Below are 127,964 nucleotides of genomic sequence, written 5' to 3'. Positions count from 1 at the left end.
ATCTTCCTGGGCTCGTACGGGGCATTGGCGGCAGTTTCAAAAAATAAAGTTTGTTCCTGCTTGAGTGGCTCGTGATTTTGTGCCCAGCCAGACTGCGGCAATTGGTGGCCCCTGCGGGGGAACACCTGAAGCTTGGAGGTGAGTAAAATTGCTCGCCCCTGAGGGAAGGCGACAAAATGGGTGACCATTTCAGAAAACAATGTGTTCTTGTTTTGATTCATTTTGTTTTTGTTTCAAGCTACCTATCCCTAGAATTTTCTCAGGCAAACTGGGAAAAATGGTTGGCTCAAGGTTTGAAGTTGTTCGGCCCTGAGAAAAGGAAATTGATACAACTACTCTTTGTTCCATTTTTGTTTCATTCTGTTTCGGTTTTGTTTTATGCTATCTTATTGGGTTGCGTTACCTTTATAGTAGATTAGAAACTAGTAAAAAACAAACCGAAAGACTCTTAAGTAAATTGTTAGAGGTCCAGACTATGGTAGAAAACATGTTAGGTCAACCAAAAGAGAAGGTCTCTCGAGCTAGTCAGACAGAGGAAAATTTAAAGAAAGAAAGCTTAGAGGAAAAACAACCATCAGGCGGGGAATTACAACAGGAGGCTGCTACTAACTCCGTTCTATCACCAGAGGGCGTAATTCAACCAACAGCTCCATCTACAGCTGAGCGGCCCTCAACTCCTGTAGTTGATGGACAGAATCCTGAGGCAGGACCCCAAAGATTAGCATGCCCTATACTTGAGCAGGCAGGAGGGCAACAAATTCACCGTGCTTTAGATTTCAAAACAGTGAAGCAATTAAAGGAGGCTGTAATAACCTATGGGCCGCAAGCACCCTTCACCATAAGTATGGTCAAATCTATTACCAACCTGGACATGACACCAACAGATTGGGCTAACATGTGTCGATCTGTGCTAAATGGAGGACAATATTTTTATGGAAGGTTGCCAATGAGGAATTTTGCACAGAGACAGCTAGGCGAAATGCAGCAGCCGGTTACCCTCAAAGAAATCTAGAAATGTTGTTAGGAAAGGGACCTTATGAGGGTCAATGGCAACAAATTGAATATGATCCTGGTGTATACGAACAAATTGCTGTAGATGCGGTTAGGGCATGGAAAACTTTACAGGGGCATGGAGATTTACAAGGACAATTATCTAAGCTAATACAAGGAACTAATGAACCTTATGCTGAATTTGTAGATAGGCTTATTCAAACAGCTTCTAGAATATTTGGAGATACAAAACAGGCAATGCCATTTATAAAACAACTGGCTTATGACCAAGAAAATCATTGCTGCAGAGAGGTCATTAGACCATGGAGACATGAAGATTTAAACACATATATTAAATTATGTAGAGACATTAATGAACAAGGGCAAGTCTTAGCAGCAGTACAACAGGCTTTAGATGTCAGGCCAAAAACATGCTATAATTGTGATCAAACAGGACATTTTAAAAGGAGTTGCCCCATAGGAGGAGGGTTTAACAAAGCTAGGTATCAAAGGAATAGAATACCGGGTATTTGCCCACGATGCCATAGAGGGAGACATTGGGCTAATGAATGTCGTTCTCAAACCACCATAGAGGGTATTCTGTTATCAAAAAACTGACAAGGACCAAGTGTTTACCCACGATATCATGGAGAAAGGCATCAGGCTCCATTGCCAAAAAACGGACTGGAGGGCCCAATGCTCCAGGGCCCAAAACCACAAATATATGGGGCAATGGAGGAACCCAGCAGCACCATCAAGGTAGTGCCCAGGACACATTATCCATTAAATCCCTCATCAGACAAACTAGAGGGAGCGCAGGGTTGGACATCTGCGCCTCTGCCAGAGCAGTACTAACTCCAGAGATGGGAGTTCAAATCATTCCCACAGGAGTAAAAGAACCTCTTCCCCAAGGAACAGTAGGCTTACTATTGGGATGCAGTTCTTCTACACTAAAAGGACTTATGATAAGTCCCAGGGTAATTGATCCCGATTATGAAGGTGAAATAAAAATTATAGCTAGTTCTCCAAGAGGTATATCAGTAATTTCACCAGGAGATAAAATAGCACAGTTATTAATAGTACCCAGCCTACATGATAAATTTTCCAGTCGTGCTGTAGAAAGAGGTACCAGGGGATTAGGCTCCACAGGTGTAGATTGGGCTATGCTGTCTTTACATTTAGATTCTCGCCCCATGCTAAAACTAAATATTCAAGGACATGAATTTAATGGGCTACTGGACACAGGTGCTGACCTTAGCATATTATCTCGTCAAGAATGGCCAAAACATTGGCCATTACAACAAGCCACTCAAACGCTTCAAGGCCTAGGAGTGGCGACTAATCCCCATAGAAGTGCAATGGTACTAGATTGGAAGGATCCTAAAGGATGTGAAGGAACTATACAGCCCTATGTATTGGATCATCTTCCTATAAATTTATGGGGACGAGATGTCCTAGATCAATTAGGTTTGACATTAACAAATAACATCAGTCTTAACATGCCCACTACTAGGGATGGACAAGGCTTTAGGAAAGAAAAAAGATTAAGAGAACAAAAACAAGGTATGACAGCACCAATTCAAATAGATCAAGAAATAAATAGACATGTATTGGGTTTTCAAAAAGGGCCACTGAGACAATCAAAATTACTTGGAAATCAAAAAGACCAGTGTGGGTTCCTCAGTGGCCCCTGACTAAAGAAAAGATACAAGTATCCCATGACCTGGTCAAACAACAATTAGCGGAGGGACATATACAACCTTCCGTATCTCCCCATGATACTCCCATTTTTGTCATTAAAAAAAATCTGGTAAATGGAGATTATTGCAAGATTTAAGAGCCATTAATAATGAGATGGTTATTATGGGACCTGCTCAATCAGGGATTCCCCAATTGTCTGCTTTACCAAAAACCTGGTATGTTTTAGCTATAGATATTAAAGATTGTTTTTTTTCAATTCCAATTCATCCTGAGGATAGTCCACATTTTACATTTACTATCCCTGCACTAAATCATGAAGGTCCTGATCAGAGATATGAATGGAAAGTACTCCCTCAAGGGATGGCTAATAGTCCAACTATGTGTCAAATTTATGTTAACAAGAGACCTGCGACTCACCAGCAGATCAGGCCCAGCGACCCACGGAGCGGCAGAGCCACCCCCACGCCTGCAAGGTAGGCGCACTTGCCACCCACCGGCAGGTCAGGCCCAGCAACTCTCGGAGGGACACAGCTGCTCCACGCGCGTGCAAGGTAGGCGGAACCGTGACCACCGACAAAACAGGCCCAGAAGCCCACCAGACACATCGCCCCGGTTGGGGGAGGGGCAGAGCCGCTGGGTGCCTGCAAGGTAGGCGGACCCGTGACCCACCAGCAGAACAGGCACAGCAATCCACAGAGCGGCAGAGCCACCCCCCGAGCCTGCAAGGTAGGCAGACCTGCGACCCACCGGCAGGTCAGGCCCAACAACCTGTGGAGGGGCACAGCTGCCCCACGCGCCTGCTAGGTAGGCAGAACCGTGACCACCAACAGAACAGGCCCAGCGGCCGGCCAGACACATCGCCCCACCCCGGTTGGGGGAGGGGCAGAGCTGCCGGGCGCCTGCAAGGTAGGCGGACCCGCGGTCCACCAGCAGAACAGGCACAGCAATCCGCAGAGTGGCAGAGCCACCCCCCGAGCCTGCAAGGTAGGCAGACCTGCGACCCACCAGCAGGTCAGGCCCAACAAACTGCGGAGGGGCACAGTGGCCCCACGAGCCTGCTAGGTAGGCAGAACCGTGACCACCAACAGAACAGGCCCAGCGGCCGGCCAGACACATCGCCCCGCCCCAGTTGGGGGAAAGGCAGAGCCGCCGGGCGCCTGCAAGGTAGGCAGACCTGCGACTCACCAGCAGATCAGGCCCAGCGACCCGCAGAGCGGCAGAGCCACCCCCGCGCCTGCAAGGTCGGCGCACTTGCCACACACCGGCAGGTCAGGCCCAGCAACTCTCGGAGGGACACAGCGGCTCCATGCGCGTGCAAGGTAGGCGGAACCATGACCACCGACAAAACAGGCCCAGTGGCCCGCCAGACACATCGCCCCGGTTGGGGGAGGGGCAGAGCCGCCACCAGCGCCTGTTAGGTAGACAGACCTGCAACCGACAGACAGAACAGGCCTAGCGGCCAGCGGAGGGGCAGAGCCGCTGCTCACGCCTGCAAGGTAGGCAGACCTGTGACCACCGAAAGAACAGGCCCACCGAAAGTACAGGCACAGCGGCCTGCCAGCGTGGTAGGCACATTGCCCCAATTGGAGGAGGGGCAGAACCACCGCCAAAGCCTGTGAGGGAGACTTTGCAACTATACAAGAGCAATATAAACATATAGGGGGAAAAATCAATAACACAACAGTTTCACCAAGCAGAAAGAAACGCGATCAGTATGAAAAGACAAGGAAAGAAAGGACCACAAGCAATGCAGGTCAACTCAACTTTAGAAGAGGTAATATCTGCAGCAGATGGAATGTCAGATAAAGAATTCAGGATATACATGCTTCAGATGATCTGGAATCTCAAGGAAGACATTAGACAGCAAAATCAGAAAATGAAAGACCACTTCGACCACTTCGACAATGAATTACATAAACAAATCCAAGAAGCAAAAGATCAATTATACAGGGAGATAGAGGTTATAAAAACAAACAAACAGAAATCCTGGAAATGCAGGAAACAATAAACCAACTTAGAAACTCAATTGAGAATACTACCAGCAGAGTAGAACACTTAGAAGATAGAACATCAGACAATGAAGACAAAGTATTTCAACTGGAGAAGAACATAGACAGCTGAGCAAAGCTGATAAGAAACCATGAGCAGAACATTCAAAAAATATGGGATAACATAAAGAGACCAAACTTAAGAGTCATTGGGATACAGGAAGGTATAGAGGTCCAAACCAAAGGAATGAGCAATCTACTCAATGAAATAATACGAGAAAACTTCCCAGACTTGAAGAATGAGACAGAATCCCAAATCCTAGAAGCCTACAGGACGCCGAATGTGCAAAATCATAAGAGATCCACACCTAGACACATTATAATGAAGATGCCCAACATACAGAATAAGGAGAGAATTTTAAAAGCTACAAGAGAAAGGAAGCAGATTACATTTAGGGGTAAACTAATCAGGATAACAGCTGATCTTTCAACACAGACTCTGAAAGCTAGAAGATCCTGGAATAACATATTTCAAACACTGAAAGAAAATGGGTTCCAACCAAGAATTGTGTATCCAGCGAAATTAAGCTTCAGGATGGAAGATGAAATTAAAACCTTCCATGATAAACAAAAGTTAAAAGAATTTGCAGCTAGAAAACCATCTCTTCAAAACATCCTCGACAAAATATTACAAGGAAGAGGAAATGGAAAATATCAATGAAAACCAACAGCGGGAGGTAGTACAGTAAAGGGGGGGGAATAATCAAAGAGGAAAACAAACCATGTTTAGTAACATAAATAAACAAATATGGCTGGAAGAACAACCCATATCTCAATAATAACCCTAAATGTTAATGGCTTAAACTCACTAATTAAGAGACACAGGCTAGTAGAATGGATCACAAAACAAGACCCAACAATATGCTGCCTTCAGGAGACGCATTTGATAGGAAAAGACATACATAGACTGAAGGTGAAAGGTTGGGAAAAATCATATCACTCATATGGACTTCGGAAACAAGCAGGAGTGTCCATACTCATATCAAATAAAATAGATTTCAAGCCAAAGTTAATCAAAAGGGATGAAGAGGGACACTACATACTGCTCAAGGGAACCATACACCAACAAGACATAACAATCATAAATATATATGCCCCAAACAATGGTGCAGCTATGTTCATCAAACAAACTCTTCTCAAGTTCAAGAGTCTAATAGACCACCATACAATAATCATGGGAGACTTCAACACACCTCTCTCACCACTGGACAGATCTTCCAAACAAAAGTTGAATAAGGAAACTATAGAACTCAATAACATAATTAATAACCTAGACTTAATTGACATATATAGAATATACCACCCAAGATCAAGCAGTTACACTTTTTTCTCAGCAGCACATGGATCCTTCTCAAAAATAGATCATATATTATGTCACAGGGCAACTCTTAGACAATATAAAGGAGTAGAGATAATACCATGCATCTTATCTGATCATAATGGAATGAAATTGAAAATCAACGATAAAAGAAGTAAGGAAAAATCATGCATCACTTGGAGAATGAACAATAGGTTACTGAATGATCAATGGGTTATAGAAGACATCAAGGAGGAAATTAAAAAATTCTTAGAGATAAATGAAAACACAGACACAACATATCGGAATCTATGGGACACATTGAAAGCAGTTCTAAGAGGAAAATTTATTGCTTGGAGTTCATTCCTTAAAAAAAGAAAAAACCAACAAATAAATGATCTAATACTTCAACTCAAAATCCTAGAAAAAGAAGAGCAAAACAACAGCAAAAGAAGTAGAAGACAAGAAATAATTAAAATCAGAGCTGAAATTAATGAAATCGAAACAAAAGAAACAATTGAAAAAATTGACAAAACTAAAAGTTGGTTCTTTGAAAAAAATAAATAAAATCGACAGACCCTTAGCCACGCTAATGAAGAGAAGAAGAGAGAGAACTCAAATTACTAGCATACGGGATGAAAAAGGCAATATCACATCAGACACTTCAGAAATACAGAAGATTATCAGAAATTATTTTGAATCCTTATACTCCAATAAAATAGAAGATAGTGAAGGCATCAATAAATTTCTTAAGTTATATGATTTGCCCAGATTGAGTCAGGAGGATATTGACAACCTAAACAGACCAATATCAATTGAGGAAATAGAAGAAACCATCAAAAGACTACCAACTAAGAAAAGCCCAGGACCGGATGGGTATACAGCAGAGTTTTACAAAACCTTTAAAGAGGAACTAATACCAATACTTTTCAGGCTATTTCAGGAAATAGAAAAAGAGGGAGAACTTCCAAATTCATTCTATGAGGCCAACATCACCCTGATTCCTAAACCAGACAAAGACACTTCAAAGAAAGAAAACTACAGACCAATATCTCTAATGAACCTAGATGCAAAAATCCTCAATAAACTTCTGGCGAACCGGATACAAAAACATATCAAAAAAATTGTGCACCATGATCAGGTAGGATTTATCCCTGGAATGCAAGGTTGGTTCAATATACGGAAATCAATAAATGTTATTCACCACATCAATAGGCTTAAAAATAAGAACCATATGATCATCTCGATAGATGCGGAAAAAGCATTCGACAAAGTACAGCATCCCTTTATGTTCAAAACTCTAGAAAAACTAGGGATAACAGGAACATACCTCAATATTGTAAAAGCAATCTATGCTAAGCCTCAGGCTAGCATCATTCTGAATGGAGAAAAACTGAAGGCATTCCCTCTAAAATCTGGAACAAGACAGGGATGCCCTCTCTCACCACTTCTGTTCAACATAGTTCTCGAATCACTGGCCAGAGCAATTAGATAGACGAAAGAAATTAAAGGCATAAAAATAGGAAAAGAAGAACTCAAATTATCACTATTTGCAGATGACATGATTCTATACCTAGCAGACCCAAAAGGATCTACAAAGAAACTATTAGAGCTAATAAATGAATTCAGCAAAGTGGCAGGATATAAAATCAACACGCATAAATCAAAGGCATTCCTGTGTATCAGCGACAAATCCTCTGAAATGGAAATGAGGACAACCACCCCATTCACAATATCCTCAAAAAAAATAAAATACTTGGGAATCAACCTAACAAAAGAGGTGAAAGACTTATACAATGAAAACTACAGAACCCTAAAGAGAGAAATAGAAGAAGATCTTAGAAGATGGAAAAATATACCCTGTTCATGGATAGGTAGAACTAACATCATCAAAATGGCGATATTACCAAAAGTTCTCTATAGGTTTAACGCAATGCCAATCAAAATCCCAATGGCATTTCTTGTAGAAATAGAGAAAGCAATCATGAAATTCATATGGAAAAATAAAAGACCCAGAATAGCAAAAACAATGCTAAGCAGGAAGTGTGAATCAGGCGGTATAGCTATACCAGACTTCAAACTATACTACAGAGCAATAGTAACAAAAACAGCATGGTACTGGTACCAAAACACGCGGGTGGACCAATGGTACAGAATAGAGGACACAGAAACCAATCCACAAAACTACAACTATCTTATATTTGATAAAGGGGCTAAAAGCATGCAATGGAAGAAGGATAGCATCTTCAACAAATGGTGTTGGGAAAACTGGAAATCCATATGCAACAAAATGAAACTGAATCCCTTTCTCTCGCCATGCACAAAAGTTAACTCAAAGTGGATCAAGGAACTTGATATCAAATCAGAGACATGGCGTCTGATAGAAGAAAAAGTTGGCTATGATCTACATACTGTGGGGTCGGGCTCCAAATTCCTCAATAGGACACCCATAGCACAAGAGTTAATAACTAGGATCAACAAATGGGACTTACTCAAACTAAAAAGTTTTTTCTCAGCAAAAGAAACAATAAGAGAGGTAAATAGGGAGCCTACATCCTGGGAACAAATCTTTACTCCTCACACTTCAGACAGAGCCCTAATATCCAGAATATACAAAGAACTAAAAAAATTAGACAATGAGATAACGAATAACCCAATCAACAAATGGGCCAAGGACCTGAACAGAAATTTCTCAGAGGAGGACATACAATCAATCAACAAGTATATGAAAAAATGCTCACCATCTCTAGCAGTCAGAGAAATGCAAATCAAAACCACCCTAAGATACCATCTCACTCCAGTAAGATTGGCAGCCATTAGGAAGTCAAACAACAACAAGTGCTGGCGAGGATGTGGGGAAAAGGGTACTCTTGTACATTGCTGGTGGGACTGCAAATTGGTGCGGCCAATTTGGAAAGCAGTATGGAGATTTCTTGGAAAGCTCGGAATGGAACTACCATTTGATCCAGCTATTCCCCTACTCGGTCTATTCCCTAAAGACCTAAAAAGAGCACACTATAGGGACACTGCTACATCCATGTTCATAGCAGCACAATTCACAATAGCAAGACTGTGGAACCAACCTAGATGCCCTTCAATAGACGAATGGATAAAAAAAAATGTGGCATTTATACACAATGGAGTATTACTCTGCATTAAGAAATGACAAAATCATAGAATTTGGAGGGAAATGGATGGCATTAGAGCAGATTATGCTAAGTGAAGCTAGCCAATCCCTTAAAAACAAATGCCAAATGTCTTCTTTGATATAAGGAGAGTAACTAAGAACAGAGTAGGGACGAAGAGCATGAGAAGAAGATTAACATTAAACAGGGATGAGAGGTGGGAGGGAAAGGGAGAGAGAAGGAAAATTGTATGGAAATGGAAGGAGACCCTCAGGGGCATACAAAATTACATACAAGAGGAAGTGAGGGGAAAGGAGGAAAAATATAAGGGGGAGAAATGAATTACAGTAGAGGGGGTAGAGAGAGAAGAGGGGAGAGGAGGGGGGAGGGGGGATAGTAGAGGATAGGAAAGGCAGCAGAATACAACAGACACCAGAATGGCAATATGTAAATTAATGGTTGTGCAACTGATGTGATTCTGCAATCTGTATATGGGGTAAAAATGGGAGCTCATATCCCACTTGAATCAAAGTGTGAAATATGATATATCAAGAACTATGTAATGTTTTGAACAACCTACAATAAAAATTAATTTAAAAAAAAATAAAATAAAGACATATGTTAACAAAGCAATCCAGCCACTTAGAAATCAAAATCCTGAACTACAAATATTTCACTATATGGATGATGTGTTATTGGCACATAAAGATAAAAACACATTGCTAGAATGTTATGCCACACTTACAAATTTATTAAAAAGTTATAATCTAGAGATAGCAATAGATAAAGTACAATTAAATCTTCCAATTAATTATTTAGGAGTTCTATTATCCTCAACCATGGTCCGTCCACCAAAAATTCAAATACGAGTAGATCAACTCAAATCACTTAACGACTTTCAAAAGTTATTGGGAGACATAAATTGGATAAGGCCTTATCTAGACATACCAACAAGAGAACTAGGACCTTTATTTAATATCCTAAAAGGTCCATCAGATCCAAATTCACCCCGCATGTTAACGCCTGAAACAAGAAAGACATTAAAAATCATTGAAACATATATGGAAAATATACATTTGGATAGAATTGATATAAGTTTGCCTTTATTATTTATTGTACTACCAACAAAAAATATTCCTACAGGAATATTTTGGCAAGAAGGTCCATTATTGTGGATACATTTATCTTATTCTCCTAATACTATTCTTACTAGATATCCTGAGGCTGTAGGACAATTATTGTTCCTGCTTGAGTAGCTTGTGATTTGTGCCCAGCCAGACTGCGGCAGACCCCCATCTCACTGAAAAGTAAATAAATTAGTGGTAGGGTGAGCATGAAGCACCAGTGGAAAAAAAAATACCCACATGGCTGTATGTTTTCTCTCATATGTGGACACTAGATATTTAAAAAAGGAAAAGAAACATGAAGGAATCTCATAAAAATTGAAAGGAGATATGTAGAGTAGAGGAAAGAGAGGTGGAGAGGTAAAGGGAAAATACTGGGGAATGATATTGGCCAAATTATATTGTTATATTGTGTGCATGTATGAATATGTACCAACAGATCCTACCATTATGTACAACTATAATGCACCAGTAAAAAAATAAGTTAAAAAAAGCAAAGAGAAAACACCCAAATGTTTTGTAATTTTAATGATATCTTTCTATACAGCCCTTAGGTAATAAGATCATAATACCAAATCCAGAACTGTACTCCTTCCTGCAAGGTCAGGGTACCTTTTGACCAAACCCTGCCACAGGATAGCTGGGGGAGGCTGGATGCCCATCATCTGCTTTGCAGCAATTTCTTTGGAGTAGCAAAGAGTATTACATAAATAACAGGTAAAGACAGAAAAGGAATCCTGGAAGCTGGAGAAAGAGGGAACCTTGCCCAGAAACCCTAGAGCAGCTCTGTTTGTTAATTATTTCTGTGGTTACCAAGGGAGCATTGTCACAGGCCCCAGAAGATAACTGTCAGCAAGTGGGCAAGTAGCCTCATCATTTTTCACCGTCTTCATCTGTAGTTTGAGGAGGGCAGCTTATCTCCAGAACTCTGTCAGTAGTGTATCTGGCAGGATAGTCTAGAACCCTCCCTCCCCCCCCCATTTTTCCCCAGGACACTGTTAATAGGAAAGTTGTCTCAGTTTGGGCAGCTATAACAAAACACCATAGTCTGGGTAACTTAAAAAAGATTTATTTGTCAGTTCTAGAGGCTGTAAGTTTAAAACCAGGCACCGGCAGATTTGACATCTGGTAAGAACCTATTTTCTGGCTTACAACTGGTTGTTTTCTTATATTTTCACATGGCAGAAAACAGTGGAAGCAGACTTTTTGTTGTCTCTATTAGAGCACTAATCCCATGCAAAGGCTCAACTCCTAATACCATCACTTTGGAGATTAGAGTTTCAGCTAATGAAGTTCAGAGGGCAGGGAAAACAAGCATTTGGTACATAGAAAAACTCATTTCTTCATAACTTTGATAGGATGGTTAAAAAACAAGTGGTGACTGAGAGTGGTGGCATTTGCCTGTAATCCTAGAAATTCCAGAGACTCAAGCAGGAGGATTGCAAGTTCAAGGCCAGCCTCAGCAACTTAGCCAGACCCTGTCTCAAAAGGGCCTGAGGATGTAACTCAGTTTTAGAGCACCCCTGGGTTGAATCCCTAGTACCAAAAAATAATAATAATAAATAAATAAACCAACTGGTGGGGTCTGAGCTGAAGCTCAGCAATAGAGCACATGCTTAGCATGCATGAGGCCCTATGTTCAATCTCAGACATCAAAAATAAAAAAGCAAAAGACAGCAACAACAAAACCCAACTGGTATTTACAGACTCAGAAATTATATGTTTGTTTGGTTTAATCCTGTTATACAGCAGAATTCCCAAATAAAATGAAGTGAAAAAATTCTATAATTCAGAGTAGAGATTATTAAATCTCAAATTGGCACACCTTCTACCAAATAAAAAAAACAAATCATCTTCAGGCAAGTACTCTCTTGATCTATATTTAAACTTCTTCTTTCCCCATCCAAGATAAGCATTTCAGTCTGGCATGATGGCAAATGCCTATAATCACAGCAACTCTGGAGGTTGATGCAGGAGGATTATGAATTCTAGTCTAGCCTCAAACTTGGTGAGTCCCTGTCTCAAAAAGACAAACAAACAAAAAAGAGTTGAGAATATAGCTCAGTGGTATAGTGCCCCTGAATTCAATTCCCAGTGCTGAAAAAAAAGGAAGAAGAAGAAGAAAAGATAACCAATTCATAGAGTTCTTCAAAGTTCAACAGTTAAGATGCCTTAAAAAAATACAGAGATGTCAGTATCTTTCAAAAGCTCCCCCACCCCCAGGAAGGGGCCACACATGTTGAAAACAGGGATCAAGGGCACAGGCTATGGGGCCAGATGTGCTATGTTGTGGTTTGGATGTGGAATGTCCCCCAAACACTTATGTGTTGAAAGCATGGTCCCCAATGCAGCAAGCAAGTTTCAGAGGTGAGATTGTAGGCAATGATTGATTGGATCGTGGAGGCTCTGATCTCACCAGTGGATTAATCCATTTGATCAGTGGATTGATCCACTAGATGACTCCCCGAATCAGTGGAGCACTTCTCTCTGCCACATCTTCCACCATGTAGTTTCTGCCTTGGAGTCAGTCAACAATGGACTGAATCCTCTGAAACCATGAGCCAAAATAAATCTTTCCTCCTCTAAGTTGTGCTTGTAGGGTATTTTGGTCACAGCAGTGCAAAGCTGAATAACACATACTACATCCAAATCCAGCTCTTGGCAGGAAGTGGGGAGAAGAATGTCTACCTGAGGTAGAGGCAACATAAGGGTAAGACAGGGTCATGGGCTCCACAACCTATCACAGGGCCTCCCTTGCACACTGTGCTCAATAAATCTAAAAGTTTCTGTCACTTCCCTGATGTGGGGTATGATGAGGGCGGGTGACGCAGCACAAGCAGATCAGCTCTCAGAGAACTCCCACACCTCAGGCTAACCTCTACTTGTCCCACGGCTAAATCTCCCTCTTCTATCCAGGGAAATGAGGGGAAATTCATGGAACCTTTTCTTTACCATAAAATCAGATGTTGTGCATGAAACGGGGATGAATGCACACCTAACATCATCTCATGATTTATCTTTAGAAAATGTGGGCAGTCAAATCATGAAATGTTGAACTGTTAGCCATGAGTTTTTGTTATATCTTATTTAAAATTTAATAGGGACATACTTCCTTTAGGAACTAGTCATGCCGAAAAGCTGAATTTCCCTTTAAGCACAGCAACTTTTGCTTTAGCTAGTTCAAGTGGAAATCATCTTAGAAGGCACCCACTGCCCCTTCCTAAATCTGTGATTTGCCTCCCTGGCTTGTGGTCATTACAAAAGTAATCTAGCATGCTGGCCTGAGGGGCACTTATTGTTCAGACTGACAGTCTTTGAAACCCAGTCTGATGTTCCTCTCTTTCTCCACTTCTTAGGTGCCCCATCTCTGCCATCACTGTCGCTGCCTAATCTCTCTGCATCTCAGTGTCACAAATTTTGGTGCTTGTCAGGACATTTCAATGATGACAGAAAACCAAAAACAAGAAGGAAATTCGGAGAGCAGGGTGAGTCCCAGCATTTTGATGGAGCCTGAGCTTATCCCTCAGGCTCCATTCCCCATGTGGCCTTTTCTCCAATAGGCCCTATCTTTGGTGTCCACATCCTGCCTTATCCATCAGGGAGCAGGCAGTAGTCCCTTTACCCATGGTGTCCTTATGCTCCTCAGTGGCCCCGACAGTATCACATGGCCAGGCCTGAACCTGTCACTTAGGCCAGGGACTATGATACCAGAAATTACCATCACACACCCACCCTTGCAGTCAGAGTGAGGTCACTGAGAGTGGAGTGAGGATGGCTCCCCACAGAAAATCAGGGACACTCTACAGAATAGCCACATGAGGCCCTGCCTGGGGAAAGGTATGTGGCTGCACAACTCAAGAGCAAATCCTACCATTAGTTCCCACAGGATCCAAAGGTGCAAAAACATGTCTTTTCCCAGTGAGTTGCTCTTCCACGCATTCAGAGTCTGCCACAGATGGGCACCCAGGGGTCCTGCCAGCATCCCGGCACCCCATCTCTGTGCTCATCTAAACTCAGTGGCTCAAGAAAACACCCCTTGGGAATAGTCACTCCAGCTCTGACTTATGAGGCAGCAGGTGTCCAGGCTTTGCAGGAGATAGCTCAGTTGTGTTCTGATAAACATCCTGCTCCTACATTTGGGGCAGGATGCAGAAATCCTCCCCTGCCACACCTAGAGCGGGGCTACCCTAGATGTGGGCTATCCTGCTCATGTTCGCCTTCTGGCTACCCAGGATATTGCTTCCTTCCTCACTTCTATTACCCTCCACACCAGCACCACACACTAGACCTTTGTGTGGTGATGGGAATGTTTGTCTCCCTGTTGTCCAGTGGACATGTTGCAGCTACTAAACATTTGAAATGAGGGTACAATAACTGAGGGACTATATTTTTATTAGATTTCATTTAATTTATAACTAAATAGCCACAAACAGCTAGTGTGTTGGAAAGCACAGTAATTCAAAGCCAAGTAAATTTGTCAAATAACAAAGATAGGTAAGCTGTTAGTGTATATTTACTCCCTATGAGAAAACAGATTGTTTGTTTGTTTTTGCACTCCTGGGGATCAAACTCAGAGCTTCACATATGCTAGGCAAGCATTCTACCACTGAGCTATAACCCAGCCTAGATATATTTTTAAGTGTTATCTTTTGAGTGAATAGGGGCCTAGGGGTACATTCAGCAACAAAGACTAGCCTTAACCAAAAACATCACCATAATGAGAGAATGGACAAAATAAAGCTTTATTTGAACACCTCTGCAGATCATCCTGAGAGTTTATATCAGCAACGTAGAAACATAAGCCATTTCATAAACAGTGTCATAACTATGGCTCACCAAGTCCAGTGCGTGGCTCTTTGTTGCTAATGGTAAAAGAAGCACCATTATTCAAAGTGTGTGTGCTATGGCCACTGCCACATCCTGGGATCACAGTATACTCGCCTGATCACTAAGAGGCCAGCATAGTAAGGGTCCATAGAAGGTGTTCAGTACCCCAGCAATCCCTGAACACCTACACAGCTACAAGGCACTGTAGGGCAGATAGGACAGCCTTTCCCTGCCCTTGAGGGCCCTGCTCCCTGATGACCTGCACCTGTGAGCAGACCCACACATGTTTTGTACACTGTCCATGAAATAAGCACTCAGTGGCCTCATGATTTACATCATTTTGCTAATGTTTGGAGGATTTAAGGCACATTGCAAAAGAGAGAGACTTGATTAGAAGCTCCAAGTCTCATCATTGGACCACAGTAGTTATTGCTGCAGCCACAGAAAGAAGGGCAGAAAGAGTCAGGCAGCACTAGTGCTATAACAAGTCACCTGAGTTTTCACTGGCTTCTCTGAATGGCTGTACATATTTGGAGCATGTTCACCTCCTACCAAGAGGCATCTGGGGGGAAGAAAACCTTTCCAGATCATATCTTGGAGAAAAATGCCCACAGGAGTAGCTTCAGAAATAAAGGTGAGCATGTTCACCCTATTGCTTAGGAGTTAATTCTATTTATAACACAAACCAAGCACTGGAGAAATAGACACCAGGAAATGGACATCAAATTACAAGCTGGCAAGTTCTTAGGATAGCTATGCAAATATGTGAATCAGATTTCCAAACACACTAAAAAACAAAAAGAGCATCCTCTGATTGTCCCCATGTTTCTCACCAGTGTAGGCAAAAAGGGAGATTTTCATAACTGTTACAATGAGTGTATATAAGGAAATCGTCACAGTACTCTTGAGTGTTTGCACATTATTCTCCCCAAATATAAAAGTATAAAAAATAAAATCTCTGCCTTTTGTATCTAAGAACATCAGCAGAAAACAATGATTGCTTCCAGCTCTTAAGTCCAGGGAGCTGGCTCCTCTACTGGGCTTCTCGCCTCCCTGTACTGTCTCAAAGGGACACAGATGTGGATGACAATGATTTTAATTCTTGGAAACCAAAGCCAGGGTAAGTGTAACAAGTGCTACCCCCATCTGACAGTACCTCTTCACAGGTTATATAACTCTGGGGTTCTCCCAGAAGAAAGAAAGAGTCTTCAGACCCACTTCACACTCTGGGCGGTACATGTGGGCTATGTACTAGGACAGGAGTTAGCCACCTCAGGGTGACATTTGAGGAGAACGTGTAGAGCCGAGGTGCCGATCATAGTCCGAGTGTCCAGGTAGAAGTGTGCCTTCTCACTTGGCAGCAGCCTGCTTGTCTTTGTATTTCTGGAAGGTGCTCAGAATTTCAGTGATGACACTAGGGTCCTCCAGAGTGGTGGTGTCCCCCAAGTCCTGGGCTCCACTAGTGACGATCTTCCTCAGGAGCCGCCGCATGACTTTCCCAGATCGAGTTTTAGGAAGACGCTTTACCACCTGGTAAGGACAGCAGAAGCATCAGAATTGGGCATATCTGGCTATACTGAGATAAGGACTCTGCTTGGGGGATGATACTCCTCACTGGGGACTCGCAGTGGCTCACTGATATATGGGCCCACATCAAAGAAGGATGGGGTCCTTAGTCTCTGGCTTTCTCTTCCTACAACCTGGATCTAAGGCGGAATTGACCCACAGGACAGCATCAACCATGGGGGGCTTTGCTGAAGGCCACACCAGTCCAGGTCAGCTGAGTATCACCTCTGTCCTAACAGCTATACCATGTGAGGCTCCCCAGGTAGCAGCAGATCCAAGCACAGGTACCTTATCTCCATCCCCAGACAGAGACTTAGTTGGTCTGTTTTACACAAGAGGTGAGAACCATTTAACAGAAAAATTTTGTCTTGCAGTCTGAAAATTTAACATTTAGCATTTTCAAACAGCTATGTCCATCAATGCAAATGGCAATACATTAAGAGCAGTGTTTGGGATCTCCCCCACCTCCCTTTGGTGCTGGGGAGTGAAGCCAGGGCTTCATAAATGTGACATCTTTAACAACTTTAGCAATTCTGCCTTTGGAAACATTTCACTTCACCTAAAAACTCTAGTCACTAGGCCAGTATTGTGAATAATACCAAATGAAGCTAGGCCCCTTCTGCTCCAGAGGACAATCAGCAACTCAGGAATCATAGTAGGGAAAAAGTTAATGAAGAAAGGAATGAGAAAAGCTAAAGGGATGAAAAGGTGGCCTAGTTCTGCCCCCTAGATCTTTCAGATGAGTGATCTCTCTCACTGGCACCTGGAGATGTGTTCAGAAAAACTACACAAGGCTAGAAAATTCTGGTATTTTCCACATGTGTCTCTATCTAATATCCCTTATTTGGCTGGGGTGTGGCTCAGTGGTAGAACACTTGCCTAGTTTGCACAAGGCCCTAAATTCAATATTGTTATGGTCTGTATCATAAACATCCCCTGAAGGCCAAGTGTTGAAGACTTAGCCCCAAGCCTATGGTGCTATTGGAAGAGGGTAGAACCTTTAAGAGGTGGGACCTAGTAGAAGGAACTCAGGTCACTGGTAGTGTGACCTAGAAGGAGATTTCAGAACCCTGGCCCCCCCCTTCTCTGCTTCCCAGTTGCCATGACATGAGCAGCTTGGCCCGACCATGTGCTCCCTGCCCATGATATACTATGCCACTACAGGCCCAACCAACCATGGACGGAAATCTCTGAAACTGTGAACCAAAATAAACCTTTCATCCTTCTAAGTTGATTATCTCAGGTATTTTGTCACAGAAAAGGAAAGCTAACACAGATACCCAGATACTAGAAATATTATTTTATTTTTTGCAGAAAATAAAATAATATTTCTAGTATTCTTTACTACCTAGTACTGCACCTGTAACCAGCCTCCAAATGCCAAAGTACAAGAACATCGAATCTTGCCCAGAACTCTCCTAAACAGATAAGTGCCATAAGCTTTGGATGCTACAGATCCTCATTGTCTCTTGTCATTCTCATCTATCATCCAGGGAAAATACTACTAATGTCAGTTTTAACTGTAAAGAAGAAATACACTCACAAAAGCATCACTATTTGATCATTTGAGGAAGTAGGCTTAAAATGAGCAGTGCCATCCACTCACCAGAATCTGATCAGGCACGGCGTATTTGGCAATCTTGGTGGCCACCGTAGACTTGAGTTCACTCACCACCATGTCTGCGTCACCCACATCATCTTTCAACACAATGAAAGCAAATGCAGCTGGAAGGAAAGCAAAGGTTCGAGGGTGTTGGACCCTACAAGATACCTCACAAAGCAAAATGTTTTGTATAAACTACCATAAATCCAAAAGATCTTTAAGCCCTACGTTGGTGACACTATGGCAGCTGGTTTCCTTGCAACCCTAAAGATGTATGACCGTTGCATGGCAAAGTGGCAGTGATTACTTGATCACAGCACCCTGGAAGGGCAGTCATGTGGTTGAGAGTTTGGCACGACATATACTGTCGTGTGAATTAGCTACTGTTGGCTCAGCTGTGCGAGAACCCGTGATATGGGCTGAGGGACACAAAGTTGGTGGGCTCCAGACTCATGGGCCAATATAATATAGCAGCCACTTCCACAGAGGCTGTTTATTTTACATTAAATTAAATTATAAACGCATTCCTCAAATGCATGAGCCACATTTTGAGTGCTAATAGATACCACATGTGACAGGGGCTGCTCTGCTGGACAGAGCAGATATAGATATGGAACAGTTCCATCATGACAAAACACTCTGCTGGGCAGCCCTGGCCAACCCATATCTTAGTGCCAATACTAGGTTTTGCTTCTCAATATCCTAGCAAGTTACAGAAAGGATGTACAATGGATTCCACTATCACACAAGGATCTAATCCTATTGTTCTCCACATGAATAGTTATTCCCCACTCCATTTGTGATACCCTGTCCCTTCCCACTGACTGTAACATCCTTTCTCTCATGCATTAAGTTTCTATATACATGTGTATAGCTCTCTTTATGGTTCATTTGCCTGTTAATTCCTGCACTAATTCCCCTCATCTTAATTCATTCTTCTGCTAGCACATATCTCACCTAATACACTATGTAGTTTCCTCATTGACCATGTTTATTTTGTTCTCTCCCCTTTGGCTCCCTAAAGGTTAACACTTTGTCTATTTTATCCCTGCTGTGTCCCCAGCCCTGATACCATGCACTGAACACAACAGATGCTTAATAAATGCTTGTTAAATCCATCAGTAAATAATTATTTCCCAAACAAACTACAATCTGCAGGCAAAGTACAGCTTTTGCCTATGCAAATCACCTGGCAAACTCCTATTCATCCCTCAAGACCCAGTTCAGCCCCTTTGTACTCTGTGATACTTTTCCTGACTCTGCCCATAAAACTACTTGTGGTACTTGCTGTGTAAAGTTTGTTGTCAGTCCTACTACCCCCATCCACGAGGTTGTGAGATCTTTACTGGAAAGAACCCCATTTTTGTCATCCTATTAGTTGATATGGGATTGGAAGTGGGCCTGGACTATTGAGTTCTTATAGAGATGGAGGGAGGAAACCACATGGAAGGAAGAAACAGTTAAGAGTTAGAAGGAAATGGATAAGACCCAGGATATCAGAGGTCAGAGGCATGAGACCCTGGTCAGAGGCTCAAAGAGTCTGAGTCTTAATTAAACTAGTGTTACTTAAACTAAACTTAATTAAACTGGGGCTCCCCTCACTCAGACCAAGTGCAAAATAGAGGGTGTGTTGATGGATACATAACAGCATTGACAATCAGCTTTGGGGCTAACCAATAACTTAATGGGTTACTCATAGATTACAGATAAAGAGATGTTTAAATTTGTTAGAAACCAAGAAAATGCATATCATTACACCCATGAAATGTACATTTTCTCCCAACAGCCTGGCAGGTATAGAAAGGCCAGATAATAAAGACTTGCTTAGGATGAGCAAAAATGCTTAGAGCTATTGATGGGTATGGAAAGAGCCCAAGAGCCCTGAGAGCACTGAGTCGGGTGCCCTGCAGCCAAGACTCTCTCCTCTGAAAGAGCCTCAGAGACACCTGCATCCTGGGCTATGCCACCCCAGGAGAGGACAACCCCAACATGATCTCCAGACCTTAAGCTGCCCTGTGAAAGGTAGTTACTATCACATACCCCTACCTTTTGTTCCAAGTTTGCTTTCCAATGAACCTTCCCTGACTTTGCACTTATTTTCTGGGGTTTTTCTAGGGGCTGATGGTACCTGGGATCACCAGCCCCTCAGCAATACCTTTGTCCTCTCAGGGCCCCAGACCCTGAGCAGGAAGCACTGCTCAGCCATGGGACTCAGACACACTCAGCTCCCACAGCTTCCAGACTCCAGAAATGTACCAGTTCGGAGGATCTCCAGAGGTTGGGTCTAGACTCCTGCCAGTGTGAGGTCCCTTTAGAAGTTACCCAAGTCATACGTGAAGAACTTTCCTATCTTCACTCTCTTCCCACCCAAATTATGTCCAGACCACACCTCTGCTGGGCACTGCCACTCACAGCTCTCCCATTAACAATTCTGGTCTCCTATTAACAATGCCATAGCAGCCTCATCAGCACATCTGTTTCATGGCAACTGAAAATGCTGTTTTTAGAGCATTTAAATAAATTTTAAATTCTACAATGGGTCAATTTGAGGTAAGTACTTGAAGGACTGAGTTGTAGCTCAGTGGTAGAGCATATGCTTAGCATACATGAGGCCCTAGGTTCAGAGCCCAACACCAAAGCAAATAAAAATAAAATAAAGTATTTGAGTAAATAGTGGAACAGTGGAACACAAATGTGGCAGGGAGGCATGTGATATTTGGGACAAGTTGTGACACAGAATGTCCCTAAAAGAAGTAAGGTAAACACTCAATCCCAGGCTACTGAGTAGGGCAAAAGAGGTCTGCCTATCCAGCAGTGTCCTGGAATAGGATCAGCATATGCCTGGGTCACACTATACCAGGTCAGTGTGGCCACTGTTGACCTGGCTTTACAATACTCCAGCACTCCTGCCCTTCCCCAGACACAGCCACTTAGGAATCATCAGGCTTTGGAACAAAGTGTGTCCTCAGTACAGAATACCATTCTGATCACTCATTTTACCTCCCCCTGCTTGTCAACATGCAATGGGAACCACGGGTCAGGTTTCTCCAGAGTCCCAGCACACTGCTCCTGCACTGTGACATACAGACATGGCAAAGGCAGAGCTGACACGAACATGGTGACCAAGCAGGTGAACAGGGGAGGACTAATATGGCCGGACATTTTCTTATGAACTCTCTGTAACAGGGCTTGAACAGTGCCAGGAGGAAATTTCTCAAGACCAGCCAAGGGCCAAACAGGCCACAGCTTCTTGTGAAAGAGTATCCTTAAAGGTCAGTGAAGCCTGGGTATTTCAGAATTCACCCTAGCCTAACACGCACAATGTCCAGATTCCTCACCCAAAATCTCCACTTGAGAAGAAAAACAACAGCTTCACTCATTAAAAAAAAAAAAAAAAAAAAAAGTCCTGCCCTCCAGGGCTACTCCTTTTTTAAATTATTTTTTTATTTATATATGACTGCGGAATGTAGAATTCTTATGACATATATAGAACAAATTTTCATATTTCTGGTTGTATACAAAGTCTATTCACACCATTTGAGCCTTCATCCATATTCTCTGGAAAATAATGTCCATCACATTCCACCATCATTTCTAACCCCATAGTGGCGTAGGGAGAGGGAGCTTGGAAGGAATAGACAAACTCTAGATAGGGCAGAGGGGTGGGAGGGGAAAGGAGCAGGTCTACTCCTTTTATTAGAGTTCCTGTGATGGGCATGAGATCAGGAATCAAAGAGAAGTGTATCCTGCAGCCACTTACCTTCCCCTTTGATGTCATGGGGGTAGCCAATGACAGCAGTTTCCGGCACTGCAGGGTGGTCAGCCTGTGCGTGACAGAGAAGAAAAGGGTGACCCCAGGGTGCTGAAGGTAACTCAGGTTGCACATTCCCACCCCAACTCAAAGGTCAAGAGAGGCATCACAGAGATGCAGGGGCAAAGGAGAAGGTCCAGGCCAAGCTCACCATCGCATCCTCGATCTCCGCGGTCCCCAAGCGATGGCCACTGATGTTGATGACGTCATCCATGCGCCCTGTGATCTGGTAATAGCCACCCTCAGTTCTGTGAGCCCCATCTCCTGTGAAGTAATAGCCTGCACCACAGCAGGGGGAACAGCACCAAGAACTTGAGAACAGAACCCACAGAACTTCCAGCTTCCATGAGAAACAGAGGGACCCATGTTCCAACCTCACTCTACAGACCAAGCACTGAAGTCCAGTGCTTGGCTGAATTCCTGACCTCCTGGCCTTCCTGTCAGCTCCTAATGTAGACACCTCTAAGTAATACCACTTGGCTGTGTTCTAGTGAAGGGGCAGGTGGCACTAAACAACAGAACATTGATCCTGTGAAGACTGCATAAGTCCAGGAAGCAGAACACAGACAAGTATTGCCTTCAAGAAGCTTCCCCCAAATGATGAGTCTCAGCTCCCTAAGCTTAAGATTTATTGAGAAAATTACTGGTTTCAAAAAGATAGGGAGGATGGTGTTCATATACACTTCTGACCCAATAACACAAAAGCAAACCAAGAAAAAAATAAAAGTAAACTGCACCTCAAATAGAACATTAATCTACAGGATATATAAAGAACTCAAAAAACTTAACCCCCCAAAACAAGTAACCCAATAAATAAATGGGCTAAGGAAATGAATAGATACTTTACAGAAGAAGAAATATGATTGGTCAACAAATATATGAAAAAATGTTCAACAACTCTAGCAATTAGAGAAATGCAAATCAAAACTACTCGAAGATTTCATCTTACTCCAGTTATAATGGCAATTATCAAGAAAACAAGCAACAATAAATTTTGGCAAGGATGTGGGGGGAAAGGTATACTCATATGTTGCTGGTGGGACTGCAAATTGGTGTAACCATTATGGAAAGCAGTATGGAGATTCCTCAGAAAACTTGGAATAGAACCACCATTTGACCCAGCTATACCATTCCTCAGTTTACACCCCAAGGATCTAAAATCAGCATACTATAGTGAGGCAGCCACATCAATGCTTATAGCAGCTCAACTCACAATAGCTAAACTATGGAACCAACCTAGGTGTCCTTCAACAGATGAATGGATAAAGAAAATGTGGTATACATACACAATGAAATATTACTCAGATTTAAAGAATAATGAAATGATGACATTTGCAGGTAAATGAATGGAGCTGGAGACTATCATACTAAGCAAAATAAGGCCAATCCCAAAAATCCAAAGGCTGAATGTTTTCTCTGATATATAGATGCTAATCCACAGTGTTCAGGGGAGGGGGGGTTGTTGGGAAGAATAGAGTAATTTTGAATTAGGCAGAGGGGAGTGAAGGGAGGGGAGGGGGAATAGAATGAGTCTGACATTAATACCCTATGGGCATATATGACTACATGACCAGTGTAATTCTACATCGTGTACAACCAGAAGAATGAGAACTTATACTCCATTTATGTATGATGTGTCAAAGTGCATTCTACTGTCATATATAATAATTAGGACAATTTTTTTTAAAAAAAGTAAACTGTAAGAAAACTCCCAGACAGTTTTCCAAAATGGAAAACTTCATTCATCTATCCTAATAGTAACAGGATGCCCACTATGGGCCAGGTGCTATGCTTATGGCTTCACACCCATGTCCACCAAGCCCCCACACAGGCCCCTGAGGTAGGACTGACTTGCATGGTAGAGATAAGAAAAGGTAGGTAAAGAAAAAGGAGGCTGGATTTAAATTCATGCCCCCAGAGGCCCTCTTCTTAACCACTGCATTGCAATGCACTCAACTGCTATTAACTTAAAGCGTTTCAGTAATCCACGGAAATATGATTCCATGAATCTATGGGATAGGCAGGAGAGTCCCTTCTTCAGCACACTCACCTGGATATGCCTTGAAGTAGGAATCTATGAATCTCTGGTGGTCGCCATAGATAGTCCGAGCCATTCCTGGCCAGGCCTGGGAGATGCACAGGGCCCCAGAGACATCGTTGCCCTTTATGACATTTCCCTGCAGACCCAGGGAGACGTGTGTGAGAGAATGGGTAGACTGATAAGCAAGGAACTGAAAATCAGCTTGGCCTGAGGCAGAAAAATGACAAGCCAGGGTCCAAGTAGAACTGCCTCAAACTTTCCTCCAGAGGCACCTAAGGAAAGCCCTGGGCTCGCTCTATGCTGTGATGCCATCAAATGTCTCTCTGAGAGGGGACTGCAATAAGGGCTGCGTGGGGACTGTGGTCTCTGCTTTAGAGGCCAGACCCTGGGTGCACACAATGAGGGAAAGGAGAGTAGAATAGACAGGGACAGCAGGAGGATGCCTGGTGATTGCAGTTAGGTGCGTGGGCAGAGGAACAACCTCCACAGGACACTCACACACCTTCTCATCCAGGAGAGCAGGGATGATGCCAAAAAAGGGCCTCATGGCCATGCCAGGGAGGATTTCTGCCCCTTCTTCTGAAGGCCGAGGTGCAATGCAGATGCCTCCTGTTTCTGCAAGGATAATGAGAAGAAAGGCCAGATTAGCTTGGGAGTCAGTGACAAGTTTGTCCAGACTATATCCTCAAAGGACATGTGACACTTCCTCTGTGCTCTGCCAAAGTGGGAGGTGGATGGGACCATGCTTTCTGGGGCACAAAAACTTTTTTTTTTTTGTACCAGGGATTGAACTCAGGGCACTCAACCACTGAGCCACATCCCCAGCCCTTTTTTGTATTTTATTTAGAGACAGGGTCTCACTGAGTTGCTTAGTGCCCCGCTGTTGCTGAGACTGGCTTTGAACTCATGATCCTCCTGCCTCAGCCTCCCAAGCTGCTGGAATTACAGGTATGTACCACCGCACCTGACTGGGGCAATCTAGGCTTGGGTTTGGGTCCCTCCACAGGGACACAAGCAGAACCCTAATGCAGGGCTCAGTCCTAGAAACTCCACATTCTGCAGCTGGGGCAGAGGCCTCCCTCCGCTCATGGACCCTTCTGTGTCAGACCCTGTGTGAAACAGGAAAGGGCAGAGTCCACTCACTTACATAGTAAGATGGAGGAAAAAAACTGCTCTGGGTCAGTGCCCATTTGACCCAGCAAATAAGAGAGGCCCACAAAGCCTGTCCTCGTGTCATCTCTCCCACTCGTCTCTATCTGCGTGGAAATGCATCCTGAGACTGAGCTGTAAAAGAATCTCCATCTGTGACTTTCTGAATGAATAAGAACTGTGCTATTCAGAACATCTCACTTACTGGCTACTTGAAGATGGAGACCTTGGAGAGTTGCGTTATTTTATCAGCAGTGACCTCTTGCCCAAACATCCCAGTACGTCAGACATCCCAGAGAGGCGGGGACAGATCAAAACAAAATGCCCACAGAAACACTTCCTTCTCCCACTGGAATTTAAACTTATGGTCTCTTGTAACACAGTGCCCTGTCCCCATCAGATGTACCAGTGTTCAGAAAAGGGCCCCTTGGGGCTGGGAATGTAGCTCAGTGGTTGAGTGCTTGCCTAGCATGTGAGAGACCCTGGGTTGGATTTCTAGCAACAAGGAAAGAAGAAAGGGTGGAAGGGGAGGGAGGGAAGAAAGAGAAGGGGAGAAAGAGAGGAAGGAAGGAAAGGAGGGAAGGAGGGCTGGAAGGAGGGAGGGAAGGAAATAGGAAAGAAGAAGGGAGAAGGAGAAGGAAAGGAAAGTGAGGCAAGGTAAGGCAGGAAGGGACCCCTAAAGAGAGAAGTGAATACTGAGCACTTACTACATGCCAGGCCTGGGCCACATACCTGAGTTGTGTCGTCTCACTTCATCCTCACCCAGAGCCTGTGAGGGAGTACTCACTTTACAAGTGACGAAACTGAGGCTCAGAAGTCATTACACACAATCTTAACAGCTGTAAAACAGCAGCCATGTGTCGAAGAGACTCAGGCACATGGTACTCATCACACTTGCTTCTGACAGCTCAAACCTTGGTCTCAGCCTCACCCACTAGACCCTCCAGAATCAAGGCTTACACTGAGACCAGCACCCCCAGACCAGGTCTCCATCTCCTCGGGAATATTCTCACCTGTCTGCCACCATGTGTCCACCAGCGTACATCTGCTGTCCCCCACCACCGTGTAGAGCCACTCCCAAGCCTCATGGTTGATAGGTTCTCCCACTGAAACCACACATGAAAGAAAAAAGAAATTAACAGATCTCAAATAAACCTGAAACTAAAAGGAAGAGATTGTCAAGGGGGAAACAGCTTTGTAATTTTTCTAAAGAACATCTGGGGAGACCTGAAAAGCTGTAAGTTATCATGTTTGTGGTCATCAGAGAAATATAAAGGATACCAAGGTGTTTTCACTATTAGGAGGTCAAAAAGCAAAACGTCACCAAGAATGTGGGAGACACAAGTATCACATACACTGTAGGAATACAGTTTGGTACAGAATTTTTTTGAGAGGGAATTGAGACATATTTATTAATATTTAAGACTAAACATGCCTAATACAACTACTTTAGACAATCATTGAGCCAAATCTTTTAAAGCTAAATATAGAGCTGGGGATGTAGCTTAGTAGAGTGCTTGTCTAGAATACATGAAGGCCTGGGATCCATGCTAAGTACCAAAAAATAAAAATAATAAATATACATCTACCCTATCACCCCAAAATTTGACTCTTGACACTCTCCACAAAAATGAGTGTAGAGCTGGGTTGGTAGCATATGCTTGAGAGGCTGAGGCAAGAGGATCACAAGTTCAAAGCCAGCTTCAGCAAAAGTGAGGTGCTAAGCAACTGAGTGAGACCCTGTCTCTAAATAAAATACAAAAATGGGTTGGGGATGTGGCTCAGTGGTCAAGTGCCACTGAGTTCAATCACGAGTACCCCACCCCACCCCACCCCAAAAAAAGTGTAAATACCCACCAAAAGTGGACACATATAGTCATAGCATTTCTGTTCATAACAGAAACTATAAACTGACTCAAGAGTAGAATGGATAATAAATTATGGTATATCCGTCCAATGGGATACCAAAGAGCTGTGAAAATAAACAAACCTCTATGACTCACACAGCATGCTCTTTGCCTATTTATACAAAATCCAAAACACACAAATTAACCAGGAACACTGACCCACACCTATAAACCCAGCGACTGGGGAGACTAAGGTAGAAGGGTCGCAAGTTCAAGGCCAGTCTCAGCAATTTGGTGAGCCCCAATCTCAAAATAAAAATAAAAAGGGCTAGGAATATAGCTCAGTGGTAAAGCTCCCCTGGGTTCAATCCCCAGTACAAAAGCCAAAAATCAAAACAAAACAAAAAACCCCACAAAAATTAACCCACTATAAGAAAGGCCAAAAGCAGTCATGGATAGGGGATACTATACAGAGCCTTTCTGTATTCTATTCTATATTCTTCTATTTCTAGAGCTTGACTGGGGTGTTGGTCATCAATTTAAGTCTGTAAGTAAACATTCCTCAAGTTAAGCCCTTGACATTTGTACATTTTACTATGTCTTATACCTCAATGGGAAGGAAAAAAGAAGTGCTTCTGCCTTAAGTGTCTGCCCTGATAAAATACCCGCAAAGGGCTGGTATTCAGCCTATGCTTACCAGTTTAGACCCACTGTTGCTAAAATAGTGAAATACTCTCCTGTTGGCTGCCTCCTGCTCAGAAGCACCCCTCCCCCAGTCCAATGTCTCCTGGAAGAACAGCCCATGTTACCGCTAAGTCCATCCAGATTCTGACAGCCCACTCATGCAGACCTTCTCCTGCCACATGGTAGGCCCCTCACCTGACCCCAGTGTCCGCAGGGAGGAGCGGTCATACTTCTTCACCCATGTGTCGCCATGTTTCAGCAATAGCCGGACGGCTGTTGGGGCGCCATAGAACTGATTGATCTTTAACCTCTGCACTGTCTCCCAATACCGACCTACAAAAGAGCCCAAACCCACAGTCAATAGGAGAATCTATCAAACATCATCCATTTTAAACCCATCTGAAGACAACTCCAGTTTTACTAAGTGCTGGGTATGCACAGACATCTACATGTGGTCACAAAAAAAGGGATCGATATCTGTCCCTGACAGAAAGGGGTCCAAAAGGCAGCCTCCTCCCAGGACACCCCAAATCCAAGGCAGCATGTTTGCACCTGGTTTTGGATGACTGCATCCACAACGTGTATAGGAATTAGCTCAAAGGGATATTGTTAGAGTCTGTAAACAAGTCAGGATGGCGCCTGGCAAAATGCCAGGGGGAGTGGTTTGTGAAGTAACGCCATCAAGCCATTAAGTGTGGAGATTCCTTATTGGTTGACTGCTGTATCTAGTTTATGTTAATTATATATGTATATATACCGCTCCTGTCCTACAATAAACGGCTCCTACTCCTGCTGTATCAATGTACACAAGTTGTTCGTCACCCCCGCCCCAGTTATTTTGTCCAGCCAGCCAGGCTACAATAAACGGCTCTTGCTCCTGCTGTATCAATGTACACAAGTTGTTCGTCACCCCCCGGTTATTTTGTCCAGCCAGCCGGGCTGCGGCAGGATATCACTATGAATTTCAAAAATGACATCAAACTTTGACATAGTCACAAATTAAAGGACCCCTAAAGGAGTTAGTGGTCTTACCCCTAGTAGCACAATCTCTGCTGTGTGTGCACAAAGCCATGTACCCAGTATGCCTAGCATGCACACACCTGACCCCTCCTCCCACGGAAACCAAACTTACACCATTCCCTGAAATGATGCAAGTGAGACCACATGGGCTATGACTCTCCATCCCTAGCATTGCCCCTACACCCACTTCCTTGGTTGTATCCAGCCCCATTTGTCAGCTAAGAGGAGCCAGGGGAGGTAAGAAAGAAGTCCATGCACTGTAGAATGCTCGGGGCAAGAGTCCACAGGCAGAGTTGCTATAGTTCTATTACATTAAAACAAATTATTTGGGAACAGTATGTTATGTGAGAGAAGATACCACAGGCAACAAGATGTGACCATGTTCTCAAAGTGATCTCAGTTTAACAAAGATGGCTCCAGGCCACACATGGCCTTAAAGGATCTAGCAGAAGGGCTAGGAAGGACAGGATAGGAGGGCAGCTGGCCTGGGCTTCAAGGAAAGGATGGATCTGGTCAGGTGAGGTGGCCACAGAGGTAAGAGGGCCAGTGCTAAGGTACTGGCCCAAGGCAAGCAGCTTAAGTTAGACAGACAGGAACACTGCAGTGGGTAGTTTTGAGATGAAGTAGCTTCTGGCTCATAATCAGACTCCTTCATATTGAGAATCTAATCTTCCTGAAGACACTCTGATAGGTGCCAGTCCACTCAGCAGTGCTCAAGGCCAAGCTTCTCCAGTGTCCACTTTAGTGTCTTGTCAATCACAAGAACCACCCCTTTCCAGAGCTCAGCCTATGCCTTAATGCAGGCCTTTTCCCTTCCCTACCACCAGTGCCAGGACCCAAAGAGGATGTTCAGTTCCTACCAGCATCAGGGTAAACAGGAGTGCTCTCAAAAAGGACACTGGTGGCTCCATTGCAGAGGGGTCCATACACCACGTAGCTGTGTCCTGTGATCCAGCCAATGTCAGCCACACAGCCAAAGACATCGCCTGGCTGGTAATCAAACACAAACTGTGAAAACAAAAGGGGGACCATTAGGAGCTTGTCCTTCCACCCCACCATATGCCCACACAACGTGTGCTTTGGTCTGTAACTGAGATGCAGTCACCATGGCCACCAGTGGCAGGATGAGAGAATGCATTATGGAGGCTTCATATAGTGCACAGAAGGGGAAATACAAAACTACAGGTATAAGAAACAGTAGATGTGAGCCTGTGGGAACTGTCTGGGAGAGCTGACAATGATGCTTTTCTTGAAATAGGTGTACACTCAGAGGCAAAACTTTACTACCTAGTTGTCTGTTTAAAATACAGGCACCTGGACTGAGGGCATACCTCAGTGGTAGAGTGCATACTGAGGATGAAGAATCCCCAGCACACACACACACACACACACACACACACACACACACAGGCACCTTTCTGTATTACTTTATGCTGCAATTTTTAAAATCCCTTAAAAGCTGCAAAACACAAAAGGCAAAAAGACCCAAAACTTCATTGAGTATCATTAGCTTCTAAGAGCTCGAGGAGATATATTTGTATTTCCTTCATTCTGGCTGAGTGTCCAACCAGAGCCTAATCCTGTCTTGGGATCCAACTGCCCATCTGTAAGAAACACAGAGAACAGAGGGACACCAGGAACAAATGGCCAAGTGCTACAACAAAGTTTAAGAAAATGAAAGGGATAGAGGGGAACCCATCCCTTTCATTTAAAAAGACATCAAAGCCAACTTTTTCTTCTATCAGACGCCATGTCTCTGATTTGATATCAAGTTCCTTGATCCACTTTGAGTTAACTTTTGTGCATGGCGAGAGAAAGGGATTCAGTTTCATTTTGTTGCATATGGATTTCCAGTTTTCCCAACACCATTTGTTGAAGATGCTATCCTTCTTCCATTTCATGCTTTTAGCCCCTTTATCAAATATAAGATAGTTGTAGTTTTGTGGATTGGTTTCTGTGTCCTCTATTCTGTACCATTGGTCCACCTGCCTGTTTTGGTACCAGTACCATGCTGTTTTTGTTACTATTGCTCTGTAGTATAGTTTGAAGTCTGGTATAGCTATGCCGCCTGATTCACATTTCCTGCTTAGAATTGTTTTTGCTATTCTGGGTCTTTTATTTTTCCATATGAATTTCATGATTGCTTTCTCTATTTCTACAAGAAATGCCGTTGGGATTTTGATTGGCATTGCATTAAACCTATAGAGAACTTTTGGTAATATCGCCATTTTGATGATGTTACTTCTACCTATCCATGAACAGGGTATATTTTTCCATCTTCTAAGATCTTCTTCTATTTCTCTCTTTAGGGTTCTGTAGTTTTCATTGTATAAGTCTTTCACCTCTTTTGTTAGGTTGATTCCCAAGTATTTTATTTTCTTTGAGGATATTGTGAATGGGGTGGTTGTCCTCATTTCCATTTCAGAGGATTTGTTGCTGATATACAGGAATGCCTTTGATTTATGCGTGTTGATCTTATAGCCTGCCACTTTGCTGAATTCATTTATTAGCTCTAATAGTTTCTTTGTAGACCCTTTTGGGTCTGCTAGGTATAGAATCATGTCATCTGCAAATAGTGATAATTTGAGTTCTTCTTTTCCTATTTTTATGCCTTTAATTTCTTTCGTCTGTCTAATTGCTCTGGCCAGTGATTCGAGAACTATGATCTACATACTGTGGGGTCGGGCTCCAAATTCCTCAATAGGACACCCATAGCACAACAGTTAATAACTAGAATCAACAAATGGGACTTACTAAAACTAAAAAGTTTTTTCTCAGCAAAAGAAACAATAAGAGAGGTGAATAGGGAGCCTACGTCCTGGGAACAAATCTTTACTCCTCACACTTCAGACAGAGCCCTAATATCCAGAATATACAAAGAACTAAAAAAATTAGACAATGAGATAACGAATAACCCAATCAACAAATGGGCCAAGGACCTGAACAGAAATTTCTCAGAGGAGGACATACAATCAATCAACAAGTATATGAAAAAATGCTCACCATCTCTAGCAGTCAGAGAAATGCAAATCAAAACCACCCTAAGATACCATCTCACTCCAGTAAGATTGGCAGCCATTAGGAAGTCAAACAGCAACAAGTGCTGGCGAGGATGTGGAGAAAAGGGTACTCTTGTACATTGCTGGTGGGACTGCAAATTGGTGCGGCCAATTTGGAAAGCAGTATGGAGATTTCTTGGAAAGCTCGGAATGGAACCACCATTTGATCCAGCTATTCCACTACTCGGTCTATTCCCTAAAGACCTAAAAAGAGCATACTATAGGGACACTGCTACATCCATGTTCATAGCAGCACAATTCACAATAGCAAGACTGTGGAACCAACCTAGATGCCCTTCAATAGACGAATGGATAAAAAAAATGTGGCATTTATACACAATGGAGTATTACTCTGCATTAAGAAATGACAAAATCATAGAATTTGGAGGGAAATGGATGGCATTAGAGCAGATTATGCTAAGTGAAGCTAGCCAATCCCTTAAAAACAAATGCCAAATGTCTTCTTTGATATAAGGAGAGTTACTAAGAACAGAGTAGGGAAGAAGAGCATGAGAAGAAGATTAACATTAAACAGGGATGAGAGGTGGGAGGGAAAGGGAGAGAGAAGGGAAATTGCATGTAAATGGAAGGAGACCCTCAGGGGTATACAAAATTACATACAAGAGGAAGTGAGGGGAAAGGAGGGAAAATATAAGGGGGAGAAATGAATTACAGTAGAGGGAGTAGAGAGAGAAGAGGGGAGGGGAGGGGGGAGGGGGGATAGCGGAGGATGGGAAAGGCAGCAGAATACAACAGACTCCAGAATGGCAATATGTAAATCAATGTGCAACTGATGTGATTCTGCAATCTGTATATGGGGTAAAAATGGGAGTTCATATCCCACTTGAATCAAAGTGTGAATTATGATATATCAAAAACTATGTAATGTTTTGAACAACCTACAATAAAAATTAATTAAAAAAAAAAATAAATAAAAAAAATAAAAAAAAAAAATAAAAAGACATCAAAAATATTGTGACAGGGGCCAGGCCAAGCACAGTGGCACACACCTTTGATTACATTGACCTGGGAGGATGAGGCAGGAGGATCACAAGTTCAAGGTCCCCTCAGCAACTTAGTGAGAATCTGCCTCAAAACAGAAAATAAAAAGAATTGAAAATGTATCTCAGTAATAGAGCACCCCTGGGTTCAATCCCCAGTATCCAAAATAATAATAATAATAATAATAATAACAGGCAAGAGTAGGCTCTAATGTCCAGGGATGAACTTGTGGATAGGACAAACTATAAAAAGAAAAACACAGAACAGTGATTATTTGGAATATAGAAGAGGGGGCTATGGTCATAAAGGGGAGGTTGGTAACATTCCATTTCTTGACCAAAGTGGCATTTGCCTTATAACTCGTTAATTTGATTTGAATAGTTTTCTTTTCCATGTTCTAAAAAGATTTTTTTAAAACTCTGGTCAAGTTGGCCCCCAAGTCCTGCTCCTGAAGACTGCTGGTCAGTTTCTCCAGGGTTTGCAGGTAGCTCAGTGGAGTTTACAAGTGGCCAGGTGAAGCTATTTTTCCAAACTAGGGAGATATTTTTCCAGGCTCTACAAGAAAGAATGCATTTTTATTCTGTGGCCCTCATCACAAAATGTTCAAAAGTCAAAAGAATTATTAATACAACTTGAACCCAAATTGCCAAGTCTGTCATGAGACTGCAGAATTCTCCCCCTATAGTGCATGGAGGGAGACCAGTCTCTGAGGGCCCAGCAGCCAGGCAGAACCCCAACCCCACTATACACCCCAGACATCACTCGCACCTCCAACACACTCCAGAGTCAACCATTCTAAACCAGGCGAGCAGCACACCTGTAATCCCAGCAACTCAGGAAGCTGAGGCAGGAAGATACCAAGTTCAAGGCCAGCCCCAGCAATTTAGTGCCGTAAGCAACTTAGCAAGACTCTATCTCAAAATAAAAAACGAGTATGTAGATAAGTAGTAAAATATCACCAGTTCATCTCCAGTATCAAAAAAGAAAGGAAAAAAAATCACAAAAACCAAAAACCTTTTTCCCTAAGAGCCTTAATTCTATAGTATTAGCATACATGCATGTGTACACACACAAACACATGTGCACATATACACAGGCAAGCATATGCACATATACATGTACCCACACACATCTATATGCATGCAAACATGCACTTACACACACATACTTGTGCAAGAGCCCGCATACTAACATCCCAGTGATTATGATGAGGGCACCAACAACATATTGCGCCAATGGCTTGATACACCTAGTCACCTGAGCACAGTTACCTGAGCTGCAGGACAGCCCCAGATGTGAGGACTCTTAACCCCACCTTACAGCAAAGGACACACAGACTTGGATTAACACAAGCTAATCCAGCCACTGCAGGGCATAACTGGGACACACATCTGGTTGGTAGTTCACAGTTACCTAAACAATCTTTTTCCTATGTGTTGCTACCACTGAGCAGAGAAAATTGTAAAGTTGCCTACTTTCCTATGGATGCCTAGGTCTCCCTGCATCCCAAGTCCTGAGCACTGGCATGGGGCAGTCCCTAAATAGCAAATGGATGAGAAGAAACACAATTCTCTTTCCATTATTTTTCATATTTAGTCTTATCTATAGAAGCCTAAAACTCTCCATTCCTAACACTTCAAAAAATCTCCCCATATTGAAAAGTCATTCAAAAGATGTCCCCCATGCCTATAACCCCACTTTTTTTTCTGATGTAAACAGTGTCTGGGGAACACTTTGAAAACACAAATAGGCTGGGCTTGGTGGCTATAATCCCAGTAACTAGGGAGGCTGAGACAAGAGGATCACAAGTTCAAGGCTAGGCTGGGCAATTTATCAAGAACCTCAGTAACTATGCCAGATCCTAAGGCAAAACTTAAAAAATAAAAATAAAATAGTTGAAGATGTTGCTCAGGGATAGAGTGTCCTTGGTTTCAATTTCCAGTACAGAAAGTAAGAAAGAAAACACAAATAACAAAGAATCTCACCACATTTGCAGCTTCCCTAATGTATGTTTTATATAAATTGACAGAAACAGATCCACTTTGACTTTCCTGGCATTGGGTCTCAATGATTATGTGTTCCAAAACATTTTTACTTACACAATCTGCCAATCTTTTCAGATGAGCAAACTGAGGTCAAGAAAGGTCCAGGGACTCATACAAAGTCAGCCAGCAGCTAGAGGTAAATATGTTAATATATATTCATGTTCAGCATGACATATGATCTGCTCAGCTGGTTCTGTACCACATCTGTCTTTCTGCCTCACTGTCAATGTGCTGGGCATAAGTTCTGTGCTCTAGCACTTCCTTCTCTTTCCCTCTGTAATTCTCTCTGGGAAACTCCTTACCTCACTTTCATCCCCAGGAGGCTCTTCCCCAAGAGACCCAGCCTGCCCAGTCAGAATTTTCCATCTTACCCATAGTGACCAAGTCAGAATTAAACTCTGGATTAATTAAACCTAGCCAAGATTTTTCTGAGACTGTTGAGGCTTTCTCTGGCTCCTGGGTCAGCCTGGCTGGGAAACTCACCTTCAATACAAGATGGCCAAGGCAGGGAAAGATGCCACCAGCCAGGTCAGCATCCAAGCTCTGCTTATATGGGCCTAGACTTCCAGGTCATCTGAGCCAGTCAGTTCCCTTCACCACTGCCACCAGCAAGAGCTAAGTTGGCTTTTTATAACACAGTGTAGTCCACAGATGGTAGCTCAAAACTCAAGTCCACATGGGACATGTCAGCTACTCCCCAAGGTAACTACGAATACCCTACTAAATCACTATTCCCCTCCCATCCACATTTAAATGAGTACTGTTTTGCAAATGCATTTATTAGAATAAAAAATATGATCTATCATTGATTTATACTGCAAAAGTGTGGCCCACTATAATGCAATTTCCACATAGTAATTTAAGTTTCCTTATAAAAGTAATTTTTTAAAATTTTACTTTTGAAATGAGCAGGAGATAGAACCCAGGGCCTGGCAGTACCCATCCTCAGCCCTCCTCCTCACACAGGCCTCTCTACCTTGTGAGTCAGGGCAGCATACAGCAGGTGTGGACGAGTCCCTTGGGGGTACCGGTGCTTCCCGAGGTTACAGCATATGCTAGGTAAGTGCTCTGCCACTGAGCTATACCCCTTGTCCTTTTTTTATATTTTGAGACAGGGTCTAAGTTGCTCAGGCCAGCCTTAAATTTATAATTTTTCTGCCTCAGCCTGGAATAGCTGGGATTTTTCAGTTCTGGGATGGAATCCAGGACCTCACACACACTAAGCATGTGCTCTACCACTAAGTCACACCCACAGTCCTTGCAAATTTCTGTTGTTTAGACTCTTGTATTTCCCCAATAGAGTTGTAATATACAACTTTTTACATTTCGGATGGAGCAAGGGACTCATGAAGTCAGAAGTGCCTGGGCCCAGAGCATCAGAACACAGCCCTGCTGATGAGCAGCATCAGCCTGATGTCAGAGCCAGGGAGGCTCCATCCCACAGGCATCAAGCTGACTGAGGAGTGGGGGCAGGTTAGAGGACTGCAGGACCACAGTCAGGCTTGGATGAAGGGCCCTGTCTTGTCTCACAAGCATACATCCCTGCTCCACTATCTCAATGGCATGACTCACAGTGGCCCTGCTTATGAGTACACCATAACAAAACACCATATTACATCAAGAGGCATCATCCCAACACAGGAGGAATTCCAGCCTTAACTGCATACCTCCCAACCCTGCCCAGAGCCTGCCGGTGGCATGGCAGTACCCATCCTCAGTCCTCCTCCTCACACAGGCCTCTCTACCTTGTGAGTCAGGGCAGCATACAGCAGGTAGCCTGCCTGGGTGTGGACGAGCCCCTTGGGGGAACCAGTGCTTCCTGAGGTGTACAGCATGAAGAGCATGTCCTCGCTGTCCATGCTCTCTGGGGTGCACACAGGGGCCTCTTTGGCCATTTCCTAGAAGGGAGAAGAAACACACAGCAGATACAGGGCAGTTAGTCTCTCCCCTTCGTTCAGCTTCCCTGAGAACACCATTTCCCCAGCTGCAGCAGGACTCAGCAGAACAGATTCAGAGCACCTTCTCTGGTCTGCCCAGGTTCGATTCCAAATGCAGAGAAGACACAAAATAAAAAGATGGATCTGGACTGTACGTTTAGCTCAGAAATTGAGACCTTGGTTCAATTCTCAGCATGAAAAAAAAAAGTGGGGGGGTGGTGAATACAACAAAAGAACCCTGACACCTGTAGGGTACCACGATTGAGAACTACAGCCCAACCCCAGACCCTGTTAACCAATTTCTTCTATTAATTAACCCTGTTAATCTCAAACTACACAAAGTAAAGTAACCCACCTGCTCAAGGGGAATGTCCAGATCCCCCATGTGGACCTTGTTGTCTGTCCTGTGAGCCACCAGGACATGCTGGACAGTTGGACAATTCTTCACAGCTTCATCCACTATTTTCTTCAGCTCCACCACACGCCCTCCCCGGAGTCCTTGGTTGAAAGTGATAACCACCTTGCATTTGGCTAACAGAGACAACATGGACATGTCTAATCAGTTTCCTCCCTGCTTCAACCCTCGTAGCCCAACTTGAAGCCACACATCCCAGGCCTAAGAGTGTCATAAAGTTCAATTTTGAGTAAAAGAATCAATCAAAAGAGTGGCTTTGCTATGCAGCAGCACCAGGTCTTTCCCAGCTCTGAAGATAAACAAGAAGGAACTAGAAAAAATGACAATGAAGCTCAACTTCTCCTCCTTCATGTTGGCAGATAAAGACAGTTTCCGAACCAACTTCCACCCTTCCTTCCATCTTCCCCAGGTGAGGGGCTGTCACACTGCCCATGGCAATCATGGTGGCAGTGCAACACCCAGAGGTAAAGGCCAAGCCCACAGTGTCCCAGTTCCAGGGGCATTTTTATAAGCCAAGAACCTTCACTGTCCAGAGAATAGAGACCCCTCCACCCCTGGTGGCTTCCCAGGAGCTGTCCACCTACCCTCACCTTTAGATCAATGCTCCCCCCTGGTTGCATTTGGTCTTCAATGACTGAACCTGGGTCAGCCAGGCCCAGGACTATCCTGGGGAACCTGAGCTTCCTAAGACAATAAGGCAAGGCCCAGAGCAGGAAAAGAGAGACACACAAACTTGGGCATGAGGATCATAGGCAAAGGAGTTACCCTTTGCACTGTATCTAATGTGGGATAACCCAGAGGGAACAAGACTGTGGTGGGTCTGGAAAAAATATCCATTGTAGCAATAGGCTGTACCGAGGGCCTATTGTAGAGCAAAGGACAGAAGTTCTGAGGAATTACTCCCACCCCAGTTCTCCTCAATCAATGACTCTCAACAGAAGAATAAGCTCTTTAACTCCCCTACAAGCATGAGGGGTCATCCTGATGCACGTGAGCTATGCTATCTCTCAGGCTTCCCTGTGGATGAAATTCTGGCTGCCCAATTTCTGAACCCACTTCCCAATGCCTGGAGACCACCTCCCAGATAAACGCCTACAGTGGGACTCTTGGCTCAGGATCTCTTCTATAAGAGCAATAAGTCACCATATTCCTGAGCCATATTCCTGTCTGAAAATACTTTTGAGCCACATGCCCAGGACCTTTTTCCTCCTAAGAGCCCTAGAGATGTCATGAATTTGAGGGCTATAAGAATTCTCCAGCACACGACTTTGCAGCCATATGACCCCATAGGCCCATCTCTAGATTGGAGAGACTGGAGAGATTCTCTAGACCTGCCCAGGAGTAGCCATACCTTCATGGGGCACTAGGACACCCACATTGGTCTGGCCACATTCATTCTTTGCTCTTCAGACCTTAGCAATATGTCACCTAGAGAAACTGAGTCATATGAGGCCTATCAGAGACTCTCCAACCCTACATCCCTGTAGGTGGGTATGACCTGAGTGAGTGCCCGGTAGATGAAGAAGGAAGATGACCATCTCCCACCCATCTCCCATGCAGAAGTGGCAGCTCCTTCTCCAGCCTCCATGACTCATACCTCACTCCTGCATTCTCACTTGTCCAGGGCCCCACTACCCAAGCTATTTTCAAGGTCAGGACCCAGGGAGAGTACCTAGGAAGGACAAGGTCATCTCACCCACTGGATCATTCTACAGCAGACTAATGGGTATAGGGCTGGGGGGCATAGGCAGGAGCCATGTGACACTATTTGGAAGGCCTCAACTGTCCCTTCCTGGTTTGGAACAGGTCTTGGAATCTGTGTTAGTTCTCAATCACTCCCATGGAAATGACCACAAACTTGGTGGCTGGGATACTTCTTTTTAGTTCACTGGTAGGCTTGACAGTTGCTCTGGGCAGAGTCTCACAAGGCAAAAAGGAAGATGTTGGCAGGCTGAGCTCCCATCTGGAGGATCTGGGGAAGAATCTACTCCCTGGCCCAACCAGCTATTGGCAGAATTGAGTTCCATGAGACTTCAGGGCCAAGGTCTTCATTTCCTTGCTGACTGACAGCCCTGATTAGCTTCTAGAACCACCCACATTCCCTGGCTCATAGTCCCCTTTATCTTCATATAGCAATAAGCAAGAGAGAAGATAAAAGAATAATGGTGACAGCCTGGAAGCCGGGGCAGGTGATTGGAACTCTAGAATCATGCATACCAATTAAGGTGGCTACCTGGCTCATGGCAAGATCCTGAGTGGTCACACTCAGAAAATACACCAACCTTCCTAGTGGTAGACTGAAGATAGCTACAGATTCTTTGACCTAGTCTTATGGAGAAAGATAATCTAGGTCCTTTCCCCTTGTATCTGGACTGGCCAGTGAATGGTTTGACCAATGAAGTATAAAAAAAAAAGGATGCTCTGTGTATTCTAGTCCTGACCATGAGGACAATCAGGCCGTCTCCACTTTCTTCCTCTAGGAACCATGTCATAAGTCTGACTGCCTGAGGTTCTCATGCTGTGAGGAAACCCAAGACAGCCACATGGAGAAGCCACACGAAAAGAAAGAGATGCCAGGTCAGCCCCCAACTATTCAAAGTCAACCCACTTAGTGTCTGGAAATCATGGAGCAAAGAGAAGCCATTCCTACTAGGTCTATTTGATTCCTGCCCCACAGTTTGTGAAATAAAAGAAAAAATGTTATGTTCAATTGTTGTTTTAAGCACTAAGTTTTGGTGCAGTTTGTTACACAGGAAAAAAACAATCAAGAATGCCCCTTGTTGACCCAAGAGGACCCAGACACCTCTTAACAGAGTCTTGCCCCCAGAAACTCAATACCAGGAGAGCTTGTCACAGAAACCAGAGGGTGTTGGGGCAAGTTTTCCTTAGTGGTAATGTTCTGAAAAAATGTTACAGGAGGTCCCCTGCTAAGGCCCTCAGAGGTGGTGAGACCTCTGCTTTCCCAAGCTGGTGGTTTAAGAATCCTGAGATTCTGGGCACTATCCCAGCATCCAGGTACTAAATCCCTCATCTTCCAGATTTTTCCAGAGTCAACTGTGATTGCTTGTCTCAAAGCATCTTAACAAACACACTTAATAACCATGGCCACACCAGCAAGAGAGGAAAGGAGCAGCCCAGGGTAATGCAAAAAGAATAAACTCTGGTGGAAGAGCCTGACTCTGGATATGTCACTTAACCTCTCTGTGCCTCAGTTTCTTCATCTTGAAAGAGAAAATAATAACCTCCCACCAAAGAAAAGACCAGGACCAGATAGTTTCACTGATGAATTAACCAATTTATAGAAAAATTAACACCAATTCTTCCCAAGCTCTTCCAAAAACTGAAGAGGTGAGAATCCTCCAAAATCCATTTTATGAGGGCAGCATTACTTTAATACCAAAGCCACTGTAAGAAAACTGTAGACCAATATCCCTTATGAAAAATGATGCAAAACCCTCAAACCATACTGTTGACAGGATTATACCCCATGATCAGTGGGATTTACCCCAAGAAGAAAGGGTGGTCAACATGCACAAACCAATCAATGCAATATAACATACTGACAGAGGGAAGGAAAAGCCGAAATGTAGAAAAAGCATTTGAAAAAATTCAATACTCTTTCATGATTAAAAAAAAAAACTTGTCAAACTAGGAGTCAGAAGGAACCTACTTAACCTGATAAAGAGCATCTATGAAAATCAATAGCTAACATCATACTCAACATCAAAGACCAAAGCATTCCCTCAGGATCAGAATGAGACTAGGACGCCTACTTTCCTCACTGTTATTCAACATTATAACAGAAGTCCTAACCAGAAATATAAATTAAAAACATCCAAACTGGAAAGGAAGAAGTAAAACTATCTCTATTCACAGATGAGATGATCCTATATGTGGAAAATCTTAAGAAATACCCCCCGACACACACACACACACACACACACACACACACACACACACCACTGAAATTAATAAATAAATCAGCAACTTTATGGGGTACAAAATCAAAATATGCAAAAATAATTTCTGTCTCTATACACAAGCAAAAGATATTAAGAAAACAATTCAATTTACAAAAACTTCACGCTGGGTGTGGTGGCACACACCTGTAATCCCAGCAGCTTGGGAGGCTGAGGCAGGAGGATCGTGAGTTCAAAGCTAACTTCAGCAATGGCAAGGTGCTAAGCAACTCATTGAGACCCTGTCACTAAATAAAATACAAAACAGGGCTGGGGGTATTGCTCAGTGGTCACATGCCTCTCAGTTCAATCCCTGGTACCAAAAAATAAATAAAAATTCAGAAAGAATAAAATACTTAGGAAAATATATACAAGGAGGGGCCAGACATATACACTAAACCCTACAAAACATTGCTAGAAGAAAATTTTTTTCAATACTACAGATTGAATCCAGAGGTACTCTACCACTGAGTTATAACCCCAGTCCTTTTAATTTTTATTTTGAGACAGAGTTTCATTAAGTTGTGAAGGCTGGCCTTGAACTAGCATCACTCCTACTACAGCCTCCCCAGTAGCTGGAATTATAGGTATACACTATTGCACCCAGCTTGTAGAAAATTTTTAAAGGCTTAAATATAAAGAAATCCATGTTCTGGGATTATATTGTTATGACAGTACTTTCCAATTTTTCTACAAATTCAATGCAATTCACATCAAAATCCAACAGCCTTTTACATGGAAATGGAAAAGCTGACCCTAAAGTTCATATGGAAATGCAAGAAAAAAAGAATAGGCAAAACAATCTTTAAAAAAAAAGTACAAAGTTGGAAGACTCATATCTTCTGTGTTCAAAACTTAATGTAAAGCTATGCTATCAAAACAGTTAGAGATAATAATAGACAGGCACAATGTAGAAGAAAGAGCCCAAAAGAATCCCATATGGTCAAATTATTTTTAAGAAACACAGGCTAAGGTTGTACCTCAGTGGTAAAGCACTTGCTCAGCATGCACAAGACCCTGGTTTCCATCCCCAACCCTACAAAGGGTGCCATTCAACAAGGGAAATAATGGTTTGTTTGACAACTGGTGCCAGAACCACTAGATATCCATGGGCAGAGAATAGAATTGGACCCTGACCTCATACTGTACAATAAATAACTTAAAATGACTGGTACACAGCTTTGTGGTAGAGTACTTGCTAAACACATGTGGGCCTCTGGGTTTGATCCCCAGTGGGGAGTTAAGATAAACCTCAAAATGAATCAAAGACCTAAAGGTAAAACCAAAACTACAAAACCCTTAGAAGAAAATATAGGAGAAAATCAATATGACACCATCTGGCCATGGTTTTTTTTAAAATAATACAGCATAAGAACAAGCAACTAAAGAAAAAAAATGAACTACTTTATCAAAATTAAGAACTTTTGTGCACCAAAGAACACTACTGAGAGAGTAAAAGACAACCTGTAAATCATAAAGAGTATCTGATAAAAGTCCACCATCCAGCCAGGCACAATGATGCATGCCTATAATTCCAGCAACTCAGGAGGCTGAAGCAGAAGGATTGCAAATTAAAGGCAAGCCTGGGCAACTTAGCAAGAGCTTGTCTCAAAAAATAAAAAGGTCTGGGCATATAGCTCCATGGTACAGCATCCCTGGGTTCAATCCCTAACAACACAAAATTAAATATATACATTTATTCAGCATCCAGAATATAATAAGGAACTCTTAAAACTCAATAACAGGGCTGGGATTATAGCTCAGTGGTGGGGCACTTGCCTCACACATGTGAGGCACTGGGTTTGATCCTCAGCACACATAAAAGTAAATAAATAAAATAAAGATATTGTGTCCATCTACAACTAAAAATATTTTTTAAAAACTCAACCACACATGGACAAATGACCAATTAAAAAACAGGCAAAGTGCTTAAGCAGACATTTCCTCCGAAGAAGACATACAAATATATGTTGGTCAGCTTTGCATCACTGTAACCAAAATACCTGATAAGACCAACTTAGAAAAGCTTATTTTGTCCTATGGTTTCAGAGGTTTAGTCCATGGTGGGTCAACTCCATCACTCTGGGCCCACAGGAAGGCAGAACATCATGGCAGAAGGGCATGGTCAAGGAGCATTGATTACTCACTGATTATTCATAAATCCATGGAAAAGGGGAAGGGGCCACAGACGAGAGGCGCCCTTCCGAAATATACCCCCAATGACCCACTTCCTCCATCCATGCCCCACCTGCCTACAGACACCACCCAGTTAGTCCATTCAAACTAGGATGGAATGATTATCTTACAGCTCTCATAATCCAATCATTGTACCTTTGAATATCCCTGCATTAACAAGGAGCTTTTGGAGAGACACCTTATATCCAAACCATAACAATGGCCAAAAAGCACAGAAAAAGATGCTCCACAGTACTACTCAACAGGGAAACACAAATCAAAACCACAGTGAGATATTGCTTTATTCTCACTCTGACAGTATAATTTTTTAATGGAAATTAACCAGAGTTGATGAGGATGCAGTTTCTGGAACCCTCATATGTTACTGGTGGGAATGTAAAATAGTGTAGACCTTTTGGGAACCAATTTTGCTATTTTTCAATGAGTTAAACATGGAATTACCATATGAACCAGCAATTCTACTCCTAAGTCTATACTCTCAAAATTGAAAGCAGGTGTTCTTGCATATGAACATTCATAGCCAATCCATTCTCGAGTCCAAAAAGTGGAAACACCTCAACTGTCCCTCAACTGCTAAATGGATTAACAAAATATGATATATCCACACAGTGGAACACTAATCAGCTACAACAGGAAGTAAAGTACTGATACACATTACAGCATGGCTGAACTTCGAAAAACTCAGGCTTAGTGAATAAAAAAAAAAAAAGCCAAACACAAAAGACTAGGTATTGTACAATTTCCTTTATTTGAAATATCCAGAATAGGCAAATCAAAAAACAAGTGCTTGCCAGAGACTGGACAGGAGGAAAGGGGCATAATTTTTTTTTTTTTTTTTTTTTTTTTTTGGCAGGGAGCAGTACTAAAGAGTAAACCCAGGACACTACCACTGAGTTACATTCCTAGCCCTCTTTACTCTTTATTTTGAGACAAGTTCTCACTAAATTTCCCGGCTTGCAATCCTCCTATCTCAGTCTCCGAAATTGCAGAGATTACAGGAGTGTGCCACCACCCCCAGATCAGGAATGCCTTCTTGCAAGGTATAACATGTCTGGTTGGGGCCATGAGAGAGTTCTGGAACTAGATAGTGATGCTGATTGTACAACACTGCAAATGTACTTACTGCCACTGAGTTTTACTCTTTGAAATGGTCACAGTGAAAATTTTAAAGAAGAAAAACAAAGTAAGAGCACAATTTTATACAAATGTATGAGGACTAAGTAAGTTAAATTAAAGAAGATAATCTTTGCAAAGTGCTTTGAAGAGTGTCTGGCACAGACTGGGTGCTGTAAAGTTCTAGAGAGAGGAAAAGCAGAAGAGATGGCAGCACCATTCCTTGAAAGTGGATGAGAAACCCTAAAAGGGAGTTGAAGGGCTTCCCGGACATTTTTAAAAAGGCTGGTCAGCAGGTTCTAAAAACTCAGTCCTTTAACTCTGCTCAATTCACAGGCAAGTCTTCAGTGAGACAGAAGAACTCTAAATGGTTCCCGGAAACTGGCACCTTCTTTAGAAAGCCAGCTCAGAGGACTCGTAAGAAGAGCAGGAATAAGACTGCACAGACACTGGGCCACCAGCCACATACTGGGCAATGATCCAGACACTCAGCCCTTTGACAACAGCAAGAACGGGGAGACACTATTGTTCTGCTCTATCCAGGAGTCTAACCTGCAGTCAGAAACCTTTAAGGATATATCTATCGCATGCCCCCTCACCTGACTCCAGATCTCTGGAGATGATTCACCCCTTTGTTCTGCACAACAGAAAGCTATCAACCTGCAGTACCTCCTCATGCACAGCCTCACCTCAATTTTCCTACTTTTCCCTCCTATGCTACAACCAGGCCAGCTTCCTCCAGGCCTCACACACACAAAACTCTTGCCGCCATCAGCCTGTTTTCTCTACCTGGAACTCTCTCCTCCCTTCTTCTCCTGGCTAAATCCAACATGCTCAGATCTCAGCTCACAGAACAAATGCTTGGTCACCCATGTATCACCCTGGTAGCATTGTCATTTGGCTGTGTAACTTTTCATTTATTTCTAGCCCTACTTCTAGTCTCCTCCTTGGTGACCAGGCCCCACAGGAACAAGGACCAGGGGATTCCTGGGTTCCTCCTTTCCCCAGTCCATGTGCTCACCATCGTTGATCCTCCCAGCCAAGGACTCTGCACTGAATCCAGCAAAGACAACTGTGTGGACAGCTCCGATTCTGGCACAGGCCAGCATTGCTGCCACACTCAGTGGAGACACAGGCATATAGATGGCCACACGGTCCCCTCGGTGTACTCCATGCCTCTTCAGCGTGTTGGCCAGGCGGCAGGTGGTCTCCAGCAGTTCTCTGTAGTACAAGGAAGAGAAAGCCATCAGAGATAGGAAAGAGCCAAAACACAGACTAGTTTGGGCTGGAACAATTCACAAATAGCAAGTATCATACATCCAGCCCAGTGCACAAAAGATAGCAGGTACCAGAATACTTGTTGCATAGCAAATTCATTTCCAGAAAGAAATAATTTTAACATTTGTACATTCACTGAGACATTGCTAAGTTGGTAAGTCTATCTTTGCCACCACATGTATCTGAAGCACAGATTATATATCAGGGACGTCTGAAAATATTCTCCTCCAAAAGAAAGACCAATCTCATTAGTTAGATCTTCAGTAAGGAAACAGGAGACCCCAGTTTTCTGAACAACACAAGCCAGAGGCCAAGAAACCCTCTTGCCAGTCAGGGTCACAGGCCTAAATAGAAGAGTCCTCAATTCTGTGAAGCCAGAATCTGTAGGGAAGGTAGCATGGGATCTGCAACCCTGCTGGAAGCCCAGAAGCAGAGATGACAGGCACTAAATAAGCACAGGAGCACAGATGGGCGGTTCCCCTTGGTTTAAGCGGTATCAGTGCCCAACCCCTCCCAGTCCTACCACAAACTTGAGTTCACCAGCCAATCAGAACTCAATCAACCCTGAACCTAGATGACTAGATTAAAAGTGACACGTGATCCATTCCAGCCCACCAGAATCCAAAACGCTTATCTCCAAGAACTTGAGAGCTGCCTCCTTGTACTGTGCGGAGCAGAAAATGAAGAAAAACAAAGGCAACTGCAGAAGCAAGCTGAGACCTATTGTCCATATCCTTCAGTTCCCTTTAACTGTGTTCCAGCCTTCTACCTCACTGAACTTGAACTTGGCGATTGCAGTAACCAGTCATTCCCCTATTTTTGCTGTACGTGGTTTAATTTTACCCAAATTTTTTTTTAAATAAAAAGAACTAGCACAGATGGATAGGATGAGAAGAAACCCCTTCTCTCTGGACTTGGGCTCTCTACCACTCGTCACACTCCGGTTCTCTGCATTGCTGAAAAGGGCCCCTGAGCCGGGCAGCACAGAACTCTGCTGATGCGTTAGAGGCAAGACCCTCCCTCCTTTGAGCTCCGCAAGACCCTAATAAGTTTAGTTCCCCTTTGTTCAAAGAGCTGTCAAAGATGAAGCTCATTAAGAGGCTGCTGGGAAACCACAGTGAAATGAAAATGAAGGGTCCCCATCTTAAGCAGAGACCTCAAGGAGAGCTTTGTTTCCTGCCAATGCCATCCTGCAAAGGAGACCAGATGAGAACCAAATCCCAAGTCCAGCCTGCACTTCTCCCAGGCTGGGGAGCTCCCGCCCAGCCTGGATCCAGCCCCTCTTGAGGAATTTCATCTTTTCTTTTTAAAGCTTTCAAAGGAGGACAAAGGCACCATTCAGTGGCGCTCCACCCACCCCTTGCCTAAGTTCCAAGGAAAGAGCACCCCCCTGACCAAAATCACAGACTCCAGGGCCCAGAAACACTCTTAAAGGAGGCTGTGAGGGCCTCCTACAGTGCTAAAGAAGCAACTTTGGTCAACACAAAAGAGCAACTCTGAGCCTTCAATGGGGGATCCATTTTCATAGCTCTGAGGGCTTAAGCCTCTGGGCAGTGTAGAGGGAGATGGAGGTTTGACTGCCATCAATCAACGGTGTTGAAATTTAGCTTTTATTCTACAGATCTAAAGCAGCAGTTTGAAGTAAAGGAAGGACTGTGGACTCTCCATATAGAAAGACTTGGGTTAACTTTCTGTAATAGCTGCATTGGCAGGGGAGCTTGTACTTCTCAGTTGCCACATAATTGTGAGAAAAAGTAAGCACCATCTATCTCATTTAACTGATGCAAGTATTAATGAGAAAAAGGAGCCACCCAGGACCCTGCTGAATATTCAGTAGGTATTCTCTTTCCCAACAGATGGGAATTCCCAGAAATCTTTGAAATCTTTCCTAACGTGACTAAAATCAACTAACTTACTTGGTGATTAAAAAAATCTCATTTTAAGCACCTAGAATCCCATTCAAGGCATCTTCACAGGGAGATGTGCAAGGATTTGGGCACTGGACAAAGAAAATGAGAGGGATAATGTCTTGGAGCTCAGTCACTGGGGACAGCACAGCAAGCTTTCAGGACAGAAGATTGAGCCAGAAAGGAATGAGTGGGTTTTCCCTAGGAGGGCAGAAGTTGCCCAGCCACTGAAACTGGGCATCTAACTATAGTCCAAAGGAGGCTCTACAGACCAGGTTGAGGCTGACCACGTGTTCCCGGAAGAACTAAAGGCTTCAACATGCACCAAGGAGCTGGAGCCTCCATATGTTCCTTGGGAGACTGAGGGCCTCCATATGCACTTAGTGGCCTGGTGCAAATCTAGGACTTGAAATCATTGAAAAATAAATTCTGTTCAAATAGTTCTGTCCAAGTACTCTGAAACTGTTCAAAATCATGTTTTTTGAATATTTGTGACTTCTCAAACCCTTCCACAAATCAAAATGCTACTGCTTCCACATCAAAAAATAACGTTTGACTGGGAGGTATAGCTCAGAGTGCAGCACTTGCCTGGCATGTGCAAAGACCTGGGTTCTATCCCCAGCACCACAAAAAAAGAAAAAAAAAAAAAAAAAAACAGCCACTCCGAAGAGCTTTTGGGCCTTGGCTTCCGGAAACTTCAGCTTCCTCTTTGTTGCAGGATATTCGATCTTGCACCTAGTGCACTTTCCAAGGTTCAGCAACAGGCAGCTTTCTTAGAAATGATACCCGTAAAATGAGTTAGAGCTTTAAGTTCAAGGAGTAATATAACACTTGGTCAGGTACTGAGCAGGACATTAAAGTTTGTCTGCAATGTAGACTACTCAAAGCCCAGATTTTAGTGTAGACCTACACAAATGATATGCACAAATGTACAAATTTGGCCTTGCATTCCTGGTGCTTAACACCACAAACATTTTTCTGGCTGGCCTTCAGAGGCTGACTGGCCTTTCTATACGCAACTCATAACATCGACTGGGAATAATTGTGTTTAGTATTAAAGATACAATATCTGACTGCAAGTATCTGTCATACCAACATGACACCTGCATGAACTCAGACTATAATGCACCCCCTGCTCCCCAGCCTCAGGATCTAATATTAGCCCAAAACAGGAAACAGCTGGAAACAGAGTTCAGAGAAAAGAGAAGGAAGAAATGCACTGGTATTTGCTTTCATACATCTTCCAATCAAAGCTGTTTCTTCATGGTTAATATTTGAAAGTATATTTCTCTCCTAGCCATTTCCTGATACCAGCCCAGGGAATTATAAGATAAGTTGTTTCTATGCTGTGTTAAAGGAATAAATTGAGAGCCAGGTTTGTTGGCACATGCCTGTAATCCCAGCAGCTCAGGAGACTGAGGTAGGAGGATCATGAGTTCAAGGCCAGCGTCAGCAATTTAGCAAGGCCTTAAGCAACTTAGTGAAACCTTGTCTCAAAGTAAAAAACAAAGGACTGGGCCTGTAACTCAATGATAAAGCATCCCTGGGTTCAATCCCCAGTGAGAGAGAGAGAGAGAGATTGAGGTTGCATAATTTGTTCATTTCCTACAGTTTCTCTGGTTCTCAGTGATCATGAAATAAACACTCACTGACAGATTTATCTTCTTTATGATCCATCTGTCCCTCTAGAGTACAAGGTCTATTTGAGCAAAGATTTCATTTTCATTTATTGCTGTCTTCCCAGCATCTAGAACCAAGCCTAGTTCATAAAAGATTCTCGATAAATATTTGTTGAACAAATGAGCACAGAAGGTGAGCATGAAACAAGAGTCCGAACCCACCCTGCATTCTCCTGCACCTGTGACAGACACGAAGTGTTTCACAGGCACAGTCACCCCTGTCCCCTCTACCCCTGTGCTGAGGCAAAGGGGTCAATTTCGTGTTTAGATGCATATGCTGTCTCTAGAACTTAATATTTTCTTCAGCATACTGTTTCTGCAAAATAGAGGTGGTGAGAAAAGAAAGGATGGATTTTAGGAAAGAGGAACATAGCAAGATAGACTTCTTCACTCTGGGTAGAGGTGGCTCACAACTCATGGAATCAGGCCTAAGGCACAGACTCCTCTGAACCGTGACATTCCATAGCCACTAAATTTGAATTAATGGTAATGACATTGGCTCACTCTGCTAATTACTACCAATAAAAGTATAGAAGCCCTGGAAATCAGTTAACCAGGCTCTTAAACCAAGTATGAAGCTCCTTATACATTATTTGTTTTTGTGACCCTGGCTTTTAGTAAAGAGAAACTGCTATGAAAATATAGAGCAGAAACCACACTTAAACACAAAAAATGTCTCCAAGTTTCTATCTGCCAAGCAAGGCCCAAGATACGTTGGGGTTCCCAGGAAATAAAAGCCCAGTTGCCAGGGGTCAACCAGTCCCTCAAGCAGTATGTTTTCTAAATTCCTTGCAGAAAACATTTTTCTTTGGTTCTTTTGTTTGTTCGTCTGTTCCTTTGTTTTTGCTTTGTTTTTGAGACAGGGTTCTCAATCTGTTGCCCAGGCTGGTCTCCAACTCCTTGGTTCAAGTGATTCTCCTACCTCAACCTCAAGAAGCTGGGACTGTACCAGTGCACACCATCATACCCGGCGTTTTCCTTAAGTTTTTGGTGTACTCTGTGGAAAATACTGAACTCAGAGAGTTTCCCAGAGATGGCCTCTCCAGCTCTCTATACCCCTGGGGCCTTTTCTATGTCATGTATAAGATGGCCTGATAATAGGGCCTACTACTAATAATGCTTGTGAAGCACAAGTATGAAGTCCTGGGCACCTTTAATTTTTTTTTTTTTAAGTTTTTTTGTTTGTTTGTTTTTTACCATGTTGGGAATTGAACTCAGGGCCTTGAGCACGCTGGGCAATTGCTCTACTACTGAGAAAAATACCTTCAGCCACATCCCAGGGGCCTTTAAAGACGCCCTATATACAGCAATTATAATCATTGCAGAAAATGACAGACTATGAAATGGGAAAAAAAAAAAAGTAGTTAGTTCTTCCCTAACAGAGCTGGGTACCTCAAAGAGAAGAAGGAGAACAATTTGCTTGGTACAATCCACATCCCTTGCTCAGAGTCAATGCGACACAAGTATGTGCAGGTGCCTTGCAGCTCAGCTGCTCTATGCCCTGGTGGCAGATACTAACAGCAAGAGTGGTTCTGAGAAGGAGCAGAGTCACCCACTGTCGGAGCTGCTGCCAGTTCTGGGGTCCAGATTCTCAGCTGGGGCTTGTGACTCCGAGAGGTCAGAAGGAAGGTAGGCCCACTGTGCACTTTCTGAGCAACCCATCCATCACCAGCTGTGCATCACCCCACCTTCTCCAGTCATACTTACCTCCCACTGTGAGCACAGGGAACCTTTTCCCCAGGCCACCTCCTACTTTCTCAATCTTTAAGAGACAGGCCCCCCCCCCAATTCCCTCTTCTGGCCTTCCTTCACCTCCACCCCAATTCTCACTTCCTTTCCTTGAAATGACAACAGTAAAGGCTGTTCCAAATAGTTCACACAAAAGCACCCATTTGCATCAGCCTTTCATCACCATGACAAAATACCCAAAATAATCAACTTAATAAAGTAAAAGGTTTATTTGGTTCACAATTTCAAAGATTTTTGTCCATGGTCACTTGTCCTTGTTGTTTGGGCCTGTGGCAGCATAGTACATAAGGCATAATATATTCCTCATGGTGGCCAGGAAGCAAAAGAGAGAGAGAGGAAGGGGCTGGAATCCCATTGTTCCCTTCAAGGGCATGCCCACAGTGACCTAGCTTCCTTCCAGTGGGCACCACTTTCTAAAGGTTCCACCACCTCTCAATAGTCCCTACTCATTGGTAACCAACCCTTTAACACATGGGCCTTTGGGAGACATTTAAGATCCAAACAATAGCGCCATTCAACTGTCAGCCAGCCTAGGGGCTCTGAGGTTTCATTCCCCTCCACCTTCCAGATGAGGAAACACACAGAGAAGTTAAGCCACTTTCTCGAGGCTGCCCATTGAATGAGTCAGAGTAGAATTTGATTCTAGGCCTAGTCTCCCCTGGGAGTCCCAGCTCATACCCAGTTCTTTTCACGAACTTCAACATCAGCACATTTGTGGTTGTTTTTTTGTTTTGTCTTGTTTTATTTGTTTGTTTTCCTGTCATAAAACTTCCCAAGCTTCATGGTTTTTACCAATTGCCAATGGTCTTGCTATTTAATGCACCATTTTTCCTTGGGTTAATTTACTTTTTTAATATAAATGTATTTTAAGAATGAACCAGGTTGGAGGTAGAGCTCAGTGGTAAAGTATGTGCTTAGAATGTGCACACAAGGCCCTGGATTCAGTTCCCAACTCCAACCCAAGTGAACCTAGGGCTCTAAACCTAAGACTGATTCTTGTTCAAGAAGGAAATTACCGCTGGGTGCAGTGGCACACGCCTGTGATCCCAGCGGCTCAGGAGGTGGAGACAGAAGGATCATGAGTTCAAAGCCAGTCTCAGCACTTTAGCGAGACCCTAAGCAACTCAGTGAGACCCTGTCTGTAAATAAAATACAAAAAGGTCTGGGGATGTGGATCAGTGGTTAAGTGCTCCTGGGTTCAACTCCTGGAAGAAGAAGGAGAAGGAGAAGGAGAAGAGGAAATTACCAAGAGAAGTGCTAAAAACCTGCCCCTATCCATGAGTATTAAATTGAGACTTTCTCCCATCATCAGGAATGCAGAACAGGGGAGAGTATAGGGGTGGCTCCATATTCAAGACCCCCCACTTCAGGGTGTCTCGCCAGACACATCCAGGTCAAATCTCACATCCTGGCCAGAGTCAGTATGCAGCTGACCCATTAAAGGACACCCCTGTCGAATAGAAGTAACCAGGCAGACCTCATTAGTGCCTGATTTCCTCTTGGACCTCTCAGCAGTTGTCCTTGGCCGGAATCTTGTTTCCCCGAAAAGAAGTTCTTTCCCTTCCAGCCACAAAGCACAGCTCCCATCACTGAGGAAACCAGGTGTCAACACATTAAGAACTCCCTCCCTCCCCAGGCTCCTGCAGGCTGGTAGCTCTGGACAAGCACACCCTCCAAGTGGACTCCAAGCCTGGAAGACAGCCCTGAAAACAGCTAGGTCCTGGCAGAACATTCATCTACTGGCAGGACAGACTTGTTTACCTCCCAATCCACATAATTAAGTCCTTTCCCTGGTGGGGTTTGGAAGAGGATGTAGGTTTTAACTTCCTAAAAGCATTCCCTATTCCTTTGGTTTAAAAAAAAAAAAAAAAAAAAAAAAAGCCACAGGATTTTTTTTTTCAGGTCCCACTTCGGGTTTGCATGTTCCCTGTGCCATCTGTCTCTCAAGATTGCCCTGTGCAATTTCATTTTTCTGCAGCAGCAAAGGCAAAACACAGAGAAGCTGAGTGCACATAGAAAGTTCCAGACCGAGTGCAAATTAGGAGTCATTCTATTTCTAGGCTTTTCTGTGGGTACACAGAACACTACAAATTAATACCTGGAGGAAAGTCAGCAGGAAGGTGGCACAGTCACCAGGTCACATTCAGAGGGCACCAAGTCTGGCATGACTGCCTGAGACCTGAGTTGGTAGCAGGTTGCAGAACTTAACAACTAAAAAGAAAAGCCCTGCTTTGTAAAATTTGCTGTTTATACCAGTGTAAATATTTCTACCCTCTGCTAATTTTAAACTATAAATGTGACTCAAGTGAATGAAGTGTTGGAACACTATATACACAATCATTCTGAGGAGTACTTGATGCCACCAACCCCGTAAGACTTGGGAATCACTAACTAACCTTGCCTTGCTCCAGGGGCAGCCTTCTCGTCTCTCCTAGCAATCATATCCCAAAAACTGCCTTCCCCACTCCTTAAGAATGCCCTTAAAGTTCACATATTTTTTTTTCCTTCATGAAACAATAATTGCTAGTCATTTATTTATTTCATTCATCTTATTACTCATTCAATAATAAGTAATTGTTAACAAAAGCTCAAATTGTAAGTTTGGGAAAAAGGGAAGAGCAAATGCTTGCCTCTGTTTTATTCCAAGCCACCTAACCTCCCTATTGAGGCCACAGTCTCTCTGACCTTGAGTTTCAGATGGAGTTAAGTTCTGTATAAGCTCAGAGGCTGGACTCCCAGACTCCACTTCATTCCTGATCATGGGATCAAGAGCAGAGAACATGCTCCTATATTCTCCCTCGGCAGCCTTCGACACCAGGCCGCTGCACAAGTTCATGCATCTCATCTCTGCAGGAACCCACTAGAGGCCCTGTACCACTTCAGAAGTAGTTTGTGAACCTCTGCAATTTCACAAAAGCATTCCTATTTGCACCAGTGGAAACATGCCAAAAACATCACACAAATTCTGAGGCTAGAAAACAATCACAATTTAGTTTTAACAACCAGAAAACTAATGGGTTTAAAATGTCAAAATAGAAGACTGTTATTTTGAAAAAGCATTGGCCTACCATGAATACACATCCAGATAAGCCTACCCTGGGTGGAATTAATAAGTTAGGGGTCAAGATCAAAGCCTGTCAATTCACAATAGTTAAAGTGTAGAACTAATCTAGATGCCCTTCAATAGATGAATGGATAAAGAAATTGTGGTATATATACACAATGGGATACTACTCAGCCTTAAAGAAGAATGAAGTTATGACATTTGTAGGTAAATGGATGGAGTTGGAGAATATCATGCTGAACAAAATAAGCTAATCCCCCAAAACCAAAGGCCAAATGTTTTCTCTGATATGTGGATGCTGATCCATAATGGGGAGGCAGGAATAAAGGGAAGAATGGAGGAATTTTGGATAGGGAAGAAGGGAGTGAGATGAGGGGCGCGGGTATGGGGGTAGAAAAGATGGTGAAATGATACAGACATTATCACCCTATGTACACGTATGATTGCATGAACGGTGTGACTCTACATCATGTATAATGAAATGAAAAGTTGTGCTCTATTTGTATACAATAAGTAGAAATGCATTCTACTGTCATGTAAAACTCATTAGAACAACAATAACAGCAAAAAAAAAAAAAATCATAGCCTGTTAGTTATAACAGACCTTGAGCAGTGGTGGCGACCAAAGGCCTTGGCACAACAGGAATACCTGAGAGCTTGTTCAACTGCAAGAAGTGGAGGGACCAGCAAGGCCTTGCTTGTGGCCTGGGATCTGGGAAGCGACAGGTCTGCTCCTCATCTTATAACAGTTAACCCCCACCCCCAGGCATCAACCTCTCTCAGCCACGTGGCATGGTGGTCTCCAATAGGGCAGCACAGCCAACATCAGGTATCAGAAGGTTGAAACCTTTTACCCTTCTACACTTCCTTGACATGTGACTTGCCCTGGCTCAACTCCCTATTCCTTCCCCCACAGGGCTGCACCTGACTTGTCTGCACCGGTTTCTACACAGCATCCACTCCAGCCTCCCCAGGGGGCATATTTCCCTTGAGATGCCTTTGCACCTGGCACCTTTGTAGGTAAACAAGAACTGCACGTGGGAGAGGCTGCAAGGCACACCTTTGTTTTGCTAGGTTTTTCTGGAGCAGTCCCCCTACCTTTGAGGGTGCCAAGAGTCTGCTGAAGATTCCTTGGGGACTGTGCCTCCAGGCTGACTTTTCACCCTGGAGGGGGTCCTCCCTCTTCAGTGATTTGATGAGCACCCTGTGGAAACTCCCTTGGGCTTAAAAGAGCCACAAAGAATCTGCTTTCTGCATCTGGATCCTAACAAATACATTTCCCTTGGGGTCATTGCAACTGCATTAACAGGTTCATTTTCAAAGGCAGATTCCCAAATCTCCTTCTGCCAGCAAGGTCTGTAACAACATTCTGATGAGGTTTGTACAGCCACAGAGAATCAAGGAAAGAGATGAAGGTGATACAGTGCCAGGCATGTGGCCACTGTTCTGAGAAGCAGCCAATACGCAAGCTGTCTCCCTCCCTAGCACCCTGTGCTCTCTGCTCCTTACTGCCCAGCAGGCAGCACAGCCAGCACCCAGCACACAGTGGGTGCAGAGACATCCTGGCTCATCTCCCTGTCCTCTCCTCCAGGGGCTGCATCTCTATTCCTTTGCCCTTGTCCCCCCTTCATTTCCTCCTCCTATGATAGAGGTCACAACATCCACCTGCAGCCCAGTCCAGCCTTTAGGACTTCACAGCCATCATCGCCGCTTTTTCCTACTTCCTACAAGCTCTGTCCAGACCTTCATGATGGTCCTGAAACTTTCTGGCACTGATGAGCCCCTTCCCAAGTGGTATCCATGCTTTATGAGTGTCTGCTTGTCCTCCATGGCTCTAGCCATCTGGAAGACAATCATCCTATCAGTAAGAAGGTACACTGTCTGCACACAGCCCCTGTACACACCCACCAAGAACCATGCTTATTAAAAAGTTTGTGAGAAATATCGACAAAGGGAAAATAAACTATTAGCCTGGATGTTCACTTGAGTAAAAGATGTTTGTACACAGTGCCACTGTTAAAAACTTTTTACCTCTTGGTTGGTTTGCATCTTTTTCCATATTATTAATTTTATACCAAAATGTTAAAAGTTCATATTACGAGTTTTATTTTGTATAGCAAAATAATTAGTAGGTTTTTTAAAAACCTAATACTTCCAATAAACAACTTAAAAATTGTCAGTTAAAAGAAGGAGGAGGAAGAGGAAGAGGAGGAGAAGGAAGAGGAAGAGGAGGAGGGGCAGTGGCACAAACCTATAATTCCAGTGACTGGGGAGGCTAAAGCAGGAGGATTGCAAGTTCCTGGCAGCCTCAGCAAAATAAAAAGGACTGAGGATGTAGCTCAGTGATAAAGCACCCCACCTTTACCTCTTCCAAGCACAGGACTTGAGCCTCAGACTCCTCAGTGGATGGCCCCAGCCAAAACTGAGCTCAAATCCTAATTCTGGTTTTTCCAGCTATGTAAAGGTCCCAGTTCCTGAGGATTTCTGGGAGTTAGGGTCAGGAATAGGAACTAGGATTATCCATTTCAGCACTTGCCCCGTACAGAGGGAGAAGGGGATCACCATAAGGCAGCAGGAAGAGGGTAGGTGGCTTCCGGAGGAATAAGCAGGGGCCCCCACAGTCCATCCCCATCCTCCCCAGGGCTGGGCTCCAGCTGCAGGGGCACTGCTGTGCTCCCCCTACCATGGGAGGAGGAAATGGAGGGGGATGAGAAGGCAAAAGAATGAAGATTCGACTCCTGGGGGAGGGAATAGGGAAATGGGCTAGGGCAATACACATTTCAAGGCAGTATAGAAGGGTAAAAGGTGTCAACCTCCTGGTACCTAATACTGGCTGTGCTGCCCTGTTGGAGACCCCACCCACATGGCCAAGGGACACCAAAGTGCAGCCTACAACAAAGCTGTGAGTCAGACTAACCCCTCGGTCAAGAACCTGCAAAAACAGGAGGAAAAACACAAAATGGGAATAACAAAACCCTACTCACAGATTCCACAAGCCCCAAGCATTGAGCATCAATGGTCCCCTTGGTAGCCAGAGCCCTGCCCCCTCTCCAGGAGCCAGCACCCCTCCACCTCCCACAACTTGGTCACTCCCTGCAAACTCCTACATGCAGAAAGGGGATTCACAAAAGTGGGGCACCAGCTCTCAGGGAAGCATGTGTGTGTCCTGGAATTAAACCTCTGCCAGGCTTTACTCCCAAAGAATTTTCAGAAATTTCCCCATCAAAGTTTCTAGAGACATCCAGATGTGAGGTCATTGCTGCTGCAGTCTGAAGATGCAGCTATTCTAAAATATGAAATTCTGAAAACCTTAACAGTGCCCTGAAACAGTGGTCATATATAGAAAGAACATAACCATTTCCTAGCTTGAACATCTGGAGCCAAAATCTTAAGGCAATATAGGTGCTGGCTTAAAAACTTGTGCATATCAAGTAATACCGAGTTTCTATTAGAGTCCCACTGCCAGCATGCAGATTCCAGACAATCTTCTCAAATGGAGTTACTCAGATGACCACCCAGAGTGCCGCCTCCTCTCAGGTGGGGAAGCCAGGTCTGGACATCACCTGTGGCCCAGGAGCCTCTGACCTCTCTCTCCAACTCTGGGCGTCCCCTGAACACACCAACGGCAGAGAGGGTTGTTTCACCCATCCCATCCACTGCATCCATCAACCTCAGTCAGTTAATGAGCCTCCCTCAACTGCCTCAATGTTTTAATAAAGGAGCTTGTTCCCTAAAGCAAGTAATGTGGGTGCTAAGGAAGAAGTGCAGGCATGGGGAGGGATGGGGCTGCCTTTTGCTAATGCACTTAAGGTGGAATTCCACTCACCCACCCACTCCTGAGCCCAGCAGACACAGACATCCTCAGCCCTGTGCTTCTGAAATACTCTGCTGACCTTAAATTAAACCTAATATGCAGCAAACGGACCTCAATATGCAGCAAATATAGACCTTTCCTCTCCAAACACAGGTCTGGGCTTTCATCCTATGTGTCCCAAGCAACACTCAGCAGACCGGGGGAGGAAAACCATGATTCTATTGTACAGAGAAGAAAACTGAGGGTCAGAGAGGTGATTTGCTGTGAGTTACACACAGCCAGGGGACAAAGCAGGCATCTGGCAGCTTGGTGAAGATACACTTAAGGGAAAGCGAGGAACGAGAGATGAGTAATCGAGAAATGAAAAGACAGAGACCAGGCAGAAATATACACAAGAATTTATTTGTCAGAGCTGACAAATAAAGGCCATCTCTCTATAGGAGCAAGAGGCAAAATGGAATTGAGTTGTGGGACTTTTATGGGAGAGGCTCAGGAATCAGAGCCAGGTGGGTCCTAATGCAGCAGTTAAGGGTTGGGTTGGTATGAGGGAGAGGTGAGCCTTTCTCAGAAACGCCTCTGGGAGGGAAAGCGAAACTTTTCCCTTAAAATGACAGTTGTCGCTTAAGATGGCCATCCAGATGCTAAGCAAGGACCTTACACACACCCTGCAACATGCATACCTCCCGTGGTTCCTCCTGCCTTCATCCTCATGCTTCCTTCCTCTGCCTCTCAAAACTCAACCCTCCCTGAAGCCCTCTGCAACTGGGTGTTGTGTACAGTGAGACTTCCTGCTTCCTACCACTTGAATCTCTTCTGTGACCTTCCTAAGTGACCACGCTGAAGACACCCTAGACAGAGACAAGCCTGCTAGGAAGGCAGCTCCAACATGAAAATTCCCCACCCCATCCCCAGCTGGCTGCAGCATGTGGTCTATAGCAGTTCCCTCTTCCCCAGATAAAAGGGCACACCACAAGACAGGTCCCATCTTGTGCTTCCCTGTGGGCCCTCCACATTAGACACTGGCTATGTGAATTCTCCATGATGTCCAACGTTCACCCAGCCCTCCCAAAGATACAACCATTGCCCTCCATGCCCACTGAGGGGTTTGTGGCAGGCAGAGCCAGGGAGGCCTGATATCCCCTCTGTTCCTCTGGGCGGGGCTTTCTCACTGCACCCAACTCCCACCCGAGTAAAAGGCCCAGAATGAAATCCCAGGAAATCAGCCCTGTGGAAATCATTTAGCCACAGATGCTGAATGATTCAGGCACATGATACTGTCCTTCCCAGCACACTCAGGGGACCCACAATGCTCCACCATGTTTCGCAATGCTGATTAGGATCCGCCTTCCTGGCTCAAGTCCACCAGGGTTGGACAGTGCCCAAGGTTTTCTAATTTCTGCTTTTGCAGATGAGGATGCTGAGGCCCAGAGGGATGGCCCCAAAGTCACAAGGATGGTCAGAGATAAAACCTGGTTTTTTATGGTTTAATTAAAATACTCTCATTTGGCCTCAAGTTTAAATTAAAATCCCCTATAGAGAGCCTCATATTAAAGAACCCTGGTTCCGGCTTGGTAAACACTCACTCTGGCTCTCACAACTTGCCCTCTCTTATTTCAGGTCACACCCCACAGGCTGAACAGATGTGAGACCAGCTGCAAGGCTTCCAACAGCTCTGAAGGGCCTGTGTCTACCCCTAGCTTGGAAATCCCTGGCCTAGACCCCAGGATTGGCAGGGAGATTACATACTACCCAGGCAGGTAGTAGAGCTGAAGCCTCATCAGTCTCCCCAACATTGACATCATCTTGCTGAAGGAAAAGCACTTGAGTTTTTCTGTGTGTCTACTCCCAAGAGTCTCTACAATCTGTGCATCTGAACTAAGATGAGAAGAACCATCTTCTAAAAGAGGCACATGCGGATGGTAAGAAGAAGCAGCTGCCTAGAGTGCTCTCTTGCCACCTTGCTTCAGGGAGCATGCAAATTATCTATGCCTGGCCTAGTGGCCTCCAGGGACCCTGCTCCAAGGGGCCTGCTAGGTCCCTTGGGGAGATGGCTCTGGGCAAAGAAAAGCTAAAAGGGGGGTTCAGGTCACATATGAGGAAGTGGGCACAGATCAGTCCCATGCTGAGTCCCAGCCTCAGTGCCCTCTGGCAGGATGTGTCCAAGAATTAGCTCCTGCTGCTGCTACTCACAGCTCTGGTTTTGAAGCCACAGGGAGAAGGCACTGGTGATGTGAACAGAATGGGAACCAGGTGAGGATACTGGCATCCCCCCCCCAAGTTCTTAAAGTGAATCCCCCCAGGCCTCCCTACCACTTGGCCCCAGGAAAGGTCCATGGCCAAGTGAGGTAGAGTTTAGATGCTAATATACAAAATAGCACACACCTGAAGGCCACAAGAGTGTCCACCTTGATTAAGTAACTTAGGGCATATCTATCAAGAGATGACACAACCATCACAGAACATGAAGCAGAGCTTTGCCAGTGCTGTGGAAACAAGTTTAAAAGCTGTGAATGTAGCCAGGCATCATGGTTCACACCTGTAATCCCAGCAACTTGGGAGGCTGAGGCAGGAGGATTGCAAGTTCAAGGCCAGCCTCAGCAATTTAGCAAGACCCTCTGTAACTTATCTTAAAAAAATAAAAAGGGCCAGTGATGCAGCTTGGTGGAACAGCACCTCGGGTTCAACCTCCAGTAACAAAAAATTTAAAAAAGGTATATGTGTGTAGGGGTGTGTGTGTGTGTGTGTGTGTGTGTGTGTGTGTGTCTGTCTACATGTCTGCCTGCAATACAGCAATGGTGGAGATTTTCGTGAATTCTCAGCATAAAGGTGTTCTTAAGGGCTGAGCCCCGTAGTTTGTGGGGAATGAACTGCTGATTCATGACACAAAGAAGCATGACAGTGATTCTTCAGAAATGAGCCTGTCTAAAGAATTTAGCAGATCCAGGAGTGAGAGGTTCTGGGAACCTGAGGAAGAAAACACATTAGTGACCATGCCCCGTAAGCTGAGTCCCAGAAAAAGGATGCTGACGTAGCCCATTTTGAAGGGCTTCGTCCTAGGATGCATCAGGTCCCAGTGAAGTCGCTGACATAGCCTATGGCATGTGATGTGGGTTCTTGGCTCTGAACTTGCTGACATGGAATCAAGCCATGGCTTCCCCCACCAGACCGTTGCTCCTAAACAATTTCACCTAAGTCTGTCTCCTTTTCTGAAAGGTTGGCTTAAAAAAGATACCCATTCAGAAAATAAATCAGACTGGAAGTTGATTGTTGGGGGAGGGGTGGTGATTAACTAAGAAGGGACACAAGAATTTTCTGAAGCAATGATTGTTCTGTTTCTTAAAATACGAATTTGAGTTCCACAGGGGTATGCATGGGTCAAAATCCAGCAAATGTAAACTTGTGCATTCCATTGCAGGTAAATTTCACATCAAAAGAGAAAAATAAAAACATAAAGTCCTCTAGTTAATCATGTGCATGATGGAGACTTGTGAAAAGTATACTGATGTCTGGGAACATACTTAGAGGGATGATGGATGAACTACACATGGCAAAACAAATCTAGGTGGTGGGCAGATGGTATGTGCACTGTTTCAATTTTTCATGATAAAACATTGGAAGTAGTAATAATAATAATTAGCATTATTATTCTTTTCCAAAAAAATTGTGGTCTTCAAAATAATGCAGTCATGGTGTTTAAAATAGAACTCAAAGTTAGTACTCCATAAATAGTGGCTACTATCATAATCATCATTCTTTTTTACTGGATAATTTTTTGTTGTTTTTAATTGGTTTGTTTTGTTTGGAGGAGGGGTTGGTACTGGAGATTGAACCAAGGGGCACTCTACCACTGAGCTACAATACCAGCCTTTTATATTTTTTATTTTGAGACATGTAGGGGTGTGTGTGTGTGTGTGTGTGTGTGTGTGTGTGTGTGTGTATGTATGTGTTCTTAAGGGCTAAGCCCCGTAGTTTATGGAGAGTGAGCTATTGATATGGTCTCACTAAGTTACTGAAGCTGGCCTCCAACTTGCAATCCTCCTGTCTCATCTCCCTAGTAGCTGGGATTACGGGCATGCACCACCACACTCAGATAGTATTTACACTTCAATGCATTCCACCATCTCCTTGTGCTAACACTGTAGAGTCATTTGGTTATAATTTTTGCCTCCATTTTATAGATGGGAAAATTGTTCCTGGAGAGACTATGTGACTTCACAATTCATCAAACCAACAGAAGATGGTCCTAAACCAGAATTTGACTTTTTCTGTTGACCCCCAAGTCCTATGATAACCAGAGAAAAATCAGGCTGCAAATTCCTCCAGAGCAAAGTCCACTGTGCCAATCCCAGGGTGAGTCTGCAGGGACTGACAACTGCCTGCTGTGCCTGAGGTCAAAGTAAGGGGTAAAAGTCAAGAAATTTCTTTCTCCTTGGTCACTGTCCCAGGGGCATGTTAGCATGCAGAATTTCCAGCCACTTGTAAGCTTGCATCAACACCCCAACCTATGGAAAGTACAGTCCTGTGGGGTTGCTTTAAAGGGCCTGCAGGCTGGGGCTCTAGCTCAGTGGTGGCACAAGTCTTACCTGGTAAGTATGAGGTCCTGAGTTCCATCCCCAGCACCACAAGAGGAAAGAAGGGATGAAGGGAGGAAGGAAGGAAAAAAGGAGGGAAGGAAGAGGCTATGAGTTTAGAAGTTAACCTTTGAACCCAGAAAGGTTGTGGCTATTCTGAAGCTCCTGTGGTACCACTGCATGAGACATCAGGGACATCAGGGCAGGAAAGCGCTTCATTTCAATGACTAAGTTGCCCTTGTTTTTAACACTGGCTTGTGTGCTTGTGTGTGTGTGAGCGCGTGTGTGTGCATGTGTGTGTGTGTGTGTGTGCGCTCATGTGCACCCTCCAGCATGCTTATGTCTGCTGGTAGACAGCCAGCAGTAAGTGTGGAAGAACAGGAAGAAAATCTCATATCACACTCCTAAAATGACCAGGAAGATGATTAACCAGGGTCCTTCAAGGACTCGCTACAATTACAGGTAACCTGTATGTAGCCTTTTCACTCAAAAAGCAAATAGAAATAGCCACCTGGTTTTAAGCCGGCTAAGATCAGCAAAACCATTTTGGACTAAGTCTGCTCATTCTTAGAATAATAAATACCTTACCTGTATTCATAAATTTGTCTGTGACCCAAGGCTACTTCTTTGCTATGGAACTAAAGTCGCCCTTGTTCAGGACTGGCCGCAGTCCTGAACATTCCACATGGTTTATGTTTAACCAGACATTTCAGGGGGCCGTGGAGCCTAGTTCACACCCTGCTGAAGACTGCAGCATACAGAGAGGCTGGGAGTGGGTGTAACCCATGGCCCACCCGCCCCCAGGGTCCAGGCACACGCTGGACACAGATGAAAGGAGTTTAGTCCTCCAGGGAGTGCCAGGACTGGACTGCTCACAGCTGGTATCCAGTTAGCACCTCTGGCCTCACAGATGTTTCTCATCTTTTATTGAAGGATGACTCCCAAGGCAACTGCCTTAAGGCCCTTTTCAGAAGAAAAGTCTGTTTACAGACAAATGGAGCTGGGTCAAAAATCATTAAAGTGTCACAGCACCCTATTTATTGGACCAGCACCCCTCATAATCCCCTGTGCACAGGAGGACTGCATGGGGATTTACTCGGTGGGTCCAGTGGACCCAAGGCTCTCAGAAGCAAGATGGAGATAGGGAACAGAAATAAGAAGCAAACACAAGCCCAGAGTTCAGGCCTGTAAGGGAAAGAAGCTGAGGATCCACAGCTGTGAAGTCTCTGATGGGCCTGAGGGATAAGGTGGGGGCGGGGGACACAAGCAGGCCAGTTCCGCTGGGAGCTGAAGCAAATTAACCAACGTCACCACTGCTGCATGCAAAAGTTAATTAGAGCACAGTTTTACCAGGCTTGGTGAATTTGGTCTGGGATAAAACTGAAATTTGAGAAACAAATGAAAAGCAATGGTGGGGGGCCATTTACCTTCAGGTCACTCAAGTGGCTCAGATCTTCAGGCTGAACCCATTTCTCTGAATACTCCTCCAGTGTCCCCCTCTCTCCCAGGTCCCAGTTACTTGTACTTTTTTTCTGTTCCCGGGGCAAATTATTCCCCTTGTCATTGGACTTCAGCTTAAATGACTTCCATGGTGAGCTTTCTACCTCCTTTTCAGGGAAAACCTCCTTGACTATTCAGTCAAAAGTGACCACTCTACCGGGAATTTGAGGATTGATTGTCATTACACATAACCTATCCTGTCCTGGTGGACACAAAGGCACCCAGTGAAGACTTGCTAGATGATTAGACCAGGGAAGTCTGAAGCCACCTCTAGGATAGTGATCATAGCAGAAGACCTGAAGGGGTGAGGGGTGGAAAGATATGTGAACAAAGGACACACAATTTAGGCAGCTTGTTGTAAAGGAAAATTATGGCAAATTGTGCCTTAAGGTTTGGGGTTTTTTGGTTTTGATTTTTTTGTTGGTTTTTTTTTTTTTTTTTTTTTTTCAGTGCTAGGGATGAAACCCAGGGCCTGGTACATCCTATACAACTGCACTACCTCTGAACTACATCCCCAGTCTCAGGCCAAGAAGACTTTAATGCCAAACCTATATTCCACACTGACTGATCACAAAGAAATTAAGCCCCTACAGGAAACCTTAGGAAGGCCCATTACTCATGAGCTCAGCTAAACCGCCCAATACACATGTGCTTGGCCCATGATATAGCAAAGAATCTGCTTAAGAAATCCAAGAATAAAATCACCATATTTTACCACATAATTGTTGCAGATCTTGTGCCAAATTTTTTTGTTTTATTTACAAAAAAGTGGGGTGTGATCATTATGTGAAGCGATTTTTTAAAAATTGTGCCAGTATTACTTTAAAATCATTTATGACTAAATTATGTTTGATACAAAATGAGGATGCATGGAATGCTCATAAATGTATATGAATGTGGTAATGATGATTATGGGGCAAAATATGGTATCAAGTTTGTTAAAAAAAAAAAAAAAACTCCAAGGCTATTTTTATGTATTGTCCCACACTCACAAGTGAGAATAAAAGGTTAAGTGACTGGCTTTTATGACTCCAGTGTGTATTTTATTCAGTTTGTTCCCATGCTTCCTTTTTCTGAAATGAAAGGACATTTCCAAAGCTGAATCGGGTTCTCTGATATTCAGCCACCCTCTCCCCCAGAGCCAGACACCAACAGCAGGACCAGGCCAAATGCCTCCCCTGTACCTTGAACATTTGCCATCTCTGCTTGTTTCAGAAAACTCAGTTGCATTTATGGGAATCTAAAGATATCAAATTGCCAAAGTGAACAAGGAGGTTGGGGCTCCCGCCAAGCTAGAGAATCCTTCGCTGTTAAGTGGAACAGCATGGGTGTCTGGTGCTGGCAGTCATGACTGTCATTGATCCATGCCAACAGACAGGGAAACTCCGGTCACCCTGCTGGGTGTGGAGACCGGAGAAGGGATAGACAGTACCTGTAGGTGATCCTCACTTCAGTTCCAGGCTCATCTCGCTCCCAGATCAAAGCCACACTCTCGGGGGACTTCTGAACATGCTGATCCAAGCAGTTGACTGTACAAAAACAGGTTGTACAGACATTAATTCTTCATGTTTTTAGAGAGAAGAGGGGGGCAGGGATCTACTTTGCTGTGGCTGGCTCTACTTGTGCAGAGAGAGACCCTGCCCTCATCCATGGTAAGCTTTCTACCTCCCTGCAAGGAAAGGGTGATTGTCAGAGCTGCAAAAATGGAGGTACCACCCTGTAAACATTATCCCAAAGGTGAAAGGTGACCTCCTACAAATATTCCTTATTCTCAAAACTATTACTGGGACCACAAACACCAGTGGTTCCCAACTCTGGCTACCAGTTGCCATCACCTGGACCTTCCCTGGTCTCCCTACCCAGTGAGGCTCCAGGCTGGACCTCATGGTTTTCAAAGCTCCCTGGATGGTTTTAGGTGTAGCCTGCACTGGGCACTGCAGCCTGAGCTGCAGGAAAGAATACACAGCTCGTGGAGCAAGCTTCCTTGTACAAGGTAGAGGTACCAGCCAGCGCAGGGATCCAAATCTTCTCTCAGGTATCCACCTGACACCGTATAAACCAGCCTGTGTTCCAAAAAGTGACTCAATGATGGGAAAATGCCATCTGGTTTTCCAGAAAGTTCTGCTCCCTTCCCCCCTCTATTATCAAAGCTCAGATCACATGACTTGCCTGTAAAAAAAAAATGGAAGGTCAATGCTACTGGTTTACTGTAAACCTGAGGATTAATATGATCTGTTCATTTGCTGATATCCTGTTTACTGTTCATTTGATTTCAAAGGTGACCTTAACCCAGACCAGTTACTTAAACAGACCCTTGCAACCAACCCTCAAAGCCAATTCCTCTTTACTCACTTTCCTAACAAAGGTACCCAAGTAATTGGAGGAAATGAGTACTCTGAATAGATTTTGGGGGAGGAGGAGATCAGTGGTCAGTGGTTGCAAGTCCACCTGGTCTTTCAGGGTCACCTCAGTGTCCCATACGTAATTTGTACCTCAAAAATTTTAATAAATGTAGATACAGGGGGGAAATTAATAGTACTACTAATTGATACAGGAAATTTCTTTAAAGTACTAGGAAAAAAAGAAGAGAAGATATGCCCAAAAACTAAAAGAGAGGTAAAGCAAGAGGTTGAACTAAGAAGGGGTTAGTGAAGCCAGGTGCAGTGACTCACACCTGGAATCCCAATTAGTTGGGAGGCTAAGGCAAGAGAATCACAAGTTCAAGGCCAGCCTCAGCAACTTAGCAAAACCCTATTTCAAAATTAAAAATGAAAAGGGCTTGAGATATAGCTCAATGGTTGAGCACCCCTGGATTCAATTCCCATGACATAAAAAAAAAAGAGTGGGAGGGTGGGTAGGTAGAGAGAGGGAGACAAAAGGAGTTTTAGTGGCAAATCTGGAGTTGTACAATCAATAGATATAGTGTGTGTGTGCACACGTTTCTTCAGATGCCATGTGTACACAGCAAAGCCAGGCTACACTCTGTTTAGTAAAGTTATCAACACATACACACACCTACACACACACACACACACACACACCATCATCAAGAGTTTCTTTATTTATTTGTTAGTTTTTTTGTTTTTACAGTACTGGAGACTAAACCCAGGGTGCTTTACCACTGAGCTACATCCCCCTGCCCTTTTTATTTTTTATTTTGAGACAGAGCCTCACTGAATTGCAAAGGCTGACTTCAAACTTATGATCCTCCTGCTTCAGCCTCCCGAGTAGCTAGAATTATAGGTGTGTACCTCTGTGCCTGGGAAACTATCACAAAGCTTTCTGACATTATTTTCAGCTTTAGCCCTGGAGCACCCAGACCCAGAGACCACAGATAACATCAAGAAGACCACAGGGTTTCTGTGTTTCAGCATGACATGGTATGCAATTTTTAAAACACTAGTATTCCTCTTCCACTCATTGTAAGCCACTTTCCCCAAGTGTTTTTCTGGATGGGGGGTCTTTTAGGAGCACAGAAGGAAGAGGTACATAAAGCCTGAGGTGGTTTAATTCAACCAGTGTCCTGGCCACCAATTCTGATCAAGACACAATGCTGAGTACAGAAGGGAATGCAAGGACAGATATTCAACCCCACGGGTGCAGGTTAACAGTTACAAACATAAGAAAACACGCAAGTAACCAAAACACAAGGCAGGCTATGGCAGGTATGGTAACATTCGTCCCAACAGAACAACGGAGCTGAATTTACCCAAACAAGGCAAACCCGTGGAGGTTAAGAGCAACCCCAGACTGAAAGAGTAATAGCAAGAGCCTCCACATGAACAGCGCCCTCGTAGGCCAGGAGTGAGAACTAGCGTTGTCCGGGTAGAGAAGTTAAGTGGTCGGCCAAGGTCACACAGTAGGAGAACTGGCTTTAATGCAGACAGATTAGCTTCAGAGTCTATCTCGCTACCGTGCTCTCTACAGTCACCCTGTGATGGCCCCAACAGGGAGCCAAGAACAGCTTTATGCAACAGAGAGAAAGGTGAGAGAAAGGTGAGCCCTGTCTGTGGTGGAGGAAGGAAGAGATGTGAACAGGGTGTGATTTTAACAAACAGGTGAGGCTTAGAATAGTCTAGAAAAGCAAAGGCTAATTCAGGTAGGTGTGAGAAAAACAAGGCTGGTAGGGAAAAAATGAACAAACTGGTTTGGCAAATATTGGCCAACTATGTCCAGCTTACAAATGTGCTGTTTCTCTGACCAGTGTAGGGGGGGAGATGTAGTCGATAAATCGAGACTTTTCACACTAAAACTATGGATTTCTAGCTTCTGAGCAATCAGAAGAGAGGCCATCCTTTGGCACAAGACCTTTTCCCCAGGTACCTGGCCCTGGATGTAACTCTGGGCAGGTCATGACAAAGCTAGGAAGGCTTAGCTCAGGATTGGTGCTGCAGAAAGTTCTGGAGGAGAATCAGAATTGGACTGGATGAAAGCTATGTGCCCAAAAGGCAGGTTGGCAGGGAGCATGCTACTCACATTAGACATGGGCTCTCTTTAGCCCTGGGCCTCTCCAGCCATCACCTGGGTATTGGTGATATATGCAAACCTTCAACCACTCAGATCTGCTGAGAAGTTCCCAGGAGCTGTGTGTCCACGCTCTCATCTGAGAAGTTCTAGTCGGACAAACTTTGACCCTTTATAACCCTGAAGATGCAGCCTAGCCAGATGCAGATCAAGAAACAGCCTCAGAGACTTCCTAGTAGTCCAGTGACCTGCCCAAGCTCCCAGCCAGAAAGCTGCAGGAAGGGCTCAAACCACATTTTACACTTCACTGGGGTTCATCTCACCGCATCCCATCCTCTCATGACAGCCACAATGTTGGCACATTGTTCTTCCCCAGAGAGTGATTACACCTGTTTTATGCCAAACAGGAAGTCAGAGCTAAGAAAGGTGGAGGAGGAAAGCCTGCCACCAATAGAAAGCACTAGAGTACAGCCAGGTGACCACTGAGATCAGCTGCGTGTCCATCTCTTCCCAGGGACTGGTTAGATGGCAGAAATCCAGGCAGGTCAGAATGAATCCCCAAGTGCAGTGTTCCCTAGGTGCCTCCTCCACAATGCAGAGGGCACTTGACTGGTGGCTTCAGAGGCTTAGAAAGATATGTTTCCTTGCTGGCTGTGCAGAGTTCAGGGAACTCCTCCTGCCCCAGGGTCCTGGTATGTCCCCTGACTGATGCTGCCCCACACCTTTCAACTCATGCCTCCTGTCTCAGCTTACACTTCTCCTTCTCTTGGCACATCTTTCTGCCCTTGGACCCATGCCTTCCTCTAATTGCTTGAGATGTTTACTCCTTGCTGTGCCACTTTGGGCAGGGGCCAGATGTCCTGTCCATTTTGTATATGGATAGCCTAGCCCAGAGCATACAGCTAAGCATACACCAAAACTCTGGATGATGAACACATGGACCATTCAAGTCCTTGAGCTAGAAGAGGACACTGGGGTCTAGCTGGCACCAGAAGAGGAAACATAGTTCTTATCTTTGTGGCTTTGTCCCTCAAATAGAAGATCTTATTTTTAGCCAAAATTGGTGCTACTCAATATTGAGTGGTGTCAGAATCCCCTAGTGGTATTGTAAGCACACAAGTAGCTGAGCCTCATTCTAGCCCCTATTTCCATTTTAACTAGATGATTCTCATGCTGCCCCCTTTGTCTTAGCGTCACACAACGACAGATGTTCATGTGTCTACATCCACATCTATCCTTTTTTATGTAAAATTTTTTTATTTATATATGAAAGCACATCTATCTTATATGTAGATTTTAGATTCCATGGGTTGTGGGTAGGTTTTGTTGTTGTTTTGTTTTTTCCTTTTAGAAGGAGAGTAATTAATCATACCTGTCTTGTATGACATCTGGCCGTGCCCAGCTGGCAGTGTGGTGCCATAGCTAAAAATTCTTGGTCTCAAGTCCAAGCCCTGGCCAAATGCTCACTAACCACTAACAATGTTCTTGTTATTTAAGCTAAATATCAGTTTTCTGATCCATATGGTGGTTTAATGACTCTGAGTGGGACTTTAGGAATTAGGCGTCATTTGAGAGTTTTCTGTTATGGGGCCAGAGGTTGTCAGAGTGTTCCCACGAGAAACAAACAGAATAACTCATCTTTGCTCACAGCCACCACAGTGTGGAACCTGGGGGACAGGGGCCCTAAAATGCTATGGGTACGTTGGCTCTTACTTATGGTTTCTGCTAGTGCCTCAAATCCAGGAGGAAAAAGAAGGAAGGAGGGGAACAGAAGAAAAAAGGAAAGAGAAGAGAGAAGAAAAGAGAAGGGAGGTGAAAGGGAAAGAGGGAAGGAAGAAAGGAAATATGGAGGGAAGGAAATTGGGAAGGGAGGATGAAAATCCTACATTTAAATAACACACACACACACACACACACCAGTAAAAAAAAAAAAAAAAAAAAAAAACTCAATTCAAAGAACTGGGCAATGGGACAAAAAAAAAAACATTTCCAAGTGTTTCCAAGAAGAGTGGGGAAAGGCCTAGTGCAATCTAAGGCACAGCCCCACCTACTTCAAGCCTTTTCCAAATTTCTCAACACACAAAAGTCTTTCCTTCCAGCAGAAAACTGGCCACAACACTTATTAATTCCTCATTCTGTTCAGTGGTCTCCATTCTGGGACACATTGCTGAACCAGACTCCCATAGGAATCAAAAAGTCGCTGAGGACAGGGACCCTCAGATTCCTTTATCATGAGCACAATTCTTCCTCTAACAACTACAAAAAAGAAAGAAAGAAAGAAAGAAAGAAAGAAAGAAAGAAAGAAAGAAAGAAAGAAAGAAAGAAAGAAAGAAAGATAAATAAATAAAACCCCTTGAGCAAGTTACCAGAGTATGAACTTGTTCGTTTACTATGTTGAATAAAAATGACAGAAGGCCGTTGTTTTGGATTAAGTTCCTACATAGATCAGGCTGAAAATTAAAATGGAGTCACTCCTGTTAAAGTTCAAGGTCGCCAAGCTGAAACTAGGCTGTTTATTTGCCCTTAAGAAAAATTAGGACTAGTGGGGTAACAGCCAAACTTCCCCAATAGGCCTGTTTCAATTGGCATGGTAATAAAGTTCCCTCTGCCTTAATCCTTACATACACACACCCCAGTGTAACCTGAAACAAACTGATGTAAACCCATCAGTTATTTTTCTATTATTCTGTCTCCCTGCTCTTGCCTTAAAAAAGGAAAATAACTTTGAAATGTCCAAAATAGTTTTTACTACTTTTTTCAACCCTTCACTATCTATAAAACCAACCTCTTCTAAGCTTGGCCCATTGGAACACTGGATCTGTTTTACAAAATAGAAGTGTTGCCCAATTCTAGAATCACAAAAAAAAAAAAAAAAAAAAAAAAAAAAGACAAAGACAAAAGCAAAAAAACCAATCAGGATTGTTAAACTAAATTGTTGATTTTGTCTTTTGACAACTGATTTATGATCCATCTCTTGATTAGAATTCAGGTCTGTGGGTTGGGGTATTTTCTAAGTTACTCGACTACTGTATAAATTGGAGCCTTTTTGCCACACCTGGATAATGGGATCACCAACCACTTCATGTTGATGTCCTGAGGAGGAGATGAAGCCCCTGGGAACAGAGTGCAGGCTCAAGTTCACTGGAGCTCAGGCCCAACACAGCCTCCCAGCAGTTAAACTAATACCTGTTTGTGGGTCATGGGTTTTTAGTTTCACTAACCAAAAAGAATTACAAGAGTGTTATCATTTCCAGTATGAAAATGAAACATACTAATGTAGGAATTTTCAAGAACTCTATTTTTTTCCTTGTAGTGCTGAGGACCAAACCCAGGGCCTCTCACGTACGCTAGGTAAGCACTCTACCACTGAGCTACACGCTCAGCCCAAAAACTCTGGTTAGTTGTTTAAATATATCCCTTGCACATACACACCCCAATTTGAAGTTGACCCAGCACACAAAAAAATAATTTTAAGCATGCACAGTGGTGCACTCCTGTAACCCAGCTACTCAGGACGCTGAAACAGGAGTATTGCAAGTTTGAAGTCAGCCTCAAAAATTTAGCAAGACCCTGTCTCAAAATAAAAAATATAAATAAAAAGGGCTGCAAGGGCTGTGGTTGTGGCTCAGCAGTAGAGTGCTCACCTAGCACGTATGAGGCGCTGGATTCAATCCTCAGCACCACGTAAAAATAAATAAATAAAATAAAAAGGTATTGTGTCCAACTACAACTAAAAAAAAATATTTTAAAAATAAATAAATAAATAAAATAAAAAGGGCTGGGGATCTAGCTCAGTAGTAGAACACCCCTCAGTTAGTCTTTAGTACCACACACACACACAAAAAAAAAAAAAAAAAAAAAGTTAATTTTAATCAAAAGAAACTAGGGAGTTAAAATTCACAAAAGGATTCACAATGGTTTTCTTTAAATAGCAAATCTCCTTGGCATATACTGGGATATTACGTCAGTCACAAAAATTGTATTTGCCAACTTTCCATGAGCATCTGCTATTTAAAGTAAGTCATGCCTCTGACAACTGGGAAGAATTCAGATTCTTCCAGAGGATACGCCTCCTAAAATTGGAGTTACATTTTCATTTAGAGTTTAAAAAAAAAAAAAAACTTACACAAGTTATTTTAATCACTTGAGAGAAAAATGAAGCACAACTGTGTAACTGTGTAGTATCTTGCCATCATCAATGTATCTGTCTTCTGGATTATTGAAGGAGGTATGTAATAGAAGAGAAAGTGGCAGTAAAATGATTTCTGTTCCTATAATTCATCTTCCAAAAATCATCCAAGAAGACTGGGGGTATAGCTCAGTGGTACAGCACTTGCCCAACATGTGAGGTCCTGGGTTTCATCCATAGCATCATACACACATTAAGAAAAAGAAAAAAAAAAAAACTCTCACTGTTTGGGCTGGGGATGCAGCTCAGTGGTAGAGCATTGGCCTGACACCTGTGAAACCCTAGGTTTGATCCCCAGCACCCCAGGGGGGTAGCAAGGAGATCAATGCTTGGTTAAAAATAGTTTATTTACATGCTTGCTTAAGTACAAATACACCCATTTTTTTAAAATAAATCAGACTCAAACTTTAGGGTTTAGAAATTAAAGCCCAATTGTGTGTTTTGAAAGCCACACACACATCATTATGCTGTGGCTCTTCATTTGCAACTTCCTGACTTCTTCAGTTTACATGCCACAGAGCAAAAACACCTGTGCACCCTATAAAAACAGAACCAAATTTCAAAGGTGGGAAAGAATCCCTTTATAGAATTTATTTTTCCAAAGAACCTTCTGCAAAGCAGACCTACATAAAGGCAAAGGAGACAAGTCACTGAAGGCAGTGGAGAATCTACCTAGCTGCATTGGGGGCAGCGACATCCTCATCCCACCTGGCTATCAAAGCATTGAATGGGCAGGGTACTGGGATGCTTTGGGAGCAATTTGGGTGCCTGTGTGTTTTCCAAAGTCAGCTTCTCACCCATCTTGAGATGATCAGATACAAACACACATGGTCCAGTGCAGGTGGAACACAGTTCCTAGCAGCTGCTGAAGGCCAAATTCAAGGTCACAGTCTCCCCAAATGTTTCATTAATAATTAACACTGGTCAGTAATTGGGGCTGTAATACATTAAAGACAGTGCTGAGTGCTTTATAAGTCTTATCTAATCCTAACAAGAGCCCTAGGAGGTGAGTGCTGATAAACCTCATCAATAAGGAAACTTGGGCAAACAGGTAACCCTCCCAGGTCAAATAGGCTTATCAGCCTAACAATTTTTGCATTGATCTCTTGGACCTCTGGCCACAGGTCCTTACCTTGGCCTAGACATCATGTTGTGAGAAATTCTGTATAATTTTTGGGTATGAGAAGCTGTGTGTAGTTTATCAGTGGAGCCCAACCTGTGATTCAAGTCATTTAAAAGGTATTAGTACATTTTCTGTGACTATAATGAAATATCACAGCAGAATAATTTAACAAAGAAGAGGTTTATTCAGTTCACAATTCTAGAGGTTAAAGGGCTTGCCTTGAAGAACATCTGGTAATGTCCTTCTTGTTGACAGAGTCCCAAGGTGGTGCAAAGGTGTCACATGGCAGGATACAGGGACTTTGTCTGTGTGTCTTCTGTATCTCTGTCCTCTTCTTATAAAGTGACCAGGATTTAATCATGAAGGCTCCATCCTGATGACCTTATCTAATTCTAATCACATTCCAAAATCCCACCTCTGAATACTATGGTTAGATTTTTTTCCATCTTAACCTCACAGTGGGGAGTTTTGAGGAGACACACCATATTCTCACAATAGTACCAACCAGCCTCACACTCAGGAGTGAGAAGCAAGCAGATGCTCCCCCAAGTATGAGAGAGAAGCAAGTCATCCTCACAGGCTGTGTCTAGAATTCTGACCCACAGGACATGTGAGCATAATAAAAAGGTAGTTGTCTTTGTGCCACTAAACTTGGGGGAGGCTTCGTATGCAAAAATGGTAACTGGAATAGAATCCGCTTACAATCAATTCTTATTTTATAGATGAGGGAAAAAGCAAAGTATAGTAAAGAGAACCTAAAGATTCCAACCTAGGTGTGACTCAAAAGACCCACCTGGAACCTCGAAAGTGTACTGTAACACCCACATGCCATTGTTTGTTTGTTTCTTTAGTAGGGTTATTTCCAGCATGTGTATCCCAATTCTGCCTAATTTAGAAGGCCTTTCATCTTCCTCTGTTTGGAGAATATATGTCAATGATTCTTAGACCTGGGTGCACATCCTTATGCATGGAAGGTTTGTTAATTCTAGATGAAAGGTCCCTATTCCTAGGGTTCATGATTCTGGAAGTCTAGGATGGGCACCAGAATTTGCATGTCCAAAAAGTTCCCAGGTAAGGAAAAACTGAGAACTGCTGGTCTAGATCTAGATATTTCTGAAGGAGTAACACAAGTTTCAAGAGGGATGATTTTGGCAAACAAGTTATCCTGCTGGTTTTAACAGAGGGGGGGGGAGAGGGAGGGAGGGAGGGGGAGAGAGAGAGAGAGAGAGAGAGAGAGAGAGAGAGATACTAGGTCAAAGCACCCCTTCCACAAATTTCTAGGTAGCTCCTAGTGAAGCCACAGCCTGGCTTGTTCTTTTTCTTATTTACCACTCTGGTCCACAGACACTGGTCTGCAATGAACAAGGATGTGGCTGACTGATGAGTGGCTAGGAATGCCCATTTGAGATGAGAAAGCTACAGAATAGATGCTTTTCTACAAGACAGTTTTCTGAAGGTCAGTGTCTGGGGCTGAGACTCCACAGGCAGTGTCTGAAGTCAGACTTGTGGATTCCTGGCTTGAAGCTGGCCAGGAGGGGGTTGCAGTCCCTGGGACGGGGAGGGATGTGGGACCGGGGTGATAGGGCTTAGAGTTGAATGAGTGGAGCAGAATATGAGCTATCAAGCCTATATTCAGGAGAAATAAATGAAAGAAAAGGGATTCAGAATTTCTTGCTGACTACCCCTGACCCTAGCTCATAGAATCCTTGGTCAGCCCAATGAGGTCTATCCACTGTCTTACCAGTTGCAACTGTGCAGGAGCCAACCATAGATGTTCCCAAGTAGCCTTGGCCTCCAGAGTCCAGAGGCAGTCTATAAAGGAACTGCATACTTTCTGCCCTCTTGCTTCTGCATGTTGCTTTATCAACCCTTCAAGGGCACATTCCATCAACTCTGCAAACCTAAGGATTTCTCACCACCACCACCACCACCACCCCCCCCCCACACACACACACACACCTCCACTAGTTCAAGGACATTTGCTGCTGAGTCAGTTTTAAAGAAAACACTTATCTAGTAAGTGACTCATTTTGATTAAGCCTGTAGCACAACATGAAATGTGGGGGAAAATGCTGGCCCAAAGTTCTTTTTTGTTTGAAAAACAGACACTACCTATAATTTCATGCTATTTTTGAATATAATATATTGAAATTGCTACTGCTCATCGATCACCAATAAGCAAAGAGTCTGTTCCAACACCTGTGAGCATTCTGTCCTCACAGCCAGCCTAAAAAGTGAGCATTATTTTTACAAATGAGGAGACAGAGACTTGTGTAATGGTCCACACCTGTAATCCCAGTAACTTGGGATCCTGAGGCAGGAAGATTGCAAATTTGAAGTCAGCCTCAGCAACTTAGTGAAATTCTGTTTTGGGGGAAAAAAATATTTTTGTTTTTAAATGCATTGGGGATGTAGCTCAGTTGTAAAGCACTCCTGGATCCAATCCCCAGTTCCAAGGAAAAAAGAAAAGAGAAAGAAAGAATACAAAACACCAACAACCAAATGAGAGACTGAGGCTCAGAGGAGTAGAATAACTGGGATGATGAAGCTGAAGAGACAGGATCCCACCTCCAGGCTGGGCCTTGACCAGGGCATGATCTGTTGTCCTTTTCTTAAACATCTGGCAGACCCACCACACCCATTAACCCCATCCTGCAGGACAGCAGCCCTTCATCTGAGGCCCACCCTATGTGTCCAGCCAGGCCTACAGTTCCAGGACCTTCTCTTTCTACCTCCTCAGTGCCTTGTACTGGGGTGAGAGTGCCACAGATACCTCCCCCACCCCCAAACCTTAGCAGAACAGTTGGATTCCAGCTCAGCAGAAATCAGAGGATTAGCAGTCTGCTGGAGCTAGTTTCTGGGATCCCACCGGTTCCAAAGCTGGGTTTGTGCGTTTGAGGTGCAGGTCTTGGGGAGAGGGGAGGGGGGAGGGGTTAGAGAGAACTTCCCGCCCACAAACCCCTGAGTAAGGAGATAACGGATTCCAGACGCTGAGTGGGGGTTGTAAGGGTGTCAGTGTTTCTCTTCCCCAGGCCATTCGCCACCGTCTGTCCCCAGGCACGGCAGTCATAGGTGACAACCACTACACGCTTTCCATTTTCCCCTCCCGCCCAGGGACAGGAGCCGGGAAGTCCCGGTTCCTTGAGCAGGGCACTCTGCACCCAAGCCTGGCCCAGTGTGTTGTCCGATGCTCCCCACAGCTTGCGCTCTGAGACACTGTGGAACTCGGTAATTAAACTCAGGAGACTGTCGGTTGAGAAGCTTCCCTGGGACAAGGCCAAGCCGACGTGGGGCCGAGACTCCACAGGCAGTGCCTGGAGCCGAACTTGTGGATTCCCGGCTCGCAGCTGACCAGAAGGGGGTTGCATTCCCTAGGACCTGGAGGGATGCGGGACCGGGGTGACATGCCTTAGGGCTGAATGAGTGGAGCGGAATACTAGAAACGGGGATTGCTCTAAGGCAGCCGAGACGCCTGCTGCGATTCGCCTGGCCCAGGAACAGCTGCTGCCTTCTGAGGTTCCTTGAGTATCCCCGGGACTCGTGAGTCGGGGGCGTCCAGAGTCCCCCGTAGGCCACTCACCAGATACATTTAACTGGCCTCCCAGGAACCAGCCGATCTTGCCACTGCTGAAGTCGCAGTCCCAGACAGTGTGGTAGGGGGTGTCCCACACCAGCGTATCTCGCGCCAGCGACCCCCAAAAGGCAGCCGGCTCCTGGGCAGCCTGAGCGCTCAGAGCGAGATACGAACCCGGCTGCGCTGCGGCTACGGCGGGGGCGCTCCCCGAGAGGTGGGAAGTTGCCCCGCCCTGAGCGCTCAGCCCGCGCAGGGGCCGCACCGGCAGCCCCGGACGCCTGCAAAGGCTGCCCAGCAGCCGCCCGACGCCGCGGCCCACACTGCGCGTCGCCATCTCGCCCGACGCCCCTGGCGGGTGAGAAGAGTCGGGGCTCCACTCGGAGTTTCCGCGAGCTCCGCCCCTGCTCCGCCCTCCGGCCCCCACCCACTCCTCGCCCGTCAGAAGCTGTTAGCTTGAGCCCGCCGGGGTCGCCACCCGTTTTCTCCCGCTCTGAAAAGGAAGAGGGGAGCAGCCTGAGCAAGGGGCACTAGAAGGTACTGCGGAGCCGAGCTGGCTCCGGGACCCAAATGAGTTAGTTCTGCGCCCAACTGGTCTGCCCTCCCTCCCCAAGGCTTCTGGGCGTCCGGCTGTTTTGGTTTCTGTTTAAGCCTAGACAGCTTCTCCAAGCAGGCAATAGTAGCGGGGGCAAGTGACACGGGAGAGCAGGCTCGGGGACTGGGGCGCAGGGAGCCTTCTGGGGTGGGAATGAGCCGGCATGGAATGTAAGAGACTGGTGAATGGAGCGATCGAACCGCACAGGTGAGTCTAAGGACCAAAGTTTGGTCCGTTCAGCATCTCTAAAAGCTGAAGCCAAAGTTTCAATCGCTCTCTGCGCCCCTGAAAATGAACACAACCAGGCGGTACTGGCTTGTACCCCTCACTACCCCACGCACACATAAGCGCCCTGGGGTAATGGGCTGAATGAGTTGGCAGGAACCCTCAAGCCAGAGAGAGAATGCCTGGGTGGGTCCGTGGTCTGAGGGCCCAATGTTCAAGTCACTATCTGCCGGCATCAGTTCTGATGGGGTCACTTCCTGCCCAGGGGTAAAGTGTAACTGAGAAACAAGTGCATGCTCCTGCTAACCTCAGCTGACTGGGGTGATGGGGATTTTCTCTGAATTCTCTAGCATCTGTGGCCTGGGTTGAAACCCTGTCATTTTTAGTTCTGTGACCTTGGGCAAGTTCCTTAACTTCTCTGCTTCATTTTCCTTTTCTGCAAAACTGGAGTAATGCCTTTTTCCCAGAGGTTGTGGTAAAGAATAAACTAAATAATGTCTGTTAAATGTCTAGCAGTGGTCAGCATGACGCAAAGTAAGCTCAATAGAGCCGGTGGTGTTTTTGTTGTGTAGGAACAAAGAACAAAGAATGATAGAAAGGAATTTGTCTCTACAAGGTCCTTAAATATTTTAACATTCAAGAAGTAAACACATAATAAAGAAGGTAAACATGGAGAAACGGGATTTTTGAAACCGGTTTGTTGAGTTCTTTATGCTGGAAAGAATTTCTTCTGGTTAGTTGTGATAGCTTCAGAGGAAGAGAGTCTGCCGTCAGAGGGTCTTCTTCCAGCTCAGCCACCAACCCTGTGCAGAATGTTGCTTCCTGCCAGAGAATAGAGATTTATAAGGCAGTTACAGTAGCTAGCACAACATGTGCCCTGCACTGTGCCAAGCACCTGACCTGCATTTTCTACTTAGTTTGAGAGTTATCTAAGCTGGGTTCTGTGGCCCACGCTAGTAATCCCAGCTACTCTAGCTACTCTGGAGGCTGTGGTGAGAGGATCAGTTGATTCCAGACAAGTCTAGACAACATAGGGAGACCCTGTCTCAAACAAACAGACAAACAAAAGCAAACAAAAAACGTGGCCAGTAACTGCAAGCTTTAAGACAACAAAAAACAAAACAAAAACATGCAGAAAAATTTTAAAGTTATCTAGTGCTACCATTCCCCTCTGATTGTTAGTCCTGTAGTGGACCACATAAGGAAACAGCCCAAACAAATGAAAGGATTTACTAAAAAAGCACATGGTTGAGCCAAGTGCTGTGATGCATGCCTGTAATCCCAGGAACTCAGTAGGTTGAGGGAGGAGGATCACCACTTTGAGACCATCCTCAGCAACTTAGCAAGACTGTCTCAAAATAAAAAAGTTAAAAAGGGCAAACAGCTAGGGATGTAGTTTAGTGGTAGTGGTAAAGCAGCCCAGGGTTCAACCCCTAATAACACACACACACACACACACACACACACACACACACAAGCATATGGTTGCCTAGTGGAAGAAGAAAATTAACTACCAGCATCTCGAGTTATACCACTTGTCCTAAATTATTGGTTTTAATCAAATATATAAAATTATGAATAGAGGAAATATAACATAGCATGTGGTCTTTCTTTCCCTTGTGTGCACAGGATAACTTGCTGCTCCATCAAATCAAGGAGCTTGGGGTGCGGTGTAACTCAGTTGCAGAGAAAAAGCACATGCTTAGCATGTGAGAGGCCCTGGATTTGATCCCCAGTAGCCCCCACAAAAAAAATGTAGCCTGGTTTCTTGCCCTGAGACTGGGCTAGCCTCAATGCTTTGACCAATAGGACCTGGCAGACAGAAGTGATGCTCTGACAGTTCTGGGCTTAGGTCCTGAGAGGCCCAGCAGCCCCAGCTGCTGTCACCCAGTTACCATGCAGTGGGGAAGGTGATCTCATCTTCTGGAGGCAGAGACTTCACAGAGAGAATAGAGCTGCCTTAGCCCACAACCAGGACCACTAATTTTCCAGACACAAATGAATCCATCTTGGATACTATAGCATCAGTGTGATAAAAACGAACCTCCCGGTCAATTCATAGTATGAGAAGTCGTAAAATATTGTTTAGGCCACTAAATGGCAATAGTGGGGCTTTGTTTCTCAGTCACAGATAGCTGATACTACTGGGACCAAAAGTTCATGGGTCTTCTCTTACTCATTGGCCTTTTTCTCAGTTCCCTTTATTGGTTACTTTTCATCTCCTTGACCTCGAAGTGTTGGGATGTTCCTGGGCTTCGTCTTCAAACCCCCCCCCCGCCCCGCAAACTTCATGATCACCCTCTAGGAGACAGCAGCCAGTTCTGTGTTCACTGACTCTCAAGTTGATAGCTACAGCTAGGATCTTTCCTCCAAATGTCAGACCCGTATCCAAATGTTCAATTAATATTTGAGGATTCTTCCTTCGAATACTTTATCTTCCAAGTCAGAGAGTAGAAAACATATTTTTCTTATTGTTCAGAGTACACCTTGGTCACCCTAGATTCCTCCCTCTCACACACCATGCACAATCAGTCAGCAAATCCTTGTGATCACCTGCAAAATATCTTCAGCATCTGGCCCCTTCCCCCATCACCCTTCCCCTCTCCTATCCAAACCACACACTGCTGTGCTCTTCCCTGCACCTCCCTGCACCCCGGTTTTTCAGTGGGCTTCCAATGGCTTCTACCCTTGCTCTCTGGAGCCTAACCAACAGTCAGTGCAGTTGCTTGAAAACAAAGGTCAAGTTCTGGGGATGTAGCTCAGAGGCAGAGCACTTGCCTAGCATGCACTGGACCCAGGGTTCCATCACAACAAAACAGACACACACACACACACACACACACACACACACACACACAGGTCAGATGACATTGCTTTGCAGCTCAGAACAATAATTTAAAGACTTCTCAGTTCCCTCAGAGGAAAGGTCACATCCTTATCCTGGCACACAAAGCTGCATCCTGTCTACACAGCACAGAGTGGTCCACAGGAGCATAACAATTACCTGGCCACATTTTAGAAATGCACACTGCCACACTCCAGTACAGACTTGCACCACAACCTGCATTTTAACGTATTCCCAGGAGATCTGTGTGCACATTCAAGTTTGGAAACTGCTGTCCTATCAGATCCAGCCTCATCCCCTTCAGGATTTGCTTTCTTCTCTCTCCTGGCTTAGTTGAATTCCAGCTACACTGGCCTCCTTCTGTCCTCCAACCACAAGCCATGCTCCTACCTCGGGACCTTTGCATGTGCTCTCCCTTCTGCCTAGAATGCTCGGCCCTAGATGTCTACAAAGACCATTCTCCCAAGTTCCTTCAGGTCTCCTCAAACATTCCTTAGCCAGGAAATCTTCTCTTTTTTCTTCATGGATTCATATCTTCAACCCTTCATGCCTGAGTCCTAACTACTGACTTTATTTTTTTTTTCTGTAGTGTGTGTGTGTGTGTGTGTGTGTGTATTCGTTCTTTGTTTATTTTTTCTCTTCTCTTAGTAGAAGGGAGCTCTTGGGGAGAAGAAACACCAGTCATCTTGCTGTGTTTCCAGAACTTAGAATCATCCTGGCGTGTAGTAAAATCTCAGTAGATTGTTGTTGAATAAATGAGAAAGATGAAACGGAAAACACCTTTATGATAGCCATGGGGGTGCATGAGGGATAACTCCCCCTGTCACCTTCACTTTCTAACTTTCTATACTTCTACAGGGATACGGTACATCAAATGAACTGCCCCCACCCCTAGACCCAGTGCTGGGAAGGAACACAGGACCTCACACAGGCTAAGCACGTGCTTCACCACTGAGCTATAGCCCCAGCTCCTAACTCCTTTTTAAAATAAATATGGCTGGTTGTGATAGCACACACCTGTAATCCCCGGTACCCTGGAGACTGAGACAGGAGAATCTCAAATTCAACGCCAGCTTCGGCCTCTTGGTGAGACTCTTGCAACTTAGCAAGATTCTGTTTCAAATTGAAAAATAAAAAGGACTGGGTATGTAGCTTAGTGGTAGAGCACCCCTGGGTTCAATCCCCAGACCAAAACCAAAACAGAATGAAGAAACATGTAGTTTCTGTTTCCTATTCAGGTTGGATAAAGAGAAGTGATTATGTGTACATAAAGCATTTCAGAAGTAACCAGATGGTGCAAAATTGCACTTCCCTGCTGTCCAATTTACACCAGTGGCCATGTGGGGACCTTCCGTATGACTGTCACAGTCTAAGGCCAAGGTCACCCCTGCTGCCTCACAGATGGCAGCTAATAACCAACTTTCTGAGAACTAGAAGAAAGGTGAGCCCCATCAGGTCTTGTGTCTGCACAGCTGTCTTCCTGGGGCCCTCAACAGTGGCCTGGCATTGTCACATGCCTGTAATCCCAAAGCTCCAGAGGCCAAGGCAGAAAGATTGCAAGTTCAAGGCAAACCTCTGCAACTTAGCAAGACCCTGACTCAACATAAAAAATGAAATGAGGGCTGGGTCAATGATAGGGCGCTCGCCTAGCACATGTGAGGCACTGGGTTTGATCCTCAGCACTACATATAAATAAATAAAATAAAGGTATTGAATCTACTTACAACTAAAAAATAAAATAAAATAAAATGGGTTGGAGATGTGATTCAGTGGTGAAGTACCCCTGGGTTCAATCTCCAGTAGTGGAAAAACAAATAGGAAGGAAGGATGGGAGAGCAGAAGGCCATCCAGGCAGCACAGGTGATATTTTTCTCCTCCAAGAAACTCCTAGATTTAACTTTAGTGGGATACCTGTACACTGCCAGGCTCGTGTGGACAGCCAAAAGCACAGGCTGCAGAAGTAGCATGAGCTTGGGGAGGTTTCTGTGGGAATCTGGGGCTTGTCTTCTACCTCAGGACTGATTAAAAAAAAAAAAAAAAAAATATATATATATATATATATATATATATATATATATATATATATATATATATATAGTGGATAGACATGATACCTTTATTTCATTTGTTTTTATGTGGTGCCAGGGATCGAACCCAGTGCATTATGCATGCTCTACCACTAAGCCACAACCCCAGCCCCCTTAGTACTGATTTTTAAATCAGAGACGATTCCTGACCCTCACAACCCCCAGAGATGAATGCTGTGGTCCTCATTCTACTGGTGTAACAATGAGCTCAGAGAAGATAGAAGTGCACCGAGATGAGGCAGCTGGTAGTGGAGGAGTCATAGCTCTCAGCCACCAGAGCTTACTGGTTGAACAGCTTTGGGGTACCATCAACCAGGACCCCTTTGCTATTTGCCCTGATAGCTCCTACCACTCACAATACTAGGCAAGTTGGAGCACTCAATGCTCCCAGGTGTCAAATGACAAAATTACAGCAACTTAAAAATCTCAATTGACATGAAGAGAGAACCTACAGAATGGAAGAAAATCTTTGCCACCTACACCTCAAATAGAGCATTAATCTCCAGGATATATAAAGAACTTAAAAAAAAAACAACTTAACACCAAAAAAAGCCCAAATAATCCAATCAATAAATGGACAAAGGAACTAAACAGACACTTCCTGGAAGAAGAAATACAACTGGTCAACAAATATGTGAAAAAATATTCAACATCTCTAGCAATTAAAGAAATGCAAATCAAAACTACACTGAGGTTTCATCTCACTCCAGTCAGAGTGGCAATTATCAAGAATACAAGTAACAATGTTGGCAAGGATGTGGGGGAAAAGGAACGCTCATACATTGCTGGTAGGACTGCATATTGCTGCAACCACTCTGGAAAGCACTGTGGATATTCCTCAGAAAACATAGATTGGAACCAACCAGTTATCCAGTTATCCCACTCCTCAGCATATATCCAAATTTAAAATTAGTGAATTGTGACACAGCCACATTAATGTTTATAGCAGCTCAACACTCAAAATAGCTGAACTATGGAACCAACCTAGGTGCCCTTCAGCAGATGAATGGATAAAGAAAATGCCGTACCTATACACATGGAATATTACTCAGCCATAAAGAAGAATGAAATGATGGCATTTGCAAGTAAATGAATAGAACTGGAGACTCATGCTATGTAAAATAAGCCACTCCCCTAAAAAACGAAGTTTGGATGTTCTCTGTGATATGTGGATGCTGACTCACAATAGGTAGGGGGGCAGTTTTTACGGATTGGACAGGGGGAAGTAGGAGGAAGGGAGTGGGGATGGGAATGGGAAAGACAGTAGAATGAATCAGGCGTAACTTTCCTATGTTCCTATATGAATACACGACCAGTGTAAGTCCACATCATATACAATGACAAGAATGGGAAGTTATATTCCATGTGTATATGATAGGTCAAAATACATTCTACTATCATGTATAACTAAAAAAAAACAATTAAAAAATTAAAAATCTACATTGGCTTTATTTTTAATTCTAGAATCATGTAATACAACATCCTATAACATAGATTAAGTGTTCTAATGAATGGAGCAGAGGAGTTAGGTTTTATAGACAGAAAAAGGCCGAAGAGAATGAAAACAAAGAACAACAACAAACAAACAAAAAACAGTTTGGTCATTTCAAAGTTATTTTCCTTGAAAGGTGAGGATAGAGAGACCGAACAATAGAGAAATAACTGGTTCACATTAGGATGCTCATTGGGGACTTTAAGATTAAGTTGGAGAGAACTTCATTAGCAGGCCAACTGAGACTGTCCTGTTTTGAGGAGATTTGGCTATTATTTCTTTAATGTTGGTTTCTTGAAAGGTCAGATAAAGAGCTTAGTTTCAGTTTGGTGTCTCAAATATTAGTCTGAGTGATTCCATTTTTACTTTGAGTCTAGTCCACTGGGACCCAGTGGCGGGGAGCCCAGTCCAAAACCTTGGCCTTCTGAAATTTTCTTTAACCTAAGAAACAGCTTTGGTCGAGGAGATCCCCTGGAGATTCCAGCAAGGCCTGGGGTGGAGCCACCAAATCCAGTCACTGTGAGGTCAATGGCCTCCAGAGGAACTGAAAAGCTCCATCCCCACTCTTCTTTCCCTCATCTCCTCGAGTCCTTTTCATCCCTCACTTCCTCCATGTTGCACATTTCTTTCCAATGACACAGAATATCTGAGAGGCCACCCAGTGCACACCACCCAGAGCTGAGGTCCTTCAGTGGAACAAGGATAGACTGGCTCCAATCCCTGCACTGAACCATGTCACAATCTGTAGGAAGTTTGGGGTGAGGGTAGAGCAGACACCAGTTCAAATAACTGGAATGCAAGGCAAAACCATGAAAGGTGGGGAATCTGCGTGAACATCCACTTCAATGGTCAGGGCCCAGCACAGCTGCAACATGCCCAGGGTCTCATCGTACAATGCGATACTCCTATCCCTGTGGGTGAGCAGAAGTCACCCTCTACTCTGGAGTCAAGCCTCAGCCATACACAGGACAGAGAGGTTCACCATTAAGACTAGGAAGAGACAGGAAGTGAAGACCAGGACCAACTCTAGTGACCACCAAGTATCTTTCCTGAAGCTGTGGGAGACCTGTCATGCAGTTTTACTCTGTGATATTCTGAGGGCACTGCAGGATGCAGAGCAGTCAGACTCCATGATGGAGTCAGCTCTAGCAATATGCTAACTAAATTCCATCAACACTAAATCCTGGTTCTTTTTTTGTAGGTCTAGGGATTGAATCTAGGGCATTGCCCATGCTTGGCATACATTCTACCACTGAACTATACCCCAGACCCTTGGTTATTCTTACTAACCCAATCCAGCTCTCCATAAGAGTTAAAAAAGAAAAAAAGCTGCACCCTTATCCTGGAAGACTCCAGCTTCCTCCCTGAGTGAACCCTTCACTGTGGTAGCAGCACAACCTGCTCTCAGTTAAGGCCCTCATGGTTTTGTACCATGGGTGCATTGTCCAGCAGCTCATACCAGCCCATTCACTCTAAACCAAAGGTCCTGTGCTCACTGATACCCCACCTTGTTGCTTAGGTGGTCTTGGAGCCAGATAAACTGTTTTAACCTTCAAGCAGATATGGCTTGGAGGCTTGTTTTGCAATAATCACCCTGGTTTCTTGGCTCCTCTACAATAGGACACACAAGGGCAATCGGGTGTGAGGTAGCATGCCTGAAATCCCAGCAATTCAGGAGGAGACAGAGACAGGAGGATCTCAAGTTCCAGGCCAGCCTGGGCAACTTAAAGTCACCCTTAGCACCTTGGTGAGACCCTGTCTCAAAATAACAAAAGGACTGGGATAAAGCTCAGCCGTAAAACACCCCTGGGTTCAATCCCCAGCACACACACAAAAAAGGCACAAGACCAAGGGAAGGAAACCAGAGAACAGCGTTTGGGTGTTTGGGTAGATATGAGCCCTGCCCCCAGAGGCAAAGGCAACTGAAACTGCCATCACCATCTCTTCCTGTGGCCTCAGGAACTTCCGTGTGGGCCTCCCAGCCTCTCAGCTCAAACCCAAGGATTTGAGGATTTATGATACACATTAGAGTCAGAAACCACTAATGAAGCAAGCATGTGCTAATCACCTGGGCTGGACGTTGCTTTCTGGGACTAATCCCTATGACTCTCAAAGAGAGAATAAACATGCCCCTACTTTGAAGACACCAGCTGGGGACCCAAGAGGGTGTTTATTTATTGATCAGGAGTTAATATCATCAACCAAATTCCTTGCAGTAATTTTAACAAAATGTTAAATTGGACAACACTTCCACCTGGTGGTGAAGTTCTGTATTTGACATCAAAGCTACTTTTTATTTATTTATTTTTAAATGATACTGGAGGTTGAACCCAGGGCTTTCTGAATGCTAGGCAAGCACTCTACCTCTGAGCTACATCCCCAACCCCAAAGCTAGTCTGTGTCTTCTTAAATCTTATTTTTGCTCCATATTTTTTAAATTGGCGCATTACAGTTGTGTATACTGTTGAAATTTGTTGTTAAGTATTCATACATGCACACAATACATAATATAACATAATTTGGCCATTATCACTCTCCACCACTTCCTCCCTCCATCCCATCTCCCACCCCTTGGGCCCTTTCCTCTACTGATCTCCCTTTGATTTTTCATTACATCTGCCCGCAACTTTCGTTTTCTTTTTCCTCTCTAGTGTCCACCTATGATAGAAAGCATACAACTTGTAACTTTCTGAGTTTGACTTATTTCACTTAACATAATGGTCTCTAGTTCCATTCATTTTCCTGCAAACGATATAATTTCATTTTTTCTTTATGGCTGAATAAAATTCTGTTGTGTATATATACCACATTTACTTTATCCATTCATCTGTTGATGGACATCTAGGCTGGTTCCAGAGTTTGGCTACTGTAAATTGTGCTGCTTATAAACATGTGTATGTATGTATCATTATAGTATGATGACTTTAATTTTTTAGGATAAATATTGAGAGGTAGTATAGCTGGGATATATGATTGTTTCATGCCTGGGCTTTCAAGGAACTTCCACACTGATTTCCATAGCAATTGTACTAATTTACAGTCTTACCAATAGTGTAAAAGTGTTCCTTTTTCTCCATATCATCTTTAGCATGTTTTTTCTTTTTTTGGATACCAGGGGATTGAACTCAGGGGCACTTCACCTCTAAGCCACAACCTCGGCCCTATTTTGTATTTTATTTAGAGACAGGGTCTCAATGAATTGCTTAGTGTCTCGCCATTGCTGAGGCTGGCTTTGAACTCACGATCCACCTGTCTCAGCTTCCTGAGCTGCTGGGATTACAGGCATGCACCTCCATGCCTGGCTCTTCAGCATTTCTTATTATTTGTATTCTTGATGAATGCCATTCTTACTGGTATATGACAAAATCTCAGTACAGTTTTGATTTGCATTTCCCTAATTACTAATGATGTTGAACAGTTTTCATATATTTGTTGGCCATTTATGTTTCTTTTGAGAATTGTCTGCTTAATTCATTTGTCCATTTATTAATAGGGCTTTTGATTTTTGATGTAATTTTTGAGTTATTTATATATTCTAGATATTAATCTGTCAGAAGAGTAGTTAGCAAAGATTTTCTCCCATTCTGTAGGTTCTCTCTTCACATTGCTAATTGTTTTCTTTGCTGTGCAGAAGCTTTTTAATTTGATGCCATCCCACTTAATAACTCTTGGCATTAATTCCTGAGCTTTAGGGTCCTTTTGGGAAAATTGTTGCTTGTGCATATACACTGGAATTTTGACCTATGTTTTCCTCTAGGAGTTGCATCCAAAGCTACTTTTTTGTCTGGGAGAACCACAGATAGAGGAAAACTATGCAAAATCTCTTTCCTGGAAGGAAGAATGATGTAAATGCTGTGTAACTCTAGGTGTTGGTAGAATCATATGGTTAAGTATTTAGTTTAAAATTTATGCACAATTCTTAGGAAACTAAAAAGACAGGCTGGGGATGTGGCTCAAGCGGTAGCGTGCTCACTTGGCATGCGTGCAGCCTGGGTTCAATCCTCAGCACCACATAAAAACAAAGATGTTGTGTCCGCCAAAAACTATAAAATAAATATTTTTTTAAAAAACTCTCTCTCTCTCTCTCTTTAAAAAAAAAGTGTGTGTGTATATATATGTGTGTATATATATATATATATATATATATATATATATATATATATATATATATATCTCAAACTATTGGTGAAAGAAATAGAACAAAAGTTGGTCAAATAAAAAGGGAAAAAGAGGGGCTGGCGATGTGGCTCTAGTGATAGTGCGCTCGCCTAGCATGTGAGTCACTGGATTCGATTCTCAGCACCATGTAAAAATAAAATAAAGATATTGTGTCCACCTAAAATAAAAAATAAATATTATTTTTTAAAAAAAGGGGAAAAGGAGGCTGATTCAGGATGATCACAAGCTCAAAGCCAACCTCAGCAACTTAACGCCCTAAGCAACTTAGCAAAACCCTGAAAACCCTGTCTCTTAAAAAAAAAGGGGTGGGGGACAAAAAGACCTAGTCATTTACTCAGGAGACTGAAGCAGGAGGCTCAATTGAGCCCAGGAGTTCAAGGCCAGGCTGGACCAAATAGTAAGACCCTATCTCAAAAAAAAAAAAAAAAAAAAAGAAGAAATACTAGGGAATGATACTAGCCAAATTATATTGTTGTATTGTGCACATGTATGAATATGCAACAACAAATCCCACCATTCTATAAAGCTATAATGCACCAATAGAAAAAAATATACAGGAAAAATACATCTGGATATTTTCAGGAACATTGGTCCTGCTTGGATTTTGGTGTAATGTCTCTTTGTAATGACTTTCATTTATAAATAAATAAATATAAAAGGAGAAAAATAAAAGAAGAGGGTGGGGTGAAGAAGGAATAAATAAGAATGATAAGTTGGAAAATATAAGATCATGGGATAAGTCTCTACTTTGCATTATTTAATAACTATGAATAAATTCTCCATTAATAAAAAATATGGCACAGAGTCAAAAGGATAGAAAATTTGGAAAAGAGGATGTAAGACTCACACATATGCATATTTGAAACATAAGGCGGAAAGACTGCAGAGAGGCAATACTCAATGAGTTAAAAGTTGCAAATTTAATTAATAAGATTCATTAAATCTAGAATTTTGACCTACGTTTTCCTCTAGGAGTTGCATCCAAAGCTACTTTCAAACTCAGAAAGTACACAAATTTCAAGCAAGTTAAATAAAAGTGAAATTATCTTCTATACACATCCTAGTGAATCTGTCAAAAACTGAACATGAGCTATAGGTCTTAAAAACAGAAAGAGAAGACAGATTACATACCCAAGAATAGGGATTAGTCTAACAGCTGACAGATGAGACACAACTTCAGAGTTTTCCAGGAAAATAATTTTCAATCTTGAGAAGTGTATTTAATAAAATCATCTCCCCTAGAACAAGTACAAAATACATTTTTCAGACAAAAATTTAGGAGAGTTCCCCAATCTAGACCTTCACTGAAGAATTATTTCATCTGGGAATGGTGGCACAAGCCTGTAGTTCCTGCAACTTGGGAGACTGAGGCAGTAGGATCACAAGTTCAAGGTCAGCCTCAGCAATTTAGCAAGATTCTCAGCAACTTAGCAAGACACTGCCTCAAAATAAAAAATATAAAGGACTGGGATGTAGCTCAGTGGTAGAACACCCCTGTATGGTGCTCTATACAGTGCAGTCCCCAGTCCTGAAAAAAAAAAAATTACTTCAGAAGGAAGAAAAATGATCACCAAATGAAGATGTGAAATGAAAGAAGGACAATGAGCAAGGAAATTGTTATGTTGGATGAATGTAAACAAATACTAATAGGAGAAAATTAGAGCAACAATGAATGCTTGTAATCATGGGGTTAAGAGAAACAAGATATAGGCAAAATCCCAAATAAGAGCACAGACGATGAGAGAATCAAAAGAATATTTAGGATAGTTTTCAAAATTAGTATTTTTTCAGTGCTGGGGATTAAATCCAGGGGCACTCTATTGAGCTACATCCCCACCCCTTTTTATTTTTATTTTTATTTTGAGACAGGGTCTTGCTAAATTGCCCAGGATAGCCTCCAACTTGTGATTCTCTGGCCTCCGCCTTCTGAGTAACTGTAATTACAGGCAAATACCACCATATCTCACAAAATTTTAAATTTAATATGCCTGTTAAATTTTCTAGGTTAACCACTTACAAGGAGAATATATAACTTCTAATCTAGTAGAATAAGAAATGGATCAAAAAAAATCTGAAAGATGGATAAAATGGAAATTGCAAAAGAAAAAAGATAGAAAAAAACTAAAAATATACAAAAATAAATTTATGAAAGCAAATTTTCATATATCAACAATTAAAATTGCTGTAAATAGAACAATTTCTCTGGTTAAAGGCAAAGGTTGTTGGAATGGATTTTTAAAAGTTTCAACTACATACTTCTCAATATACATAACTAAATCTAAAACATTTAGGGATGTTGCTAGGGGAAAGAGAGAAAATATTTACCAGCCAGGTGTGGTGGCAGACGCCTGTAATCCCAGCTACTTGGGAGGCTTAAGCAGAAGGATTGAAAGTTCAAGGCCAGCCTCAGCAACTTAATGAGACCCTGTCTCAGATGAAAAATAAAAAGGGCTGAGGATATGGTTGAGTAGTAGAGCACCTCTGGGTTCAAACCCTAGTACCACAGACACTTACAAATCGATAAATACCACACAGAATGAACAGTAACACAAACTATAAGAGGAAAGATAAAAAGGAAATGGCATACAGTCAATGTTCACCAGGAAGGTCTAAAAATTCTTAACTTGCATATACTTAATAATGCGATTCTAAAAATATGAGCAAAAATGGACAGAGATGTAAGGACAAGCAGAAAAGTTGACTCTCACATTATTTTCAGTGCATGTATACACAATCCCAAAACTGTCTCTTAAAGATTGGACAACGGGAATCATTTAAATTCATAAAAGTGGTTGATTAGATTCTTTGCCTACAAAACAGAATTCAGTAAAACCAGTTTCTGTGTGCAGGTGGAATTTTAGGTCATTAAGATAGTTATTTCAGGTTCCATTATACTTTCTATCATGGCTAGGATTGTAGACCCTCCTACCCCTTACCCTCTACCCTCTTTCCAACCTTCTTCCCATCCCCTACCCCGTCTTTGCCTGAGATGGGTCTTTGGAGCAGGTAGCTTGGCGTGGGAGGTGATCCAGGGAAAGGAGTGGGGGACTGAGGAGTGTAAGACAGGAAGGAGAGAACACTAAGCAAGGATGCATTTTCCAGTTTGTCACCTCCATGGGCAATTAGGGTTGGAACCCACCAGAACCTTCACGTTGTATGTACTGAATAATTTTTGAGTTCTCCATCATGGGGGTAGAGAGGGGAGCATTTATTTCAGGAATTTACCTTGCTATTCATGAGTTGCTCATGTGCTGTGGACTCCCTGCAAGGAAGTTCTTCCAGGTCACTCAGACAAGCTGCCATGGCATCCACACCTCAAATTCAGAGAAACTCTGGGCAGGATGAAGACTGGTCACTGCAGCAATGGCTGGAGTAAAAATGTCACAAGAAGATGTGACATGGGGCACAGGAATGTCCCCACCAGAAATTTCTGGAAGGACTCCACATTGTGTTACTTGGTAAAAATAACACTTCCTTGCAATACTGGGCTTAACTGATAATTATTATAGAATCCTTGGTCTTCCAGGATCCTTCCTTCTACCAATGATCCTAAAAGATATCCTAGGGGCTGAGGTTGTGGCTCAGTGGTAAAGCGCTTGCCTAGCAGCATCTGTGAGGCACTGGGTTCAATTCTCAGCAACACATATAAATAAATAAAGTTCTATTAATAATTTAAAAATATTTAAAGAGAGAGAGAGAGAGAGAGAGAGAGAGAGAGATCCTAGAATGATCCCCCCCACTGCATGCATGGGTGTGTATGGGCACAGATGCATGCACACACACACACGTTCAACGGCATCCCTAGTTCCTTTGCTCAGGACTGAATGAAACTTTAGTTATTGGACAAAACCTGCAGTGTGTTGAAGAGGGAACTAGAAGAGAAATGGTGTGGCTGATCAAAGGATAGAAAATATCAGTAAGACCACAGGAATGAGTTTAAGAGATCCATTCTACAACATGGTAATCACAGCTAATATCAACATATAATAATAGAGATTTTGTTTCTGAAAATCTCTAAGATTAGATTGTACTCTCTGCTTCTTGATCACCATGATGTGAGTTGCTTCCTTCTGCCACACACTCCGCCATGATGTATAGCCTCACCTCGAGCCCCGAGGAATGGAGCTGTCCTTCTCTGGACTAAGTCCTCTGAAACAAACATTCTAAACCAAATTTTGATCCAGACTGCTACCCAATTCTAGAGTCAGAAATAAGGTCAACCTAGATCTGTAAAACTAGACTTATTGTAATTTTAAAATAACGAGATGCACTTGTGGGAAGGAAAAGTCAGTAACCTGAGTTCTCTGAGTTCATAAAATCATTAAAATTCCTCTTCATCTGCATTTGGATTTCATTTGGACTCAGTCTCATTTTATAAAACGAAGAACCATGCCACAGTCACTCTGCACAGTTGACAGAATCTAATCAACCAGAGAAGATGAACAGTATCACAGGAGAATACTGGTGATCAACACCAGGCCCAGACAGATTTTGTCACAGGCTGAGGACCCTTTCATCTTTAGCAGAAATAATTTATTCTCCCCTACAAAGAGTTCATATAAACTTCTAGATCTTGCTGGGTTTTACAGTATTTACTTTTCTTTTATGTAATGCTCCAATATATGTAATAAATTAATATACCTTCCCTTGAATTAATTTGCTCACTGTAAGCTTATTTCATCAACTAAGTCATCAAACTCTCAGCAGGTAGAGGCAAAGTCTTACCTCCCCTACAAGAGAATTGTACTTTGGGGGAATCACAAGCATCTTGGTATTGCCTCATTGAAAAAGAGAGAGAGAGAGAGAGAGAGAGAGAGAGAGAGAGAGAGGTGTGAAGTCTTTTTCCTTTGCCTTATCATTTCTCAAAAAATTTACTGTACTTTGTTAATGATGCTGCATAAACAAATTTAACATCACTTCTTTGAGAACTACTCGTTCCCTGGGTATCTCCCACTTACAGATGAAATTGTATGTTAAAATACCTTTGTTAAAATACTTTTCTCTTATTAATCTATCTTTTGTTATAAGGATCTGTTCTTCCCCTGTTCTAGAATAACCAAAAAATTTTCAAAGAGAATAAAATTGCTGAAGGATTTATAATACTTGATAATAAAACTTACTATAAATCTATATTAATACAGACAGTTTGACATCGTTGAAGTAAAAGATACTTAGGTCAATGGTACAGTATAGAAAGTCCAGAAATACACACACAACTGCATTATCAATTAATTTGATGAATATTCCAAAGCAATTCAATAACTTTGAAAACCCGGTGTGGTGGTCATGCCTGTAACCCACCTACTTGGGAAGCTGACACAGGAGGATAGCAAGTTCAAAGCCAGCTTGGCAACTTAGTGAAACCTTGTCTCAAAATAAAACAAAAAAAGACTAGAGATATAACTCAGTGGTAGAGTATTTGCCTCCCATGAGCAAGGACCTGAGTTCAATCTCCAAATACTGCCAAAAGTCAAAATAAACAAACAACAACAACAACAACAACAAAAAAAGAATACAGCAAACCTCAGACTGGAAGAAAAACTTTGTAACACTTATAACAGAAAAGGAACTTGTATCCAAAATGTACAAAAACTACAACTTAATAGCAAAAAGCAAATAATCCAATTTTTTTAAAAAATGGACAAAAAGTGTGAACAGATGCTTTACAAAAGAAGATATATAAATGGTTAAAAGCACATTAAAAATGCTTAATATCATTCATTACCAGAGATATTCAAGTTACAACCTTGAATGTGACACCTAAAACACAAACAAAATATAGAAAACCCCCATCCATTAAAATGACCAAATTAAAAACAGACCATACAAACTTGTGATGAAGACGAGGAACAACTGAAAATCTCTTACACTGTTGGAGGGCATATATTAGAGCAAAATTTTTTTAAAGTTTTGCTGTTTCTGAAATAGTTATATACCAACCTCTCCACACAAGATATTTATCCAAGATGCACACACAAAGACTTGTATACAAATGCCCAAAGCTTTTATTTTTATTTTTATTTTTATTTTTACATCCCCAAACTGGAATTTATTCAAAAGTTCACCAACAGATTAATGGTACATCCATACAATGAAATACTACTTGGTATTAAGATGGAATGACCTATTGATACATTCAACAATGTAGATAAATCTCAAAGTCTTGTTAAAGAACCCAGACACCTCCCTTTTAAAAAGAACATGATTATTGTGATCTCTTTTATATAAATTTTCAGGAACTACTAATTAATCTACAATGAAAGAAAGTTATTGATTGTCTGGGGACTGTTGTAGAAGGAGATAATGTAGGAAAGGATGGATTTAAAAAGGAATGAGGAAATTTAGGGAGATGTTTAAAATGTTCATTATTTTTATTGTAGCAAGTGTATATATATGTCAAAACTTATTAAATTATTCCCTTTATAGTTGATTGATGCTAATTATATTTCAATAAAATTGTTAAAGTATATATATGTCTATATAAACATTGGGAAATACTGATAATTCCAAGAAGGAAGAAAAAAACTTTTTATGTAACTCTTATCATAAAAAGTGATTCCTACAAAGTCATTGTGGTTCAAAGATGATTTTCATTGTAACTTTCTGAATCTCCCTGTGGTCAATATTTTATCTCACTAGAATGAAATGAGTAAGACTGTAAAACAAATACTAAAGCATAATGTCTCTAACATCATTGATCTCTGTGTCATTAAAAAAATTAGATTGTTAGTGTTCTCACAAAAAAAAATTAAGTATGAAAGGTGATGCATATGTTAATTAGTTTCATTTAGTCATTCCAGAATATATACATATATTAAAACTTCACATTGTACACCATAAACACTTTGTGAATGAAAATTGTAATTAATTTTTAATTTTTATTTCATTTATTTTTATATTTTTTTGCACTAGGGACAGAAACCAGGGTTACTTTGCCATTGAGCTACATCCCCACTCCTTTTTATTTTTTATTTGAGACAAGATCTTACTAAGTTGCTGAGGCTGACCTCAAACTTGTAGACCTCCTGCTTCAGCTTCCCAAGTAGCTGAGATTACAAGCATGTGCCACAGTTCCCAGCAATTAATTTGTTTTTAAAAGGAAATAAAAAGAAAAGATGAAGTGTAGGCGATTCTTGGTGGAAGGGAGTGAAGAGAGTCCTAAAATGTCAATGAGACAGAACAAACACAGCAAAGCCTGGAAAGATGGAAAAACCAAACAATTATGTGACTAAAGACATCAAGCCCTGGGTTAAGATCAGGGCTCAGAGAGGGGAAGACCATGGTTGGTGATTTTGAGAGAGAGTTAGAAGACTTAGCTTAGAAAAGCATAGAAATTCCTCTAAGGACAATGATTCCTATAAATTTAAATGGATACTAAGCAGTGTCAAGGTAAACGCATATTAACCATGCTTGCCAGCAGGTGGCGCCAATTGTCATTGAAGATGGAAAGAAGTCAGAACAGGCCTTGGGTGGACTTGTATCAGTTGTGGGTCAGAAAGCACAGAAAAGTTTGAACATATGCCAAGGATATACAGTTCTCTCTTCTTCTTTGGCGGAAGCAGTTCAGAGTAATACTCAATAGGGGAGGTGTTTCTGTACAAGTAGCTTTCTGCATCTGTTACTTGGACCTAGTTGTCATGAATGTGGTTTTATTCTCAGAACCAGATAACAAACATGAGATAGAATATAATAAACTGGAAAGTCAGTGTTTTCAGTTCTAAGGTTTGCACTCTGTTATCCCCACAAGGAGAAATCTGGTAATTGTGATCATCAAAGGTCACAAAGGAAAACTGGAATGCTTATTTCAGCATAAGCATTGTGAAAAATTCCCCAGAGGAAAAAACTTGAGCAGCATTAAAGGGTTTTGCTAAAGATGACTGTGATAGTCAGTTTTCTTTTGCTGTGACAAAAATACCTGGGATAATCAACTTAAAAAGAGGAAAGACTTATTTTGACTCATGGTTTCAGAGGTTTCAGTCCATGGCTGTCTGTCCCCATTGCTTTGGGCCTGTGACAACATAGTACATCATGGCGGGAGTACATGGCAGAGGAGAACTATTCACCTTATGGTAGCCTGGAAGCAAAAAGAAAGATAGGAAGGGACCAGACTCCCAATAACCCCTTCATGGCCATGGCCCCAGTGACCTAACTTATTTTCACTAGGCCCCATTTCCTAAAGGATCCACCATGTCTGAATAGCACCACAGGCTGGTGACCAGTGCCTTTTGGGGACACTCAGATCCAAAACATAATAGTAATCATGCAACAACAGGGTGTGGTGGAGTTTGTGTGCACTCTGATAAAATCAATATTCAGTCAAAAATTGGTTCTGTAAATACAATCCTCAAAGAGCAGAAGTTTGAATTAGAAACTAGAGAGAGTATTTCATAGAAGCTCTTGGAGAGGCAGGTCTCCCGTAAAACAAGAGGGAAATTACTATATACTTAGGACAAAGCCTCGCTCCCATCTTCAGGACCGTGTAAACCTTTTTGGCCCCTGAGAATCCTACTCAGCTAGCAAAGTGAGGTCTCAAGAATTTCAACAGCAGTAGCCACCGTGGCTTGGGAAGGTCTGGACATGCTTAGCATAAGCTCAGAAATAGGGAACACAGAGCAGAAAGAAGTCTAGGATTCTAGTCCTGCAAAGCACATAAAATTTGGACTCTAGAGCTAGGGATGTAGTTCACTGGTAGAGTACTTTTCTAGCATGTGTGAGGCCCTGGGTTCAATCCATAGCACTTTAAAAGAAAAAAATTGAATTCTTAGGACAGCAAGTCATTAAATGCCTGAGTATTTGCTGTCCTAGACAGAAATAATTCATTCCTAAACCATTCATAGCATTTCTAAATTCCTGGCCCACTCAATGGAGTTCAAAAACAATTGGCATGGCTGCTTACTTCCAAAATACATGCCAATTAATTCCCTTCATTTTAAAAAAGACTGTATCAAATCATATGCAATCCTCCTGCCTCAGTCTTGTGAGTAGCTGAGATTTAGGAATGCACCTCCATGCCTGGCCATCAATCTTTGTTTTATTTATTCTGCAGTGCTGGGGATGGAAGTTAGGGCCTTATGCATTTAAAGCAAGTTCTCTACCACTGAGCTACCACTCAGTCCAGAGTCAGCCTTTTTAAACTCTCTAGGTGTTCACTTTAGTGGCATTCTTGCCAAAAATGTACAAATGTGAAGAAACATTAGACAGTCCTAAAATGAAGGGACATTCTATGAAATGAGTGATCTGCATCCTTCAAAACTTCAGTGCTATCCAGGTGCAATGGCACACACCTGGAATCCCAGTGACTTGGAAGGCTAAAGCAGGAAGTTCACAAATTCAAGGCCAGCCTCAGCAACTTAGCAAGACCCAGTCACAAAACTAAATAAATAAATAAATAAATAAATAAAAAGGGCTGGGGATGCAGCTTACTGGTAAGGTACACCTGGTTCAATCCCTGGTGCCAAAAATAAAAATTGAAAATTAAAAAATAAATTTAAAAAATTACATTTGTGGGGCTGAGGTTGTGGCTCAGCAGTAGAGTACTTGCCTGTCACGTCTGAGGAACTGGGTTCAATCCTCTGCCCCACATTAAAAAAAAAAAAAAAAATGAATAAAATAAGGTGTTGTGTCTATATACAAATAAAATTGTAAAAAAAAATTACATTTGGATTTTAAATGCCAAATTTTATTTAGGTTCAGAATATTGTATTCAATCTGGCATAGTGGCACTGTAATCCCTTCCTCATGAAGCTCCACACTGTCCCAATTAAAAGGAACCTCTCTCAGGGCTCTGAACTCCAAAAGGTGAATTAGACATGGCTGTTGCCCCACAGAAGTTTACAAAGCAACCCAGAGTAAGTTCTGCAGTCTAAAGGATAAAATGCTTTGGTTGTTAAGAGATTGAAAAGGGACAAGTGGGGAGAAACAGCCCATCCAGGGATCAGCAATAGTGGAGATATGCACATGTGTAACGGAAGGAGGACCTCGAGAAGCAAACACACCACACAATGTTTATTTTAAAATAATAAATAAGTAGGCAAAGGAATTACAGGAAAGGAAATGTTCATGAAAACCAAGTCACTAAAGTGCTTTCAAACATAAATTTAAGAAGACCAAGAAGCCTGGTCTGAACTTTGAAAACTGTTTCCAGATACTCAACAGTTGTTTAAATATGGTCCCAGCTACTTCAGAAGGTGAAGGGGAGAATGGCTTTCTTTATTGTTTATGACTTCCAATGTGAATAGCCTACCAAATGACACTTGGAACACAAAATCATTGCCTAAAGTGAAAAATAAAATGTCCAACACCAAGTTGAAGGAAAAGATACAATGTAATTCACTCATATATTTTTCTGGAGTCTTCGTTATAAAGATGTCTGATTCTTCTGGAAGTTAAAAATAATTTATTCTCTAATTTAGAGTGAGGACTTATCCTATTTATCTACATAGTATCCTGAACCACATCTCAAATGATGTGCAGCAAGCAGTAAATCATCTTTTGAACTTTCAATCCTGCCTGCCCAAGTTCCACTTTTACACCAAATGAAGTGGTTCCAAGTACCTTTAAGAAATGGTTTCCATTCTAGAACAAAAAGGAATTGTCCCTAAATCATCCATTTGTCCTCTTAAAACAAGTGGTCCTGCATTTTATCCTGACACCATTAAGAGAAAATTGAACTGAAGGTATTTGTCTTAGACCACTGTTGTCTTTTGAAAAATGCCAGTGAAAAATAAGCACACTTTCAGCCTTTGTGGGTGGGGCCTGTGGATCTCATAGGTCACCAACCTTCCCTGGCTGGAGCCCCTCTACCCCAGTGGAGTCAGAGCACCCTTGAGCACTGGCCGCCTGGTGTGTTTTCCTGGTCTCCTGTCTGGCAGAGCTGGAAAGATCAATGGCCACATCTTCCACGCCATTCTCAGGGCTGGCTTTGTCTGAGCCTCTCTGGTGTCCTGCCTGACTATCACTAGAACCTTCCTTGAGGTGGTCCGAGCCCCAGAGTCCTGGCAATTTGTCTTCACTTCCTGGTTTCCTTATCATTCCTGTGGATTTTTTATGCATCCCTGGCAAAATAAAAATTTTTTTAAAAAGTTAGTACTAAAATATTTTAAAAATTCAGTGATTAGGCAGGCTTCCTATCATTGTTTCATAAATTCCGTTAGAATTATGCTGTTAGTAGCTCTCTGTGGGGCCAACAGGAGAGTCAAGTAGGTAATTCACTCATATTGACTCCCACCATTAGGGGTTGAAAACTGGTGTCTGCCAACTGTAACATCTGCAAAGGTGCTTTGTTCGGATGACACAGTGACTTTGCCTTTGCCTGTATAACATGGTGACTGGGCACTGAACCCCTTTTCTTGTACTGAGGATGCCAGCAAGCACCCTCCCCTGCCTGCATGTGTGATTTCATATGACTGGACTTGGCTCCCTGCCCCCCAAATTCTCTCTTTAGTTTCTTTAGCCCTGAGGGCAAAATCAAGACTATATTAATCATTGGTTCTTCAGGTAGAACCTGGCAGGTAGGTGTTCAGAAAACAACTCTTTCACAACCTACAATACCACCATAATCCCCCTAACTAATCTGACCCCAGTTGCTCATCTTGTGATTCATTCTTCCAGTCTTAGATCCGTGCCTGTTGCTCTCTGGCGACGGCAGAATACCACCCAGCCTCAAAGTTTGAACCGCTCCAGCAGAGACTATTTTAATATGGAAAATCTAAGGAACAGAAAAGCTACATGGCAGGTTGTTAATGGCAGAACCAGGAATAGGGACTAGAACTCCTAACTTCACTGTTGATTGTCTCTAGCTTTTCATTGCTCTGAACCCTCCTATTTCCAATTACCATGTGCTCTAATCTGTGAAAAATAAGGCAATAGTTTAGGATTGTAATTAAATAGAAATCAGATGCAAGATTCTGACTTTTTTTTTTTCTGATTGCATGTATGCTGCTTCGTTTCACAGATGTCTGTCTGACCTCATGGAAACCCCCGCCCAGCATCTCTGCGCCTCCTGCTTACCGAGGAGCCAGGGCGCACAGGCGCCGCGAAGGCCGCCTTCTGTGGAGTTGAGCACTGAGTCTGGCAGCGGGATGCAGTGTCTCACCATCGCGCCGTACAGCCCGTACTCCGCCATCACACTGCTGCCGCCCCAGCGCTTCTCCCGCTTGCGCCACTTGGCCCTCCGGTTTTGAAACCAGACCTGGTTGGAGAAAAGAAAGGAGACGGAAGGGCATACAAGAAGAGACAGCGTGAAGAGGGACACTTGGAGAAACTGAAGCGTGTCCCTGAACTAAAAAGAGCCAACTCTCCTCCGTAAAGCAACGCTCCTGGAACTTCTCAGGACTATGTCCACGTTCCCTCCAACCCCACAGAGATTCAGCACCGTGGGGATAACGCGTAAACCTCCCACTCGGATTTTCCAATGAGTCAGGAAGGATAAAAACAAAAGCGAAGTACTTTCTCCCACATTGTGCAAGCAGGTTGACTACAGCATCTTCTAAATTGTTATGATTAATTGGAAAGAGTCCACTGGGTCAATGACCCAATCTAATCTTAGGTTGTTGTATTGCTACTGATATTTCTAATGAAAAATATTTTGTTAATAACTGGATGCTCTGTAATATAGTTTAACTATTTAAAAAGTTAGTGGCAAAACTGACAAAACAAAGAACAAAATTCTCTGTGCAAATGTGAGTGCACATATGTGTGTACATATATGTACATACACATGAATATTCATATATATATGACACAAGACAGCACAAGGTATAGAACAGTCACATGGGGTTACATATGATTTGAGGATATAAGGTGGAGAGTATTTAACCATATACCTTCAGGTAGTTTCTAGTTGCAGCACACATATTTTTGAAAATGATTTAACAATAAATAATAATAAGAAGAGAAAAGGCATGAGGGTCAGAGGGAAGCTTATTGTGCCTTTAGCTAAGTGACCCTCAGGGTTGGAGCCAAGGGGACTGAGTTGGGCTATTTAGAAGTGGCTATGGGTTGGCTCACTGTGTGCAGGAGTGACATATTCTCTGGATGTCTTTGGGAAGCAGAAGGGGGAACCCCAGATACCTGAATTCGGTCTTCAGGGAGTTCAGTTTTTACAGCCAGCATTTCCCGAGCGTACACATCAGGGTAATGGGCCTCACTGAATGCCTTCTCCAGCTCTTCCAGCTGGTGAGCGGTGAAAACTGTCCTGTGGATAAACCGAAAATATGTGTGCAGATACATGTCCACAGGGGAAACTATGTTTTTCTGCTTTAACCCTTCCAGTCCTCACCCCAAAAGCTATCTCATACTGGGTAGTGGTGGAGCATACCTGTAATTCCAGGGACTCTGGAGGCTGAGGCAGAAGGATCACAAGTTTGAGGCCAGCCTCTGCAACTTAGTGAGACCCCAAGCAACTTAATGGAAACCTTGACTTGAAAAATAAAAAGGGCTGGGAATGTAGCTTAATAATAGTTTGCCCCTGGGTTCAATCCCCAGTATCCCTCCTCACTCCCCCCCCCCCCCCGCCAAAAAAAAATCCCCTTTATGATAACTGGACATTCCACAGCTGAATGATTAGTCTCTGGAAAATCTTTGTTCAAAGCAGAATTCTCCAGGTGTTTGTTTTTCTTGATTTTGTGTGTGTGTGTGTGTGTGTGTGTGTGTGTGCTAGTGTTTGAACCAAAGGCCTTGTGGAATTTTTCCCCCCAGTACCAGGATTGAACCTAGAGGAGCTACACCCATTCCTTTTATTTATTTATTTTTTTAACAGGGTCTTGATAAGTTTGAGTTAGCCTCAAACTTGGGATCCTCTTGCCTCAGCCACCTGGGATTATAGGCATGTACCATTGCATCTGGTTTTTAAACTCTTTCTTAATGAATTCCATCAATTCTTCTGACAAGACCTATTTTACAGACCCACAAAATCATGTCTTTAAAATGATGCAAAGATAGTCCTTTGTGGCCCTCTAGGAACTGCAGAATTATCTGCAAATGGTTGCTGTGCCCTTTTTACTGCCAACCAGGAGGCCCCTGGGCCTGCTATAAATCAGAGCAATAAATTTTCAGATGCTGGTCCTATAGATGTTAGGGGAAAGTGGTCAGAAAGGACAGCCTGTCCCTGTACCTGTGCCGCCGCTTCTTCCTCTTGCCTAGAGTGGGAGATGCCTTCAGATCATTCCTGTCTTCAGGTGGACTTTCCTCATCTGCTGGCACAATGAGAAGAGGACTCAAAAGCTGATCACATTTTTTACTTTATTTCCTAGATTTTTATGTGAGCGTTAACATATTCCTAACATATTTGTTAGGAATGTATTTAACAATATGAGCTAGAATTTTACCAATTCCCAGACTCCAGTCACTGTCACTATCCATACATTATCGCAAATATTCTTCATAAGTAGCTACTATTATGATCCTATTTTTACATATAAAGAAACAAAGGCAAAGAGATGTTAGATAATTTGCTCAAGATCACATAAAAAGTAAATGGTTTGAGATTCAAATCCCAAATTGTGTGGCAGTCAAAGCTAATCAGCCACTAATTGCATATTCTATCCCCCATAGCCCCTAAATTCATCCACCTCCCTCTGCCTCCCACCTTCTCATGTTTGCTTCTACAGCAAGATTTCTCACAAGGAGGATTGAGGTTGTGTGACATAAGAATCCCTGTGGATTCTGCACCCTTACCCTGATGTACCAATTCATAATCTCTAAAGTTGGAATCCAGGAAACTCATTCTTAACAAGTATGCCCAAATGATTCGTAGATGAACTTGAAATCTCAAGAATCACTTTATTATGCCTTATCTTTTTATATCCATTGTATTAAAAAATCTAGCTGGAAAGGAAAGTTGTCAGATTCATCCTGAGAAAGCATTATTATTCAAAAAATGAATAAAGTAAAAAATAATACTAGTTTTGATCCTACATCAATTAGGTCATCAGAAAATTTTATGCTTTGGTTATAGAATTTAGGTTGTGCTGACTCATCTGTTCATCATTAGACACAGAAGTTTATTGACCACATGAAATGTAGTTAGTTATATTTAGACCTGCCGTAAATATAAAATACTCAGTGGATTTAGAAGATTTAGTACCCCCCAAATAAAATAGTTTTATATTGATTATATTGCAATGATGATATTTGCATATATTGAATTAAAATACAGTATTTAAATTAATTTCACCTGTTTTTTTTTCCTTTTAAGGTGATAGAATTTTTTATTGAATATGTGATCACATACTATTTCCATTGGACAGTTCTGCTCTAGATCTTCCTGAAATGTTTGCACAGGATAGGATGCATTTTGCCTTTTGTTTTCATCAGTGCCCATAGAAGAAAGAATCCATCCTAGATTTTTTTTTTTTTTTTAGAGGGTACTAGAAATCGAACCTGGGGATGCTTTACCACCAAGCTATGTCACTATTCCCTCCCCACCCCCCTTTTAATTTTAAGCAGTGTTGCTAAATTGCACAGTCTAGGCTGGGCTGTCCTGCTTCAGCCTCCTTGGTAACTGAGATTACAGTTGTGTGTCACCACATCTGGCTGGCCTTTGAGTTTTTAATGGAACAACCAATAGAGGGCTTCATTTTTAATTTTACAGAGATTTGTGAAATAAAATCCTTTTAGGGCTCAGTGCTCACCTGCTCGCTGATCTGGCATGCCTCCTTTTATTTATCTGTGAGACACAATGTACTCTTTTTGACTTGGTTGCCTGGATGCTCTGCTCTAGGTTCTCCAAATAATTTCCTCTAGGCTTACATTTTCTTACATAATTATCTTTTTCCTTCCCCCATACCCTAATTCCCTGCTCTCGTTGTTTATGGAATTTCACTGATTCCTTCTCTTTCCCCCTAAATGCACCTCTACTTCTTTGAGGAAGCGGGTGGGCTCCGAACAAAGCACGAGTACTATGAAATCAGCGAGATTGTTTTCTTTCTTACTGGAATTGGGAGCAGAGCAGCGTGTTAGCCAGGACTCCCTTTTTCAGCACCTCGTAAAGGCGGACAGTTCCAGGGCTCGTAGCCCAACTCACTTCAAGCACCCGTAACTAGTTTCAATCAGCTCACCCTCAGGATACTAGGTTCTGTGCTGGTGAACAAGTCATGCCCGGGCCTTCCCGACTCACGCCCGTCCCAGCCAGCCGCCAAGTAAAAAGCCGTCGGAAGACGGCTCCTGAGGCGCCAAGATCCATTTTGTTTCATTATAGTGTTCAATCTGGCACCCGGGGTAGCCGTCCCTGCAGCAATTCAGGGATCGGATTTCGGAGCAGAGGCAGGGATTTGGGGTCCAGCAAAGGGCAGTTGCAGCCACGCGAATACGCCTCTCCCAGCTGGGCTTCCCTCTGGGATCCCAAATTCCCTGAGATCTAGGGCTGCAGTCGGGCAAGGGTGTGTTACCCTTGCGCGGCTCGAAGTCACCCGGGTCAGGGGCAGGGGCGGGAAGCGCGGGCCTCATTACCGGACGTCGAGACACTCTCGCAGCGCTTCTGGCGGCCAAGAGCGGGTGGCGGGCGGCCGGGGACCTGCGGGGCAGCAGGCTCTGGTCCCCCAGGTGGTAGGAACTGCATGTCGGCTAGGAGCAGGCAGGGCGCCCGAGCAGCAGCGGGTGGTTGTGCGCTGAAGCCACAGAGGAGGCCCAGCCCCAGTGGGAGAGCCCCGCGCGCTATGCAGGAGCCACCGAGCCCCGGGCCGGGGCACGGAGTAGTCACTGGGCCCTCGCATCCTGATCCTGGCCCGGGACCGGCGGGTGCCGGCAGGTCGGCCTCCAAGCCCAGCAGGTCGGTGATGGCGAAACCCCGGGAACGCGATCCGGTGGAGGAACCGCCCGGTACCAGCGCCCTACTCCCGGTGCGCCCATCCGAATGCGCGTCCCGTCCGGTCATAGCCTCTTAGCCTGCGAGGCGAGGTCCTCTGTGGTTCACCTTTGCAGACGAGGCTCAGCTCAGAAGACGCTTTTTATACCTGGGCTGCCCGTCGGGCCCGAAGGCCTGGAGGGCTCCAATCAGCGTCACCGTTTGGATCCCGAGAAGTGGGGACGCCTCCAGGTCCCCTCCCCTTAGTCGCCGCCCTCCCAGCTGCAGCCTCTTCCATCAGTACTTTCTCATCTCTTCTCCACAGCAGTCCCCTAACCCACCCCATCCCCAATCCCGGGAGAAGGAAAGGGAAAGAACAACGACTCTGTAGTGTCTGCCTCTCCCTCTAAAAGCCGCAAGCTCCACATCCTACTGTGGTCTTCTCCTTCTTTCCAGACTCTTCTTCGGGGAAGAGGCTCCACTCCTGGCCTCCATGAACCCTCCACGACAGGACCAAATCGCACATCGAGATCTAGGGTCCCATTCCCAACCACACCCCCACCGCTAAACGACCCCTTCCAGCCCTCCAACTTCACTGCCTGGGCACAGAAGACCTTCCCTGAAAATCCCCGAGAGGAAGAGTGGGAAACCTTTATCTAATCCATTGGCACTCTACTTCCTGTCGAATTCTTACCCCACCCCAGCCTACTCTAATATCTAGGCTTAGGGGGTCGCAAACTTACTGGTTCTGGGGGCAAGAAGTAGAGGCCTGAATGGACTGAAGCGGGCTAAAATGATGGGGCATGTACTGGGTTTGACAAAGAAAAATATTTGAGTCCCAGTGAAATTTGAATTTCAGTTAAGTAGTGAATGTTGTTTTGGTAGTGTACCAGTATTTTATCAAACGGCCCTAAACTGGGGGGGGGGGGGGGAGGTTGCAATAAAATAGAGTGCACACACTGGGACACACTCCTTCATGGAAACTAACAAATTATTGTCTGATTATATGATTCTTCAAAGTCACCATGATTTTCATGTTAAACTACTATATGGTTAAAATTGGCGCCAAAGCACGTGGGCAAGCCACTTTGGGCTCAGCTTTAGGCCCGCACAACACTCATCTTTGGGAGCCCTGAGTTTACCCTTCTCCCAATCATAGAATCCAGAAACCTCAATGTCACTCCTGAAGGGCCAGACGGTCGAGGTCATTCAGCTAGTGAGGAGCAACTCCCAGAGCCCTGTGAGGATGCTACGCTGCTCGCTGCGTGCACGCGGGAGCCCACGCTCAGCAAGTGGGTCTCCCGCTCCTTGCGCGTTTGAGTGAGGCCTCTGCTAAACATACAGATTAAACGAGGGGCTTCCGATAAAGATAATTACAAGAGGCTGCGCATTAACTTTCCATTATTAAAGGAAGACCCAAATCTCCCCTTGCAAGCTGTTCCCGGGATTAGCAAAACAATAACTTTCGTTTGGGATAATTGTCTTTTGAATCGCTCCGGGTCGGGGGCGGCTTTGGGGGCGGCTTTAGACGCGGGCGTCCTTTTTCGGCTCCACCAGGAATTTTCCCCCAATTTTATCTCTGGATTTACGGGAAGGCATTGAAGATACAGAACACTGCCAAGTGCTCCTGCTCTTCGACCAGCAGCGTGGTCATTTGTAAATGTGAATTGAAGGGTCGCAGTTAGGAAAGATACCTACCATTCCAAGAATTAAGTAGCCCTCCACCATGATGGGCAGGCAGGACAGTGAAAGATGGTTCAACTAGAGTCACCGGCAAGGGAGAGTCTAAGAGGCTCCAGCTGATGCGCACGCCTCACCTGCAGTTCGAGGTGCAAACGCCACAACTTCACCTGGTCCACAGACTTGGGGCCTTCATCTCCCAGCTTCTGCCTGGGGAGACAGGAAGTCACCAAGACGACAGACCCCAAGTATGCGGTAAGGTATCCAGAAGTACCAAAAGGCGGGAGATGGGAGGGAGACCGAATCTTAGCCACTCCACATGGTGACTTGACACAGTGCCCCAAACAGACCCTTTTCCAACCCTTTGTGAAAGATCTTACTAAACCCATTTTACAGATGAAAGAAAGTGACGTTTCTATTAACCTGGCAACATTGGACTCAGAGAAAGAAGTGGGGAAAGGGAAGTAGAGCAAAGAGACCCAAGAAAAAAAGAGTCCTACTAGGGGCTCTAAGGGTACTCGGAGACCATGAAGAGGCGTGTCTCCAGGGGATGTCCAGCAATTTCAGACAGTGGCATCCCCAATGGTAAAAACCACGACAGAAGTTCGTTGGACCCTGGGGCACTTTCTTGTCCCAACCTGGAGGCCACGGAACATCACACCAAAAAACCACTTTCAGGACCTGCTCTCCACTGAGAAACGCCTCCCTTGCCCCGTCACTCTAACCTGCACCTCACCCTCAGCAGCCGCAGAGGATCGCGCCCTCTGACAGGCAAATCAGTTCTGTGTCAAGGGGCCGGGTCGCAGCAGCAAGAAGGGGCGAAGTGCTTCGCTCAGCGTCCGTCAAGATGGAGGAAGAGCTAATCTTGGCTTAGGAGTTGTGGACCAGAGAAAGCTAGCTGGTCCCCGAACCCACTCACTCTCCTCTCGTCCATCCTGGCGCCGGGGCAGATGCGGAGTCTTTGTGGCCGCCGGCCTTTGAAAGAGGGCTCCATTCCCTGGCAGGCTGGAGTGGGCTTCTCCCACCGCATGCAAATCTGCAGCCGGAGGCGTGGCCCTTGCGAGTGTCCCCGTCCCATCCCCGCCCCGGAATACCCCCGGAGTCATTTTGGAACCCTAAATCCGTTAAGGGGTCCGGATCTGCCTTCATCAGCCAGGATTATCCGGGATTTAACTAATCAGTAAAGATTTCTCCTCTCATTATTTTTCAGGGAAGCTTTCCAGCCCCTCTCTGCTTCATTTCACTTCCCAGACCACGCGATCTTCAGCTTGCCCAACCTGGATGACCACAGTGACTTGGCTCTTCACTGTGCCAAGCTGAGAGTGGAGCAACAGATACCTCTCTTGGGCCTTTCAGAGCCACTGCTATACGCGAATGCAATAGAAGTGGGATGCACAGCTTGGATACGAGTGTCACAAATCATTCCCAGGGCTCGGGCTCTGTTCTTAGATTTCCTCCCACTTTCTTCCTCCCCCTCACCACATCACCACCGGGAATTAAACCCAGGGGAACCTCATCACTGAGCTACTTCCCCAGAACACTCCCCTCCCTTTTAAAAATTTAAGACAGGGTCTCCCTAAATTGCCCAGGCTGGTCTCAAACCTGTCATCCTCCTGCCTCAGTCTCTGGAGCAGCTGGGATTACAGGTGATTGACACCCTCCTCCCACCTCTTTGGCTGTTCCTTCTTGGTTGTTTTTGTGCCCCACCTTAAAGGGGCCCCTGTTTTGCCCTATCCACACCCTGACCACCCTGCTTGAACAGCTACCCAGCCTCCAGCACCCACACCTGCACATTTTTCTTTGGGGTTTTTCTCTGCTCTGCGTCAATTTTGCCCACTAGCCAAAGGTGCCAAGAACTAATATGTCCTGAAAAGTTCTAGACCACAAACTAACAGGAGTTGAATTATAAATACCCTGCCCCTCCCTAGTCTGGGATGCATTCTACTCTGTCTCTCAGCAATCCCCAGCAGGACTGAACCTGTTTCCCTGCTAATGATCACATTCCACATTGCTTTCTTCTTCAGTGCTGTTGGTGCCCCACCTAGACCCCTTTCCTGGACTCTTGCACCTACCCCTATCAGCTGAGTACAGGCTGCTAACAGGTCCCCAGTCTCCCTCGTCAGGAGAATCCCTTGCTGCACAAAGGTCCCTTACCCCAGAACACACACCTGAACAGCCAGCATGACTGCAGAATCATTTCTGCTCCAAAACCCTCCCTATTATGGATCAGGTCAGTTGCATGCTTTCTGAGCTCCTTTCCCTCCCTCCCTGGGTTCCCTCACTCCTGAGAGTGCCCCCTAAAGACATTTTCTCCAGGTTTCCTTCTAAGGACCCCAACCTCAGATGCTTTCCTTTTCCATCTTGCTTCCTTACTGAAAGTAACCTTCACATACCCGATCTCTTCTATAATGCATGGCTCAGAGTCTACCTGGGCACCTCTCTCCCTTACCATTAAGCACCCATAACACAATCACTGTCTCCCTGCCAAGAATTTTTAGATCTGTCTTCAGCCTGGGACTTGCTCCTGAAGCCAGGCCCCATTTCACAAGGCCCCAGAATTTCCTGGGAGCACAGAAACACAACCTACCCAGAGCTGAGGTCAGCATTTTCCTTTGCAGCCTGTACCTCCTCAATTCTTCTTCACCTGTCTACCCAGGGGCCCAGACAAACCCTGAGCATAGTCCTCGATTCCCCACTATCCCCATCTTGCTCACCTCCAATTTTGGATGGTAATTAGGATAACTGACCCCTCTTGGCTTCTTACAATGGGCATTTTTTATTGATTTTTTAAAAATAAATGACAGAGGAATGCATTACAATTCTTATTACATATATACAGCACAATTTTTCATGTCACAATGGGCATTTATTATAAATACCTTGTCAGGATAATCATATTTCATCCTGTTCACAACTCATTGGGTAGATAATATCATTGTCCACATTTTTCACATGAGAAAACAAAGATTTCTATTAGTCAAATAATTATTGAAATTACCCGAGGTCACTGCAAGCCAAGATTTGAACCCAAACAGTGTGAATTGACAGCTTGACTCTGGGATAGCCTGTGTTCCTTAATTATCTTCTCTCCCTGCCCATTGCCACACCTTGGATCAAGCCAATCTCTTACTTGTGGAGTGGAATTTTTGTATGTGTGTTTGGTGCTGGGGACTAAACCCAGCTAAGCGCCCAATCTACCACTGAAATCCCGCCACCAAATAAATTTCTTTCCTTTTCTTTCAGTGTGAGGGATTGAGTCCAGGGCCTCATGTATGGTAGGCAAGCACTCTACCATTGAGGTATACCCCCAGGCCACAATTCAAAGTTCTTACCTGGGACCTTGACCCAGGGACTGAAGGAGAGGGAATGTTTTCCACAGCAGTTTCAAGGGACTGTCCAATGACTCCATTTCACACCACACTGTTCCCTGGCATGATTTGACCTTATGCACAGATGCCCAGCCTGATGCAGCTCTGCACCTTTTCTCCAACCTTCCATCAACCTGGAAAAGTTGTCATTCAGTAATCTTCTTTTCTGCATAAATTTGCTAGCCTTTCTCCCTGTGGTTTGTGTCCAAGAAACCTCTCTACTGTCTACAGATCAGGCTCCATCCTCTGTTGTCTCCTCCCACCTTTTCCAAGCCTTCCCTTGCAGCCCCACGACTCCAATCTCTGTTCCACCACCTGTGATCTTTGTGAGATCATGCCCTATTATTGCTCTTAACTTCAAATTCCTCACCATCTCCCCATCATCACCCACACAGTACTAATTTCTGACCCTTTTCTTCCAGTGACTGAAGAGGCAATTGCTTCACAGGCTTGGCTCATCAAGTGGGCAATCAAGAGTCCACAAACCAGTATGTCATAAAACTTACCCCAAACTGCAGTTGGTGCTGAGATCAGGGATCATGAATCTATTTATCATGGCCACAAGAGCAACAGTCTCTGAACCCTTCCTTGACTGAATGTTCTGACTACTATTTCAACTTAGCAAATTATCCCAAAACTTAGCCACTATCATGGTCAAGGCACTGGCTTTGATCTCCAGCACCACAAAATACAAAAACCAAAAACAACCATCTTAGCCTCTGAAAATAAACCATTTTTATTTTAGTCATGGTTTGGGGGCCAGAAATTTGGGTATTATATTATTCTCACTTGAAATTCCACACATGGTTGCCTTTGGGACTGCAATCACCCAAGAGTTCAACCAGGCTGAACGCCAAGGTGGGTTGATTACTGGCTATAGCTGATGCGTCTCCTGGGCTCTCAAGGGAAATGGGAGCCTCCCAAGAGAGCCAGGCCCATGATGCATGGGCTTAGCAGGCTCACTCAGGAGCCAGAGCATCATTTCCAACATACTCAATAGGTAGAGCCATATCATGATTTTTGGGGGGGTCTTAGGTATATTCACCTTCATGAGTCCCTTCTTCCATAAAATATATTAACTTATATTGTAAGACTATGTTGGTAAAATGCAAAATATAATCAAGTCCGGATTGATGACTATATGTTCATTATTATCAATTCGTCTTTCCTATTGACTTTAAGAGAAATTAAAATATATTCATTGGCCTTAAAAATATGGTCCCTGTGCACTGGGCTTACTGGATAAGTTGACCTTGTTGACTGGTCTGAGCAGCCACCAACCCACCCAGATACAAGGACAAGACATAAATCCCACCTCTTCACAACAGAAGTAAATACTTCAAGGCCGCCACACAATAATGTAGTAGCTGAGCAGAAATTCTCCCTGCCACACAGACCCATTTCAAATGGCTCCTCAACATGAGTCCCTCTCAGATTTTCCTGCCTGGATAAAAAGACACTCTTCCAAACTCTTGTAGCTCTTGATATTCCCTATGCCATCTCATATTGCACTCATCACCCAGGGGCTTCAGTTGCACTGAAAAAAAAGTCTTCCTCCTCATCACATCCCTCTTCCAAAGCAGTGGTTCTCCAAGTATGGTTCCTGGCTACATCAGCATCACCTGGGAACTGGCTGGAAAAACAAACCATGGACCCTCCAAAATTAGAGATCCTGGGGGTGAGCTGGGCATCAGCATGTTTACAAGACCCCAGGGGCTCTCATGCCCACCCAAGTTCAAGAACCAAGGTTTTCTTTTAATGCTACATGAACCATGTGTACTCATTTGTTTAACAAATATGTCCTGGCACAGAAACATCTGGTTGTTCCCAAATGCTCTGAGGAACTATGAAGACCACTTAAGTGCAGTGTTAGGACAACAGTTATCAACCAGACAGGAGCTTAGAGAACTAGCAAATCAGGGCATCAAAAAATAATGGAAAAAAGAAAAAAATGTAATGTTATATTCCAAAACATATAACATTGATAAAATTAATACCTACCAGTGGAGCACTCACTCACTCTGTGCCAGGCCCTGTGCTACATAATTTATAAGCACCAATTTGTTTACTACTTCTGACAACCCTAATGAGATTCTATTATTATTGCTGTTGTTGTTGTTATCTGGTACTGGGTATTAAACCCAGGGGTTCTTTATCACTAAGCTACACTCCCAATCCTTTCTCTTTTGTTTTTTGTTTGTTTGTTTGTTTGAGACAGAGTCTCATTAAGTTGCTGAGGCTGGCTTTGCATTTACAATCCTCCTGCCTCAGCCTCCCCAGTGTTTGAGATTACAGGCATGTGCCACCACACCAAGCTCACATGAGGTTCTATTATTATCCTCATTTTGTGGCTGAGAAAACTGAAGTGTGGAGCTATAATTAGCTCAGCAGTAAGTGAAGAGATCAGGGTTCCATCCTGACCATCAGACTTAGAACAGTAAATCAAGAGGGGGGAATGAAAATGCTGGGGAGCTCCTTATACTTAGTATTATTTTTATTCTTTATTTATTTAGGCACTGGGGATCAAACCCAGAAGCACTTTACCATTGAACTACATCCCCTATCCTATTTATTTTTTTACTTTGAAACAAGGTCTTGTGTAAATTGCTGAGGCTGGCCTCTAACTTGAAATTCTCCTGCCTCAGCCTCCTGGAGTCTCTGGGATCACAGGCATGGGCCATCACACCTGTATTCTTATTTTTTAAACATGTGGGGTCTTTAAAAGTCTTACTTTTTTTGCACTACTACAGTTGCTGTCAACTGATGGCATTATGGGCTATGGGCAGATTTCTAGGAGAGACTCATGAGCTCTGTGACTGATCTTTTTTTTTTTTTTTTTCTTTTTTAGGCCCTGAGATAACAGGAAAGTTCTAGGTAGGAATCCAGGAAACACACTGATTTCCTCCCTTCTTCTCCTGGTACCTGTCTTCTCCTTCCTCACTCCTGCCCTCCTCTTCTTCAGTTCCTCCCTCACCTTAACCCACTAAAAAGAGCTCATGGCCACCCTCTTTGTTAAGTCCCATCTGTGAATCTAACCAACCCCAGGACCAAGCCAAACTAAGAAGAGGACACAATGGCCAGAACTTGCCCTAGGGCCTCCAGGGCACAGAATATCATGAGCACAGACCACAAAAAGATCTGCAAATGTCAGGCATGGTGAGACATGCCTGGAATACCTGCTACTCAATAGGCTGAAGCAGGAGAATCACATATTTGAGACCAGCCTGGGCAAATTAGCAAGAACCTGCCTCAAAATAAAATAAAATAAAAAGGTGGGGATTTAGCTCAGTGATAAAGTGCTTTGCCTGGCATGTGCGAATGCCCGGGTTTGATCCCAGCACTGCTGTGGACAGTGAAGGAGTAGGAAAGGAGAAGTCAGAGAAGGAGAGGATTTGACAGTGAAGATACACCACTGCAGACGCTGGCTGCCATGTGCCTTTAAGCCATCCTTTCTGAGCATGGTAGAGATGCTTCTACTCAAAGTTTAGCTACATAGAGAGAGGAAATGGCAAATGCTGAGACGTTTTATTCCTTCAACTACAATTCTAGTTGAGTCGTTCATCTGCCCCAAGGAGTGGTTTATGTTCTTGGTAAGTGCTTAAGGAACCTTTCATCACATACTCCTTGGATTTCTGGAGCTCCTGTCTTTCATTTGTTCTAAGAAATTATCAGATTTTTTTGGGGGGGGATATTGCTGTTCCCCCCTTTTCTTCTATTTTTAGATTAGACTTTCTTATCCCATTCTACATGCTCTTAAAACTTTTTCATAGATTTTTTTTTAAAAATCTCTTTATGAGGATTGGGGTTGTAGCTCAGTGGTAGAGTGCTCACCTAGCATGTGTGAGGCACTTGGTTCGATTCTCAGCACCACATAAAAATAAAATAAAGGTCCATCAAAAAAAAATCTCTTTGTGAAAAAAAAAAAATCTCTTTATGCAGCAGGTCTAATGTGACTTCCACAATTCTCTCTTAAATAGTGCCTAATCTGCTTTCAAAACTATCTATGGTGTTTTTAAATTCAGTGGCTATATTTTTCATTTCTGTCTGATTTTAAAACACCCATTTTAGGATAGACATCAAACACTTTTTGCTATGAGAATTTGATGTGGAGGTCAAATGCTGCTGTTTAGGTTTCTGCTGATTCCTGCTCACAGTAGTTTTTCCTGGGCTCTGTAACAATCAAGGATCACCTCATGTTCCATCAGACTTTATCTGTGGTCATGTTACATAGGTTCTTCTGAGCTCTGATCCTACATTTGTGTTTACTTCTAGATCCTCCATTTATGTTTATCAGTCAGGAACCACTTTTTTTTTCTTTTTTCTTTTTTCTTTTTGTTTTTGTTTTTGTTTTTGGAGGATGGAATGGCGTGGAGGTCGGGGAGGAGTCAAAACCCAGGATTAGGGATCACTTGTTAATTTTTGAAGTGGGGTTCCTATGCCAATCCATTGGTATAAACTAGAACCCCAGGCTCACATGTTGGCAGCTTGTCACTCCTGAATTTTGAGGTCTTATTGTGCTCAGGTTGCCCTAACAAAATACCTTAGACTGGGTAATTTATAATTAATATAAATTTAGTTCTCATAGTTCTGGAGTCTGGGAAGTCTGACATCAAGATCCAAGATCAGATTCAGTGTCTGGTGAACTCTTGCTCTCTGCTTCATGAATGTCACTCTGGTTGCATCCTCACATGGCAAAAGGAGCAAGGCAGCTCTCTTCAATCTTTTTCTCTCTCACTTTCTTTCTTTCTTTCTCCTCGCCCTCCTTTCTTTCTTTCTTCTTGGGGCTAGGGATTGAATCCAGGGCCCCCTGCATGCTAAGTGCATGCTATACCACTGAGCCACGCCCCCAGCCCTTCAATCTCTTTTATAAAGGAACTAATTCCATTTATGAAGGTAAAACTGTCATGGCTTAATCACTTTCCCAAAGACCCCACTTCTTAATACGATTACATTGGGTATTAGGTTCCAACATGTGTTTCGAGGGAACATCAACATTCAGACCATAGACTTGAAGAAGGCTGTTTCAATCCAGAGCCAAGTCCAAGATAGATAATCCCTCTATGGCCTCCACGGTCTTTCTCATAGGGTGGGATTTTCAACATTGTGTTTGGGCGGGGTGCTGGGAATCGACCCCAGGGGTACTCTATTGCTGAGCTTCATCCCCCTTTTAGTTTTGAGACAGGGTCTCACTCAGTTGCCAAGGCTGGCCTTGAGTTTGTGATTTTCCTGCCTGAACCTCTTGAATAGCTGGAATTTCAAGTGTGTGCCACAGCACCCAGCTAAGGGTATCCACTTCTAATAGAGGACTTAGTTCTAAATATCTGCTTTTGGAGAAATAAAAATACTGCCAACAGAGGTGTTTCCCCATATCAACACAGAAAGAAAGGTAGTTAATTATTTAGTGAGCATCACAGAGCACGTGCATATAGATAGCTCACAAAAGATGATCAAGTCACAGTAAAATTCCACACAGTTTTTACAACAATGAAGGGAAAAAAGTTTACTTAGGAATGAGGTAGCTATTTGTGTAGCTAATTCACCTCCTCCAAAAGAATAATAAAATTTCTCTCCTGAAGGACAAATGCTTATACCTTGATCTAGGCTGCTAGGTTAACTCCACATTTCAAGGGTCTTATAGACCTCTGTTCCCTGAAAAGTCGCTGCATTGTAAGACTGAGAATGAGGATTTTTTCTAGTTCCTGGAGAGATTTATCTACCTTCCAAAGGTTAGGAAAAAAGACTCAGATCCACTTTGCTTCCCAAATAGATACTCTAAGAAGGGAAAGTAAAGGAGGTGGCTCCTTTCCCATTTATTCACTTCTGTTTAGCTTTATGTAACAAAGGACTTGGATACTTCACTTTTGCCTGCAACTGTCCAATTGGTGGTTAAAAGCAGGGTTAAAGACTTGATATCTTTGCCTCCATTTTTGTATCTGTCTCCTCTGTTCTGAGTCACCTTGAAGTCCAGGAATAAGGATGGATAAACACCTTGTGACGAGTCTAGGCTACCCAAAAGGCAATAGCAGCTTTTTTATCCAGAACAAGACTCCACTTAACCAATCTTGGGATCATGATGGAGCAGACCACACCTGCTCAAGATCACCTGCTTTGTAAGCTGTGAAAAGCCTCAAGCTAAGCAAACCCCTGACCCTTGCCCTCATTCCCCTTTTTATAAAATCTCAAAGTCATTGTCAATCCCTTGAACACAAGGCTAATCACATGGGTCCTCCCGTGTCTGCTCAGTGCAGCTGCCTTGCTTAAAGTTCCTTTCATGCTTTCACGATTACTTTTTTCTGTTTAATTTTTGTTGATGAGAATTAAAAATGATACAGCTGCTTTGGAAGACAGTGTGGCCGTTTATTAGAAAGTTAAACATAATATTTCCGTGTGATCCAACAATCATACTTCTCGGTATTTAGTCAATTGAGTTGATGATTTATTACCTCACAAACCTGCATATGAATGTTTATAGTAGTTTTTTTTTATAATAGCTAAATGTTGGAAGAAATCAAGATGGTCCTTCCATTGGTGAATATACAAATAAACTGTGGTACATCCAGATAATAAGATATTATTCAGTGATAAAAAGTACATGGAGGAAACTTAAATGCATATTACTAAGTGAAAGAAGTCGATTTGAAAGGTCTACATACCATTTAATAAAAGTATATGACATTGTGAAAAAGGCAAAACTACAGAGACAGTAAAAGGACCAGTGATTGCCAGGGACTAGGGGGATGGGAAAGACAAGTAGGCAGAGCACAGAGGATTTGGGGTCACAGTGAAACTATTCTGTAAGATACCATAATGGTTGATACATAACATTATATATTTGTCCAAACCCATAGCATGTACAACACAATGAATCCCAACGTAAACTGTGGACTTCAGTTAATAACAGGTTCACCAATATTGGTTCATCAATTATAACAAATTTGCCACATTCATGAAAGACCTTGACATTAGGGTTAATTATGGAGGAGGAGGGCAATCTATTGGAACTCTCTGTACTTTCTGCTCAGTTTTTTTTTTTTTTTTTTTAAGACAAATTTTGGTTCCTAAAGCTGACAGGAACCACAAAGAAGAGCCTGCTCTCAGTTCCTCTCACCACCCTGGTTTTCACCTTCATTTTTAGCTCCTGAAAATTCCCCTTGCAAGATAAACTCTGACTTTATAAAGGACTTGTGTTATTTTTTATTCAGCATTTGTAGGTTTTCAGTTTATTCGGTTCACAATGATTGCTATCAATGGAAGTCAAATACTCTCCAGATAAAATTTTCAACATGTGTCTGGCTATGAGTGACAAAACCAACCTGAACCAACTTAGGCAGAGGGAAATTATTAGCTTAAGGAACAGGAAAAACAAATAGGTGCAGCTGGACCCCCAGAAACAGCTGCCAGGATCCCTCCCCCTCTGACTCTCACCCCTGGGCACCTCTGCCCTTTCCTTACCACTGGGGCTGCACACATGCCAGGCCACCCACCTTCCCCTGGAGTAAGAGAACATTTGGAGGAACACATGCCATTGCAGGCACAGAATGTATTGTATACTCGTTTCTTAAGCTTTTCCCTGCCTCCTGTCTGTTGAAGGATGGGATGACATTGTCCCAGGGGAGAGGGGCGAAAGAGGAAGATTTCATTAGCATTCTTTAGAGGTCAGTCAAAAACCCAACTACTACAAGCAGAGCATTAAAAAGGAAGGCAGGGAAGAATACAGGAGGCAGAATGGAAGGAAAAGGAAAGGCACTGGGATCACTCTGAGTGCAGAACCTAACAGCGGGCTCTGCAAGACAAGTTCTGTTGACCACCTATGCCTGAGATTTCCTCTCAGAAGCATGGGACACCTTGGTCAGTGGCTCTACCAAGAAACCTGGGAAGCAAGGAGTATCACAAAGGCAAACAGAGGCAGACCCAAAAGAAGGGGAAAGGATTGCTGGACTGGCAAAGATGGTGGGCAGGAGTCTTAGAAGGATAAAGACCCTTGCAAGTGTCAAGGGTTAGACTAGAGAAGGACTCTTCCCCCTCATATAAAGCTAGATGCTGCTGTCTTCACATCATGTGATGATATGTGTACCCTTCTTAGAAAAACCAGCAAGGATGTAAACTGAAGCTGTCCTAGAGGGACAATGAAACTAAATGAGGATCACACCTCCCCACTCCAGTCATAAACCAGAGCCCACCTCTTCCTTCCCTAATCATGGGACCACTGTCCACCTCCTTCTTCTCCAGTAATGGCACTTTCCCCACAGAACAGACCCCCATCTCCTCCACCTTCTCCAATCATGGATGCAATGTATTGCATTGCAATACACCTCAGAGTCAACAGAGCCTGATTAAATAAAATATTTTTTGCACCCAGTTGGTGTTGGAGGTTGGAAAAACCCTGGTAGGAGAAACTAAGGCAGATGGAACTTTCCAAGGTGGTGGATACTGAGCTAGGGGCTTGAGAGACTGCAAGAACAGGGTCGAAGTGGAGAGAGAAGCACTTATTTTGAACTCCTCTGTCCTTTCTACCATGAGCTGCTAGCCTGAAGCACTTTTGACTTGTGGGTGAAGTGTTTCATACTCCTCATGGGACACAGGGCAGGAGAACGCTTGGGGAGCACCTGCACGAGGGTGGGGTATAGGCACAAATGAAGTCAGAAAGACATTGGAGCCGGGTGTGGTGGCACACGCCGGTAATCCCAGAGGCTCAGGAGGCTGAGATAGGAGGATCTTGAGTTCAAGCCCAACATCAGCAATAGTGAGGCCCTAAGCAACTCAGTGAGACCCTGTCTCTAAATAAAATACAAAAATAGTGCTGGGGATGTGGCTCAGTGATTGAGTGGCCCTGAGTTCACTCCCTGGTGCCAAAAAAAAAGGACAATAGCCTTCCCCAGTTCCTAGGAATCAGCCTGAGACCCACTTGCAGAGAATCTCACCAGGCTGGACACTAAAAGCCTTCTCTTTTAGGGTCAGCAGGAAAAAGGTACAAAATTGCTGCTGTTACCCTGTTACCCTGAGAGCACACACAAGGGAAGATTCTGGGAGAGAGGAACCAGGCTCTGCAGAAAACCATCACCTGGTTTTATGGGTCCCAACTTCACACCACTGGCAGAGGGGCTGCACCTGGTCTCCTGGGCTTCCCATAAACACTTTTTTTTTTGCAGGGCGGTGGAGTGGGGGTAACCAGTGATTGAACCCAGAGGTGCTTAACCACTGAGCCACATCCCTAGCCGTTTTTTTTTTTTTTTTTTTTTTTAATGTTTTTAGAGAAATGTCTAGCTGACATTTCTCTAAGTTGCTGAGGCTGGCACAATCCTCCTTCCTCAGCCTCCTGAGCCACTGGGATTATAGGCATCTTCAACTGTGCTCTGCTCCCAGGATACTCTTTCTTTTTAAAATTAATTAATTAATTTGTTATACATGACAGCCGAATGCATTTCAATTCATAGTACACGTATGGAGCACAATTTTTCATTATTCTGGCTGTACACAAAGTAGAGTCATACCATTGTGTCTTCATACATGTACCTAGGGTAATGATGTCCATCTCATTCCACCATCTTTCCTACCCCCAAACCCCTTCCATTCCCCTCCCTCCCCTTTGCCCTACCTAAAGTTCCTCCATTCTTCCCATGATATCCCCCACCCCATTGTGGATGAGCATCCACTTATCAGAAAACATTCGGTCTTTGGTTTTTTGGGATTGGCTTACTTCACTTAGCATGATTTTCTCCAACTCAATTCATTTATCTGCAAATGCCATGATTTTATTCTCTTTTAAGGCTGAGTAATATTTCATTGTGTATATAAACCACAGTTTCTTTATCCATTCATCTATTGAAGGGCATCTAGGTTGGTTCCACAATTTAGCTATTGTGAAATGTGCTTTTATAAACATTGATGTGGCAGCATCATTATAGTATGCTGTTTTTAATTCCTTAGGATACAAACTGAGCAGGATCAAATGGTGGTTCCATTCCAAGTTTTCTAAGGAATCTCCATACTGCTTTCCGGATTGGTTGCATCAATTTGCAGTCCCACCAAATATAAGAGTGTGCCTTTTCCCCCACATCCTTGCCAACACTTATTGTTACTTACTTGACACCAAAAAAAATAATAATAACCCAATCAATAAACGGGCTAAGTAACTGAACAGACACTTCTTAGAAGAAGATATACAATAACTGTTTCCAACAAACTCTTGATCACTGCCCTGCTCTGACTGGAAAGGTGCATGGCTGCAGGTCACGCCCACTGCTGTCTGAAGCCTCATCACAGGTGATTGCTTTCTAGTGGGTAAAACAGAGCCTCCCAGAGGCTCCAGAATTCCTGAAGTCACTAGGTGAGTGAAGCCTGGCCCTGGGGCTGAACTATATGTCCCCCTCCTGAGGCTATGTTCTCTCCATAACACTGGGGCTGCTCCTATCTACCCATCTGAGGATCAGTGCACAATAGGGCTGCATCAGATTTCTCCCCAAGTTCTCACAGAATTCGTATTTTCAACCCAGTTCTCTCATAGAATTTAATTCAATGTTGTATGTTTTGTGCTTGAAGATTTTTCATTGAGTATTGTCACCTCTCCGGAACAAAATTATATCACCTTTATTCTAAGTTTTAAAAATTTCCCACAACCATATGATTCTAAGTCTTTGAAAAGGTCAGCTGGGTTGAATTATAATATCAGTGCATAATTAATATACTTAATATTTAAAGAATCATTAAAAAAACTTGTATTCTACTGAGAAAATTTATCTTTTATTGAAACAGAACTCTTCCAGAGCTGGTTCATGCATGTCTGGGTCAACACTGCATACTATTGGGCAGCATCCATTTAATCGCATTTCTCATTTTTTTACATTTGGGACATTGAGATCTCCTGTCACAAAAGAAATAGATGGAACTTGAAGCAGTTTTATTATGGCAGCATCACTCAAATATTTGAGTCCTCTCTTGATTACATGTCCCAAATTCAAGTTTTGATTGGTTATCCATCAGCTGACAACCTAATGATCAGATAGCCACTCAATTTGCTAGGCCAAAGAGTAAGATAACACCTGATATCTGCTTTCAGAACCTACCACTTGCTCCTTTTGGGGAAAGTTTAAGCAAAAGGCTTTATTTAAATCTATTAAGTGAGTGACTGCTAATTGTACCAATTTTTCTTTAACTTAGAGGCACCTTATTTATCACCATATCTGAGATGTTAAAGGTACCTTGTTTAAGGAACAAAATTATGGAACTAAGGATAAGGTAACATCTGAAACTATACATTTTAGAAATGTTCCTGGCAGTTCTGAGCAAAAATTAATGTATTCAATTTATTTCCATTTTATATGCCATCTTAAAATGCCTGAGAAATTAAATGCATGGCAGATGGACAGAGAGACAAATACACCTATATATGCATGTACATATGAACTGCCTTTCTAGTTATGTTTCTGACAGATTTAGCACAACCTCTCCACATCTGAAAGGGGGGGGGGATTAATCCTACTAAATGAAGCCGGTTTTCTCAAATTCAGGGAATTGATTCCTAGATTATGTTTTAGGAAGATGTTTATCCTGTGCATGTATCCATATATGTTTTGCTAGTAGGAGTGCACTTTAATCTGGGCTTACAGAATGGATGTTAATGATTGCTATTAAACGAGTTATTCACAGTACATTCTACCACACATATCTCTGTGAAAGAGCAGAAAAAAATAGCTCATGAGTAACAACAGGATGCTTGCACCCAAGTTTAAATTTTTTATGTGTTTATTTTTTATTTGGGGGGGATTATTTTAGGAATTGAACTCATGGTCTCTGGCAGAATAAGCATATTTTCTACCACTGAGCAATGCCATCACCTTCACCCCAATTTTTTCTTTGGTATTTTATATTTTATGTATTTCCAGTGCCCTTTTTGGAAAGGTCAAGGAAATTATTTCTCCTATAAGTCTTAAAGGTTGTTTAAAAACATATAAGACAGGACTGGAGGTGTGGTTCAGTAGTAGAGTGCGTGCTTAACATGCACAAAGCCCTGGATTCAATCCCCAGCATTGGGATAGATGGAAGATAGATAGATAGATAAATAGTCATCTGATAGATCTAAATAAAATATTTTGGTATATTTTCTCAAAAAATGCGTAAGTAGAAAAAAATTCATAAGTAGTAGCCTATATATATATGATAGGAACTTATTTCCTACATTGATATTCTTTTCATGTACAGATATAATGCTTCTCCGTCAAAAATAAAGGAAAATTTTCACCTCCTTTGCCTTGAAGCCAAAATATACAGCAGAGACCCAGGCTGTGCCCTGGGTGAGCTTTTTCTCACTGCTGAGAAGTTCAAGAGGCAGTGCTGGCACCCTAGCAGGTTGTCTGGCATTTCCCAGGATGCCTTTTGTGACTGTCAAATATTCTAGCTCTCAGAAAGTGTAGCTGAAGAATTGGTGCTACTCAGATGTCTTTTCCTGGCTGATGCTGCCATCCACCTGCTGCTGAGGGAGTTGGCAGCCACAGGCTCTTGTACATCTTTCCCTAGAGAACAGCCTGAATCTGACACAGACACCTGGCTCCAGAGTGCCTGGAGGTCCCAGCATCCCTCAATTGAATGACTGAAGGAGCCTTCAGCTGTGCCCTTCCTTGCTGTGGTGCAAGTTACCTACATCCCTGCTTGGCTCCTTGCCCTTGCCCAATCAAGCTTGACTCATTCCCACTTCCACAATAAACCACAGACACTAAATTCTTGCCTTAGACTCTGCTTCCAACAAACCATCTAAGCCAAGTGGCTTTGGATGAATGAACCTCTGAGATTGTTTTGGCTACTAGATTATAACTGAAAGAACTATCCATTAAAAATAACACATTTTACTGGTTTTAATTATACCTCAAAATTTTCCCTTAAAAAGAAGATGATGGGCTCAGAGTATAACTCAGTGTCAGAGTACTTGCTTAGCATGTGTGATGCCCTGGGTTCCATCCCTAACACTGAAAAAGAAAAAAAAGAAGAAGAAGAGAACCACCATGGGAAATAGTACCTGCTATTACTAAGAGAAAAGATCCCTATTTATAACATGTTAATCAAGGAAAAACTTCAGAAGCCAAAAGGAAACACATCATCTTCTTTATGTGTATGTGTATGAAGGTGATTGAACCGAGGGCCTCACACATGCTAAGCATGCACTCTAAGCATGTGTGAGCAACACTCTAAGTGTAAAAAGCATTTAAAATATTCTCCTGATTGATAGGATCAGGCCTGCAGCAGCCCATACGTGCAGAGACTTAGCTAAGAGGTGTCCCAGATGGATTGAAGGGTGAATAGTGATTAAAGTCTCACCAGGAGAAGAAGGGGGCTGGGGTTGTGGCTCAGCAGTACAGCGCTTGCCTGGCATATGTGAGGCACTGGTTTTGATCCTCAGCACCACATAAAAGTCATCTACTGGGAGTAAAAAGTAGTTTAAGAAGGAGAAGAAGAGGAAGAAAGTGATAGAGAAGAGCAGAGAGAGAAGGGCCTTGTTGGGCCAGGGTTTTGGTCTCTGCTATGGCTTTCAAAAAAGTGTGGTTCAGATCCCTGAAGCTATCCTCTCCTCTGCCTGATTCTCCTGTGTTCAGAGAGCCAACGTGTGATTATTTGGGATCTGGCTTAGGTTTTCTCTTGTTTGTTTTATTCTTCACTTACCAGCTGCGTGTTAATAGAAAGTCCCCTTCACTGAAGGATTTGCCTGGGATTTCTGTAATAAAATAGAAGGATTTGCAACAAATGCTGGAAGAACCCTCTGCAAAAGTGGTATTTTTCAAGTGATTATGAGGCCCAGAACATATTGTCATCCTGGGGCTGCAAGCCTGGCCTCCTCACTGAGAGGTGGTGACAGATGTCCCCTGTTAATGTCCAGTGATTAAATGTCACTGCAGAGGCCCCTCCTTGTTCACACAACCTGTTTCTTTCTGCAGGCACAGTGTCATTACTGGCCACAAAACCCCACATTTCCTGCAAGTTGTGGGCCTTCTCCAGAGGTAAGCCCCATGCCAACCACAGCCTTCCCATGCCCCATCCTTTGCCCCATCCTAGAGGATATTTGGGGACAACTAGTACTATGCTGCCAACTGAAAATAAAAGCTGTCATGGGTAGCTTCTCAGGCCAGGACAGCCACAGGCAAAGAAAGAAAAAAAAACAAAGATGTCCGAATAATAACCCCCTCCTGGCCATTTTTTACCAAGGAAACAATTTCACAGACATGAAAACAATTATTTATTTGCTTGTTTATTTATTCAGCAGTATTGAGGATTGAGTCCAGGAGTACTCTATCACTAAGCTACATTTCCAACCCCTTTTTAAATCTTATTTTGAGATAGGGTCTCACTAAGTTACCCAGGCTGGTTTTGAACTTGTGATCCTCCTACCTTAGCCCCAGTCACTGAGCTTACAGGCCTGTGCCAAAATGCCTGCCTGAAAAGCTCAATTTAGATGGAGATCCATTGAAACATTTGGTATAATTAAAAAAAAAAAACTGAAAACAATTTGAAAATCCTTTTATAGGTAGATATATAATAACAAGTGAATTTGATTGGTTATGATGGAACACATGGTTAAATGTGGCCAAATGAACAGTCAATTTTATGTTCCTTGTTTCCCCAAACCCTGCCAAATTAAAAGTTAAAGGGAAAAAAATCCATACATAGAGAAAATGGGAAAGGAGAAAAGGCAGCAAACACAATAGACATGGAAAAGGTCAACAGAAATTTAAAGAGAAATAGTATTCAGGGAATAGACATTCTGGGGCAAAGCAGGAAGGACCAAGGGCCTGTGAAGGGGACCTTGATGACATGTGGGCTGTGTCTCCCACAAGGACCCAGGAAAGCCAGGAATTAGGCACCCCCACATTCCTCGGAAGACAAGATGGAATCTGGGGCTAAAAGAGGAGAAATCAGTATGGGGAGTAATTAGAGCCAGGACCCCCCACATTCTTGATGGAACCACTCCTCTTCCAGCCCTCTGAAAGCTGGACTTTTTCTCTGAGAGGGGTCTGGTGACCTGCAGGGAAAAATCCACAAGCACCCCCACTACACTCACATGCACAACTCTCACATACACTCATACACTCTTACACACTCACCCACAGGACTTCACCTGCTTTTTCTTTCTTTCTTCCTTTTTTTTCCCCCTCTTGGCAGTACTGGGAACGGAACCCAGAGCTTCATTCGTACTAGGTAAGACTGTACCACTAACCTAGACCCCCAGCCCTGTTTTCTCATTTCTAAATATAAAAAGATAACAGAGGGGAGCCTTTAATGGTCACGAAAGAGACTACAACAAAAAAAGCCAAAACTAGGAAACACAGTGGAAACAGAAAGTATGGAACAGAAGAAATTGTAGGGGGATTGTAACTAATATCCTTCAAGAGATAAGAGATATTTTCTCCATGAAACTAAAACTCAGCACTGTTGGAGAAAAAAAGGAAAAGAAAGAAAGTAAGAATGACCAAATATTCCCTTGGAAATTCAAAACATAATAGCCAAAACAAAGTAATCGGTAGTAGGAGTTTACGACAAAATTGAAGGCATCTGTCAGAGACAGGAAGAGGCAAGAAGATGGGCAAAAAGACAAAAGAAGTACAAAAAAGTAGAGAATCACTACAGAGGCACAATATGCGGCTGATGAGGGTTCTAGAAAGAGAGTCAGAAAACACAGGGATCATGCAAAAAAAAAAAAAAATTGTTGCAGAAGTGAACTTGTCCCTCATTCAAAAGGCCCATCAGACACCAGAAACACACATGATTAAAGGTCAACATGAAGAATTAGAGAACACTGGGGAACAATGAAAAGATTCCAAATGTTTTCAGACAGGAAAACTTAGGTCAAATGATGAGAGTGAGGAATCAGAACAGCCTTTCCAACACAGCATTGGCACCTAAAAACTGAGCTTTTACAACTCAAAGGAGAGTATATTCAGTCTAGAATTATATCCAATTCAAATTGTCAATCAATTGTAAGATGATGTGGAATGTGAACACAAGGATATTTTCACATTTGTAAGGTCATAAAACAATTATCTTGAATCATCATCCCAGAGGAAGTTACTGGATAGAAAATTATAACAGAATGAAGGCCACAAACTAAGAAAGAATACGTGGAATCCAGGAGACAGGGGTTCCACAGGAGAGATGCTAAAGGAATTGCTAGAATGTTCAAGGGGAAGACTCAAGATAATGTTTGTGCAGAGTTGAAGAAGAGATTGGAGGGATTCTGGGAGATATGAGAAAATAGATCAATCACTTAGGAAGATCATCTGATATATTTGGCAGTATAAAAAGACTGTCATAACAAAATAACAAACTGTTAAAAGGTGCGGGAAGAACTAGTGAGAGATTCTCAAAAGAAAAAGGCAAGAAAAAGGAGGTAATGATAACTCCAAAAAAAAACAAAAAATTCTACAAGACCTGGAATATAATTACTATATTATCATCATAATGTAAATATTATCTGTTCAACAAAAACTATAAGGAGGATGTGAAAAAGAGAACCTAGGGGAGAAGACAGTAAAATCCTCAGATATCATAATATCTAAAATGGTTAAATCAAGAAATGGCTACATTTAAATATTAAATATTATTAATATTATTAACATTAAATATTATTTAATAATAGGGAAATATCTTAGAAATAGCTAGAAGGATTAAAAATGGTTATCTCTGAACAGTAGAAAATAGTGAGCTTTCTTATACTAGATTTTCCCCCCACCTGCCCAAACAGCTCCTGCCCCAAACATTTTATACAAATTCATATGCGAGATGATTCCAGGAAACACTGGAATGCAAAGGGGGAAGTGGGCAGGGAAGGGAAAGAAACCAATGTAGGATGAGTTGGATGATCAGGTTGCCACTGTGGGCAACTGGGGCTCAATCTTACTAGAAATCTCTCAGTCCTTACTCACTGAGGCACAAAGTCCCTGGAACTTTGTGCCTGCTCCATGCAGGAGTTGAATCCACTCCTACGGCCAGATAATATCCTAAAGCAGAAATATGCAGATGCTCTAGGTAAGAAGTCATCAGCATGGATGTGATTCATCCACTGAGACTTCCTACAACCTCTGATGGGGAAAGTGGATAGTGATGAGGAACCAACTGTTGCTACATGGACTAAGGGATTGTTATGCATTATAAACTACTAGGAGTCTTTGAGTTTTTAAACTACAATGAATGTTCCCAAAGATGACCTTTAGGCAACCAATAGGTTCTTTTAGTCCCTCTATAAGAATTATGCCTATTGCCC

General features: G+C 43.3%; 2 protein-coding genes across 2 annotated transcripts; both read right to left on the bottom strand.

The window, feature by feature from the left end:
- Window positions 1–15,008: 15,008 nt before the first annotated feature.
- On the bottom strand, window positions 15,009–77,814 carry Acss1 (acyl-CoA synthetase short chain family member 1). The gene is made up of 14 exons (XM_076851443.2): window positions 77,478–77,814; window positions 65,554–65,650; window positions 45,581–45,780; window positions 37,232–37,407; window positions 36,685–36,837; window positions 29,694–29,841; window positions 28,009–28,146; window positions 26,296–26,388; window positions 24,636–24,748; window positions 24,143–24,269; window positions 22,244–22,371; window positions 22,042–22,105; window positions 18,285–18,403; window positions 15,009–16,642 (listed from the first exon to the last, which is right to left on the bottom strand). Exons 1-14 carry the CDS (start codon window positions 77,803–77,805, stop codon window positions 16,463–16,465), a joined length of 2,064 nt encoding a protein of 687 aa, XP_076707558.2. The 5' UTR covers window positions 77,806–77,814; the 3' UTR covers window positions 15,009–16,462.
- Window positions 77,815–99,655: 21,841 nt separating this feature from the next.
- Vsx1 (visual system homeobox 1) lies at window positions 99,656–105,764 on the bottom strand. Its single transcript, XM_076849432.1, has 5 exons — window positions 105,341–105,764; window positions 103,005–103,083; window positions 101,963–102,086; window positions 100,901–101,081; window positions 99,656–99,945 (listed from the first exon to the last, which is right to left on the bottom strand). Exons 1-5 carry the CDS (start codon window positions 105,762–105,764, stop codon window positions 99,656–99,658), a joined length of 1,098 nt encoding a protein of 365 aa, XP_076705547.1.
- Window positions 105,765–127,964: the final 22,200 nt, after the last annotated feature.

Source organism: Callospermophilus lateralis, chromosome 3 (genome assembly GCF_048772815.1).
Source record: "Callospermophilus lateralis isolate mCalLat2 chromosome 3, mCalLat2.hap1, whole genome shotgun sequence".
NCBI classification, from domain to species: domain Eukaryota; kingdom Metazoa; phylum Chordata; class Mammalia; order Rodentia; family Sciuridae; genus Callospermophilus; species Callospermophilus lateralis.
Note: the sequence above shows the minus strand (reverse complement) of the source record. Positions and strands in the feature narration are given on the sequence as shown.

Excerpts from the sequence above, each read along its gene's own strand:
- Acss1 (XM_076851443.2), bottom strand. The coding sequence starts at position 77,805 with ATGGCGACGCGCAGTGTGGGCCGCGGCGTCGGGCGGCTGCTGGGCAGC. Across the intron at positions 65,651-77,477 it reads AGGCCAGTTAAATGTATCTG|TCAACTGCTTGGATCAGCAT; the intron begins GTGAGTGGCCTA and ends GTTTTTGTACAG. Across the intron at positions 26,389-28,008 it reads CCTGCGGACACTGGGGTCAG|TGGGAGAACCTATCAACCAT; the intron begins GTGAGGGGCCTA and ends GTGTGGTTTCAG.
- Vsx1 (XM_076849432.1), bottom strand. The coding sequence starts at position 105,764 with ATGACCGGACGGGACGCGCATTCGGATGGGCGCACCGGGAGTAGGGCG. Across the intron at positions 103,084-105,340 it reads CGAGAGTGTCTCGACGTCCG|ATGAGGAAAGTCCACCTGAA; the intron begins GTAATGAGGCCC and ends TTGTGCCAGCAG. Across the intron at positions 99,946-100,900 it reads CTGTGCGCCCTGGCTCCTCG|GGATGCATAAAAAATCCACA; the intron begins GTAAGCAGGAGG and ends TTATTTTGCCAG.